The sequence below is a fragment of the Callithrix jacchus genome, chromosome 8, assembly GCF_049354715.1.
Source record: "Callithrix jacchus isolate 240 chromosome 8, calJac240_pri, whole genome shotgun sequence".
In the NCBI taxonomy this organism is placed as follows: domain Eukaryota; kingdom Metazoa; phylum Chordata; class Mammalia; order Primates; family Cebidae; genus Callithrix; species Callithrix jacchus.
Window position 1 is genome coordinate 46086113 of NC_133509.1, and position 124971 is coordinate 46211083.

At 49.7% G+C, this 124971-nt stretch overlaps 4 protein-coding genes, 2 long non-coding RNA genes, 2 other non-coding genes and 1 pseudogene across 38 annotated transcripts; 5 read left to right on the forward strand and 4 right to left on the reverse strand.

Moving 5' to 3' along the window:
- Positions 1-6486: 6486 nt before the first annotated feature.
- Positions 6487-20168, reverse strand: LOC108593414 (uncharacterized). Its single transcript, XR_004729714.3, has 3 exons — positions 19814-20168; positions 10767-10877; positions 6487-8924 (listed from the first exon to the last, which is right to left on the reverse strand). It is a non-coding gene; the product is annotated as an uncharacterized LOC108593414 (long non-coding RNA).
- On the forward strand, positions 18644-27032 carry LOC144577353 (uncharacterized). Of its 2 annotated transcripts, none has more exons than XR_013521040.1 (3): positions 18644-19782; positions 21437-21890; positions 22832-27032. It is a non-coding gene; the product is annotated as an uncharacterized LOC144577353 (long non-coding RNA). The 2 variants fall into 2 exon arrangements; XR_013521039.1 differs by lacking the exon at positions 18644-19782 and adding an exon at positions 19939-21170.
- An 18281-nt stretch (positions 27033-45313) lies between these two features.
- On the reverse strand, positions 45314-47470 carry CHST14 (carbohydrate sulfotransferase 14). Its single transcript, XM_002753545.7, has one exon. It carries the CDS (start codon positions 47246-47248, stop codon positions 46118-46120), a length of 1131 nt encoding a protein of 376 aa, XP_002753591.1. The 5' UTR covers positions 47249-47470; the 3' UTR covers positions 45314-46117.
- Positions 47471-50182: 2712 nt separating this feature from the next.
- BAHD1 (bromo adjacent homology domain containing 1) lies at positions 50183-81003 on the reverse strand. Of its 24 annotated transcripts, none has more exons than XM_078334365.1 (8): positions 78460-78548; positions 63074-63170; positions 58603-60039; positions 56142-56521; positions 54409-54568; positions 53870-53946; positions 52967-53067; positions 50183-52478 (listed from the first exon to the last, which is right to left on the reverse strand). In XM_078334365.1, exons 3-8 carry the CDS (start codon positions 60023-60025, stop codon positions 52289-52291), a joined length of 2331 nt encoding a protein of 776 aa, XP_078190491.1. In that variant the 5' UTR covers positions 60026-60039; positions 63074-63170; positions 78460-78548; the 3' UTR covers positions 50183-52288. The 24 variants fall into 24 exon arrangements, with proteins under 24 accessions (XP_078190491.1, XP_078190496.1, XP_035115718.1 ...); XM_078334370.1 differs by having other exon boundaries at positions 52967-53058; positions 56142-56524; XM_035259827.3 differs by having other exon boundaries at positions 56142-56524.
- Positions 69487-70003, forward strand: LOC100415625 (large ribosomal subunit protein eL32). Its single transcript, XM_009005552.4, has one exon. The coding sequence runs from the start codon at positions 69490-69492 to the stop codon at positions 69895-69897; it is 408 nt and encodes a 135-aa protein (XP_009003800.1). The 5' UTR covers positions 69487-69489; the 3' UTR covers positions 69898-70003.
- Positions 81004-82941: 1938 nt separating the features above from the next.
- IVD (isovaleryl-CoA dehydrogenase) lies at positions 82942-114072 on the reverse strand. 7 transcript variants are annotated; one of them, XM_078334378.1, is made up of 12 exons: positions 113904-114072; positions 111971-112060; positions 111707-111758; positions 108881-109050; positions 108351-108444; positions 108019-108155; positions 106334-106430; positions 104530-104623; positions 104030-104111; positions 103324-103428; positions 103144-103216; positions 85070-86441 (listed from the first exon to the last, which is right to left on the reverse strand). In XM_078334378.1, exons 1-12 carry the CDS (start codon positions 114045-114047, stop codon positions 86407-86409), a joined length of 1173 nt encoding a protein of 390 aa, XP_078190504.1. In that variant the 5' UTR covers positions 114048-114072; the 3' UTR covers positions 85070-86406. The 7 variants fall into 7 exon arrangements, 6 of the variants coding, with proteins under 6 accessions (XP_078190506.1, XP_078190504.1, XP_078190507.1 ...); XR_013521041.1 differs by lacking the exon at positions 85070-86441 and adding an exon at positions 97745-100761 and having other exon boundaries at positions 103324-103923; XM_002753548.6 differs by lacking the exon at positions 85070-86441 and adding an exon at positions 97745-100761.
- LOC118145238 (U6 spliceosomal RNA) lies at positions 94049-94155 on the forward strand. The gene has a single exon (XR_004730366.1). It is a non-coding gene; the product is annotated as a U6 spliceosomal RNA (small nuclear RNA).
- A 5301-nt stretch (positions 114073-119373) lies between the features above and the next one.
- On the forward strand, positions 119374-119512 carry LOC118145384 (small nucleolar RNA SNORA7). The gene has a single exon (XR_004730499.3). It is a non-coding gene; the product is annotated as a small nucleolar RNA SNORA7 (small nucleolar RNA).
- On the forward strand, positions 119501-119992 carry LOC118144860 (large ribosomal subunit protein eL32 pseudogene; annotated as a pseudogene).
- The last annotated feature ends 4979 nt before the right edge of the window (positions 119993-124971 follow it).

The window sequence follows — 124971 nt, forward strand, 5'->3', positions numbered from 1 at the left end:
ATGCTTTCACAGATAGTGGTTTGAAACAGTAGTTATTTTGAATTGCAATATGCAACATTTTATAAGTAATGTGGGTGGAAAAGGGAATTATTTCCATCATGTGCAAGGGAAAAGTGATTCTGTGCTCTACAAGATGAAGGTTACTCTCCAGTTATCTAAATAAAGTATGTGGGTCAGAATGTTTTAAACTGTCATTTTTATATTTGAGTGGATTAATTTCTCCAGACATAGGGACTTCTGTCTCCTTGGAAGACCCTGCATATTTTAAAAACAAAAATAAAATACACATGAGAAGGACTGGATGCAAAACAGGAATACTTATAGTTTTTTATATGCTAAAACTCCTATTTATAGAATAATGGGGACTCATTCTATGGAAGACTTAGTCTAGGTGCTGACCTCAGTGATGAAATGGAATATTGTTCTGTGTGAAATTACCATAACAAAAAAGAAATTACCATAACAATAATAAATCATATTTATAGGGCTCCAGAGCAGTGCTATACCATAAAAATGTAATGTGAGTCACATATGTAATTTTAAATTTCTAGTAACCACATTTAAAAAATAAAAAGGAATGTGAAATTAATTTTAATAATATATTTTAATCCAGTATATCCAAAATATCATTTCAACATGTATTCAATATAGAAAAATTTAGATATTTTACATTTTTCCCCAGTAAGTATTCAAAGTCCAGTGTATGTTTTTACACTTACAAAACATCTCAATTCAGACTAGCCACATTCCAAGTTCATGTGGCTAATGGCTGCCACATGTGGCTAATGGCTGCTGTATCAGACAGTGCAGTTCTAAAGCATTCATCCACACTGTCTCATTTAATCTTCGCAGAAATATTCTGCCATAGGTATTATTATTCACATTTTACACATAATGTTTTCACAGAAATATGATAAAGACAAACAGCCATAATGGAAGAGCCAGGGCTTGAATCCAACTTACCTCATAACCAGTGTACCCCAAGATTAAGAGACTTGATGCGGAGTCCAACAGAACTAGCTTCAAGTCCTGGCTCTAACAGTTATTAGCTTGTTAGCTCAGGCACATTTTTTTCACTGTGACACTTGGCTTCATCATGGAAAATGATGATAATAAGAACCCTCATTGGCCAGGTCAGTGGCTCTCATCTGTAATCCCAGGGACTCAGAAGGCTGAGGCAGGAGGAATGCTTGAGCCCAGGAGTTTGAGACCAGCCTGGGTAACATAGCAAGACCTGTCTCTATAAGAATTAAAAAAAAAAAAAAAAAAAAAAAAAGGCCGGGCACGGTGCCTCACACCTGTAATCCCGGCACTTTGGGAGGCGCCAAGGCAGGTGGAACACCTGAGGTCAGGAGTTTGAGACCAGCCTGGCCAACATGATGAAACCCTGTCTCTACTAAAAATATGAAAATTAGCTGGGTGTGGTGGTATGTGCCTATAATTCTAGCTGCTTGTGAGGCTGAGACAGGAGACTCTCTTGAAACCAGGAGGTGGAGGTTGCAGTGAGCTGAGATTGCACCACATCACTCCAGCCTGAGTGACAGAGCAAGACTCTTGTCACAAACAAACAAAGAATCCAACTTAGTTGGACATGGGGACATACATGTGTTACTCAGGAGGCTGAGGTGGGAGGATGATTTGAGCCCAAGAGTTTGAGACTACATGAACTATCACAAACCACTGCATTCCAGTTTAGATGACAAAGACCCTGTCTCTAAAAAAGAAAAAAAGAGAAATTAAAAAAAAAAAAACCCTCATAGGTTACTGTGGGGTTAAATGAGATAATGCATGCAAAGTGCTCAGGACAGCGCCTTCCCATGGCCAGTGCTCCATGAAAGTGAATGGTTATTGCCTTGGCAACAAGACCCTTTTCACCTTTGCACACTGCTTCCCAGGAGCTTCTCCTTCCATTCCACAGGGTTCATTCTCAATATGTGCCAAGAACCAATGAACCAGATGATGGTTCTGACTCCATGTCTAGCCTCATCCTTCTACATCACAACTGCTTTGTTACCGTTTTTAGTTGAACATATCATCTGCCAGTAGCATACAGTATGATGACTTGACAAACTACAAAGCAAACCCAGAAATATCTGTAGTCAAACCACACAGTCCCATTCTGAGACCCCCTCCAAAGAGCCCCCTCATAACTTTGGGGATTGTAGGAATGCCTGCCACTTGGTGCTAGAAATGCCTATGTCCCTTCTTCAAGCCCTCTGCAATCTGCAAAACTGAAGGGGAAGAAGTGTCGCCAAGCAGGAGCTAGACATCCTCACGGCCTCCTCCCTGCCTGGCACTGGTATCCTCACCTATCTACTGTGTTGTAACATGACCCTCTCCCTCAGAGCCAGGTTGCCCGCAAGCCAGTAATGAAGTGTTTTTATAACCCTGAAAGAAATACTTAAATAAAGTATGTGGCTGGACTATCAAACCCACAAATATAAAAATATTGTGGTGCTCACACACATGCAATGCATGCTGATTAATGACCAGCTCCAAAAATGTTTTACTTGCCATCATAGAGAAATGGGTTGATTGAAGATAAAGGTTTTCATTTTTTAAAAATTAATTAATTTTTTCTTTTTTAAAGACAGGGTTTCACCATGTTGGTCAGGCTGGTCTTGAACTCCCAACCTCAGGTGATCAGCCTGCCTTGGCCTCCAAAGTGCTTGGATCACTCCAAAGGCATAAGCCACCATGCCCAGCCCGAAGATAAAGGTTTTCAATAGACTGATACATAATGAAGTGAATTATAGTTCATTCACTCCTTCAACAAATACTCACTGAGCCCTACCATGGACCAGATGAGCAGCATGCTGGGGATGCAGTGGTGGGCAAAAAAGACAGAATTGCTGCCTTTGATGACCTCATCTTCTAGAGAGGGATATAGATATGCAACAAATATAGAATTATAAGCTGTGGTAAAAGCCACAGAGGAGAGGGACATAGTGATCAGGGAGCAAACCACAGAGATCTGATCTGGTCTGCCAGTCAAAGGAGGCTGCCCAGAGAAAGTAATGAGTATACAGAGTACATGATAGAATGGGGATCTGGGGAAGAAGCCTCAGCATAGGGGAGAGTGTCCAAGGATTACACTAGGGTCACCTTGAGGTCTGGGGCAAGAGAACTGTCTATCAAAAACGTCTTTTATCCAGAGGCCCACTGTGTGTCTTGGGGAAATGGCAGAGAAGATGCTGGGATTCAAGGTTGGGCTGTAGGGGCTGGGCGCGGTGGCTCACGCCTGTAATTCCAGCACTTTGGGAGGCTGAGGCAGGTGTATCGCCTAGGGTCAGGAGTTCAAGACCAGCCTGTCCAACATGGTAAAACCCCATCTTTACTGAAAATACAAAAATTATCCAGGTGTGGTGGTGCATGCCAGTAGTCCCCCCACCTACTTGTGAGGCTGAGGCAGGAGAACTGCTTGAATCTGGAAGGTGGAGGGTGCAGTGAGCCGAGATCGCGCCCCTGCACTCCAGACTGGGTGACAGAGTGAGACTGCATTTCAAAAACAGGCTGGGCTCCTAAATAAGAAAAGTAGAAAAATGTTGCCCCAAACTTCTGAGGGAAGCAAGTTGGGTGGGCAGGAACTCGTCCTGAGGTAGGAGTGCACTGGGCCACATGAACACCACCTGGAAGAACTAACTGGTATCTCGTTCACAAGCCAGACTATTCAGGGTCTGGCCCACACTCAAGAGAGCTGGGCTTGATGACAGCAGAGGAACCATCTCTCCCCTTGCATTAGCAGAGATGCCAGCTGCAGTTGAATGTCACGAGGGCCAGGATAGTGGCCCTGGTCTCTTTTTGGCAGCCAGTGGCTAGGGCAGTAAGAAAAGGGCAGCTACACAGAGTAGTAGACATGGGAAAGCCAAGGGAAGCTTCAGCTGAGAGTGAGCGGCACAGTCAGTCTTGTGGAGAGGATAGGCCCCGGGTGCTGAGATCTCACCTAGTGACTTCAATGTGTTGGGGCCTTGTCTTAGAGATCACAGAATTGTTTTACTGACCCATATGTTGTCAGATTATGAAAACATGATGATATCGTTTGGAAAATGTCCAGAATTGGGAGGTAACATGGTTCGTGGTCCCTTGAAACAAGTGGCAGTCTCTTGGGGGACATTTTCAGCAGGACTGATATGTCAGAAGTACAATAACACCCGTGACATTCCGGATTTAAGTAAGACCTGGGACATCAAAAACCTCATTTACTGCAGGCTCTGGTTCTTTGGGTGCCCACAACTTCCCCCCTTTTTGTAGAGCCATTCATGATTGAAAAATATATCAAAAGAAACAAGTAGGAAACCTTAATATTTATAGTTATTTAAGGAAATGCAAATACAAACCCACTAAAACACTTATTTATTTACTTTTTTGAGAAACAAAGTCTTGCTTTGTCACCCAGGCTGGAGTGTAGTGGCACGATCATAGCTCACGGCAGCCTCTAACTCCTAGGCTCAAGCAATCCTCCCTCCTCAGCCTTCCGAGTAGCAAGGACTCCAGGCACATGCCATCACACCTGGCTAATGTTTAACTTTTTTTTTTTTAGACAGAATCTCACTCTGTCATCCAGGTTGGAGTGCAGTGGCGCATTCTCAGCTCACTGCAACCTCCAACTCCCTGGTTCAAGTGATTCTCGTGCCTCAGCCTCCCTAGTAGCTGGGATTACAGGCATGTGCCACCACACCTAGCTAATTTGTTTGTATTTTTAGTAGAAATGGGGTTTCACCACATTGGCCAGGATGGTCTCGATCTCCTGACCTCGTGATCTGCCCGCCTAGGCCCCCCAAAGTGCTGGGATTACAGGCGTGAGCCACCACACCTGGCCTGTTTAAAAAAAATTTTTTTTTTGTAGAAATGAGGGCTCACTATGTTGCCCAGGCTTTAATAATAATAATAATAATAATAATAATAATAATTTGAACTCCTGGACTCAAGCGATCCTCCCATCTCGCCTCCTAAAGTGCTGAGATTACTGGCATGAGCCACCTTGCACAGCCAATAAAGTACTTTTTTAAAGCAAAATTGAAAAACCACTTTTATCATTCAACAGTTTAACATTCTTAGTTTTTGCAATAGCTAACCTAAAGGTACAAAGGAAGCAGAATTAGATATACGGTCTCTATCCCCTTGAAATTAATTGGCTAACTGGGAGCCAGCCATTAATTAAATAATTGCCCTAAGACATATATAATCACAAATAAACAGGAGGGTCATAAAGATGAGGTACATCTCACTGTGAGAGCTTATGGCAGGCCAACTTATCTACTGGACGGGGTCAAGGAGGCTCCCCTGAGGAAGTGACAATTGAGAAGGTCTGAAGGATGAGAAGGAGTTAACCTTCGCTCTTTTTACCTAGGCTGGAGTGCAATGGCGTGATCTCGGCTCATCGCAACCTCTGCCTCCTGGGTTCAATGCAAGGTAGAAGCAGGGGAGGGAAAGCATTTCAGAGGCAACAGCATGTACAGAGGCTCTGTGGTGGGCAGGAGAGCAGGTGTAACTGAGTACCAGAAAGGCTTATGCGGCTAGAGGAAGTGTTTTAGGAAGTGGAGGTCAGACAGGAAGACAGCGTGGACCATACAGGGTCTATGGCTGCGCTGAGTATGTAGGTCTTTATTCTACAGCTGTGCTGAGTATACGGGGCTTTACCCTAAGAGTGGAGCTATTAAAGGATGTAAGCAGAATTGGGCTGGAATGGGACAATGGAGACATGAGGAGACAGAAAGGAGGCTATTGCAACAGTTTAGACACAAGACAATGTTAGTCATCACCTTACTAGTGGCACTAGAGAGATGGAGGAGAGATACAGAGAAGTGGAGGCATCTTGAAGATAAAACAAAACTGATGACTGACTGGAACATGGGGAGAAAAAGGGGTTATGTAAGATTCCCAGGTGTGTGGCCTGTGGAACTGGATGAATAGAAGTCTTGTTCATCGTGACAGGAATAGAGTACAAAAGCAAGGCCTGGGCTATGTACAGTGGCTCATGCCTATAATCCCAGCACTTTGGGAGGTCAAGGTGGGAGGATCTTTTGAGGCCAGGAGTTCAAGAACAGCTTGTACAACATAAGGAGACTCTGTCGCTACAATAAATAAATTAGCTGGGTGTGGTGGCACATGGCTATAGCCCCAGCTACTCAGGGCTGAGGCAGAAGCACCACTTGAGCTCAGGAATTCAAGGCTCCAATGAGAAATGATCACAATGCTGCACTCAAGCCTAGGCGACAGAGCAAGACCCCGTCTTTTTTTTTTTTGAGACGGAGTTTCGCTCTTTTTACCTAGGCTGGAGTGCAATGGCGTGATCTCGGCTCACTGCAACCTCTGCCTCCTGGGTTCAAGCAATTCTCCTGCCTCAGCCTCCGGAGTAGCTGGGACTACAGGCGTGCACCACCATGCCCAGCTAATTTTTGTATTTTTAGTAGAGATGGGGTTTCACCATGTTGACTAGGATGGTCTCGATCTCTTGACCTCGTGATCCACCCGCCTTAGCCTCCCAAAGTGCTGAGATTACAGGTGTGAGCCACTGCACCCGGCGACCCTGTCTTTAATAATAATAATAATACTTTTTAAAAAGCAAGGCTTGCTTGTTGTTTTATTTGCTCCTTTCCTTCCCCTTCCCTTTTCTCCTCTTTCCCTTCCTGATATGGTTTGGATGTTGTGTCCTCTTCAAACCTGATGTTGAAATGTGACCTCCAATGTTGGAGGTGGGGCTAGTGGGAGATGTTTAGGTCATGGGTGCCAATCCCTCATGAGTGGGACAGCTTGGTAGTGCTGTCCCCACGGTAACGAGTGAGTTCTCATTCTGTGAGTTCATACAAGATCAGGTTGTTTTAAACGAGTCTGGCACTGGGCCAGGTGCAGTGGCTCACACCAATAATCCCAGCACTTTGGGAGGCTGACATGGGTGGACTACCATCCTGGCCAATATGGTGAAACAAAAATTAGCCAGGCGTGGTGGTATGCGCCTATAGTCCCAGCTACTTGGGAGCTGAGGCAGGGGAATCACTTGATCCTGGGAGATGGAGGTTGCAGTGAGCTGAGATCATGTCACTGAACTCCAGCCTGGTGACAAAGCAGAATTCCATCTCAAAAAGAGTCTGGTAGCCGGGTGCAGTGGCTCACGCCTATAATCCCAGCACTTTGGGAGGCCGAGGCGGGTGGATCACGAGGTCAAGAGATCGAGACCATCCTGGTCAACATGGTGAAACCCCATCTCTACTAAAAATACAAAAATTAGCTGGGCATGGTGGCGCGTGCCTGTAGTCCCAGCTACTTGGGAGGCTGAGGCAGGAGAATTGCTTGAACCCAGGAGGCGGAGGTTGCGGTGAGCCGAGATCGCACCATTGCACTCCAGTCTGGGTAACAAGAGCGAAACTCCGTCTCAAAAAAAAAAAAAGACTCTGGTACCTCCTTCTCTCTTCCTTGCTCCGTCTCACCATGTGACACACCTGCTCCCCCTCCACCTTCTACTCTGAGTAAAAACTTCCTGGGACCTCACCAGAAGCTGAGCAGATTCTGGTGCTATGTTTGTAGAGCATGCAGAACTGTGACTCAAATAAAACTCTTTTCTTTGTAAATCCCCCAGTCTCAGGTATTCCTTTATAAGCAATGCAAAACAGACTAACACACTTCCTCCTCTACTCCTTTTTCTTGGGGAAAAAACCAAGAATTTTGAACATGTCTAATTGTAAGTACCTCTGAGATGCCTAAGTGGTGGTGCTAATTAGCATCCAGATACATGACTCTGTGACATAGAGGGTGAACCCTGGGCTGCAGATCTGTATTTGAGATCAATGGCATAGATGGTACTTGAAACCTCAGGCATTTGGCTGGGCATGGTGGCTCACGCCTGTAATTCCAACACTTTGGGAGGCTGAGGCAGGAGGATTGCTTGAAGCCAGTAGTTTGAGGTCAGTCTGGGCAATAAAGCAAGACCCTATTTCTACAAAAACAACAACATAAAACAGGCGTGGTGATGCACACCTGTGGTCCCAGTACTCAGGAGGCTGAGGAAGGACTGCTCGAGGCCAGGAGTTGGAGACAGAAGTGAGTTATTATGGCACCTCTATACTCCAGCCTGGGTGACAAAATGAGACTTCATCTCTAAAAAAGAGAAGAAAAAGGAAACATTGGGCAAGAATGAGAGAGCTAGGGAAAACATACAGTAAGAGAAAGGGGCCTGGGGAAGACCTTGATAAGCGACTGAATGTAGGAAATTAGCCCACAAAAGGGCCAGAGGAGTAGGGAGGGGTCAGAGAGTGAAGAGCAACACTAGCAGAGGGGCTATCCAGAAAGCTAAGGGAGGAGGGTATTTCGGCAGAGACAGTGTGATTCTCAGGGCTGAATCCTGCTGGGAGGTCAAGAACAAAGCCTGAGATGCCCACTGGATCTAGTGAGTCAGAGGTGATCATGGGAAAATGATTCTATGGAGTGATGGGGGCTGGAGTCGAGGAATGAATAGGAAGTTCAGAAAAGGAGACAAAGCATATAAACAACTCTTTCTAGAAGCTTGGGTATTCTATTAGCACATGCAATTGTGAAGTTGAAACCACTGTATTAGGATTCACTGAGGCGAAAACCATATTTCAATGGAAAGAGAGCCACTGTTTGTCCATAGGAAACCCACATGCTAAAACAGAATTGGTGCCCCTCTTAATGAATCTGTGGAGCCTTGATTCTGGTAGGAGTGCCACATATATCATGACAGCAACAAAACAAATGGTCTTCATTTTGGGTACGCACCTGTAAAACTACACAGCACGATCTGTATGTTCAGATGGTTTGGTAGACAATTACTGACACAGGGGCATTTTTAGCCCTTTGATCTACTAGGAACAGGAAGTAGCAGAAAAAGACTAATCGCGGTGATGGATGTGCACATCAGAACTCCTGACTCTCTCCATGTATCAGCACCCAGGTCTCACCACCATTGCCTGTGACACATCAAATAGCACTGAGATCACTTCAAAACCATGAGGCAAGGTCTGCTACGGAAACACAGGCATGCAGCATTCATTCAGTTCACAAATAAGAACAATGAGGGAATGGGAGATTTGGGGACTGAAACATACACTGAAACCCACACTTTGATGCTTGATCATGTCAGAAGCAGGAGATTATTTCAGTCATTCTGGATCGCAATACTTGAGACATTTTGACCAATTTGAAGACACTGACAACACTCACTTGGAACTGAACAGGAATCAGCACACTTTCCTGATCTGTGTGCACATGCCAAAAATCTCCTAACCCTAACTTCTCATACCTGAAGTTTCTGTTTCAGTGACAGGCACCCCTTTTATTTTATCCTTTTTACCCGGAAAACGGATCCTGAAAAGTTGAAATATATGTCAGGAGAATAGGGAATGTTTGACTTTCAAACTGGTATTCGTTAAGGCAAGTATCTCAATGGCACATCACATTGACACCAGCCATGCCTCACATTAAGAGCGCTGGCACTTAAAAACGGGTTTGGGCACACTTGAACATATTTATTCACAGGCTGAGCATATATTAAAGGGAAGAGTTTTCAGGGACAGTTATTTGACAGTGACAGTTATCTACATTCATACATCAGGTATTTGCTTCTCCCCATCTATAAGCTCCTTCTTGGGTTTAAGAAAGTTAGCCAGGCATGGTAGCACACACCTGTAGTCATAGCTACTCGGGAGGCTGAGGCAGGAGAATCGCTTGAACCTGGGAGGCAGAGGTTGCAGTGAGCCGAGATCACGCCATTGCACTCCAGTCTGGGTGACAGAGTGAGACTTCGTCTCAAAAAAACAAAAACAAAAAAAACCCCACACCAGCTTTATTATAGGCTCATGCCTATAATCCCAGCACATTAGGAGGCTGAGGTGGGAGGATCACTTGAGCCCAGAAGTTTGAGAACAGCATGGGCAACACAGGGAGACCCCGTCTCCACTAAAAAATTAAACAAATTAGCTAGGCGTGGTTGTACATGCTGGTGGTCCCAGCTACTTGGGAGGCTGATGTGGGAGGACTGCTTGAGCCTGGGAGGTTGACGCTGCAGTGAGCCCCACTGTACTCCAGCATGGGTGACAGAGTAAGACTCTGTCTTAAAAAACAAAAAAACAAGGTACAGGACCTGTCAAAGTATCTGGTTCCTGCTGCAGATTCACTTTAACAAATACTGATGTCTCTAATGTACAATATGGTAACTAGAATAATAATAATGTGTTATATTTGAAATTTGCTGAGAGTAGATCTTTTTTTTTTTTTTTTTGGTCTCCCAAGGCTGTGTCATCTAAGAAAGAGTAGATCTTAAACATTTTCAACACACACACACACACACACACACAAAGGTAACTATATGAGGAGATGGATATGTTCATTAGCTTGATTGCATTAATCACTTCACGATGTATATAAATATCAAAACAGGATGTTGTACACCTTAAGTATATACCATTTTTGTCAGTTATACCTCAGTAAGGCTGGAGGGAAAATGCCAATGTTTCCATGTCTCCAGGAGAAATGAATGAGGCAAGTGGGTCAAGGCAGGATGCCTGTGTGCAGATGAGACTGGGGTCCCCTGGAATAGCCACCTATTTCCACAGGCAGGTGGCAGCCTCCAGCCGGGGCTGCACAGAGAGATGTGGAAAGAACCCCCTGGCAGAAGAGTGGGGACAGTGACAAATTACAATCACAAAACTTCCCTACTGGGTGCAAGTCAGGAATCCATCTAACGGGAGTTAGAGATAATGTAAGTACCTACAGCCCTTGCAGAGATAATTCAGATATTTAAATTCACTCACCTGTAAATGGTGCTTCCAGAAAAAGGAGTTGGGCTGAAGGAAAGTAGGAGAAAGACCCTCAGAGGGCCAGGAGTGTTGCAGTGGAGAGGGTCCACACAAAGCAGCCAGAATCTACATTTAAAAAAAAATTTTTTTTTTAGTCAAGGTACTGCTTTGTCATGGAGGCTGGAGTGCAGTGTTACGATCACAGCTCATTGCAGACTCAATCTCCCAGGCTCAAGCCACTTCCCACCTCAGCCTTCCGAGTAGCTGGGACGAGCCACCATGTGTACAGACAGGGCCTCATTATGTTGCCCAGGCTGGTCTTGAACTCCTGGCCTCCAGCCATCACCCCACCACCTCACCAGGCCAAAATTTACATTTTTATTTTAGTTCAGTGCTGGGTCCAAGAAGACTGGGTCTCTGGACTGTTAGATGGGAGTGAGTTCTCTCTACTTTTGGGGGCCTGAGCAAGGTGAGGGTGCTGGGGTTGGCTGGTTGGGTTATGGGACAGTAGGCATGTCCAAAAGGTGCCACCCTTTGGCTGCCCTCTCTGTAAACCTCAGGCTCTTGCTTTTACAACGCTGCCTCCAACCTCTTTTCATCTGTCTTCCTTGTCAACATAGGACTTTAAAGTTTATAGCAAGACCTCTTCTGTGCAGCACATGCTCAAGACAATCAATCTTGTTCACCACTTTCATTTTTTGAAAGAATTGGTGGGATTTGGAGGAATGATTCCACCGTAGTCTTTCTTCAATCCCAGCTTTAATATTATGGTTTTAGCATCTGCACATATGTTTTGTTAATGTGTGTGTGTATGTATAAAGACAGAAGTCTTGCTATGTTGCCCAGGCTGGTCTCAAACTCCCGGCCTCAAGCAATCCTCCCGCCTTAGCCTCCCAAAGTACTGGGCTTACAGGTGTGAGCCACTATGGTACATATATATGTGTATGGATATACTTGCCATTATTACCTTATAACTTTTATTCTTAAAAAAAAAAAGAAAAAAAAAAGAAAAACCTGTAATCCCAGCACTTTTGGAGGCTGAGGCTGGTGGATCATTTGAGGTCGGGAGTTCAAGACCAGCCTGGCCAACATGGTGAAACCCTGTCTCTACTAAAAATACAAAAAAAAATTAGCCAGGCATGGTGGTATGCACCTGTAGTCACAACTACTTGGGAGGCTGAGGCAGGAGAGTGGTTTGAACCCAGGAGGCAGAGGTTGCTGTGAGCTAAGATCGTGCCACTGCACTCCTGCCTGGGTGACGGAGCTAGACTCCATCTCAAAAGAAAAAAAAAAAATCTATCAGCCAAGTATAGTGGCTCACGCATGTAATCTCAACTTTGGAAGGCCAAGGTAGGAGGATCACTTGAGCCCAGGGGTTCAAGGCCCACCCGAGCAACAAAGCAAGACCTTTTCTCTACAAAAAAAAATTTGGGGGGCAAAGGTCTCACCCTGTCACCCAGGCGGCTGGAGTACAGTAGTATGATCTTGGCTCACTGCAACCTCCACCACCCAGGCTCAAACAATCCTCCCATCTCAGTCTCCTGAGTAACTGGGATCACATATTCAAGCCAACATACCTGAATAATTTTTTGGTAGGGGGGTAGAGACCGGGTTTTGCCACATTTCCCAGGCTGGTCTCAAACTCTGGGACTCAAGTGATCTGCGTGCCTCAGCCTCCCAAAGTGCTGGAATTATAGGCATCAGCCACTGTGCCTGGCTCTAAATTAAAAAAAAAAAAAAAAAAGCCAGGCATGGTGTCATGTACCTGTGATCCCAACTACTTAGGAAGCTAAGGTGGGAGGACTGCTTGAGCCTAGGAGGTCAAGGATGCAGTGATTTGAGACTGTTGTCACTGCACTCCAGCCTGGGTGGCAGAGTGGGACCTTGTCTAAAAAAAATTTTTAAAGAGATAGCTATTAAAATTTGTTTTAGTCAGGTTCTCCAGAGAAAACAGGACAAATGGGATATATATATATAAAATATAGAAAGATTTATCCTAACGAGAAGTCCCAAGATCTGTAATTGGCAAGCTGGGACCCAGGAGTATCAAAAATATACTCCATTTGGAGTCCAAAAGCCTGAAAAGCAGGAGAGCCAATAGTATAAATTCTAATCTGAAAGCTGGCAGGCTTTAGACCTGTAAGAGCTTATGTTTCAATTCGAGTCTGAGGCAGGAAAAGACCAGGATCCCACCACTCCAGGCAGTTGGGCAGAAGGAGTTATCCCTTTACTCTGGAGGGAAGGTTAGCATTTTTGTTTTATTGAGACCCTAAACTGGGTGAATGAAGCCCACTCATGTTAGGAAAGGCAATCTGCTTTACTCAGTCTACCCATTCAAATGTTAATCTTTTCCTAAAACATTCTCACAGTCATACCAAGAATAATGTTTGGCCAAATATTAGGGCTCCCTGTGGCCCAGTCAAGTGGACATGTAAGATTAACCATTACGCCGCGTGCGATGGCTCACGCCCGTAATCCCAGCACTTTGGGAGGCCGAGGCGAGTGGATCACGAGGTCAAGAGATCGAGACCATCCTGATCAACATGGTGAAACCCTGTCTCTACTAAGAATACAAAAAAAATTAGCTGGGCATGGTGGTGCATGCCTGTAATCCCAGCTACTCAGGAGGCTGAGGCAGAAAAATTGCCTGAAACCAGGAGGTGGAGGTTGCGGTGAGCCAAGATTTTCGCTCCATTGCACTCCAGCCTGGGTAACAAGAGTGAAACTCCATCTCAAAAAAAAAAAAATGATTAACCATTACAAAAATAGAGCACAGGAAGACCTGTTGCTGCACCTAAAACCAACAGTCATACATTCTACCGGCTAGTTCACAAGATTACATCCAACAATGGTGCTGGTAAGTACTTTGGAAAAATGGCCACAATTTAGAGTATTACATGCATTATCCGAATCTAAGTCTCCAAACCCCATTCTATAGATCTAGAAACCAAGGCTGCAAGAAGTGGAGCAATTTACCCAGCGCCATACAGAGAAGTCAGGAACAAGGAATCTGAACACAAATCTGCCCGATTTCCCACTCTGTGTGCTCTTACTACTATGCCAAACACCCCAAGGACAATATGCCTTTACAAGGAAAGGGGTCGAAGTGTTCTATTCTGTGGTACAGTTCAACGAAATAATATTTACAGGTATTCCAAGCATCAAAATCTTTTTATGCATAGTCTAAAAAAAAATACAGTAGGTGAGAAAATAAATTTGTTCTTACCAATTTTTAGATTTATTATAGTTTTTTAAGCACAAATAAAAAACGGTCAATGTTTATTATAATTTAAAAACTTCAGCCGGGCGCAGTAGCTCACACCTGTAATCCCAGCACTTTGGGAGGCCGAGGTGGGCGGATCACAAGGTCAAAAGATCGAGACCATCCTGGCCATGGTGAAACCCCGTCTCTATTAAAAATAACAATAATAATAATTTTAAAACTTCAGGCCAGGTGCAGTGGCTCACACCTGTAATCCCAGCACTTTGGGGAACCAAGGCGGGCGGATCACCTGAGGTTGGGAGTTCGAGACCAGCCTGACCAACATGGAGAAACCCCATCTCTACTAAAAATACAAAATTAGCCAGGGGTGGTGGCATATGCCTGTAATACCAGCTACTCAGGAGGCTGAGGCAGGAGAATGTCTTGAACCTGGGAGGCGGAGGTTGTGGTGAGCTGAGATCATGCCATTGCACTCCAGCCTGTGCAACAAGAGTGAAACTCCGTCTCAAAACAACAACAAAAACCTTCAGGAAGTTGATTCTCCATTTTTATTTATTTATTTATTATTTGAGATAGGGTCATACTCTGTCACCCAGGCTGGAATGCAGTGGCAAGATCACAACCCCCTGGTGCCTTGACCTCCCAGGCTGAAGAAATCCTCTCGCCTCAGCCTCCTGAGTTGTTGGGACTACAGCTGCCCTCCACCACTCCCTGACAATTTTTGTATTTTTTGCAGAGATGGGGTTTTGCCCTGTCTCTACAAAAAAAAAACATGAGACCCTTGGGGCCCAAGAAATCCTTCCACCTTGGCCTCTAGAAATGCTGGAACTACAAGTGTTAGCCACCACGCCCACCTGATGCTACATTTCTGGAAACTACAAATAACGACATGGGGATTATAAAAGCCAGAGTGCTCATCATCAAAGCAAGAGAAAAACATAACCTTTTTTTTTTTTTTAATTTGATGTTTTGCTTGATCGCCCAGGCTGGGGTGCGGTGGTGTGATCTCGGCTCACTATGACCTTCACCTCCCAGGTTCAAGCGATTCTCCTCCCTCAGGCTCCCGAGTAGCTGGGATTACAGGTGCCCACCACCAGGCTAGGCTAAATTTTGTATTTTTAGTACAGACGAGTTTTCCACCATTTGGTCAGGCTGGTCTGGAACTACTGACCTCAGGTGATCCACCTGCCTCACCCAAAGTGCTGGGATTACAGGCGTGAGCCAGTGTCCAGCCGAAAAACGTAACTTTGGGGGAAAAAAATACATGCAAAGGAGTACACATAAAATATATGCACAGTTCGAAGAGTAATAAAATAAATGCTCAGGTACCCAGACCCTTCATCTACCTGGGCAGGAAGGTTGCCTTAAGGGTTGGTGCCGAAGCACTAGGGGACCGGCTTCCTCCAGCGTGGCGCTGCTGAGCACCCGCTCTGAGCATTTCTGCGGGCTACAAAGCAGTTTCCAGGACCAGGAATGGCGGGTCCGCCCACTGCCCGCTTAGTCTCTGCCTGTCCTGGGGATGTGGTTCCCCTCAGCCGGCAGCACGTTTTCCATGGCTGAGGAAAGGAAAGGCCTCCTGCCAGGAAACCCAACATGGTGGGAAAGCTGGTTGACACTTGGGCTTCTCTTTTCCCATGAGGGAACCTGCGCGCCGAGGGAAGTTTCTCCGCACCTAGTGTGGGGCTCAGTGGTGGGATAGGATGTGGCAGCTGTGGAAGCCCGATTTACCTACCCCATGCTCTGAGGCTTTTCACTTCTGTGCCCCTGGGATATGTCTCATACTCAAATCTGATCTCCAGGTTGTTGCTGGGGAAAATCTCAGGGCTGCATATGTGTTTTTTGCTTTCCAGGGGCTGGAGAAGCCGCCATTTTAAAACGGGAACTCCCCTTTTCGTGCTGAATCATCTCAACTCCGCTAGAAGTTAGAAGATAGAGGCAGCCACCAGGCTTATGCCCGGAAACCCAGCGATGTGGGAGGCCCAGGCGAAGGATCGCCTGAGGGTAGGAGTTGGAGAGCAGCCTGGGCAACGTGGAGAAACCCCTCCAACCACCTCCCCACACCGTCCCTACAAAAAAATACAAAAATTAGCCGGACGGTGGCGTGCTACTCGGGATGCGAGGTAGGAGGTTCGCTTGAGCCCAGGAATTTGAGAACAGCCCGAACACAATAGCCAGACGCCATCTCTACAAAAACAAAAACAATCTGGAGACAAAGTCTCACTCTGTCACCCAGGATGTCGCCCAGGCTGGAGTACAGTGGCGTGATCGTGGCTCACTGCAAACTCTGCTTTGCGGGCTCTAACACTCTTCCCTCCTCCCGAGTATCTGGTACCACAGGTGTGGGCAGCCACATCTGGCTAATTTATTGGTTTTGGGTTGTCACTGTTGTTTTTGGTAGAGATGGGGTGTGGCCATGTTGTCCAGGCTGGTCTTGCTAGTCCTGGATTCAAGCGATCCGCCAGTCTTGGCCTCCCAAAGTGTTAGGATTATGGGTGTGGGCCACGGTGCCCAGCTAATTTTTGTATTTTTAGTAGACACCGGGTTGCACAATGTTGGCTTGACTGGTCTCGAACTCCTGACCTCAGGTGTTCCGCCCTCCTCCGCCTCCCAAAGCGCTGGGATTACAGGCGTGAGCCACCGTGCCTGGCCGAAAAACATAACTTTTAGGAAAAAAAATACATACAAAGGAGTATACCTAAAATATGCGCAGTTTGAAGAATAATATAATAAACCATCAGGTACACACTCCCTTTGTCTACCTGGCTGGGAAGGCTACCTAGAGGTTGGCGCCCAAGCACCCGGGGACTGTCCTCCTCCAGTGAGGCGCTGTTGAGTATCCGCTCTCATTGAGCATCTCCACCTGCTACAGAGCAGCTTCCAGGGCTGGGGATCATGGTCCGTCTACCGCCCCCTTTGCCTCTGCCTGTCCTGGAAACGTGGCTCCCTTCAGCAGGCAACACGTTTTCCATGGCTGAGGCAAGGACAGGCCTTACCAGGCAACCCAACAAGGTGGGAAAGCTGGTTGGCGCTTGGAACACATTTTTTTCCACCACGGAATCCGCGCACTGAGAGAAGAGTTTCCCGGCACCTGGTGCAGCCATCAGTGGTGGGAGGGGCGTGGCCGATGTGGAAGCCCGATTTTCCTGCCGCTTGCTTAGAATATTTTCACTTCTACAAGCCTCCCCCCCACCCAGCTCCCCCGGGGATCTGTCTCTTCCTGAAATCTGTGCTCTAGGTTGTCGCTGAGGAAAATCTCAGGGCTGCATATTTGTTTTTGGCTTTCTAGGGGGCGGGGAAGTCAAGCCGCCATTTTAAAACCAGAAATCCCCTTTCTCGCTGAATCATCTGGGCTCGGCCAGAAGTTAGAAGATGGAGGCGCCCAAGGGACTCATGCCAGGAATTGCAGAGATGTGGGAGGCCCAGGCGGAAGGAGAGACTCCGCCCCCCCCCCCGCCGACCCTCCCCTCCCCCCCGTCCCCCCCCCCCCCCGCCTCTAGAAAAAATACAAAAATTAGGCGGACGGTGGCGCGCATCTGTAATTCCAGCTACTCGGGAGGCTCAGGTGGGAGGATCACTTGAGCCCAGGAGTTGGACAGCAGCCCAATCAACACAGCGAGACCTCACCTCTACAAAAAAAAAAAAAAAAAGTAAATTCCTATTTTTTTGTAGAGGTGAGGTATTACTCTGTCACCCAGGCTGTCGCTCTGGCTGGAATACAGTGACATGATTTCGGCTCTCTGCAAACTCCACCTCGCGGACTCAAAGAATCTTTCCTTCTCCAGAGTAGCTGGGACCACAGGTGTGGGTAGCCACGCCTAACTAATTTTTTAGCTTTGGGTGGTGGTGGTGGTGGTTTTTGGTAGAGACGGGATTGCGCGATGTTGCCCAGGCTGGTCTTTGTAGACTCAAGCAATCCGTTAGCCCTGGCCTCCCCAAGTGTATGGATTACAGGCGTGAGCCACCGTGTTAGCTAAGTTTTTTATTTTTAGTAGAGATGGGTTTGCACCGTGTTGGCCAGGCTGGTTTTGAACTCCTGACCTCAGGCGATCCGCCAGCCTAAGCCTCCCAAAGTGCTGGGATTTACAGGCGTGAGCCACCGTGCGCAGCCGAAAAACATAACATGGAAGAAAAAAAAAACATTCAAAGGGGTATACAGTTCTAAGATGAATAAAATAACCCTCGGGTACCCATTCCCTCCGTCTGCCTGGGCGGAAAGCTGCCTAGGGGTTTGTGCCCAAGCACCTGGGGACCATCCTCCCGAGAGGCAGTACTGAGTACGAGCAATGATTGAGCATCTCTGATTACTACAGAGCAGTCTCCAGGGCAGGGGGATGGGTCCGCCCACTGCTCTTTGCCTCTGCCCGTCCTGGGAACGTGGCTCCCTTCAGCAGGCACCATGTTTTCCGTGGCTGAGGCAAGGACAGGCCTCCGGCCAGGAAACATGGCGAGAAGGCTGGTTAAAGCTTGGGACTCACTTTTTCCACATGGAACACGCGCGCTGAGCGAAGTTTCCCCGCGCCTGGGACAGGCATCACTGGTGGGAGGGGCGTGGTGGATGTGGAAGCCTTTTCCTACCGCTTGCTCAGAATACTGTCACTTCTCCATACCCCCAGGAATCTGTCTCATCCTGAAATCTGAGCTCCAGATTGTTGCTGGGGAAAATCTCGGGGCTGCATATTTGTTTTTGGCTTTCTAGGGGGCGGGGAAGTCAAGCCGCCATTTTAAAACTGGAAGTCTCCTTTCTCGCTGAATCATCTGGGCTCGGCCAGAAGTTAGAAGATGGAGGCGCCCAAGGGACTCATGCCGGGAATCCCAGAGATGTGGGAGGCCCAGGCGGAAGGAGAGATCCCGCCCCTGCTGGCCCCACTCCCGTCTCTAGAAAAAATACAAAAATTAGCCGGACGGTGGCGCGCATCTATAATCCCAGCTACTCGGGAGGCTGAGATGAGAGGATCATTTGAGTCCAGGAGTTCGACAGCAGCCCGATCAACAAATCCAGACCTCACCTCTACAAAAATATAAGTAAATAAAATTTTGGAGGCAAGGTCTCACTCTGTCACCCAGGCTGTCGCCCTGGCTGGAGTGCAATGGCATGATTTCGGCTCACTGCAAACTCCACCTCACGGACTCAAGGAATCTTCCCTCCTCCCAAGTAGCTGGGACCACAGGTGTAGCCACGCCTGGCTTTTTTTGGTTTTGGGTTGCTGTGGTTGTTTTGTTTTGGTAGAGACGGGGTTTCGCCATGTTGCCCAGGCTGGTCTTGATAATCCTAGCCTCAAGTGATCCGCTAGCCTTGGCCTTCCAAAGTGAATGGATTACAGGCGTGAGGGACCGCTAAGTTTTATATTTGCAGTAGAGACCGGGTTGGCTCGGCTGGTCTCAAACTCCTGACCTCGGGCGATCCGCCTGCCTAAGCCTCCCAAAGTACTGTGATTACAGGTATGACCACCGTGCCTGGCCGAAAAACATAACTTTTGGGGGGAAAAAACACATTCAAAGGAGTACACAGTTCTAGGACGAATAAAATAACCCTCAGGTACCCATCCCTTCCGTCTACCTGGGCAGGAAGGCTGCCTAGGGCTTGGCGCCCAAGCACCTGGGGACCATCCTCCTCCAGTGAGGCACTGTTGAGGACCCACTCTAACTGATCGTCTTTGGCAACTACAGAGCGGTTTCCAGGGCAAGGATGGTGGTCCACCCACCATCCTCTGTCTCTGCCTTTCCTGGGAACGTGGCTCCCTTCAGCAGGAGGCACCACGTTATCCAAAGATGAGGCAAGGACAGGCTTCGACTAGAAAACTCAACATGGTATGAAAGTTGGTTGACGCTCGGGACTCACTTTTTCCGCCACGGAACCAGCGCACTGAGAGAATAGTTTCCCTGCGCCTGGTGCAGGCATCAGTAGTGGGAGGGGCGTGGCGGATGTCGAAGTCCGATTTTCCTACCGCTTGCTCAGAATATTCTCATTTCTCCAAGCCCCCCCCCCCCATCTGTCTTCATCCTGAAATCTGAGCTCCAGGTTGCTGCTGAGGAAAATCTCGGGGCTGCATATTTGTTTTTAGCTTTCTAGGGGGCGGGGAAGTCAAGCCGCCATTTTAAAACCGGAAGACCCCTTTCTCGCTGAATCATCTCGGCTCGGCCAGAAGTCAGAAGATGGAGGCGCCCCACGGGACTCATGCCAGGAATCCCAGAGATGTGGGAGGCCCAGGCGGAAGGAGAGACCCCGCCCCCCACCCGGTCTCTACAAAAAATACAAAAATTAGCCGGACGGTGGCGCGCATCTGTAATCCCAGCTACTCAGGAGGCTGAAACGAGAGGATTGCTTGAGCCCAGGAGTTCTACAGCAGCCTGATCAACACAGAGAGACCTCACCTCTACAAAAAAAATAAGTAAATTTTTGGAGTATGGTCTCACTGTCACCCAAGGCTGTCGCCGTAGCTGGAGTACAGTGGTGTGATTTCGGCTCACTGCAAACTCCAAGTCGTTGGACTCAATTTTCCTTCCTCCCGAGTAGCTGAGTCCTCAGGTGTGGGCAGCCACGCCTGGCTCATTTTTTGGCTTTGGGTTGTTGTTGGGTGATTTTTTTTTTTTTTTTGGTAGTGATGGGGCTTCGCCATGTTGCCCAGGCAGGTCTTTATAGTTCTAGACTCAAGCGATCTGCTAGCCTTGGCCTCCCAAAGTGTTAGGATTACAGGCGTGAGCCACGGTGCCCAGCTCAGTTTTGTTGTATTTTTAATAGAGACGGGGTTGCATCATGTTAGCCAGACTAGCCTTGAACTCCTGACCTCAGGCGATCCACCCACCTCAGCCTCCCAAAGTGCTGCGGTTACAGGTGTAAACCATTGTGCCTGGCCAAAAAAAACCCCCATAACTTTTGGAAAAAATACATTCAAAAGAGTATACAGTTCTTAAGACAAAATAGCTCTTGGTTACCCATCCCCTCCGTCTACCTGGAGGGGGAGGCTGCCTAAGGGTTGGCGCGCAAGGACTTGGGGACCATCCTCCTCCAGTGAGGCACTGCTGAGTAAACGCTCTGAAAAAGCGTCTCTGCCGAGCAGTTTCCAGGGCGGGGGATGGTGGTCCGCCCACCGCCCTCTTTGTCTGCCTGTCCTGGAAACGTGGCTCCCTTCAGCAGGAGGCACCACGTTTTCCATGGTTGCAGCAAGGACAGACCTCCAACCAGGAAACTCAACATGGTGGGTAATCTGGTTGACGCTTGAAACTTATTTTTTACACCACGGAACCTGCGCACTGAGAGAAGAGTTTCCTCGCGCCTGGTGCAGGCATCAGTGGTGGGAGGTGCGTGGCCGATGTGGAAGCCTGATTTTCCTGCCTCTTGCTCAGAATATTTTCACTTCTCCGTGCCCGCCCCCCCCATGGATCTGTCTCATCCTGAAATCTGAGCTCCAGGTTTGTTCCTGGGAAAAATCTCAGGGTTGCATATTTGTATTTGGCTTTCTAGGGGGCGTGGAAGTCAAGCCGCCATTTTAAAACCAGAAGTCCCCTTTCTCGCTGAATCATCTTAGCTCAGCCAGAAGTTAGAAGATGGAGGAGCCCACGGAACTCATGCCAGGAATCCCAGAGATGTGGGAGGCCCAGGCGGAAGGAGAGACTCCGCCCTGCCCACCCCAGTCTCTAGAAAAAATACAAAAATTATCCAGACGGTGGCGCGCATCTGTAATCCCAGCTATGCCGGAGGCTGAGGTGGGAGGATCGCTTGAGCCCAGGAGTTTGACAGCAGCCCAATCAACACAGCGAGACCTCACCACTACAAAAAAATAAATAAATTTCTGGAGCAAGAGCTCTGTCACCCAGGCCGTCGCTGTGGCTGGATTGCAGTGCCGTAATTTCAGCTAAATGCAAACTCCACCTCATCGGACCCAATCTTCTCTCCTCCCCAGTAGCTGTGACCACAGGTGTGAGCAGCCATGCCTGGCTAATATTTTGGTTTGGGGTTGTTGGGTTTTTTTGTTTTTGTTTTGGTAGTGATGGGGTTTCGCCATGTTGCCCAGGCTGGTCTTTCTAGTCCTAGACTTAAGAGATCTGCTAGCCTTGGCCTCCCAAAGTGTTAGGATTACAGGCGTGAGCCATGGTGCCCAGCTAATTTTTATATTTTTAGTCTAGACGGGATTGCACCATGTTGGCCAGGCTAGCCTTGAACTCCTGAGCTCAGGTGACCCGCCCGCCTTAGCCTCCCATAGTGCTGGGATTACAGGTGAGAGCCACTGTGCCTGGCTGAAAAACATAACTTTTGGGGGGGTGAAATACATGCAAAGGAGTGCGTAAAATATGTGCAGTTTGAAGCGTAACACAATAAACCTTCAGGTATCCACGCCCTCCGTCTACCTGGATGGGAAGGCTGCCTAGGGGTTGGCGCCCAAGCACCTGGGGACCATTCTCCCCCAGCAAGGGGCTGCTGAGTACCCACTCTGATTGAGCATCTCTACCTGCTACAGAGCAGTTTCCAGGTGGTCCGCCCACCGCACGTTTTCTCTCTGCCTGTCCTAGGAACATGGGCTCCCTTCAGCAGGCACCATGTTTTCCATGGCTGAGGCAAGGACAGGCTTCCTGCCAGGAAACCCAACATGGTGGGAAAGCTGGTTGACGCTTGGGACACGGTTTCTACCACGGAACCCACGCACTGAGGGAAGAGTTTCCCGGCACCTGGTGCAGACATCAGTGGTGGGAGGGGCGTGGCAGATGTGGAAGCCCGATTTTTCTACCGCTTGCTCAGAATATTGTCACTTTTCCGTGCCTCCCCCCCCCGCAACCGGGGATCTGTCTCATCCTGAAATCTGAGTTCCAGGTTGTTGCTGGGGAAAATCTCGGGGCTGCATATTTGTTTTCCACTTTCTAGGGGGCGGGGAAGCCGCCATTTTAAAACGAAGTCCCGTTTCTCGCTGAATCATCTCAGCTCGGCCAGAAGTTAGAAGATGGAGGCGTCCACGGGACACATGCCGGGAATCCCAGAGATGTGGGAGGCCCGGGCGGAAGGAGAGACTCCACCCAACACCCCCCCCCCCGCCCCCCGTCTCTACAAAAAAATACAAAAATTAGCGGAACGGTGCTGTGCATCTGTAAGTAATCCCAGCTACTGGGTAGCCTGAGGTAGGAGGATCACTTGAGCCCAGAAGTTCCACAGCAGCCGGATCAACATAGCCAGACCTCACCTCTACAAAAAAATAAGTAAATAAAATTTTGGCGACAAGGTCTCACTCTTTGATCCAGGCTGTCGCCCTGGCTGGAATACAGTGGCGTGATTTCGGCTCACTGCAAACTCCACCTCGCGGACTCAAAGAACCTTCCTCTCGAGTAGCTGGGACCACAGGTGTAGGCAGCCACGCCTGGCTAATTTTTTGGGTTGGGGTTGTTGTTTTGTTTTGTTAGAGGTGGGGTTTTGCCATGTTACCCAGGTTGGTCCTTATAGTTCTGGATTCAAGCGATCAGCTAGCCTTGGCCTCCCAAAGTGTTAGGACTACAGGCATGAGCCACCGTGCCAGCTAAGTTTTTTATTTTTAGTAGAGAGGGGTTTTCACCGTGTTGGCCAGGCTGGTTTCGAACTCCTGACCTCAAGCGATCCTCCCGCCTCAGCCTCCCAAAGTACTGGGATTACAGGAGTGAGCCACCGTGCCTGGCTGAAAAACATAACTTTTGGGAAAAAAATACATTTAAAGGAGTATACAGTTCTAAGACGAATAAAATAAACCCTCGGGTACCCATCCCCTCCTACATGGGCGGGAAGTCTGCCTAGGGGTTGGCGCCAAGCACCTGGGGACCGTCCTCCTCCAGCGAGGCACTGCTGAGTACCCGCTATGCTTGAGGTCTCTGCTGTCTACAGAGCAGTTTCCAGGGCGGGAGATGGTAATCCCGCCCTCTTTGTCTCTGCCTGTCCTGGGAACCTGGCTCCCTTCAGCAGGCACCACGTTTTCCATGGCTGAGGCAAGGACAGGCCTCCAACCAGGAAACCCAACATGGTGGGAAAGCTGGTTGACGCTTGGGACTCATTTTTACACCACGGAACTCGCGCAGAGAAGAGTCTCCCTGAGCCTGGTGCAGGCATCAGTGGTGGGAGGGGGCGTGGAGGATGTGGAAGCCTCATTTTTCTGCCGCTTGCTCGGAATATTTTCACTTCTCCATCCCCCCCACCCCCACTCCCCCGGGGATCTGTCTCATCCTGAAATCTGAGCTCCAGGTTGTTGCTGGGGAAAATCTCGGGTCTGCATATTTGTTTTTGGTATTCCAGGGGGCGGGGAAGTCAAGCCGCCATTTTAAAACCAGAAGTCCCCTTTCTTGCTGAATCATCTTGGCTCGGCCAGAAGTCGGAATATAGAGGCGCCCAAGAAGCTCGTGCCAGGAATCCTAGAGATGTGAGACGCCCAGGCGAGAAGATCACCTGAGGGCAAGAGTTTGAGACCAGCCTGGGCAACATGGAGAGACACCAATCCCCAACTGCCCCCCACTGCTTCTACAAGAAGTACAAAAATTAGCCGAACAGTGATGTGCTTCTGTAACCCCAGCTATTCGGAAGGCTGAGGTGGGAGGATCACTTGAGCCCAGTAGTTCAAGAGCAGCCTGATCAACAGAGCAAGACCTCACCTCTACAAAAATGAATGAATAAATGTTTGGAGACAAGTTCTAACATTGTCACCCAGGCTGTTGCCCACGCTACAGTGCAGTGGTATGGTTTCGGCTCACTGCAACCTCTGCCTGGTGAACATAACCTTCCCTCCTCCCAAGTAGCTGGGACCACAGGTGTGGGCAGCAGCCATGCCTGGCTAATGTTTTGGTTTGGGGTGGTGGTGGTGGTGGTTTTGGTAGACGGGGGTTGGCCATATTGCCCAGGCTGGTCTTTCTAGTCCTGGACTCAAGCGATCTGCTGGTCTTGGCCTCCCAAAGTGTTAGGATTGCAGGCATGAGCCACGGTGCCCAGCTAATTTTTGTATTTTTAGTAGAGATGGGGTTGCACCATGTTGGCCAGGCTAGCCTTGAACTTGTGACCTCAGGTGATCCGCTCACCTCAGCTGCCCAAAGTGCTGGGATTACCACCGTGCCAGGCTGGAAAACGTAACTTTTGGAAAAAAATATGTATATATTTAAGGGAGTATACATAAAATATACGCACAATTTGGAGAGTAATAAAATAAATGTTCAGGTACCCACCCCCTGTCTACCTGGGCAGGAAGCTGCCTAGGGGTTGGCGCCCAAGCACCTGGGAACCATCCTCCTCCAGCGAGGCGCTACTGAGTACCTGTTCTGCTTGTCTCCGGGGGCTACAGAACAGTTTCCAGCGTCGGGTATGGTGGTCTACCCACTGCCCGCTTTGTCTCCACCTGTCCTGGAGACATGGCTCCCCTCAGCAGGCACGTTTTCCGTCGCTGAGGCAAGGACAGGCCTCCTGCCAGGAAACCCAACACGGTGGGAAAGGTGGTTGACACTGGGACCTCATTTTCCCCTTCATGGAACCCGTGCACCAGGGGAAGAATTTCCTTGCGCCAGTGCGGGGATCAGTGATGGGAGGGGCGTGGCGGCTGTAGGAAGTCCGATTTTCCTACCACTTACTTGGAATATTTTCACTTCTTCATGCCCCCGGGATCTGTCTCATCCTCAAATCTGAGCTCCCCAGTTGTCACAGGGAAAAATCTCGGGCTGCATATTTGTTTTTGATTTTCTGGGGGGGCGGGGAAGTCAAGCTGCCATTTTAAAACCGCATGTCCCCTTTCTTGCTAAATCATCTCGGCTCTGCCAGAAGTTAGAAGATGGAGGCGGCCATCTGGTTCATGCCCCAAATCCCAGAAATGTGGGAGGCCCAGGTGGAAGGACTGCCAGAGAGCAGGAGTTCAAGTCCAGCCTCAGCAACATGGTGACACACACACACACACACATCCCCACCCCTCACACCGTCTCTACTAAAAATACAAGAATTAGCCAGATGGTGGTGCATGTCTGTAATCCCAGCTACTGGGGATCTGGAAGCTGAGATGGGAGTATTGCTTGAGCCAGGGAGGTCGAGGCTGAATGAGCTGTGATTGCACCACTGGACTCTAGCTTGAGTGGCAGAGAGGGATTCTGTCTCACCAGATAAGGAAGAAAAAAAAGAAGATGAAAACTTTTAGTATATATATTTAACTACAGGAAACAGTAAAAATGGCAAAGCTGGTTTAGGAGCTGATGTGAGACTCCTAGAAACTTATCTTTCCCAAAGCGAATTCAGAGGAACCTCGGGCTTGTGAAAAAAAGGATTATGTGGCCAAACAAGTTGGGAAGAAGAACAGTCTATGTTATGTTGTCTACACCGCTTATGCAAATATAGGAGACGCATTAACGTATTAGGAAAAAGAAACGTTCTGCAGTTTTGTTTTGTTTTTTTTTCTTCGAGGCAGAGTCTTGCTCTGTCGCCAGGCGCTAGGCTGGAGTACAGTGGCGCAATCTCGGCTCACTGCAATCTCTGCCTCCGGGATTCAAGCAATTCTCCTGCCTCAGCCTCCCTAGTAGCTGGGACTACAGGCGCACACCACCACACCCAGCTAATTTTTATACTTTTTAGTAGAGACGCGGTTTCACTATGTTGGCCAGGATGGTCTTGATCTCTTGACCTCGTGATCCGCCTGCCTCGGCCTCCCAAAGTGCTGGGATTACAGGAGTGAGCCACGGTGCCTGGCCTGTAGTCATCTTTTAAATGTTGGGTTACTCTGGATTTCCCTAACATATTTAACCACCAAAACTTTTCACTAGGCCTGTCACCAGAATGCAACTTGCAGTGTTCTGGGGAAATGCTAGTACCTGCCTGCCCCAAGGTAGGCACTCACTAATGACCTTGGCATGCATGAATGGTTTCCTGACCAGCGATGCTCGTGACAGCACACTCTGAATGGTACAGTATGCTTAGACCCCTGAGAAAAGTTGTAGCTCAGGAGGGAAAGGCAATGAGGACAAAGCCATAGCCACTGTAGTCAGAGAGAGCTGCGGAGGAGGAAACCAACACAACACTGGCAAATTTGCTTTGTGGGTACAAGGAAGCATTATTCTAACGTTTTAGGTGGTGCTTTCCCAGAGGAAAGGAGTGCCTTAAATTATGAAAAATAAAGCATAAGATCTTGTTATTTGACTTGTGTTTGAATCAGCAGTAGTCTCATTACCAAGGATTAAATTAATGATTATTTTTAAAATGTTATTGTTTCAGTAGCAGCTTAAGAATATAAGCTACTTAGAACCAACCCAAATGCTCATCGATGATAGACTGGACAGGGACAATGTGGCACATATACACCATGGAATACTATGCAGCCATCAAAAACTATGAGTTCGTGTCCTTTGTAGGGACATGGATGAACCTGGAAACCATCATTCTCAGCAAACTGACACAAAAACAGAAAACCAAACACCACATGTTCTCACTCATAGGCGGGTGTTGAACAATGAGAACACATGGACACAGGGAGGGGAGCACTACACACTGGGGTCTGTTGGGGGGAAATAGGGGAGAGACGGCGGGGGGTGGGGAGTTGGGGGGAGAGAGCATGGGGAGAAATGCCGGATATAGGTGAAGGGGAGGAAGGCAGCAAATCAGCAGATCACACTGCCACGTGTGTACCTATGTAACAATCTTGCATGTTCTTCACATGTACCCCAACATGTAAAATGCAATTAAGAAAAAAAGAGAATATAAGCTACTTAATGTGGCATGTTCTGAGGCGGTATATAAAAGAAAGAAAAAGAAAAAAAAATACAAGCTACTGAACAAAATATATAAACAAATTGTGCAGCTGCTCTCCAACCTGCTGGACACCACCAGGGAACATACATAAGCAATATTTTCTTTTCTTTTTTCTTTTTTGAGATGGAATTTTTGCTTTTGTTGCGCAGGCTGGAGTGCAGTGGTGTAATCTTGGCTCACTGCAACCTCTGCCTCCCAGGTTCAAGCGATTCTTCTGCCTCAGCCTCCCTAGTAGCTGGGATTATAGTCATACAAAACCACGCCCGGCTAATTTTTTGTATTTTTAGTAGAGACAGAGTTTCACAATGTTGGTAAGGTTGGTCTCCAACTCCTGACCTTGTGATCCACCCACCTCGGCCTCCCAAAGTGCTGGGATTACAGGTGTGAGCCACCGCGCCTGGCGCAAGTAACATTTTCATCACAAACACCTACACCTAAGAGGATGAAAGCAAGGACAACTAAAAATGATACTGTCAGGGCTAGGTGCAGTGGCATATGCCTGTAATCTCAGCCCTTTAGGAGGCCAAGGCAGGGAGATCCACTTGAGACCAGGAGTTTAAGACCAGCCTGGGCAACATAGTGAGCCCCCCATCTCTACAGTTTTTTTAATTAGCAAAGCATGGGACAGGCAGGGTGGCTCATGCCTGTAATCCCAGCACTCTAGGAGGCTGAGGCAGGTGGATTAGGAGATCAGGAGATGGAGACCATCCTGGCCAACATGGGGAAACCTGTCTCTACTAAAAATACAAAAATTAGCTGGGCATGGTGGCATGTACCTGTAATCCCAGCTACTTGGGAGGCTGAGGCAGGAGAATCGCTTCAACCAGGGAGTCAGAGATTCCAGTGAACCAAGATTGCGCCACCGAAATCTAGCCTGGCAACAGAGCCAGAGTCCATCTCAAAAAGAAAAAAAAAAAAACTAGCCAAGCATGGTGGTATGTGCCTGTAGGCTTAGCTAATCAGGAGGGTGAGGCAAGAGAATTGCTGAGCCTAAGCAAACAATTAGGAGTCTGAGGCTGCAGTGAGCTATGATCATATCACTGTACTCCAGCCTAGGTGACAGAGTGACCCTGTCTCAAAATAAATAAATTAATTAAAATAAAGCCAGATTTGTATTCCATGAGCTCCTTTGGATTTGATGCCTATCAATCCCCCTTGCATCATGACAAATTCACTGCCCATGACCATCACTCTTGACTTTGTGAAGTGTGGAATTAGGAGCCTAGACTGCAGGCTCTTGGGAATGCTTATATATCTCAGCAGAGATAAAAGTGCTCAGAAGCAGAAACACACAGTGTTAGGGGCCCTCAGCACCCTGAACACCATCCAGGGATTCTGAAACCACAGGTTAAGAAACACTTGTCTACCAATGGCATGTTTTGCAGAAATAGAAAAAAATCATCTTAAAAATCATATGGAATCTAAGAGGACTCCAAATAGTACAAAACAATCTGAGAGAGAAGAACAAAGCTAGAGGCCTCACACTTCTGGATTTCAAAACATGACAAAGTTATGGTAAACAAAATAGTATGGTGTTGGCATAAGACAGTCAATGGAACAAAATAGGGAACCCAGAAATAAGCCCACATATGTGTGCTTAAATGATCTTCAGCAAAGATGCCAGGACTACACAATGGGGAAAGGGTAGCCTTTTCAACAAATGGTGCTGAGAAACAATATTCATATGTAAAAGAATGAAGATGGTCTCTTATGTCATATACAAAAATTAACTCAAAATGGATTAAAGACCTAAACCTAAGATCTTTTTTTTTGAGACAGAGTCTCGCTCTGTCACCAGGCTGGAGTGCAGTGGTGTGATCTTGGCTCACTGCATCCTCCACTTCCTGGGTTTAAGCAATTCTATTGTCTCAGCCATCCCAAGTAGCTGACACTACAGGCACGTGCCACCGCACCCAGCTCATTTTTATATTTTTAGTAGAGACAGGGTTTCACCATGTTGGCCAGGATGGTCTTGATCTCTTGACCTCGTGATCTGCCTACCTTGGCCTCCCAAAGTGCTGTGATTACAGGAGTGAGCCACGTTACCCAGCCAACATAAGATCTTAAACTATAAAACTATAAGAGGGAAACATAGGAGGAAGGCTTCATGACATTGGAATAGGCACTGGTTTCTCAGATGGAACACCAAAAGCACAGGCAACAAAAGTAACAATGAGACTACCTCAAACTTAAAAACCTCTCCACAGCAAAAGAAACTATCAACAATGTGAAGCGGGGCAACCTATGGAGTAGGAGAAAGTATTTGCAAAGTGTATATCTGATAATGGGTTAATACCCAGAATATATAAAGAACTACAGTTTAATAGCAAAACAAAACAAAACAAAACAAAAAACCCTGATTAAAAAGTGGCCAAAGGTCTTGAATAGACATTTCTCCAAAGAATATATAAAAATGGCCTACCAGCCTATAAAAGGTTAATTAGGGAAATGCAAATCGTAAACCACAATGAATTATCACCTCACATCCCCGGATGGCCACTGTAAAAAACAAAACATCACCAGAAAACAGTGTTAGTCAGGGACAGTGGCACATGCCTCTATTCCCAGCTACTCAGGAGGCTGAGCCAGGAGGACTGCTTGAGTCCAGGAATGTGAGTGAAGCCTGGGCAACCGAGGGAAATCCCATCTCAAACAAACAAGTGTTGATGAGGATGTAGAGAAACTGAAAACGCTGCACACTGTTGTTAGGGTTGTAAAATAATGCAGCCACTATGGAAAACACTGTGGAGATTCCTCAAAAAGTTAAAAATAGAGCTACCATATGATCCAGTAATCCCACTTCTGGGAGTATATCCAAAAGACTCAAAATTAATATCTCAAAGAGATATTTGTATGCCCACATTCATTACAGCATTATTCACAGTAACCAAGATGTGAAAACAACCTAATGTCCATTGCTAGATGAAAGAAAATAGAGTGTAATAATGGAATATTACTCAGCCTTAGAAAGAAGGAAATTCAAGTACATATTACAACAAGAATGAATCTTGAAGACATGCTAAGCAACATAAGCCAGTCAAAAAGGACAAATACTGTATGATTCCACTTGCATGAGGTGTCTAAAGTAATCACACTCGTAGAAACAGAAAGTAGAGTGGTGGTTGGCAGGGGATGGTGGGGAGGGAGGGGAAATGGGGAATTGTTCAATGGGCATAGAGTTTCAGTTACACAAAATGAAAAGGTATGGAGCTCTATTGTATGAGAGTGTGGATGTAGCCGGGAGCAGTGGCTCACACCTGTAATCCCACTACTTTGGGAGGCTGAGGCGGACGGCTCACCTGAGGTCAGGAGTTTGAGACCAACCTGACCAACATGGAGAAACCCTATCTCTACTAAAAATATAAAATTAGCTGAACATGGTGGCAGGCACCTGTAATACCAGCTGTTTGGGAGGCTGAGGCAGGAGAAGCGCTTGAACTGGGGAGGCAGAGGTTGCTGTGAGCCGAGATGGCGCCATTGCACTCCACCTGGGCAACAAGAGTGAAACTCCATCTCAAAAAAAAAAAAAAAAGAAGAGTGTGGATGTAGTTAATACTGCGCTGTACATTTTAAAATTAAGAGGGAAAATTGATGTTACTTTTTCAAAAATCACAATTAAAAAAAAGCCAAAATTGTGGTCTAGAAACATCCTTTAATGCTGTTCTGGGTGATGTTTCTCAAGCTGTATCCTCCAGCCAGGCCCTGGAAGACTTATTTTTCAGGTTTCTTCTAGAAAATGAATGTAAAGCTTAGTTTTCTAGACACTTCAAGAGCTGGAATGAGAGAAGAGAAACCACCCGATGTCAAGGAGTTAGGTGTGGTGGGACAGGAACTTGTATTTTTGAATAAGGGACACAGAGAAAGATGGCAGAGGCGAGAGTGTGCCCTGAGGGTAGGGAGGAGGCAATGCCAGGAGGAAGCAACCTCAAAGAAAGGCACAGCCATGGGACTAGAGCACTGTCCAAGGCTGGCCGCCACTTCACAGAAACATACAGTGAGGTCACCAGAGCAAATGGAAAAGCAATCATGTCGTGGAGGGGCAATGTGAGCAACTGGGGCGTTCAAAAGATTAGTGAGGGAGCAGGACGGAGAAGAGCCTGCAGTTCTGGGAATGACAATGCCATATTGAATGGAACCTAGAGTCCCATTAGGGCTACACACCATTTTAAAACACTAACTGGTAAATTCCTTGATATTTGATCTTTGAGGGGGTCAAAATGAATTATTACTTTGTGAGTCCTTTGAGATACACTTTAAAGTTGAATCCTCTGACATTTTGTAGGTTTTCTAATTTTCTTTTTTTCCAACTATTTGAGAGCACTAATGTGCCATATTTTCTAATTTTCATTTTAACAATTATAGGCCAGGCCACAGACAAAGAATAGATTCATACATTTATTTATTTATTTATTTATTTATTTTTGAGACGGAGTTTCGCTCTTGTTGCCCAGGCTGGGGTGCAATGGCACAATCTCGGCTCACCGCAACCTCCGCCTCCTGGGTTCAGGCAATTCTCCTGCCTCAGCCTCCTGAGTAGCTGGGATTACAGGCACGCGCCATCATGCCCAGCTAATTTTTTGTATTTTTAGTAGAGACGGGGTTTCACCATGTTGACCAGGATGGTCTTGATCTCTTGACCTCGTGATCCACCTGCCTCGGCCTCCCAAAGTGCTGGGATTACAGGCGTGAGCCACCACGCCCGGCTTTACACATATATTTATATATTTTATATAGTTATTTGAATATAACTATAGAAAACATAAATGCTTTCCAGAAGTAGACTAGGAAAGGGGAATATTTATGTACAACATGTTCAGCCCAACCTGTCCTCTGGGCAGCATGACACTGTGGTCCCTTCACCTCATGCTTGGTGCTTACATTACAAAGAAGCTGTACCTTGAGAAATTCAAACAGCAGTCCAACAAGACTTACTGTAATAAAACTACCACTATGCTTCTGTTCTCACAATGTGGAAAAGTGATTTCGGACAAACCCAGGAATCACACACTTGACATCTCTAGAAATTACCAGGTAATCTGCTATTTAATCCTGTATCTGGGAAGACTTGGAAATCAAGTCACTCTAATATTTGAAACCTGAACTCAGTCATTCAAAAGAAACAGGTGAACTAAAGAAGGAAACATGAAGAGTTATCAGTAACAGAGCACAGCATTTCTCATGCTTGAGTAAAGTACCCCGAATTAAAGAATAAGAAAAAATGCCCAGATCTCTGGGCATGTACTCAAGTAAGCACAAATATGAAGCTAAGGACACTTATGCTAAGAAAAAAAAACACCTTACAAATTCAAACAAAATTACAACAGAAACAATTCAAATTAACATCATTAACTTTATATGGCAAATGATACTACGTTTTCTGCAACTGAATTCTACCCACTTAACTATGGTGCCAACTGCTGGAGTACAGGTTTTTTAAGTTTAGTAACTTCGTTTTACCAAGGGTTCAACTTCTCCACCAATTTTTTTTTTTATATCGTCACCATTTACTTATTAGGTCTGACTGCTTTTTCCTAATCAGAATGGAACAATTTGGGTGGAGCTGCTTGGCATTACCTCCGTTGTGCATGTAAACTCAGAAGCTGCAATGGAGGGGCAGTGCTCTGTTATAAGGCAGCCATTCCAGCCACTAGGAATATTATATAATAATTTGTTTAGATTACCACCAATATTTAAAATTCAAAATTAGAAGACTCCCAAAAATACTTAACCTTGAGTCCTCGTTTGACAAAAATTTCCATAGTCTAAACCTGAGGCTCTTAACCTTTTTTTGTACCACAGCCCTCTTTGGTGGTCTGGTGAAGCCTCAGAAAAATGCTTTGTATAAAAAAACCCAGCAGACTGCAAATGAAACTAACTATATTGAAACTGAGTTATCAAAATATTAAAAATATTTTAATACAATATTGAATGTAGAGCATTCCCCACCCCCTTATCTGTGGTTTTGCTTTCTGTAATTTCAGTTACTTGACATCAACCATGGTCCAAAAATATTAAGTGGGAAATGCCAGAAATCAACAATTCACAAATTTAAAATTGCACACCATCTGAGTTGCATGATGAAACCGGGCACCATCCTGCACTGTCCCTTTCTCTTCACAAGAAGAAAAGTGAATACAGTACAATAAGATATTTTGAGAGAGCTATCACATTCCACATAGCTTTTATTACAAAATATTATAATTTTTCTATTTTATTATGGGTTATGGTTGTCAGTCTCTTACTATGCCTCATATATAAATTAAACTTTACCATAGTTATGTATGTATGTATAGAAAAAAACAAAGTATTTGGGCCAGGCCTTGTGGCTCATGCCTGTAATCATAGCACTTTGGGAGGCCTAGGCCAGCAGATCACCTGAGGTCAGGGGTTCGAGACCAGCCTGACCAACATGGTGAAACCCCATCTCTACTAAAAATACAAAAATTAGCTGGGGGTGGTGGCACATGCCTGTAATCCCAGCTACTCAGGAGGCTGAGGCAGGACAATTGCTTGAACCCGGGATGCAGAGGTTGCAGTGAGCTGAGATCATGCCACTGCACTACAGCCTGGGCAACAGAGCAAGACTCCGCCTCAAAAAAACAAAAACAAAAACAAAAACATAGTATATATAGGGTTTGGTACGAGTTACAGTTCCACTGGGACTCTTGGAAACATTGTGGGTAGAAAGGGATGACTATACCTATGAACACATTAAGGATCTATCGACAGATTGAATAATTCCCGTAATTTCCAAGTGGTGGTGAGTATAATTGACATTTCAGCAACTGTAAAGTGATATAAAGACATCTATGATTTCTATAAATGATAAAGTCACAGGTATAAAATATTTTATACTTTCCAGAAGAGGTTAGTGAAAATAAAGAGGTAACTTTTCCCCCAACTTTACCAACCCTATGAATTCTGTCCACACACCCCTAAGGGGTTCTGATGACCCCAGGTAATGACTCTTGGCCTAAAACTTGCCCAAGTGAGATGGTTAAAATAATACACATGTACCCAAGAGTAACTGCAGTCTTTGACGATTAGGATCTGCCCAGACATATGGACCATCCATCTCTCTTCTTTCACAGAGAAGCATGGCCAGGCCCCAAACCCCGCACTTGTGGCCAGCAGGTCTCTGAACGTCTGTGGAACCATTCTTTGAGAAGCTTAACTCTCCTGGCATGATGAGGTTCTTATGTGGACCTTCTCTTTTTACCCTTTTATCTTAAAGAGTCACTGCAGGGGGAGGTATCATCCTCCCCTTAGCTCTCAGTCACTCCACCCAGGAAGGAGCTCCACATTCCTTGGGACACTTGTGTGGCTCCCAGGCCAGGAAGAAAGACCCTAAAGAGATTGCTCATCCCCAGGAGGAGGGTAACTTCCCAGAGTGCAAGGACCACCATGGCTGTTATGCAACTGGTCATGAGGAGACCCTCAGAGTAAGAAGGTTCCAGCCAGTCATGTGGTTGCCCCCTCCACCCACTCTCTGGCTGGAAAGGGCTGAAATGTCCTAGGGTTGCTAGGCAACGGGACAGAATTCAGTGATGACTGTAACCAGAGGATTGTTATATCCTAGGGTGTGTGTGTGTGTGTGTGTGTGATGCATCACTTTCCCTGGAGGTCTACAAGGGGCAGAAAAAGTCATATTTCTAAGGTAGCCTAAAGGGACCTCTTGGGGTGGAGGGGTTCCAAACAGAGCTGACTATGGAGGCCAGGGTTCACTGCAGAGAATATGTTGCAGGTGTCCCCTCTCCTGGGTTACCCTCGTTTCTCCCAAGCCAGACCCTGTCAAACTCTGCTGTTCATTTGTGGCCAAGGTGCTAAAGGGGGCTGATAAATGAAGTCATCATAAAAAGAACTCAACTCTAAGACTTCACAGCTGCTTGAGATAAGAGTGCACAAAGCAAACCACCAGCATCCAAACTCAGGGCAGCCACTTAGTAGCTATGGGACAGCCCTCTCTGAGCTTCAGCCCCCATTTCTATGAAATGAAGTAAAAAAAACCTGTCAGAGTTACTATGAGGATGAAATGTGCAGGTACACTGGAATCCAACATGAGGAAGCCATCAGAAAATCTAAATTAAGGGATATTCTGCAAAACAGCAGATTTGAATGCTTCGAAATGGCAATGAAATGAAAGACCAAATAATAATAATAATAATAATGAAGGTTTGTTTTAGATTAGAGGAGGCTAAGAAGGCATGACAACAAAATGTAGTGCATGATCCTTGATCAAAAGCTGATTTTTTTTTTTTTTTAAAGAGATAAGGTGTTGCTAAGTTGCCCAGGCTGGTCTCTATCTCCTGGCCTCAAGTGATCCACCCTCCTTGGCCTCCCCAAGTGCTGCAGGTATGAGCCACCCTGCCCGGCCTAAATCCTGGATTTTTTTAAAAAGTCATAACACATACTATTCAGTCAGTTAGGAAAATCTGAATGTGGACTTATGTAATACTGTTGTATTAATGTAAAATGACTTAGTTTTGATTACAGTATTCAGTTAGCAGAATGTTCTTTTCCTTAGGAGACACAGGTGGAAGTTTTTTGGGACAAAGCATCACGATGTCTGTAATGGCATCTGAAATGGTTTAGCCTAACACACATATATAGAGAGAAATCAAATATGGCAAATGTTCAGTGGTGAATGTAGATCATGGATGTTCACTGATATAAAATAGTTATAAAAATAGTTCAATGGGCATCTTCAAAATTTATAAAAGGGGCCGGGCACAGTGGCTCTCGCCTGTTATCCCAGCACTTTGGGAGGCTGAGATGGGCAGATCACCTGAGGTCAGGAGTTCAAGACCAGTGTGGCGAACATGGTGAAACCCCGTCTCTAGTAAAAATACAAAAATTAGCCAGGTGTGGTGGTGCATACCTATAATCCCAACTATTCGGGAGGCTGAGGCAAGAGAATCACTTGAACCCAGGAGGTAGAGGGTGTGGTGAGCCTGGACAACAGAGACTTCGTCTCAAAAAAAGAGAAGGAAAAAAGGTGAGTGTACTGACCCCTCTTAGAACAGGGCCTGGTACAAAGAGGCAATAAGCAAATGCTGGCTCCTTGCTATGATGAGTTGATGTTGGCATCTACATGTGGGTAATTTTCTAAACCAAGAGAACAAGGCCATAGATCAGTGGAATGACAGGCTCCTCCCCACGCTGCCCGGCTGTTCAAGGAGTGTGAACAGTACTTCCAGACACAGAGGGCTCCCCCGCAGATGGCAGCGTCATGATCTGCACAATGCAGAAGGAAGATGTCTGGGCCCAACCAGATTAGGTCATCAGCCAAGTTCAGAGTCTGGCCTTCAGACTTCTCTGTGGAAGGCAAGGAATTAGAACTGAAAATGACACTTTTCATCCCAGGCTTGTTGGAGGCAGCCTCCTAGGTACGGACTTCAGAGAGCAGATGGTACCTTAGTGAGAATGAGGATTCCTTCATCTGGAGACCCCACCTGTGTCCTGGTACCAGCTGCACAGACACAGACACCAGCCCTGATCAATCCATTGTATGTAATATTGGCTTCCATTTATTGAGTGTCAGGCGCTTTCTGTGACGTATTTTGAAACCTCACAACATTCATCAAGATAGATATTATTTTGCTCATTTCACGTGTGAGGAAACAGACTCAAAGAGGTTTAGAGGCGTGTTCAGTCAGCCCAGCCAGTAAGTGACAGAGCAACAGAACAAGAATCTGAATCTAGGACTTCCTGACTCCAAAGCTCTCATGGCACTGCTGCACTCCATTCTTCTGTGTGTGGAGTTTTATGCTGTGCAAAACTCCTTTCCTCGTGTGAGCTGCAAGATCCCATAAGGTGGTAAAGGTGATGAGTGAGGAGACCGAGACTCAGAGAAGGGACTTGTTCAAGGTCAGCAGAGGTTTGTGGCAGAGCATGGACTGGAATGCCAGAATCTGCTTGCTCTGTCTCCTCTATAACCAAGGGACTCTCTAACAACCATAGGAGGCCAAGCCCAGGACCCAGCCCTGCCTTCACCACTCCTTCCATCCTGGATCCCAAGACTTTGCTACTGCTTTTTTAGTGGAACACCTCTCCTTCCTTCCAGTTGCCTCACTTTAAGAGGCAATATGCCAACCACCAGATGTCCAATGAGATTTGTGATTTCTCTTCCTGCAGAAGTTCCTTTTCCCATCCATTGTTCCATTCATCCATTTATCCATCCAACTATTTATCTATCTGGTCGTCCGTCCTTCCATTCATTTATGTTACACACATACCTATCCATCCATCCAATCAATCACCAGGCCTTCCCCTGATTCACCATTTATCAAGCACCTGCTACCACTATGTACAAAGTAAAAAGAGAAAGAAGACCTGGCTTCTGCCTTTGGAAAGTCCTCAGTTTGTAGGATAGACAAGTAACAGCATGTGTTGAAAGTTCTCCTAGAAGTACGCACTAGGAACCATGAGACTTCAGAGGAAGAAAGGGCCAACTAGTCAGTCGCTGGCAAAGGCCTCAGGGAGGACCAGGATCTGAGCTGCAATTATCAGCCTCCTTCCTTTTCTCTTCCTCCTCTGTGGCCATTGCTTCTCCAGTCCTCTACCTTGTGTGTGTGTTTTTTTTTTTTTTTTTTTTTTTTTTTATGTTGCTACCTGGGCTGAGGATAGTCTCAGTAGGCAAAAATCAAAGACCCCTCCCCAAAAATTGCGTTTTCCTTCCTGGCTTTCCTGCTGTAGTTAGGCCAGCTCGTTCTCTTTCATCTGTCAGAATAGCTCTCTCTTTTCTTTATATTACTGGACACTTGTACCCAGGTAGCAGAACTTCCAGTAGACTGGCCTGCCACTGTAGTCCAGTAGCTTCTATGGAAGAGGCTCATTATAGAGTCTCATGGGGGAAAGAGGGATGCCTGTGCTGCCAGGAATCAGCTGACCCCCAACTCTGCTTAGCTCCTCAACCAGAAAGCCTGGCCCCATCCAGCCAGCGCCATTACTCTTGGACCTGCTTCCAATGCCTTCCTCCAGGCAGCCTGTGGCTCTTCGAAGCAGCACATTCAGAGCCCAGCCTGATCTCCACCTCCCGTGGACTCCTCTGCTCTGGTGGCCTCTCTGGCCATGGTACTTGGATTCTGAGGGCTCTGGCGGGAATCCAGAGGCAGCTCAATCTTTCCAGCACTGAGAACAGAAAAATAATCAGGTGATGCTTGGTGGGCTCCTGCTTCTCAGGCTGCAGTGAGGCTGAATATCTGCATTTCTCCATCTGCAACCCAGCAGTGAGGCAGCAGCCCAGCAAGTCTGGGGACACTGCTGGGACATTGGCAGTGATGGTACCACAGGCTCCTCCTTCCTAAACCCTTGAAACGCCTCATCTCTCTTTGTTCTCCAGTGCCCTACCCCAAGGCCGAGGCTGACACAGCTTCCCTCCTGGAGGGTTCAGGGGGCAGCAAACAACCTGGCCTAAACTTGGTCCTCCTCTTCCCTTCACAATGGCAGGGCTGATCCTGTGATTCCCTTTGCCTCTATGACTTCTCTGCTGTAGCTGAGTCCGCTGAAGCCGGGATCAGGCAGTAATGAGCCGAAGAGCTCAGTAGAAGGATGCTACAGAAAATCTGACACTCATATGCATGCAGTTCCCTAGATACTCTCTTTGAGGGAATTTCCCTTCCCTCTTAGGCTGCCCCTGGCAGATAATCACATTGAGAGGAAGGCTGAACTATATCCCTGGGAAGTCTGTGACACTGGCATCTAGATTTGGCCTCTGGGTGAGTCTGCTCCCTACCCCCCAGCTAAGGATGTGAACTTATAAGAGAGGAAACTAGACAAAAGTGAGCATCAATATCCACCAGTTAATGACAAAGACACAAATCAAACATAATCAAAACCTGCAGTGAGTTGGGTAAATTGCAGATAAAATATCCTGAAAATCATAGCATGGGCATTTGGCACAGTGATGCTACATGTCTTCCGTGTTCGAATGAAGGGCAGAGGCTGGGCACGGTGGCTCACACCTGTAATCCCAGCACTTTGGGAGGCCAAGGTGGGTGGATCACCTGAGGTTAGGAGTTGGAGACCAGCCTGGTTAACATGAGGAAACCACGTCTCTACTAAAAATGCAAAAATTAGCTGAGCCCAGTGGCGGGTGCCTGTAATCCCACCTACTCAGGAGGCTGAGGCACAAGACATGCTGCAACCCAGGAGGTAGAGATTGCAGTGAGCTGAAATCATGCCACTGTACTCCAGCCAGGGCAACAGAGTGAGACAGTCTAAAAGAAAAAAAAAAAAAGAAAAAGCCAGGCGCTGTGGCTCACACCTATAATCCCAGCACTTTGGGAGGCTGAGGAGGAAGGATCACAAGGTCAGGAGTTCGAGACCAGTATGGTGAAACCACGTCTGACCTGGTCAATATGGCAAAGGCACATCTCTACTAAAAACACAAAAATTAGCCAGGCATGGTGGCGTGTGCCTGTAGTCCCAGCTACTCAGGAGGCTGAGGCAGGAGAATTGCTTGAACCTGGGAGGCAGAGGTTGCAGTGAGTCGAGATCATGCCAGGGCACTCCAGCCTGGGCGACAGAGTGAGACTCCATCTCAAAAAACAAACTAACAAATAACAACAAAAGGAGGAGGGCAGAGGCAGCGGTCCGGCTAGAAAGCCAGGGGATGGCCACAGGGATAGTTCAGTTCAGTACCCCCAGGACACCTAGGGCTCTTGCTAGACCTACAGTTGTCTTCTGGTTGTTTGAAAGGTCACTGTGTCAACAAAACCCCTGGGGGCCAACACCCATAAGTCACAGCAGCCATACGGGGTCTGCACAGAGGTGCACTGCTTAGCTTGTTCTTCAAGAGAACCTGCTGGAAGAAGTGCGGTTGGCTGATAACCCCCAGCTGCCACACCTTTCTGTCTGGCTCAGTATTCATGTTTCCCCTAGCTGCTTCTACCCAACCCCTGAACATGCCTGACGTGCTAATGCTGCACCATTTCTGCCCACAGAGGACCATTCTAATAGGCAGTGTTTGCCTGTGGTTCCCTACTGGCCTTACAGAGACTTTCTCAGAGCTGCTCTGTCATCTGAGACTCTTCCTACCCAATGCTTCCTTCTTTCTCTCCTTTCACAAGTGTAGGCTCTTTCTGCCTCCTGCTCTTCCCATCTTCTTTATCCTTGACAGCTGTTTTCACCAATCTCTTGCACATCTTATTCTGTCTTTGTATCTCCTCAGAGGATCTGAACTGAGAGTCTAGTACATTCATGGTCTAAGTCCACCAGGACTGGAAAGTTGATCTTCCGGTAGGGGATTTTATAATCACTGGGGAGACCTGTGAACCAAATCATTTGTGCGGTGTTGAGAAGTAGGGCTGGAGAAGGGTACATGAATCAGAGCAAAGGAACATGCGGCACATCAGCGAATCCAATAAGCCGGGTAGTGTATAATGCATATTCATTTTGAGGGGAGCAACCCTTAGATGGACAACAGTGGATTGGGTAAAGAAAACGTGGTACATAGACACCACAGAATACTACACATCCATAAAAAAGAACAAAATCATGTTCTGTGCAGCAACATGGACGGAGCTGGAGGCCATTATCCTAAGCAAATTAACACCAGCAACAGAAAATCAAATACTCCATGTTCTCACCTACAAGTGGGAGCTAGACATTGAGTATACACGGCCGCAAAGAAGACAACGATAGATACTGGGACTACTTGAGGGTGGAGGGTGGGAGAGTGAGGATCTGAAAACTACCCATTTGGTGCTATGCTCATTACCTTGGCGATGAAATCATTTGTATGCTAAACCCCTGCAATATGCAATTTACCCACAGAACAAACCTGCACATGTATCCCCTGAACCTAAAAGTTGGAAAGAAAAATAGAGAAAGAAAAACCTGAGATGGAGCTGAATTTTAATCGCAACCCGCCATCTCTTTGGACAAGTCACTTAGGCTCAATTTCCTCATCTAGAATATGAAAATAATTTTACTTACCTTGCTGGGTTGTTGTAAGAACGGAGAGGATGACGCGTGGAAGGCACCGGCATGGTACTCTCAGTTCACAGTAGCGATTGCATTATTAGTTTTCCTGTTTAGGAAGAGAAAGAATGCCTTCCTCTTGTTTAAAGCCAAGCAGGAGCTCATTCAAAAAGAAAGATCCTTCCAGCCTGGGCAATATAATGACACCCTGTCTCTACAAAAAATAGAAGAAATTAACCAGACATAGTGGTGTACACCTGTAGTCCCAGCCACTCAGGATGCCAAGGCGGGAGGACTCCTTGAGCCTGGGAAGTTGAGGCTGCAGTGAGTCATAATCGTGCCACTGCACTTTAGCTTTGGCAACAGGGCAAGAGTCTATTTAAAAAAAACAAACAAACAAAAACAAAACGGCCAGGCGCGGTGGCTCATGCCTGTAATCCGAGCACTTTGGGAAGCTGAGGCAGGTGGATCATGAGGTCAGGAGTTTGAAACCAGCCTGACCAACGGTAAAACCCCATCTCTACTAAAAATACAAAAAATTAGCCAGGCGTGGTGGGGTACCTGTAGTCCCTGGTACTCCGGAGGCTGAGGCAGGAGAATCGCTTGAACCTGGGAGGCAGAGGTTGCAGTGAGCTGAGATCGTGCCACTGTACTCCAGCCCGTAGGCCACAAAGAGCAAACTCTGTCTCAAAAAGAAAAAAAGAAAAGAAAGAGTTATCCTGAGCAGGATCTTGGGAGCCTGGCCCTGTGGTGATAGGCCCTGGGAAAGATAAGCGTTCAGTGTTGAGCTGGGGGGGTGGGTAAACTGCCCCACTCTGCCCTTATTGCGTCCTGCAGGGACCTGTGTGGTGTGTTGCTCCTGGGGTGTGTGGGCAGAGGCGAGAGTGGGAAGAGGAGCGGAAGAGCCTCCAAATTTACGATTGTTTCTGGGCAGTAGTTTCAGATGGGATGAGAAATGGACAGGAACTGGAGCCTGAAAGAGGAGTCAGGGCTGAGACAAGAAAGGCCGGCCTGCTTTGGGCTCCTCCCCTTTCCTTTGCTCCTGGGCCTCAGCTGTGAGAGAAGCTAACTGCTGGCCCCTGTGCCTCCAGGACCTGGGTTGGGTTGTCCAGGGAGTAAGTTCTAAAGGGGCCCCTTGTCTTTTGAGGGGCTAGGTGGTCGGGTAGGGCTTGGCTGCAGAGGGTAGGGAGCCAGAGCAGACGCAGTAAAAAGGAGGAATCCCCAGAAGACACAGTCCAGGCGACCAGTCCTGAGAATGCCCCTACCCCGGTGACCCACAGCAGGTAGTGCCTCCAGCTCTGGCCTGGATACCCAGCGTAAAGCAGGTCTACCCAGGGCCCTCTGGACCCCACAATTCTATGTCACCTCCTTGGCAGCTTCTTTTAAGAAGTCTGTTTTCCTGAAAGGAAGGCTACATGACAAATTATTTTCCTCAGGGCCCGACTAGAGGAAAAATAATGAACCAGGAGGTGGCATTTGTCTCCCCGTCCGTATCCTCTCCTCTTTCCCACACCCTCCGCCCCACACCACAGGTGTCCAGTTGTGGCTGTCAGATTTCTCTATGGCCTAGCACCCCTTTTCTGCCTGGGAGGAGAGTAGCCAATCAATTAATCACATCAAGAGCACTATCTGTCTCCCACTCGTTCAGGGCAGGAACTAGTAAAAGTCAGCTGGGCTCAATTGGGTTCTTTGCAAATGAAGGAATGAAAAAACTGGGAAGGAGAATGTTTTCAAATGCCCCTGACTCCAGCCCCACCTACCCTTCCTCTAACTTTGTTTTTCGATTCCTTCTTCTCCTTACCCCCACCTTTCATAAGCCTTTCTCCTTTCCTCCCTTTCTCCTATTTGGGAGGCAGACCAGGGTGGGACCCTTGGGCAGATTATTTATCCTCTCTGTGCTGGTTTCCAGGTCTGTAAAACAGGATGACTCCACTGGCACGCGACTGTGGTGAAGATTAAATGGAGTGAGGACAGCAGCTGGGCCCAGTGTTCTCCAGGTTCTCTGGGTTTGTGCTGCAGGCCCCGTGAGGGAGACTGATTAGCTGCTGTAGGTCTGGAGCTGCTAAAGATCCCAGGCAAAGAGGAAAAAGAGGGTGTAGTAGGGGCGTCCTGTGGAGTTGGACGCTCAGAGAAGGACTGACTCACTGGGAGAGGAAGTAAACCCAGAGGTCAAAGGGGCCCTGCCCAGAAGCATTAGGGACCTCTGGTGCTGGGCTGGACACACTGTCCTGGCTTCTCCCTTGTCACCATAGGCCTCTGAGGGGTCACATGTTCAACCAGCATCCAAGAGAACATCCACTGAGCCAGGTGCAGGGATGGGCCCTTTTATTCATTTTGTCTTCATTAATTCCCCCTCTCCCACAATCTACATGAGATAGGTGTAATTATTCCCACGACACATTGGAGAAGACAGAGGCTTTGAGAGATAGTAAGCTGGTGAGGAATAGGGCTGGGACTTGATAGGTCTAGGTAAAGTCCCCAGAGCCAAGGGGACCCTGAGGAAGGACATCTGAGCCAGACATCTGGTCAGGTGGGCCTCCTGGAAACAACATTGCCTGATGAGTCACGGTAGAGAGCTGTAAGTGCCCACAGAAACCCCTACCCCAAATTTGGGATATAGTGTTACTTTTTCTCTCCAAAGTCCAACCAATAGCAAAGCTAGGGACGGGCAGCACCTGCAAGGGGCCCTCCCTGCCTCCCTTCCTTGGGCCCCACCTCTTACCAACTGCTCCCTAAAGTACAGCACTTCCCACCAGGGGTATGTGAAATAGACTAACAGAGAAGGGCCAGCTCTGGTCTTGCATCTCTCCCAGGGGCTCAGCAACCCCTGGCGGGCCTGGGATCTCTAGAGAGCAATGGGGCGTTGGGCCATACTGAGGCCTGTCCTCTGCTGCTCCAACTGTATTCCTTCCACAACATTCTTTGGACCTAAGTCAACAAGAGCCTAACCCTCACTCAACCTCCTTGCCTTCCTTCCTTGTAATGCCAGAAAAGAATCTCTCCTTGCTCACACAAAAATTTTCTTTTTCATTTGAAAATGCTCTGGGGCCAGGCACAGTGGCTCAAAGTGCTGTAATCCTAGCACTTTGACGGGTCAAGGCAGGTGGATTACCTGAGGTCAGACGTTTGAAACTAGCCTGGCTAACAGGGCAAAACCCATCTCTACTAAAAATATAAAAATCATCTGGGTGTGGTGGCGCCACCTGTAATCCCAGTTACTTGGGAGACTGAGGCGCGAGAATCACTTGAACCCGGAAGGTGGAGTTCGCAGTGAGCCAAAATGGTGCTACTATACTCCAGACTGGGCAACAGAGCAGGACTCTGTCTCAAGAAAAAAAAAAAAATAATGCTCTGTGGGAACTTCTCATTCAAATCTCACTGAGTAAGAGGAGGAGGATCCTGTATCTCCTGTCCACCTGCTTTTTTAGGGAATAATCCATGTACGTATGCTCTGGACCTCAGGCCATTCCTAACTGGGCTTGCCCTTTGGTGACATCCCAGAACCTGAGTCTGTGATCTGGTGTGGCCTATTAGAAAGCCCCCAAAGTCTCCATGGAGTGGCAGCAGCCTACTGGACCAACCCAAACAAGTTACATCTTACTTTCTCTGCCTACAAGCTGCCGCCCTGGACATGGGAGATAGGCACCGTGGAGATCTGCTGGGCCCACAGGAGCTCAGAGGGAAATCACAGAAATGCTCACCTTATATATAAAACTGCTTTATTAAAAAGTCAGCTATTAGGAAAACAAAGCCCTTACAAGGGTTCTAACAACACATATAAATTTTAAATAAATGCATCAGAAAAATGGCAGCCAGATATACCAGGCACAGTCACAACCTCAAAGGCGTTGTGGGGAAGGAAGGATTAGGGAGGAGGTTCCTAGAACTCGAGGAAGAGGCTAGGCACAGGGGGTCTTTGGGTGCCTGCAGAGCTGGGTCCTGGAGCTACCAGGCAAGGACCCTGCTTCCGTTTTCCTTTCCTTGGAAAAATGGAAAGAACTGGCAGGTGTAGGACATTTTGAGTCTGGAGCAGAAAGGCACAAAAGTCATTTCTAAGGTCGGATTGCTCATTCCAGTCCTGAGGCACATGGGGTGGATAAATGGGGGATCAGAGCCACAGGGTTCCTGGCTCTGGTCCTGCTTGCTTCTGGCTGGTACCATCTCTGAGTTTGGCCACAGGTTAAATTAAGGTAGACTGGGTGGACTGCATAATCCTGGCAGCCCGGGGTCTGGAGCCAGTCTTTAGATCTTGCTTCACTGGCAAACTGGTGTCTACCCACCAAGAGATCCCCCCAGTGAGGAGCAGCAGGCCTCCTGCCTAGCCCTGTCCTCTGAGCCACTGTGGGTACCCACCCTGGATAAGGAACTTCTGAGGGCAGTCTCTGCCATCCAGGCATCCTGAGAAGCCCCAAGCCCCAGAGCCAGGGTTTCTCTGAATGACAGGCAGAAGCACAGAAAGCTGGCATTCAATCCAGTCCCCACCAGCTGCTGGCCCCACACCCATGGTCACTGCTGACACGCCTCCCTGGTGACATTAGGTAGTGGGTAGGCAAAAAGGGAGAAGTCCAGGATATACTTAGGCAGCACATCCTGCAGCAGGGCACGGGGGGCACTGCACAAGTGGTAATGCAGGCTTTCAGGGCTGGCTGGCCGATACCAGGCCTGGCGAGCTGGAAATCGGACGTGGGGTGGTGCCCGCACCCACTCCAGCACCTGGTTGGCATCAGCCTCCAGCCTCTCATAGGATCCCACAAAGTCATAGTGCACAGCACAAGGCTGGCACAGGTGGTACACGGGCATCCAATGCTCATTCATGCGCTCAGGGTCCTCGTCCACCAGGTATCTCAGGAACTCGGGGAATGTAACATCGTCGCCTGCAGGGCTGGGCCCTGCTCCAGCCCTGTATCGCCTCACGATCTCGGCCCCATAGCGCTGCTGGTACTCTCGGATCTCTCCAAACTTGTTGCGGTAGGCAGAGAGGAGGCGTTCCAAGGGGTCCCGCACAAACAGGAACTTGAAGTAGTGCTGCAGGCGGTAGCGAATCTCCTCAGGCCTCAGGTCTGCCAGGAACACCAGGTCACTGCGGTGGTCCATCTTGAGGCGGACGTCCACGTTGTCCAGGACGCCCGCCAGCACCTTCAGCACCCGCTTCCAGTTAGAGCAGGCCACCTTGGGCACGTAGCAGTAGAGGAAGCGGTAGCGGTCACTCACGAGGATGTGGCGCAGCAGAGTGCGCCGCTGCCCCACCGGCAAGTCCCAAGGGTCCCGGGGCATGCCCGGCTGTCTGCAAACCGTCCTCAGGGTCCTGTTCCGGACGTCCTGCCGCACTTGCAGGTCCGAGTCCCCAGCACTGAGGGACAGGCCCCCAGGCTTGGGGGCTGTCCCGCGCCAGGCTGCGCCCTCGCGGCCGGGGGGGTGCAGGGGCAGGGGCTTCATCTCGGCCAGGATGCCCCGCTCGATCACGAACAGCAGCCCGCTGGAGGCCACGATCACCGCGAACATCAGCATGGACGGCAGCAGCAGGGGCGGCCCCCCAAGCCCGGCCCGGGCCCTGCCCAGAGGGGCCCGCCTCAGCGCCCGGCCCAGGGGCTCGGCGCCATTTGGGGCTGCCAGCGGGGTCAGCGGGCGGGGGAACATGGTGCTCCCGGGGTGGGGGCCTGCGCGGGCCCGGCCGATTTGAGGGCGGCCTGGGAGGCGGGCTTGGGCTGGGGGAGGGTCTGAGCCAGGAGGGAGTGCGGGAGGGGAGGGCAGGGGGCGGCCCCGGCGTGTGCAGAGGTGGCTGGCTCCCAGGCTGCGGCGCCGAAGCGGGCGGTGGGCGGCGGGCGCGGCGAGGGACCTGGGCCGGATGTCCCGCCCGGCAGCTCTCCACCCCCGGCCCCGCCGTGACACAGGCGCGGGGGCGGGCCCACGCCGGGGGCGGGGAGACAGGCGGGAGCCCCTGTGGGGTGCGGTCTAGGCAGGGCGCGCGCGGACCCCAACCCGGAAGAGGGCCCCTGAGTCAGGGTCACCCCTGTCCTCTGGGCTTCGGGACAAAAGCTGCTGAGACCTCGAAGGCGGAAAAGACTCGAGGCCGCTCTCGTGCAGTGTGTGTCCTTAGGGAGCTGGACAGGGGGGATCCGCCACAAACTCAGGCCTGTCCTAGCCCTGCCTCCAGCAACGGGTCTGGAGGCAGGGAGGCTAGCAGCGCGCTCTCTCAGTTCAGACCTGCCGGAGGCTGGTCTTTCCAGCTGGAAGCAGAGTCCTTAGTGTGCTCCCCTTTGCCACCTTACCTCCCTCCGTCCCACACAGGTCGTGGCCACTCCAGGAAAGAGAAGCAGGACTGTGAGACACTGACCAGTGTCTCCATGGTGACCCCTGTGTTTAGCAATACCTGGGGACTGACTACAGTGCTTGTCCACTAGGTAATGCTAAAATGTCTGGAAAAGGAATCTCCCCTCCTCTGCCTTCTCCCCACTAGGCATGAGGCAGTGGGATAATTGGGGGACTCTGGGGAGGGGCTAATGACACATTGGTCTGTCAGCTGCTGGTGTGGCCAACACACATTCGGAAGGGTGAGGAGCTGGTGGCACATAACAGCAGGGAAACAGCACACAGTCTCCTTGCCTGGAGCTAAACGTGTGCTCCATGGCACCAGGCTGGCCACTTGGGTGGACAGCAGACCCCAAGTGCTTTGGATGTCAGCAGCCATCGTTTCCCACTGGGAACCTGGCTCAGCAGCCAGACTTCGCCCAGCTACGTGCTTGCTGTGTGTGGGAGCCAGCAAGGCTCTGTAGCAGTGGAGCAATATGATTAGAGCCCAAGTGTATGGAGGGCAGTGCCCGCCAAGTGTTTCATATTCTCTCCTTTAGTTGTTACAGCCACCCTGGCTGAGAGCTAGTGTGAGAATTCCGTTTGTAAAGCCGGTAACAAGAGGCTGAGGGAAGCTGAGACTCAGTATGGGTCGTTCTGATTCTAAAACCTAAATTCCTAATCACGGTCCTTCAGAGGTTAATGGAGCATATCATGGAATGGCTAGAAGGGAAGCAGCAGCTGACTTGAGGGCAGACTATACAGAGGGAGTGATGGAAAAAATACCAGTAGGAGAATGGAGCTACCAGTGATCAGATGAATTCAGAAGGGTGAGGGGACTCTGAGGGATGAGATGATACCAGAGGGCTCACTGATGGCCCCCAAACCCAGTAACAGGAGAGCACACATTATGAGCCAGGGGAAGCAACAGCAAAGCCTTGCTGCCTTCCAGTTCTCCGGATCCATCTGATTGCCCTGGTGCATCTGCAGGCCACCACGTTAGTTTGCTGCATCAGAAGTCTGTATGAAGGTTCAGCCTTGACTACACTGCTTCTTGCTTCCAATAGCCCTAAAGGTATACATTTCTGGTGATGGGTTTTCTATTAAAATGTTTTCCAGTAAGTATGTCTTTTAAACTAGGAGGGGAAAAAAGACCTTAGACCTTGAAACTTTTTTTGATAACGTGGCTATGTGTGCTCCTTTCTTTGTTAAAGGGTAGTTTTCCGTTTAGCAGTCAGGGTGAGGCAGGGGGACTCCTTGGGCCTGGTACTCATCTCCATACCAATTTCTTGTCTGTAAACTGAGGACAGGGACAGACTACCACTCATATCAAGGGAGTCTGTGGACTGCACATTGAACACAGAGATAGAAAAGTCCATGGTGGTGTTTGTGCCACCAATAACTTCTAAGGAAATGTTCCTGCCACATGGACCATGCCTTAGCAAAATGCAGGTGAGAGGTGTGCTGTGCCTCCCAAGAACCTCTATGGCCTTAGAACTGCCCCATCTGGAACATGGTTAACACTGAAGTTTTCAGGCTGGGACCAGGGGTCAGCTGGCCACAAGCCCTTGGTCCCATGATAGGCCTTCATTTCCTCAGCAAGCAAGAAGCACCAGCTGCAAGACACTGAGGCTCTAGGATAGTGCCGGCCAGTTCCCCAAGGTGATGAAGAGATTATCTTTTTTGAAACAGGATCTCACTCTGTCATCCAGGCTGCAGTGGTATAATCACGCTCCACTGCAGCCTCGGACTCCTGGGCTCAAGCAACCCCTCAACCTTAGCCTCCCGACTAGATGGAGCTATAGGCATGCACCAACATACCTGGCTAATTTAAAAATCTTTTGGAGACACGGTCTCACTGTGTTGCCCAGGCTGGTCTCAAACTCCTAAGCTCAAGTGACCCTCTTGCCTCTGCCTCCCAAAGCACTGGGATTATAGGCAGCTGCCACTGTGTGAGGCCAGTGATGAGAAGGTATTCTTACCATGTACCTACTTGGTGACCAATTTTCAGGTCACTTGCCAGGTGAGTGGGGGATGGCAACCACACAGACCTAAGCAGGCAGCTGTGGTCACTATGGAATCAAGAAGTCAACTCTAAGTTCCCAGTCTCTGCCTCCTCCTCTCTCCCTCTTTTCCCCCTGCTTCCCTGCCCTCTTTGAGCATCCATGCTACAGGGGCTGAGAGGGACCTCCATGCCACAGGGGTTGAGAGGGACCTCTGAAGTAAGAATAGTGAGTCCACACCCACATACCAAAAGATGACAGGACACACAGGAAATGATCCTTTTCTAAATCAATACAATTTCTCAAATTTATTTTTTTCTTAAAGAAGTACTTCTAATCTCTGTCAAAAGGGAAGTGAGGAAAGGTCCTTCCTCCCTTGTAAACACTGAAATACAGATCTGGGAAACCAGGATCGACACACACAAAAAGTGCATTTTACAAAATATCAACTAAAATATATTTTACATGGATTATGCTTCCATTGAAATTCTACCAGCTGCATTTTCAGGTTCGAAAAAATATTTCCACATCTAAGAGATTTCAAAAGCATTTAGGTTCTGGGCAGCAGACCCTACCTCCCCGGAGGAGGGCCTTGATCTCCTTTCCTGCTAGGTGATACTGGGCTCCTTGGCAGCAAGGGCCTAGAATGAGCAGGCTCCAAGGCTGGTTCTGCACAGCCCCCACTGCCACTCTGCCAACCTCTCTTACTGCCCCATCCTCCCAGACTGACACCTTCCTCCAAACAGCTTATTCAATACAAGGAGACCCAAATCTCTTCCCTTCAGGTTTGGGATTAGGCTTCCCAAGCATAAATTCACCTCTGAAGCCTCCAGTCCTCACCCAAACCCAATGACCAACAGGAGCAACTCATCTACTAAAGGACAGGACAGGGTATGTCGGGGGAGCCCTCAGGATTCACTTCCACCTCCCTCTGCAGCCCCTGACCAACTGTCCTCACCCAGTGCCGCCTCCTCAGCCTGCTGAGTTTGTCTGCCCCTCCTCCCTAAGGGAAGACCCAGTGCTGCAGTTCTCGGCCCCTGCCCCTGGGAGTATGCCCTTGCGGAAGTGCTCAGCTAGCAGGTTCCCAGTGCCAGGCCCAAGCCACACTGCACTCCACTCCCTCTCCCACCATGCTCCTCTTTGGTACAAATAGGCCTGGAGATAACCAGGTTGCTCCAGCCCCCTCACAGAGTCTCAGCAGGGTCAAGGCCAAGGCCTAGTCTCCGCAAGGACAACAGGGGACTGAGTCTCTTAAGTCTACTCTGGGGAGCAGCATGAGGTGAGAACAGGGTCTCTGGGCAACAGGAACAAACTGAAAATGCAGGTCCGTAGCTCCTAGAGCAAGTGGCTGCAGCTCAGCAGGTCTGTGGACTGATACAGTGTTGATTCTCGCTGGGATGTAAATTAGTGCAATCTACAAAAGACTAGGGTAAGGGTGGCAGGGCAAGGGGAGCCACAGCACTCCTTTGGTTTGATTTCAGGTAGGTGTGGCTTAAAGAGTCATGTGTGAAGTTCTGCAAGAGGTTTCCTGGAACCTCCAAGTGTAAGGCAAGAGGAAAAATCTTCAACAAATCAGGTAGCAATTTTCCTTGCCCCCTGCCCCCAACCCTCTCCCAGCACCCATCTTCCCTCCCAGACATGATAAACCCCACATTGATCAGTTAACTTTCTGGGAAGCCAGACCTGCTAGGTGACGACCCTCTCTGGGAGCTGGATAGGAGACTCCCACAAGTGGGCCACACCCATGACTGTGAGGGGTGGGTCAACTTGTCCCAGCACCAGTGGCTACTGCAGGGCAAAGGAGGAAAGCCAGAGAAAGGCCTCAAGTCTAGGAAGAGGAAGTCAATGCTCTAGAAGCCAGACTCTGGCTCTCTCTGCCTCAAAGGAACAAGCTCAGAGCTGTGCTGAGTTCTAGAAAAGCCTGGTCCCAGGCTGAAGGGGAAGTGGTGGGTCACAGTGGGTGAGGTAAAGCTGGCTCCCACTCCCCCTTTGAGGGCCCGGGAGAGGCTACAGAAGGGCCTGTAGGGTCTGGTTCCCTGGAGGACCTTGCCCTTCCTTCCCATGCCCACCCTCCTAGGGCCCCATGTCCCTCAGGCTTGGCCCAGCCTCAGAGAAGACTACTTCTTCGGAAATCACCACCCAGGGGAACCACAGAAGCTTGGGGCAAGCTGAGAGCTCTGATGCTCTTCTTATACCCTGGCCTCCCCAATTCCCTCCCATGGGGCCCAGAACCCACAGGGGCCCCTGCCCTCCCCCCACCCAAGAAAACCACAGGCCAGCAAACTTAGGCCTCTATGGCCCCCTAACCAAGTGCTGTGCTTCAAGCAGTGCCCCCTACCCTGAGCCCCACTTGCCCATGGGTAGCCCCAGCGTGGGCACAAGGAGGCTACTGGGGATTCTTAAGGATGCGGCCATGGCGGAAATCATAGACATGGCGGCAAAGGAACACCAGCTCAGGGTCCGTGTCCTCTGGCACTGTGCGGTGGGGTGGGGTGGAGTAGTCTGCAGAGGGGGGCACCAGTGCTGTCTTTCGGCTGGGGAGGCCTTCGCCTCGGCGCTTGGCCATGGCACAGAACCTGCAGAGAGATACCATTCACTCTCTTTACTCCAGCCACCTTTGCAGGAAGACCAATTCCTTTCCTACCCTACCCAGAGAGCTGGGCTATCCTAGCTCCCCAGGGATGGTGCTGTCTTTACTCATCCCAGGGGTGATGTCTGCTCTGCCAACCACCAGGGTATCTTCTCTGTCAATGAAGAACCACATCTGCCAGGGCCTCCCTCCATTTGCCTGCCAATTCTCCTAGATTTTTTTCCAAGCACTGTAATGAACTCTGCTCCAACCATTCTACCTCAGTGAGGCAACAAATTTTTCTTCTTCCTTCTAAAAAAATCAGATGGTAGAGGCAGGCAATAAGGAAGTAAGTTCTGGGAGATTAGGCTCAGTGAGTAAAATCAGGCAGAGAGCAGAATGAGATCCTCTTGGTGAATTCCAGGCAACCCCCAAATATGCCTGGGGAGGAGCCTGAGGGAAGAGGCCAGGCAGAGGGTACAGGGAACCACTCACCTGCAGTACTCGGCAAAAGTCAGCACATAACACTTCTCTTCAATGCAGGCCACACTGTTCTGGTCCTGATGCCGCGATGCAAAGACTTCATTCTGCAAGGGCTCAAAGGGAGACAGGTGGAGGCTGTTACCAGGGCTGGAAAGCACTCATTCCAGGAAGCAAGGCAAGTATTAACCCCTCTGCTGGGCATGTTGACCTGAGATGACTCCAGCAAGCCAGGGAGCTTCCCTAAAAATTCAGCCTAAGTATGCCTCACCTACTGCCAGGCATTCCTCCTAAGTCCCTCCTAGGTCCCTTCCTTCTCCAGAATAGCCAGGTACCTGCTCCAGTCCCTGATTGCCACTCAGCTCCCAACCCCCAGCCCTGCCTAGTAAAGGAGAGGGGAAATGTTCTTCATCTTCCCAGTTAGATGAAAAGTCCCTGCAAGGGAAAGTGAAATAAAGGGTGAGCCCAGGGCACACATAGATGGCAGTCACCTCTTTTTTAGCACATGGCTTGGCGGAGAGCCTATGGGGTGTTAGGAGGAGTCTTTTCTCCCTCGGCCTCCCATACTCTACAGACAATACCAAAAGGGACCAGGTAGGTATGCAGGCTCCACCTCGACTTTCCTGTTGCCGGGAGGACACAACCACTTGCTCCCACTTGCACCTGCTACCCTTAAGGGTTCCCTTTATGTTACCTTTTTAAGACAAAGGTTATTATCCCCTTTGAAACATGAATTGGGACAGTGTTGGGAAAAAGAGAATAAACCCTGGGCCCTTTCCAAGGTTCTCTGGAGTCGAAGGTGACAAGCGCAGGGATTTCACTACAGCCCATGGCTGCCCTCCCCCTACCATGTCTTAGTGCCATAACCTTTCCCTCTGTCTCTCCTGCCCTCCCTGACCCATGTGCCAGGCAGCTCACCTCATGCATGCTGGGACTGCGGCCTCCCTGTAAGTGCTCAGGTCTGTAATACCACAGGAGGCTCATCATCAGCTCTCCTGGGGGGACAACAGAGTGGTTATGGCTTGAACTGGCAATTTGTGTTACTTAGACAGGCAGACAGGCTGGCTGGCTGCCCTGGAGGCTCATCCAACCTCAAGGCCTGGCCCAATCCTGCAGGCTCCGGCAACCCGTGTCCCCTGCCCCAGGCCAAGCATTCAGAGGCCTGGAATGCTGTTAGGCATGGAGGGAGAAGGGGGAGAAAGCACTGACAGGTGAGGTGGGGAGACAGGTGCCCAGGCTCTGCTGGCTGGAAAGGTTAATGAGCTGATCCAACCCAAGCCACAAGGTCACTGACAGCCGTCACAGCAGACAGACCCCAGCTGAGTGGAAGGCAGACTCTGTGCCAGGAACACGGGGAAGACTCATGCCAGGTCAAACTCTAGGCAGGGGCCAATCTGGGGCCTACAGTCCTGCTAAAAGCAGCTGCGCCTTGGGTCCCCAACCAGAGGGAGAGGTACCTGACTCTGGGTTCTCCCAGAGGGCAGAGATCTTGGCCACATAAGGCGTGGAGGTCTTTCGTGGGCCTGACTTGAGGAGGACAGTGTCCCGGACTCGGATTGTCTCCCCGTGCCGCTCTACCGCCTGGTAGCTCTTTCGGATGGCTGGTTCCGGCTCATCCTAGGCAACAAACCAATGACACACAGAGGCTTGAGGGCCACACTCAGAGTAAGGATAGAGGGAGGGAATGACCTACTCTCTACGATTTCCTCAAGGTAGTCATACCACTAAGCAGGTTTGGATGGGGCTGGGGAAATCTCATGGTTGGAGAAAGGATGGGAAATGGGAACAGCATTGGCAGGGGTGGTGGAGTGGCCTGAAGCTTCTGGGACTGAGCTCTGACCACCATACCCCTTGACAGCTGACTCTCACTCCAAGCCCCTCAATGCTGGATAAGTGCTCATGCTTCCTAATGGAACAATCTCGGTCTGAACCCTTAAATCACTGTTAGAAGGGGCACAGTCTTAGACAAATTATTTAATCCACTGCTAAGCCTCAGCTTCCGCATCTGTAAAATGGGGATAATTACAAGAACATGGAATATATACCACATAGAGTAGTGGTGGAGCATAGAGGGAATAATACAAAGTGCTTAGCTCAGTTCTGGCATCTAAGAAGTACTCAATAAATTTTATCTATTTGTTTGTTGATTTATTTATTTATTTTTAGAGACAGGGTCTCGCTCTGTCACCCAGGCTGGAATGCAGTGGTACAATCATAGTTCACTGCAGCCTCAACCTCCTAGACTAAAGCAATTCTCCTGCCTCAGCCTCTCAAGTAATTGGGACTACAGAGGCATGACATCATGCCTGGCTAATTTAAAAAAATATTCTGTAGAGACAGGATCTTGCTATGTAGCCCAGGTTGGTCTTGAACTCCTGAGCTCAAACAATTCTCCAGCCTCAGCCTCCGAAAGCTCTGGGATTACAGGCATGAGCCACCTTGCCCAGCCTCAATAAATTTTAGTTGACATTCTTTTTATTTTTAATTAATTACTTTTAAAAGCCAGGGTCACTCTGTCACTCAGGCTGGAGGACAGTGGTACAGTCAGCTCACTACAGCCTTAAACTCCGGGACCTTAGCAATCCTCCTACCTCAGCCTCCCGAGGAGCTGAGACTACTGGTGCACAACATACCTGGCTAATGTTTTTACTTTGAAGAGATGAAGCCTATATATTGCCCTGGCTGATCTTGAACTCCTGGCCTTCTGTGATCTTACTACCTCCGCCACCCAAAGTGCTGGGATTACAGATGTGAGCCACTGCATTTGGCCTCTTTTCATCATCCCAGATGTCCTCTGTATCACTGATTTTCTCTGCCCGTTCCAACTTCTCCATATGGACTTACCCAGAAAAGTTCTCCATTGAAAGTCCTCCATTTTACAACTCAGGCTGTAAGGGACAGAGTGAGCAGGGAGGAGAAAGACACTCAGGAAGACACAGAGATGGCAGCCACCAGCTATGACTATGTGTCTCCTGACCTCTGTGGGGTGTCCGGTACAGGATTGGTAGGGGGCTGGGGAAGCAGGCAGGGTGGGCCAGCATGAGTGGTTCCTGGGGTACCAGTAAACTAGAGTCCCTTGTCACCTCTCAGAGTAGCTAGAACCAGGTGCTCTTAGCACCTACCTCACGGCAGGTTTTGTGTTTCCCACTGCCTCCTTCCCTCTCATCATCAGCTAAAAGTTGGCACTCACCAAGACATACACAGCCTTCTCACAGGCAGCCCCGACAGGTACCCAGCCATTAGTGCGGCGGCGACGGCGGCGGCGAGGGCGTGGGCGCTGGACACGTGGCTGCTTGGGGTGGCTGGGCCTGCGGGCAGCCTTGCTCCTTGCAGTGTGCCTGCAGCCAGAGCCCGTGCGCAGACCTGACTTAGAACCGCTGGGAGGTTTGGCGCTCTGAGGGCACGCACGGGCTACTGTCTGAGGCTCCGAGGTGGGTGTCTGAAGATGGGGGACGGGCTCTGCTGCAGGTGGCACACTGGGTACAGGGCATCCCAGGAGGGGGTGGGCGGGTGAGGCTGGGTGGCCAGCTTCCGGGAGAGGAAATTCCAGCTGGCCCAGGGATCTGCAGCCTTCTAGGAAAGGGAGAGAGTGGGTCAGGACAGGACAAGCAGTGACCCTCATCACCCATCTAATTGCAGAGGCTGTTCCTGTCTTAATTCTAAGTGTGCAACCAAAGGCCACCGAGATGGCCAATGTGATCAGAAGCCTTTATGGTGGATTGTCAGAGTGACTCTCTAAGGGGACGGGGGCATTTCCTGATCTTGGAGATTGGCATCTCCTCTTTTAGTCTGAAAGAGGTGGTGGGAACATCCTTTTTAACTCCAATGTTAACTTTTTTTGTTTTGAGACGGAGTCTTGCTCTACTGCCCAGGCTGAAGTGCAGTGGCATGTTCTTAGCTCACTGCTACCTCTGCCTCCTGGATACAAGTGTTTCTCCTGCCTCAGCCTCCTGAGTAGCTGGAAGTACAGGCACCCGCCACCACGTCCAGCTATTTTTTTTTGTATTTTTAGTAGAGATAGGGTTTCACCATGTTAGACAGGCTGGTCTCAACCTGCTGAGCTCAGGCAATGTGCCCGCCTCGGCCCCTCAAAGTGCTAGGTTTACAGGCAGGAGCCACTGTGCCTGGCCCTGATAATATTAACTTTATAAGCCTTTCATAATGCTTGGGAATAGGGGCTCTGGAACCAGACAGCCTGGGTCCTGACACTTACTAGCCATATGACCTCAGGCAAGTCACTTTGCCCCTCAAAGCAATATAAACAGTAGTTATGAATATCACACATATTTGTTAACTTGCTATTTTCTTATGAACACATTAACTAATTTCATCCTTACAAAAACCCTGTGAGGTAGGTATTATTACCCCCATTTTATAGTTAAGAAAACTGAGACAGAGAGCAGTTACTGACTTGTCCCATAGTCACATGGCTAGGAAAGTGGGGGAGAACATTTCACTCCAGGCAGTCCTGCCCTGGGGTCTGCGCTCAATTACATGCCAAGGAACATCCCATATGTAAAGCACTCAGAACGGTGCCTGGTATATGGTGTTCACTGGTGTCCTTATTATTAGAGAAAGGGGTAAGGGTCTAGACTTGGGGAATGGCACACAAAAAAGAAGGAAAACCCCAAGCAGCAGCCTGTTCTGATGTCCTAAGAGCTTTAACTCAAGCCACAACCTGAAATAACTAGTCTGGCCAGGGCCAACTGGTCTATAAAGTTGTTTTATAGACCCCTACAGAAAGGATGTCGGGGGAGGGATATCTCTGGAAGGTACAACCCTCACCTCCCCAGCAGCAGGGCAGACCTGCTGGCCGGCATGGCTCTGGTTACCTCATTTCCACCCAGGAGGCTGGCAGGGATTGTGGAGAGGCAGGTGAGAGGATACCTCTGCCGTTTAGGGAAGATAAACGATTCTGGGAGTCTCTCAACAGCCAGAGCATGGGCCTCTCAGGTGTCTGGGTCTTGTCAGGCAGGCAGACACCAAAGCTGTGGGCCCTGACGGCATTCCATCCATGTCAGGGAACTATGCTTGTCTGTTCACAGGGTGTGCGCTCTCTATCCACCCCCAGCAAAGTGATGCTCAGTCTGGGCACTTCTCTTTCAAGGCCTATATAGCCAAGGCAAAGCTGCCTTGTGCAGTGGGTACCACCTACTAAGCCTGGTACCTACCACCCTTCCCATGAATGCTGAACTTGGCCAGCATGCAGCGGGTACTGGTTTCGAGAAAGTAAGAAATTCTAGCTTTCCTCAAGGAGGGCAGAGGGCTGTGAGAACAATTTGGTAAAAGTTCCAATTCTAATTTCTAACCTGCTATTCAGTCTAAGAATGGGTACCCCAATGAGGAGGGAAGTGAGACCTTCCCCTTCCTGTGCCCTGTACCACTGCAATGCTACCTAACTGCCAGGCCAAGAATCTCCATAGGCAGCCTGGGCAGAGCAAGGCTGTCAAGAGCTAAACATAGGACCCCGTTTTTGGGAATGCTCCACAGCCTGGGGCACAGACTATGTGAGTTCACACTTCTCAAAGCCCCCTACCTTCCAGTTAGCAACCAGACCCCAAGGGAGACCCCTGCTCAGATCAGTAGCCCAACCTCCTGGGATGCCATGTCTTAGAGACTCCCTAGTATATCCTAGCCCCAGGAAGGCTCACCTGCTGCAAAAGGCATTTTGTATGGGCAGCCGCCACAGGTAGTGCCAGCACGGGTGACAGACAGGGGCAACAATCCGCAGATGCTGTAGCCATTCACTCCAGTGTCCTCGCTAGAGCAATAGCGAGAGGAGCCCCAGGAAGGGTGCTGGAAAGGGGTGCCTGAGGGCACTGAGCTCGGGGCTAAGAGGAGCCCCTCATGAGATGCAGCCACTGGGGACAGCTTGCCCTCAGGGAGCATGGGGCAGGGTGAGTAGCCCCCACACTGCAGCCCCTCTTGGCCACAGTACAGGTAGAAGCTGCCCAGTGCAGTGAGCTCAGGCCCAACACACAGGCCACTGTAGTCGGCGGGGTTGCCAGGCATGGGCAGCGGGGACAGCTGAGGTGTGGGGAAAGAGGGCTGATGCAGTTCCTGCTTAGGGGCAGGTGACTCCTCGCCTGGGCGCCCAGGCTCTGGCTTCAGAGCCGCCTGTCCGCCCATCAGCAGGGGCAGGTGAGGACGCAGCCCCAAAGGACTCTCCAGAGCCTTGCTCAGGGGCTGAGATGGCTGGACGGATGACCCAAGAGGAGTGGCAGAAGGCCATGGCTCATCAGGGCAGCCTTGCCAGCCGGGTGGGCCTGCAACCTCCCCAGAGCCAGCCCCCTGCCAAGTCTTGGGATAGTTCTTGCCATTAATCTTGGGCCACTTTGGCCTCAGGGCCTTGGGTGCTGGAGGCTCAGCGGAGCGCCCATCTGCTTCTGCATGGGCACGAGGCAGTCGCAGGGGTAGCTCCCGCTCCTGGCTCAGCTTTAGGAAGGCAGCTGCGTTCAAGCTAGCCAGTCTTTTGGGAGCTGGGTCTCCATCTCGGCGGGCACCTTCATCTGGTGCTGGCTCTGGGGACAGGTCCCGACTTCCTCCTCCAAGTTCCCCCAGCCGGGGCCGCTTCTTGGAGGACCAGCCCCCAGTCGCACGATCACGGCCACGGCTGCGGTGGGGATCCCCCACTCGACTGCGGCGGGTGCCTGCCAGGCTGCTGGAGTCCTCTCGCTCCAGCAGCAGGTTATTGAGGGCTTCGGCATTGAGGGAGGCCAGGCGCCGCTTGCGGGGCTGGGCAAGACGAGGGTCCTCGCTGGATGGGGCTGGGCTGGGTGGCTTGGGCAGGTCAGGAGGCAGCTCATCAGCCTCATCTGCACTCCGGGGACCAGACACATTCTCCAGGCGAGTCAGCAGCACTTTGCAGGCCTTGGGCTTCTCAGGAACCAAGGGGCGCTTCCGAAGTGGGTAGTTCTTGCGGCGCCCTGTGAGGTGCTCTGGGCTCTCCGGCATGCCTGGCTCCCCACCCTCAGCCCCCTGCTCCATGTTGCTATCTTCCATCTGCAGGGGCTCTCGGCGGCCAGTGGGGCCCGAACTCAGCATGGGAAGGGACTTTCTCCGAGTGTGTGTCATGGAGTATGTCCAACCTGCAGGACAGAAGGTGGGCAATGAGAGGAGTCCTTTCTGACCTGCCCCTGCCTGCTTTCTCTCCCACTGCAGCCTACCCAGCCCCAGGTACATGACTCTGGCCTACCCCTACCCTGTGTGGAGTATGGATTTTCCTGGGACTCCCTTTCCAGAGTGTGAAGGTGCAGTGTAATCAAGCCACCAGCATCTGTGGAAGGACTGGTTCCTCCTCTTTCCTTTTAGCCTAAGGTATCTCTGAACTAAGGCCCTGAAGAGCCTAGGGAGCAAGGCAGACCCCAGAGACAGGGGACAGGAGGAGCTGGTGGCAAAACTCTCTGTTCTCTCCCCCACGTCCTTCTCTCACTAGATACTCATCACAGGATAGGGGGAGGCTCTGAAGATACAGCAGGATGGGGGCTTGGGTGGCAGGAGTCCATCTGTTCTTTCAAAAGTATAACCAAGGCATTAACAACCCCCTCCCCAAACACAGGGCTCCTGAGATTGGCCACAGGAAGGTAAGACAGACAGGGAAGAGTTGAGATGTGGAACGCGCCTGCTGGGCCATTTAGAAGGCAAAGTTCAGTCTCTGAGGACTTCTCACCTGGCATATAAATCAAGACTGCCACAACCTGGGTCTTGCTGGAAAAGCTTTATTAAGGATGAAGGCCTGGCTTTGAAGGGCTCATAGTGGAGAGGTCTCAGCCAGCCCTAGAGGCCAGACCCACTTTGGTTCAAATTCCAGGCAAGGGCTGCCCAAAGAGTGCCAGTACCTAGGCCAAGGGTAACAGTAAGGCCGGGATCAACATATTCCTGAGGCTAGGGAAAACCCAGGGACTGTGCACCAGACCTGCGATACAGCCTTAAATCCCTGCCAGCCACAGAGAGTTGGGAAAAGAAAGTATCAAAGAGAAGCACTAACACAAAAGACAAATGGGCTGCCTTGTTAGCTGTGCTCAGTTTTCCCTCTTTGTAGGCAGGGGCAGGATGCAAGGAGGTGGAGAAGAGTCTTAGGAAGCCCAGAGCCCTGGACAGAAAATGCCTCCAATCAGGCATCATCCCCTAACTTTGCTTGGCAAAACCCTCCAACATATACCTGTGTCAGCCTGGAGCTCCGTTTTGCGTGAAAGAGGCTAGTCACTGGAAGCTGGCAAAGCCAAGGCAGTGAAGAACTGCACGGGGTGGTGGTCAGAGACCACGGAGCTGTTCACTTCCTACCACTCAACCCAAACCACAGAGACTGGCAAGTAAGGTGCCAGACAAGCTCTGCCCCTCACCAGGCACCACTGTGACCCCTCCCCACCCAGCAGGTCCAAGCTTTTCAGCTTAATTTCCCCACTACTATTGTTGTTCATTCTCACTCTACAGAGGAGCTGAGAGTAGTCCCTGCTGGGCCAGGATTTAACCCTCAAAGTTCCCAAGTCTGAGGATTCCCAGGGATTCCTGAATCCTTCCCTGTTTAGCTCCCATGGCCTTGGGCCAGTGGGTGGGGTCACTGGACACCTCCTTTACAGAGACATGCTGCATTAATTGGGAAAGAGTGCTCAGCAAACCAAGCTGAGGGTGGTGTGGGCAACCCTCACCCCTGAGAAAGGACATGGAAAACTGGAAAGGAGAGGCAGTGTGCCAGGCTTTGCTCTGGGGCCACATGCAGGGACTTGCCACTGCTCAGAATCCGGGCCCCAGGCAAGACGGAGAATCACAGAAGGCAAATTCATTCATTCCTGAAGCACGGACAGAGCTCCTTAAAAATCTCAGGCATCTGCTAGGCTCTGTAAGTCTCTTTCCTGCTTCTAATCAGGGTGACCACCAGCCCCTGTCTGCTCAGCAGGCTTATTGGCAATGCTTCCTTTACTCTCAAAAGCATCCCAAAGCTTATAACCAACCCACAGGCACCCCGGTGCCCAAAGTGGAGTAACAAGCAACCAGAAGCAGCAGAAGCACATCAGTATTTCCTAGGAAGCCCAGGTCCAGCCCTGCTCTACTCCCAAAGGGCCTGGAGATGGAGGATGAGTGAACAGACAATGCATCTGAGCAGGGGCCAAAGCCCCTCAACAGGCCCCAAGTTACCAGAGGGGCTGAGCCTGAGAATGGCTGGGGGCCGAGGTGGAGATCACTTGGGGTTGTGGTCTTTGACAACAGGACACAAAGTAACAGAGCAAGACGGGCGGCAGTTGGGAAAGATAGCACAGCGAAGTGCTGTCAGGCCTGGCTAGTGGAAGCATTCTCAGCAGGATGACTGGCCACCCCTGACCTCCAGCTTGCTGGGAGACTGGCTGCTCGAGCAGATGGTCCTCAGATCCCAGGATACTTGTCCCCACTCAGTCTTTCCCTCTCAACACACAGGTCCCAAGCAGAGAGAGGTGGGAAAGGAGTTAGTGCCTTGACTACACTGCTTCCATTTTCAGGTGCCTGAGCCCATTTGAGAATCTGTTCCTTGTGGACTATCTTGTCATTCGGCTTTCCAGCCCCTCAGGGACACCCACTGCTCCCCTGGGAGGTAGGGTGCTGACGATCCCGGGAAGGCTCTGAATCACAGGGTACGAGTCACATTTCCAAATCAAGTAGGACAGCCTCCTGCTAGCCTTCCTAAAATGTGCCAAATCCCCTGTCACTCGCTAAAAACACCCAAGGCCATCAAAAGCACATTGCAAAACAATTCCTAGCTTTCATGTGGTGCAAAGTCATTCAGCTACTCAGCATCCTAAGGAGAGGCTGGGGTCTCTGCTGCCTGCCTCTCACTGCACTTCAATCTGGGGATGGCATGTGTGAGTCATGCTTTAAAACCACAGTAAGAAGCAAGAAGCTCGGCTGCAGTTTATTCCCTGGGGTGGGGCTGGGTGGAGGGGCTATAACCCTGCCAGGGCCCCTTCAACCCATAAAGGATGGCCCAGCTGCTGGGCTGGTTGGGGAGAGAGGATCCCAGCAAAGTAGTAGGCTTGATTCCCACCTCCTAACCCTGCCAATCCTGCTGTCCCTCCCACTTATACACTAGCTCACCCAGAAACTTTGAACACTGCTAGGGGACAAGGTGCACCGGGTTCTCTTAGCACTAACCTCTCCTCTCCAGGAAGCTTTGTCCTCCCAGACATGGGTGGTCTGTGCCCCCTTGGGAAGGTCTCTAGGAAGGATTCCTCAAGGCACTTTCTTGACACTAAAAGGTATCAAGAAAGCTTTCACTGGAGAAAACCAGTCTGACTGTCCCCAGTTCTGATATAGCTGGCATGAAGGACAGTGGCTGGCTGGTGGGCATCCAGGCCAAAGACCCAGAGAACCACAGGTTGAATCCCAAATCCTCAGACGTGTACTGTGTACTCTAAAGAGAGTAAACAGTCCACCTTCACTGCAGGGGCATCAGGATCTCAAAACTGAGAGGGAGGTCAGGCCCAGCTAAAGTGTCACGGTAGGGTCTGGGAGTAGTCATCTCCACAGAAGCAGAAAGGGACAGACAGACGTCCTGCTCTGGCCCTCGAGCTGCAGCAGCACCATGCACCAACCCCACCAGCATGAGCAAAGCACAACCAAGGTGCTTCATGCTGGGCTGAAGGTTCAAGCAAAGGAGAGTCAGAGGCCCAGAGGAGCGTGGGCTCCTGGCACTGCTTTGGGGAAACAAGGGTGGGAACCTGGAAGGGGAGGTCACAGCCCAGATCACTCCCACAAGCAGAGGTTATCCGGGGCAGGAAGTGGCCCTCGGTTGTGGTTGCTGCTTTCTCCATACTTACGCAGCCCTGGGTTGCACCCCGCACACCATCCTGAGGGTTTCAGAACTACACTTTACTTTTGCTCTTTAGTTTTTCTTTCTTTCTTTTTTGTTGTTGTTTGAGACAGGGTCTCTGTTTGCTCAGGCTGGAGTGCAGTGACACAATCATGGCTCATGGTAGCCTCAAACTCCCGGACTCAAGTGATCCTTCTACCTTAGCCCCCTGAGTAACTGAGACTTCAGGCGCATGCCACCATGCCCAGCTAATTTGGTAGAAGACAGGTTCGGAGGGGTGGGGTCGGGGGGCGGAGGGCCTCATTATGTTGTCCAGGCTGGTCTCAAACTCCTAGGCTCAAGTAGTCCCCCACCTTGGCCTTCCACAGTTCTGGGATTACAGGCATGAGCCACTATACTCAGCTCAGTTTATTATTATTATTATTATTATTATTTTTTTTTTTTGAGATGGAGTCTCGCTGTTGTTACCCAGACTGGAGTGCAATGGCACGATCTCGGCTCTCCGCAACCTCCGCCTCCTGGGTTCAAGCAATTCTCCTGCCTCAGCCTCCTGAGTAGCTGGGACTACAGGCACGCACCACCATGCTCAGCTAATATTTGTATTTTTAGTAGAGACGGGGTTTCACCTTGTTGACCAGGATGGTCTCAATCTCTTGACCTCGTGATCCACCTGCCTCAGCCTCCCAAAGTGCTGGGATTATAGGCAGCTCAGTTTATTTTTAATGAGAGGAAAGGATTTAGGGGGGGTCTTAGTTAAAGGGCAGACCAGGTCACCTGGGTGAGGGCTTGGAAGGACCCTGCCCCAAGCCAACTTCTTCCAATTACAGCTAAAACCACAACAGGAACTGAGTTAAGCATTGTCCTCCTCCGCATTCTCTCTTGGAATAACCTTTCCCATCCCTGAAAGGAATAAAACACTTGTCATGAGCACTGAGTTTCCTGAATCTTCTATCAGAGAAGAAATGCGGCAAGAGCACAAAACCAGGATCCTTTTCACTTAAATTTAGTAGTTGTTACTTTATGGAGAAACAGATGAAGCTGCTGAAATTCTTATGGTAAAGCCAGGTAAAGACACAGTTTGTATCTACTGAATCTCTTAAAGAGGTGGTAAAGCAGACAAGAACCAAAGCATCGATTTAATCAGACCTGGATTTAAATGGTCTGCCCCTTGTAAGCAATGTATTTCCAAACTTCAGCTCCCTCATCTAAGATGGATATACCAAAAAGAGCCTTCCTTAAGAGTGGTGGTAAGCAGAGGCAGGCAGGCCAACCTCCCCCATCCTTCCAACATGACAGAGGAGGGCAGCTGGCCCTGGCTGGCCATTCCCCACAGCAGGAGTCTGGGGCAGCTTCCATCTATCCCAGTGAGAAATCTGAAAACCCAGCCTGCACCTGAACTTTGCTCTGCCACTATTCCACCAAAAACACCTAAGTGCCTACCCCAGGGAAAAATAATGATGATGACATTCCTCCTTTTCCCTTGCAGGGCCCAGAGTGGGGTGAACTGTAGGGGGCTCAGTTTACAATGCAGCAAGCAAGAGGGCAGGAGCAAAAACTATCCCAACAGACCACCCTGAACAACCTCTGTGCCTCTGAGAAACACTCAACTCTGCAGTGAAAGGCAAGTTCCTCAGATGCTAAGGGCAGGGCTAGACCCACGAGGTGGGGTCAGAGGGCGTGCATCCTGCCTGTTTAGTGCCACCTGAATGAGGCTTCACTGCAGGCACCCATGCAGAGCAGAAGTCTCAGCTTCACAGTACAAAGCTCCTGCAGGGAGCACTGTCCTCAAAGAGAGGGCAGGGCCCTCAGCCACCAGTCCTGCCTCCTCAGTGCCCATTCAGCCTCACTTGCTGCAGGAACTCAATTCATTCTGCAACCAGACTGGGAGCCTAAAAACATCTAGGAAAGAAGCACAGAGCTCAGCTGAAAGGAAGTGGCCTGATCCACCTGGACACAGGCTTGCTTTTAGACTGCCCTCAGGTCTGGTGGCAGGGGCTGAGGTCAAGAGAAACAAGAGTATACCCTTCAGATCTAGAAGTTGCTATATAACACACAGATCCCTGAATGAGGACAGTGGGGAGAGAGCATTGTATTTTAGTCATACCAGTGTTCTGCCTTATAAACTTTAACCTGACAAATTAGAAGGTAATCACATGCAGTACAAAATTAGTCTTTAGAGGCTGTCTTAAAAGGCACATGTCCCTACTTTAGGCAACGTGCCTTCCCCCAGCTTCTTCCCGGTACACAACTCCTGTGTGCACAGGGTAGACCTGCATCCACAGGTGCTAGCACAGCTAAGCCTGCTGCTCATTCTCAGGCACACAGCGCCTCTTGTGACCTTTGCCCACAGCTAACGTTTGCTCACCCCCCACCCCGCCGCACATCCCCACATAGCAGAGCGGAGACCCACACGGGGCTGGATACCACTGCTAATCCTACGTGGGCTTAGTCAACGGCTTGAACTCTGAGCCTTGGTTTCCTTGTCTACACAGCAAGGTTGTTGTGAGGACTAAGTTAAATGGGTGTAAAGTGCCTAGCAGAGTTCCTGGAATAGAGTAGGTGCTCAATACAAGCTCATTTCTTTTCCCTTTCTCCTACAAGTACCAGACTAAGTGCTGAAAAAATGCAAAAGACTAAGAAACTGGAGCACAGTCTGGGGCTTAGATCAAGACAGGGCACAAAAAAAGATCAAGACAAGGGCTATAGTGGAGCGCTCAGAGCTTGGTTGAGGCATCCCCCCTCAAGGCAGCTTCTCAGAGGGTACATCTGAGCCAGGCCTTTATTTAGACACTCACTGAGGTCCTACTTTATGTCACGTGTACAAAAACCCGGTAGGGAGTGGGCAGCACTCTGAGAAATTCACTTCATAAATGTTTGGATGCTGGAAGGGGTGACAAACAAAAGCTAAAGTCTTCTTTTTTGTTTTTTTTTTTTAGACGTTTTTGCTCTTGTTGCCCAGGTTGGAGTGCAATGGCACAATCTCGACTCACTGCAACCTCTGCTTCCCAGGTTCAAGCGATTCTCCTGCCTCAGCCTCCCAAGTAGCTGGAATTACAGGTGCCCACCACCATGCCTCCACGCCTGGCTAATTTTTGTACTTTTTTTTTTTTTTTGAGAGGGAGTTTCACTGTTGTTACCCAGACTGGAGTGCAATGGCACAATCTCACCGCAACCTCCGCCTTCTGGATTCAAGCAATTCTCCTGCCTCAGCCTCCCAAGTAGCTGGAACTACTGGCGCGCACCACGATGCCCAGCTAATTTTTGTATTTTTAGTAGAGACAGGGTTTCACCTTGTTGACCAGGCTGGTCTCGATCTCTTGACCTCGTGATCCACTGCGCCCAGCCAATTTTTGTACTTTTAGTAGAGATGGGGTTTCACCATGTTGGCCAGGCTTGTCTCAAACTCCTGGCCTCAAGGGATCTGCCTGCCTCGGCCTCCCAAAGTGTTAGGATTACAAGTGTGAGCCACTGCGCCCAGGCCAAAAGCTAAAGTCTTAAAGCAGAAAACAAATGCAACTTTTCCCAGACTCACCCCTATTTGCTCCATGTAGGATGACTCCAGGCAGGAGCTGAGGGGCACCCCTTAACTCTGGCCTAAGGCTCCCTCAGTCCCTCCCATCCAGATGCCACACTGCCCAGGATCAGCCAGAGGCAAACCTACACCTGCAGCAGGACCCATTTGCTCTGAGCAGCTTACGATGTAGGAGAAATAAAACAGGGGACAGGGTACCCCAAAGCTCAGCAACAGGCCTCAGCAGCACCAGGAAGAAACCTCGTGCTCCTGAGCACCATTCTTCAAAAAACATGAACAGCTCACCAGCCTTCTCCAAGCAGCTACCCAGGAATGGCAAAGAACACATGTTGGTTCAACCACCAGGACATTCCATGGGCCAACAACTTAGATTTCTTTTCTTTTTTTTTTTTTGAGACGGAGTTTCGCTGTTGTTACCCAGACTGGAGTGCAATGGCACGATCTCGGCTCACTGCAACCTCCGCCTTCTGGGTTCAAGCAATTCTCCTGCCTCAGCCTCCCGAGTAGCTGGGACTACAGGCGCACATCACCATGCCCAGCTAATTTTTGTATTTTTAGTAGAGACAGGGTTTCACCTTGTTGATCAGGATGGCCTCGATCTCTTGACCCTGTGATCCACTCGCCTCGGCCTCCCAAAGTGCTGGGATTATAGGTGTGAGACACTGCGCCCGGCCCTTAGATTTCTAAAATGGCTTGCCAAGACTACAGATGATAGCTCCAGTCCTGAACAGAAACTGGCCAGCTAGGCCAAGATAGAGCTCTGACCTCCTGAATGAACCAGCTATGAGGAACAAGATCCAAGACCAGGCCTCCCCCATACTCCACTAGCAGGAGCAGAATCACAGGGCAGATTCTATCAGTTATGGGCACCCTACTCAAATATCACTCACCTAACTAGTTAAGTGGCTAGTGCCACCCCCAATAGGATGCCAGCTCTATGGGGACAGGTAGGCTCTATATTCCTTACCCATAAATCCCACCCACATGACTTAATAAGAACTTAATAAAATGAATGAAGATCTGGCTGTCTACCTGCCCCACCTTGTATAACATCTTTACCCTAGACCCCTAGACTTAGAACTCCAAATTCTCCTCCATCCCCAGGAGTCCACCGCGCATCTTCAATTTAATACACCGTGCAACAGGGTTACAACAGAAAATCTCTTGTATTTTCATGGCACAACCCTCCTTCATTACCATCCTTTTTTATTTTCTTTCCTTTTTTTTTTTTTGAGACAGGGTCTTGCTCTGTCACCCAGGCTGTAGTGCAGCAGCACAATTATAGCTCACTGCAGCCTCTAATTCCTGGGTTCAAACAATCCTCCTACCTCAGCCTCCCAAGTAGTTGAAACTATAGGCCCACAACACCATGCCTGGCTAATTTTTAAATTTATTTTTATTTTTGTAGAGACAAGGTCTTACTATATTGCTAAGGCTGGTCTCAAAGTTCTAGCGTCAAGTGATCCTCCCATCTCAGCCTCCCAAAGTGCTGGGATTACAAGAGCCACCATGCCTGGCCTCATCCTTTGTTCTCTCCCAACTTGCCCTCAGGGAAGCATTCCACTGGCTGGCCCTAAACCATTAAGCAAGTGAATGTAGTACTACAGACACTTGCATCAAGACAAAGAAAGTCATGGATAGGTGAAATTACAGCAAAGAACTAGAGCTAGCCTTATTAGTCCCCAGCTGCCCTAAGTATGCAGGATCAGAAATCTCTGATTCACTACAGAGGTGTCTACTGTAAAAGGATGGCCAATGTTTACTGAGCACTCACTATGCCCTGGCAAGGTCTTCTCAGCACACTATGTTCACTATCTCATTTATCTTCCCAACAGCCTTATGAGCTAGTTGTTACCATTTCATCCTAATGAGGAAAAAAACAGGTACTTTAAGAGTTCAAAGGAGATACTGGTTGGGAGTGGTGGCTCACACCTGTAACCTGTAATTCCAGTGCTTTGGGAGGCCAGGAGTTTAGAGACCAGCCTGGGCAATACAGTGAGACTCTGTCTCTACAAAAACAAAAAATTAGTTAGGCATGGTGGTGTGTGCCTGTAGTCCCAGCTACTGAGGAGGCTGAGGTGGGAGCCTAGTAGGTGGAGACTGTAGTGAACCATCATGGTGCTACTGAACTCCAGCCTGGGTGACAGAATTGGCTCTTAAGATAGCAGCCGTCTCTTGGTCGGCGAGGAAACTGACACTCCGGTTCAAGTAGATAATCAAGGCATCATGGCCGCCCTTAGACCCCTTGTGAAACCCAAGATCGTCAAAAAGAGAACCAAGAAGTTCATCCGGCACCAGTCAGACCGATATGTCAAAATTAAGCGTAACTGGCGGAAACCCAGAGGTATTGACAACAGGGTTCGTAGAAGGTTCAAGGGCCAGATCTTAATGCCTAACATTGGTTATGGGAGCAATAAGAAGACAAAGCACATGCTGCCCAGTGGCTTCCGGAAGTTCCTGGTCCACAACGTCAAGGAGCTGGAAGTGCTGCTGATGTGCAACAAATCTTACTGTGCTGAGATCGCTCACAATGTTTCCTCCAAGAACCGCAAAGCCATCGTGGAAAGAGCTGCCCAGCTGGCCATCAGAGTCACCAACCCCAATGCCAGGCTGCGCAGTGAAGAAAATGAATAGACAGCTTATGTGCACGTTTTGTGTTTAAATAAAACTGCCATCTTCCTTAATTTAAAAAAAAAAAAAAAAAAAAAAAGAATTGGCTCTTAAAAAAAAAAAAAAGAAATTGCCATAATCCTGCTGGGACTGAGGATAGAGGCAAGTCATCCCGGTGTCCACACTAAGGCCCACACTTCCTGCACTGCAACACATTGCCTCTACTTAGGGCCTCATAGGACAGCTGCTGGATCACAGACCAAGAAGCAAGATCACTTGCATGTTCAGTTTTATTTTCCTATGCTTTAATTATTGGACTTGCACATTCAGTTTTATTTTTCTGTGCTTTAATTATTGGCGTTACCACACATTATTAGTTTTTCTACCACAAAGGAATTGAAGATGTACTCCAATTAAATGGCATCTATGGGCTAGAACACAAATATAATTAAAAAAAATTTTTTTTGAAACAAACTTTTCTTTTGAGACAGAGTCTTTGCTCTGTCACTCAGGCTGGTGTGCAGTGGCACAACCTCGGCTCACTGCAACCTCTGCCTCCTGGGTTCAAGCGATTTTCCTGCCTCAGCCTCCTGAGTAGCTGGGACTATAGGCGCCCACCATCATGCCCAGCTAATTTTTGTATTTTTGATAGAGATGGGGTTTCACTATCTTGGTCGGACTGGTCTCGAACTCCTGACCTCATAAGCCGCCCGCCTCGGCCTTCCAAAGGTGCTAGGATTACAGACTTGAGCCACCATGCCCAGCTGAAACAAACATATTTTATATCCTAGAAAAAGGTGAGATGCTAAGAAGTCTGGGCAAAATAAATAAATGAGTGGGAGAGCTTCAAAAATATGTTGTCCTGATTTTATAGTAAATCCAGAAAAAGGTAAACCTCCCCCATGCATCTATCCGTATCTCTTGTTTCAGGTGAAATTCCCTTCCTCCAGCCCAGACTGCAAATGAAGACTAAAAACTGGTCATCATGCTCTAAACTGTCATCCTTTTTTTTTTTTTTTAATGACAGGGTTTCACCATGTTGGTCAGGCTGGTCCTGAACTCCCGACCTCAGGTGATCCGTCCGCCTTGGCCTCCAAAGTGCTTGGATTACAGGGGTGAGCCACCACACCCAGCCTAAACTATCATCTTAACATGCAAAGACATATTAACTGCCCCTTTTCTACCTCTCTCTGGGCCAAATAAATTCAAGTCCTTTCAATTTCTCTGAAGATCATCTCTCAGTTATTCAATCATTTTTATAATTCTTTTTTACATTCTATCCAATGTGGAAGCCTCTCCAGGCACAAAGCAGGGGACACCCGTCACTACTGAAGAAAGCCCTGCTGGCCCTGACTATGTTGGAAATGTGACTTCACCCCTCCTTCTGACATGCTTGTCAGGATCTCCTGGCATCAGGTGGCACCCCAATAATGCCTTTCCCACGATTTCTACAAAGGTCCTCTAAAAACCAGTAATTCAACTCTAAACCACCTGGCCACATGAGAACTTGATTAACAATTATTCCCAAACACCATGGACAGGTTAACTAGAGTTGAGAAGGGTCTGTGGGCTACCCCTCTCCACTGCATGCAGGAAGCTGACAAAGCTGCACCAATGGAGGCTAGGAGTCCCCAAAAGGCACTGCAGATGGAACAAAAGTAGGAGCCATCAGTACCACTCTCCAGGTGAGATCCCTGGGGTCAAGAGAAAGGCAGAAAAACAGGTCCCATTCTCCTTAGCCAAGGACAAGGGGTCAAAGCACCTCTCTTCCCCAAACCTACTGGAAAGGGAATACATGCAAGAAAAAATATTGAGACCCAAGTTCCTGTCTGACATTGATAATACTGACTAAGAAAAGTCACTTGTTTTTTTCACTCAGCTAACTTGGTCTTAGTGCTTGGAAGTAAGCTCCCAAGTCAAATCAGGGAGGCTGACGTGGATTGGGCCTGCAGAGAATCTTAAAGACAATGTGATTTTTTGTACGTGGGGGACACTGAGTCAAGCAAATAACCATCCTTGCAGGTGTTTCCCACTGGGAAAAAAATGAAATCTGTGACCCTACTCCCAACCACAGGGACATAAAGTCCTGGATGTGACTGTACCCTGCTTACCAAGTCACCTGGGGCAGGACACCAACACCCCTGTTGGAACCCCAGGGCTGGGCCGGTGCTCAGTGGAAGTGAAGGTGCTTGTCAGGCTGCCTGGCCTTGAGCAGACCATCTGGAGCCTCACTGCTGCTGCTGCTGCTCTTGCTGCTGCTGCTGCTGCTCTTCCTCCTCCTCCCCTTTAGCCATTTTACTGCTCATTAGTGGCAGTACCAGGAGGTGGGCAGGAGAACATAAAGGAGCTGAAATTCAAACCAGCCCATTTTACACCAGTAAGGTGCCTCCCATAAAACCGGGCAAGATCTCATCATCCAAGACCTCCCTGTCCTCTGTCCTGCAGAGGTCTAAGCAGCCTGAGGGGTCAGCAGCTACAGAATCTCTGGACACCAGAATCAGGAGACTCACCTCTAATCATCATGAGCTCTTGACTACACATGGTATTTTCCATCCTTCAGGGTTAACAGGCACTTCCAGCCATGAGCTGGCCCATCAAGTCAAGGCCAGGAAACCTGCTGAGTGGGGGAGTTCTGGGGCTGCCCTCAGAACCAAAGCACACTCTCCCTGTCCCTCCAAAGTCCCAAGCACAATGGCAAGTTCACAAAGGAAGCAAGCCTTTCCAGACTGTGCTAGCAAATTCCCATAAATACTTGGGCCAGGGTAGTATTGCTTATGTAAAATGCTTCCCCATTGAGAGATGCTGCTTTATTTACATTCTTCACAACCCATTCATAAAAAGGAGGCCCTTTAATGTCGGGTCTGTTCGTATAATGCTCCATAAACTCGGCAGTTTTGCCTGGCAGCCTTAGTTCAACACAGGCTACTTCTCGACTCCAGAGACTTTTTTTCCTTAAGGTTTTTTTTTCTCTTTAATGACTCACCTTGCGACAGGGTGCTGAGGCCAGATGTTGCCGGAGCAAGGCCAAAAGGAATAAGAACAGATAAAATGAAAACACACAAGTCCTCCTGGATGCTGGAACAGAGAGGTGGGGAGGAATGAAAATAATTTTGAAAATTCCCCATAGAACTCCAATTTGAAGTATGTATGCTCGGAGGCTGAATTCCTTCCAGGTTTACTATAACTTCCTTTCTGGATGTCAAATGCTCCCCAGCCTGTACCTCTAACCAGAGAAGGTGTGAAAGGGATTTTTTTTAATCCAAAAGGGAAAGATAGAGGAGAGCCCTCTCTGGTTTTTAATTTGCACTGGAGATGAATAAATAAACAAAAATTCTCTCTGTTTCTTGATATAAGTATTTCAGGGCTGCTATCTCCAGGAGGGGCACGATTTGCTCAGAGTGAAGAAACTCAGGCAATCCCGAGAAAGAGAGGAAGGACTGTGTTCTAGGACACGTAGCAAACACAGCCGAGGAGCGGAGAAGAGAGCCCAGGAGATGCATTCTGAGGTAGCTTTTCTCCTGCTACAGTAGAAGGAGGAGGGAAGTAGTAGGGATTTTTTTTTTTTAATTGATGGGGGAGCGGTCTGCATTGCCATGGCAACTGTGAGGGGTGGCCTTCCCGCTAAGAAGGGAAATGCTGGTCCATTAATCATCAAACTGGGGCACAAAAGGGAGGTTTGGGGGAAAAGGGATGGATGCAGAATGTATTTTTTCACTATTTAGCCTCTAACCAGTCATCAGTTCTCTTTACCGTTTACCCCACGGTCCAGGGTTGATGGTGAACAAAAACAGGACCCTGAGAGAGCTGGGATTGTAGCTTTCCTTTATGATCGGTCCAATGTGAGGCTGATTGTGCCTCTTATGTTGGTGATGCCCCCATAAACACCTCTTCCAAACAAGCCCCGAAAGTCCCATCTATGGGCCAGACCCTGGAGTATTTTTTATTTCTGCGCTCAGAATCATGTTTTCTCCCTCATTTGCACCCGGTTTAAGAAGAGATAAAACATATGGATTCATTTAGCATGGACAACAAGGAAAACTGCATAAGAGCAGCAAAGCCAGGCAGAAAGAATGGTCCAGTGAGGTAGGAGGAAAACAGGATTACAGCCCTTTTCCAAAGTCTATATGGTATCACATAAGCAATTCACAGGACTCTTCACCAGAACCATCAGAAACAGCAGCTAAATTTCCCATTTAGAGCACCCCAAACATGTCCTATCCATATGCCTCTGACAGAAAGGGCTAGAAACCTCCAAGGACTCTAATATAAGCATTTCTGGAGAAGCTGAAAGGAAGGTCTTCCCCTTGTTCCTGCCTAACTCGGTAACCAACCACATTTATTCATTCAACAAAAATGATGTGCACAGCACTGTACAAGAAAAACCAGAATATTCACACACACACACACACGTTTAACACTCATACTGTTCCTGTCCTTAAGAAATTTCCAACCTACAAAACCACTCAAGAGGTACCATGTTAGAAAATCCATTGTCATGAGCTCAGACGCAGATGACTATGTTGGCCTGAAGTGGCCTGAGCAACAATAAGACTAAGGACAAGTGGGATTCAAGTGGGAGTAAAGGAAGGGGAGTGGCAGGAGTGAAGACCCAGGAAGAAAAAATGTGCATGGTATGGCTAGGGAAGAGCTAGAGGGGATACTGTCTAGGGTCAGACTGCAAGGAAAAGGGAGCCATTGCAAGTTTGTGGGAAGGAGACTGACACAGGGAAGGGGTATTTTTGGAAAAAAGATCTGGTAGCTGCATACAGACAGCATCAGAAGGGCCAAAAGAAGCAGGAGGGACAGGGAGTCTGTAACAACACAGGCCTGACATGGGGACAGCAGGGCAACAGAAATGAAGAAAGAGAGGGAGATATCAAAAGGAACTTAATCACTAGTTAAACTCTCTGGAGCAAACCCTCCTTCACACCAGATCTTACTGGCATGAGCCTCCTGCCAGGTAAGAGCCCTACCAAAGTGGGAAATGCTATTTGGGCAACTCCCCTTCATATTCCAGTGGCCAGACCAGGTCACCCCCTTCTGACTGCCACCAAAAGAAATCACATACTATGTGGACTCACAGAACCTACAAAGACCTTGAGATTCATCATCATCCTCTGGATTTTAGACATACAATCAAATTATCTCAGAACAAACTTTAGCCTCCTAAGTAAGGTAATACCTCCCTTTCCCACAAGCCTCAGCTCCATCCAAGCTGAGGTCTGCATCATTCTAAGGAGGTCCATGGGGAGTGGTCATGAGTAAATTTCCATGCCCATGCTATCCCTATGACAAAGCAGACAAACAGCTTTCCCAGGTAGGATGACATCTAACCACAGTTGAGAGCAGCTTCTAACTAGCCCTACATGAGGTGAGACTCGAACTCAGATTCAGATTCTCAGCAAAATCCACATTCTAAACAGCTGGAGTTTCCCTGTCCTTATGATCCCAACTCTTCCTTTGGGTGTGGGGTTCACACGGGGCGGGGGGGGGGGGGCGGGCATGGGAACTCTGAATGAGTTTTTATAAGCCGGTAAACAACATCTAGCTCACAGCTGGTCATTGGTGGATTTGGAGGCACTCACACCTTAAGGCAGTGGTTCCTAAGCATTCTCCAAGCTGGCTAAGGACAGTGGTATCCCTCTAAGACATGTGGTCCATCCAGACCCTTTCTTTCCTTTTTTGTGGAAGATAGCAGAGGTGAAGAGACTGGGGAGAAGAGTTTCCAGTGGCACAAAGTAAAAGGACTGAATCCTTTTTATTTCATCATTAAATTCCTGCCTGGATTCACAAACTCAGCTTCTCACTTCTCTAGGTGGGTTCCTTAGCAGCTAAGGGAAAGTGCTGGAGGCAGCTGTGGAGGGCTGGCAGGAGCCCACTGAGGGGATGTCTCTCCTAATCCAACTAGTATTCTGCACTTCTAACACTGTCGACAATGGACAATGAAGAGATGTCCCAGGTGGGGTTAGACCTCTGCCTGTAAGCAGACTCTGCCTGCTGAAAACCCCTCATTCTTGACAGGCTCTAGAGCTGCTCACCAGGTCTGTCCCCTAGGTGAGTAACAACCCAGTCGCCACCGGCCAGGGCACACCAGGAGCACACACCCCCACCCCTGCCTCTCGGCCCCCCGGGCGAGTCGACCCCACTTCCCAGAGCCGCGAGGCCAACAGCGAGCTACTAGAGCGGCGAGCCAGTGCCGCAGCTCCTCCCGGCGGGCGTCCCGGCCCCCGCAGTCCCCGGGGCAGAGTCCGGCCCCGTCTCCCGCCCCTCGGAGTGGGTGCCTCGGACCCGCTCCCCTCCCCGACGCCACCACCTGCGCCCGCTCCGGCGCCGCCTTTGTCCGGCGCTTCACCGCCGAGTGAGCCCCTCGGGCCCGACCTGACCCGGTCCCCAGTCCCAGAAGAGAGGTGGCGGAGCGAGCAGGGCAAGACCAGGCCGGGCCGCGAGCACGGGGTCCCGCTGTCACTTGGAGGCGGTCTGACAACTTCGATTCCCCCCGCCCCGGACTCGGCCGCCGCCCCGCAAGGTCCCCGCCGGGCCTCCCGCGGCCCACACTCGCTTTTCGAACCGGTCCCCTTCCGTCTTCGGCGCCTCCCTTCCTCTCAGTCCGATCGAGTCGGGTCTACACTAGCCCCCCCCCCCGGCACCCCGCCGCCCCCGGCCCGCCACGGCCCTCATCCCCAGCCCCCATCCAGCAATAACCGGTCAGCTCCTAGTGCGGGAGGGCGCCCCCCACCCTGAGCGGGCGATCCCGCGGCGCCGCCCCCGGCCGCGGCCCCTTGCCTCGGGGACCGCGATGGGGGAGGGGGCGCGGCGGGGGCCTTGCCGCCCGCGCACTCGGAGGCGAGCCGGCTCCGCGGTGGCGAGGAAGGACCGGCGTCCTCCCGCCCTCCGCAGCCCGGGACGCCCGCGCCGCCGCCGCTCGGCCGAGCTGCCACCCTGCGGCCACCACCCACCCCGCCCCCGGCCTGCAAGGCGGGCGGCCCCCGGGGGCTGTCACCTCGAGGCGCGCCGCGTTCCCCGATGGCGGGACGGTAGTGCCGGACCCAGGGGAGGGTGGTGGCGCGAGCGGGCGGGCGGCCGCACCTGCTTCGCGTCGTCCGTCCGTCCGTCCGTCCCTTCCCGGGCCGCCGGGGGCGGTGGCGCGGCGCGCTCGGCGGGGCGCGCTGACGGGCGGCCGGTCCTCTCCCCCTTCGCTCCTCTGCCTACCTCGCTCGCTCCTTCCCTCCCTCCCTCCAGCTCGCCCCTTCCCCCTCCTCGACCCTGGCCCCTGACTCACCAGAACGGGCGGTGCGGACGGCGCGGCTCTGGGCGCCCGCAGGCCCCGGCCGGGCTGGAATCCGGCGGCTGGAACCCCCCGGGGGCGCTCAATTCCCGGGCTCCACGCTGCTGCGTCAGCGCCTCCTCCTGGGGGCCGGGGCCGGGCGGGCGGAGCGGGGACCGCGGCCGGGCGGGGCCGTCGGGGGGGGCGGGTACGCCTGGCCGGGGCGGGCGGACGGCGGGGGCCGGACGGGCGGGGCAGGCAGCCGGACGGGCGGGCGGCGGGGGCCGGGCTCCGGGATCCGCTACGCCGCTCGCGGTTCCCCCACAAACTCCCCGAGAGCGGAGCCTCCGCCGCCCTCCTTCCTGCTTCCTCGTCCCCAGCCAATCAGCAGCGCGCCCCTCGGCCAGCTCCTCCAATCAGCCACCCCGCCCTGCGCTGGCTCCGCCAGCCAATCCGGCCCTCGGCTCCCCCTCCCGGTCTCCGACCAATCAGAACCGTGGGTCGGTCGTCCCAACGCAGGGGGCAGCACGAGGCGGCCGGGGGAGGCGGTGCGGGGAGTGGTGGGGCCTGGGGGGGAGGGGTGCGGTGCCAAGGGTGGTGGCAAGGGGTGATTTTCTTTGCGGGCTTCTTGGATTTTTCTCTTCGTCTTCAGAACCTGAGCCAGTATCCCACGGTGACTCGACCCCAATCCCCCAGCTGCTAGCCCCCCCCCGGAAAAATCTTATCTCCCCCCCCGCCCTGGCCGTAACCCCTCCACATCCTCTTTCCCCTATATCCTCCTCAGCACGCGCAGGAGAAAACTGCGGGCCGAGGAACACCCCACCCTCGCCGAAGGCTGCTGCCCCCAGGGCAAAGCTTCGGGAAGACCAGTCGAAAATCAGCGAGAACAGCCCCCCTTTCCTGCAGAAAGGGCCCCAGACTCCAGCCAAAGGGCCCCGACTGCTGAGAAGCCCCTCCCGCCCTTGCCTCATCTTTCCGACTTCCCTGCCTGCCACGTCTCCTTTCCTTTCCAGCAAGGTCGGTCCTGGCTCGGTAACCCCTCACCCGCATCTCTTTTTCCTCTTTCTGCCCTTCACCTACCGCCCCCAACCCCAGCTCCTCATTCACCCTCTTCAGAAGCAGAGTGTGGAGCCCTCATCCATTTCCAGCTGACAGCAGAGCCTGGTCTGTGAGTCCTTGACACCCACACACCCTCTTCCACCACCGCGGGGAACATCAGAGCTCTCCGGGGGAGGGAGAAAGGGGCGGGCAGCTTGACAGGCGCGGCTGGACTCCCTCCCTCGCGTCCCCAAGCTACGGGAGAACCAAGTGTAGACACTTACCTGGTTTCCCCCTAGTCACCGAATGCTGTGGCGCGGTCTCTCACCCCCCACAGACGTGCCTTCCCAAGCCCGAGCACGCTCGCGGGGTCAGTGGGGTGGGTGGCACGGCGGGCTGAGGTCACAGAGAGAGATGGGAAGTCCCTGTTAGGTGCGGGAAGGAGCTGTGTCTTGGGCACCTAGTGGTGCCAGAGCCCGCCTAGGACTTCACTAAGCCCGGGATATGCACACAGTAGGTTCTTGAGAAATGCTGAGTTCACCCCTGAACAAAGCCTCATTCCCAATTCAGGCGGGGGAGGGGAGCTTTAGGAGGTAAAAGGAGCAGCGGCAGAAAGGGTAGTGTCAAGTCACCAGGGCGCTGGAGCAGCCCAGGGAGGGGCTGGGCCCAGGAACGCCTTGGGCAGAGAGAGGCACCCGGAGTGCTGAGGCTGCCCAGGCAAGCAAGGAAAACCCAGCCTTGGAGTGTAGCCCAGGGGCTTCGGAGGGGCTCTTCCTGCACCACACACAGCGCCCAGCCTTTCCTAGACCTTGGGACTCCAGCACTCACCCAGGCAGCCTTTTTAGACAATCAGAGCTGTTAGCCAATATGGCTGGGAAACAAACCCCCCAGAAGCAGTTCCCCATCTGCCTCCAGAGCTGTCAAGGGGGCCCAGACTGTCTTTGCTGCTTGGGGGGACATGTTTAAAGGAGGGGCCCCCTCAGCAGAGAAAATGTGTGAATGGAAGCTGAAAGCTTAAGACTGTGGCACAGAAACGTCTCAAAGGGCCACGTTCACCCACTGCCACTTCTCCCACCTCCCACCCTTGGGGAAGGCAAAACCTCCAAAGCTGTAAAAGTAGGACACGGAAAGATTTCTCCCCTCTTTGGACAGAGCAGAGGTTCCCAGCAGCGCTCACCCCCCGCCCCCCACCCCGCCAACACACACCAGGCCAGCCCTACTCGCTGCCATCTCACAGAATTCCCCCTTTCCCTGTCGCAGTCTGTCCCATGGGCAAATTAACTCCATGATGGCCCCCACTCCTCATCAGAGATTGGTGGTGGAGGGTACAGCAGTGGCGGCCACCGGAGCAGAGCGATGCTACAGGCCAAGGCAGAGAAGAGAGGCCGGGTTCCTGTCTGCAGCCCACGCGGTGCTGACCTTGGCAGCCACGTCAGGCCTGATAATGGACAGGGATGGAGGCCAGGAGGGTCAGAAAAGAAATGTACCTGGTGGCAGGGAAGGAGACCCAAGTGGCAGGAAGCTCACAATCAGCCGAGGAAATGGTGGTAGGATGAGGTGGCAGGGCTGGGTGTTTTCCTTATATTGGCATCAGGGGATCCTGGGGTGAGCAGGGGAAAGTTGTCTTATCTGGGGTCTCAGTGGGAGGGAAAGGAAGGAACACTGACTGGAGAAGAGGCAGGGTAGTCATGACAGCCCACTCCACCAGCGCCTGCCCAGCGGCTGGAGTTCTCCCTTCAGAACCTCCAGTGTGGGTGGCTGTCTCTGCTGCCCCAGGAGGCTCTGACTGAGTGGGCTATGGTGTGGGGACACAGGCTGGCTAAAGGCACTAAAGTGTTCCTTCTGTGCCAGCTCACTGAGCCACCTCTGTCCCCCCTTCCTCCCTATTGCTTGTAAAAACAAGTCAGCAAAGAAGAGGCAGGGCTACACCCTGCCTGTCCCCCAAAGGGACCTTTTGGCCTCTCCTAGCCTCCTTCACCCAACTTTCACAGACCTCTGTGACTGGGTCTCCCTCTTTCCCAGTCCAAAGTCCTTCCACAGCTGGAAAGGGCTCCACCTCTTCTGTCCTGTAACCTTTTCTGAATGAATGCTGCCCCCACCCCACTTCACTGGGTAGCTGTGCCAGTGCCTGGGGCCCATCACTCTTCCTCTCCCTGGCATGTTCGGCAGCGTGGAGGTCCCTCACTGAAAAAAGGGTTTGGCACTTGGTCTAGAAAGAGGAATGGGTCCATCCGGTCTCGAGTCTTCGCTGGGCTGCTGCTAGGCAGGGGCTCTCTCTACCCAGACACCTCCAGATCCATCGGGAAGGGTTAACTGCCTCAGAGGGAGATGCTGGAGAGGAAAACATCCAGGGCCAGGGCCAGGGCCAGAGAGAACACGCGGTGCACCCCTCCCCCACCACACACAACCAGACTGACAGCCGGGACAGATTGGCTGCTCCCCCATCTCCAGTCCAGCCCCAGCACCTCCCCGCCACTACCCACACCCCCGCAGTCCCCAAAGACCGCCTGGCCTAAGATCCAACCACCTGGCACCAGGCAGGGCACCCCAAAGGCAGGGCAGTCCCTGCGGTGGTGGCAGTGACCACTTTCTCCTCCCTCCAGCCCGTGCCCAGGTCCCACCTTCTTTTCTGGAGGTCGGGCCGCTCTTCTCCCACCCCCCAGAGCACCTGAAGTCTAGGTTCCAGCAACACTTACTAAGCCACCTGGCTCCTCAGCCCCACTGGACGAACTGAACGGCAAAGCTCTTTGGGGGAGGGACACCAAGGCACCAATTAAATGCGGCAGCAACACTTGCCCCCTCCCCCATCATAGGAAGCCCCCGGGGGTGGGGGAATAAAGAAAGCTGGACTTTTATAGTCCTTTTGCTGTGACCCACTCCCTCTTAAAGGGATTGGAACACCCCTCCTTAAAGGGATCTCCAGAAATTATTTGCCCCCAGGCAAATCCTAGTGCGGAAGTCTGGTCTTTACCTGCTGGGGCCTTCTTCCTAGGGATGGGGAGGTAGAAGTGTCCCCCTGACTCTTGAGCTGTAGGGGCAGGGTACCCTTCTGCCACCAAGGAGCCAGCTGTTGAGTGCCCAGCGAGGAACAGGACCTCTCCCTCCCCTAAAGGCACCTACTGACCCAGCCTTGAGGGTGAGGAGGTCCCGGTGAGGAAGGGGCTGTGTGGGACTCAGTCCCTGGACAAGAAGGAACAAGGGGGCTACAGGCGCGCAGACTTCGGAGAACACATGTCCATGGTGCTGTGTCCAAAACCCCCATCTGCCCAGCGCTAGCCTCCAGATTGCCGGCCAGGGGACGTCTCTGCGGTCTGCCTCTCCCCGAAAAAGCTGTTTCTGCTGAATCCCGTCTCCTACCCTCTTTGGGGCCCCAGGCCTTTCTCTTGGGGTGCATTCTCTGCCCCTCACCCCAGTTGCCTCCTACGCAGCACCAACAACTGCGGACTACACCCTATTTCAGGCTCTCTCCAGCCCTAATCAGAGTGTCCCCGGAATCCGTCTCAACCGCCCACCCCTCAACTCCCGTCAAGGGGATGGGGGATGGGCACCCCCCGGCTCCCGGGAGCCCCTCAGAGTCGCATCTTCGCTCTCGGGCTCACTCGGCCCCAAATCTCACCCTGCCTTTGGGGCTGCAGAGTTCAAGGAGGGGTGGGTGTAAGTGGGGGAGGAGGTGTCCGAGGGCACTCCAGCCTGAGAAAGGGACAGAGTCGGAAGCGGGCACTCACTGAAGCCACCCTCCCGCCCCTCCTCCCTTCGCTGAGGGAGGGTCGGCGCAGCCGGGGGAGAGCTTCCCGGACGGACGAGCCCGCCAGGGCCCCCACCCCAGCCACTCCCTGGAGGAAAGGCTCCCCCAAGGGCTGGAGCTCCGGAGCCCTCCCCCCGGCAGCTGCGGCAGCCTCCGGCTGAGGTCAGGCTCCACCTCCTTTCTCCAGAGGGAGAGCGCGGAAGATTGTTTGTTGTTGGGGTGTGAGAGGGAGAAGGTTCGAGATCACCTGGCCCGGTGGGCACGGCTCCGGAGCGGGAGCGGGAGCGGGAGCTGGGCCGGGTGGGCTGGCTTGGGCAGGAGCCCGCCTCAAGGACGAAGGACTCCCCTCGCCCACCCTTAGCCCCGGCTCCGAGCCCGCGGCCCGGCCGCCCCCTCGCCGCGTCCGCGCCTGGTTCTCCGGCCCGCGTGGGGTGCCAGGACTCCTAGACAGAGGGCCTGCCTTAGAATTACCACGGGGAACCAGGCTTTCATGCTCTCCCGGAGCTTGCAGTCGGGGGCTGCAATGGGTTGGGGCCAGAGAGACAAGTAGACAGAAAACAGAGTGATAACTTTATGACAGCAACATGTAATGGCTGCTGAGGAGGAGGGAAGGCTGCCAGGGTCTGGTCTGCCCCTGGCGAGGGGCTGGGGTGAGGGAGGGGCTGGGGTGAGGTGCTGGGACGTTCCGCGAAGGGGCTAAGCCTAGAGCGGAGCCTGAAGGAGCAGGCACTCTTCGGGCACACTGCCATAGGTGGGGGAAAGATGATGACACCCCAGGCGCAAGTACCAGCTTCAGCAAAGATGCAGAGCCGTGATGCGGGGATGAGGCAGGAGATGAGGCTGGAGAGGTGGATAGGGCCACCTAAGCTTTGTAAACAATGCCAAGGAGCTCTGTCCCAAAGGTGTTGGAGAACATGGGAGGACTTTGAGGAAAGGAAGCTTCTGGTCAGACCCGAGAGGCAAGATGGGGGAGCAGCACGCGGGGTGTGAGTTCAGGCAGGAGAATCTTGCACCTCAGTTTTCTCGCAGTGTTCACCTACACCAGGGACGTCTGACCTTGGGTCTCGCTTTCCCTCCCAGGTAGATGTTGGGCGGAAAGGGTCTGCCCTGGGGGAAAGAGAGTCCTCAAAGCGCCGCCCCCAAGCCCAGCCGCCCCTGCCTGCCACCAACCAGGGGCTCTACCTTCTCTGTCCCCGGGGAAGAAATGGAGAGAGCCCCATGCCCCATCTCCTTCACCCGCTAAGATAGGTAGCCCTCCCAGAATCTATGCTATTTCCGGAGCAGCGACAAGAAAGACAAACACGGGGACGAGCTTCACCCTCCGGGTACTTTTTCCCCACTCCACTGGAGACCAACCCTCTGGCAGTGGACGTTTCTCATGAAAATCATATAGGAACAGGGGCAAATGACATCCTGTATTGGTTTCTCATTCTCACCCCAAACCCAGTAGGACTATGCAATTACTGTTTCCCTTTCATAAATTAGGAAATTGAGACTTAGAGCCATTCGTGCCTGGCCTGAGCCACACAGGTGGCGATTGTACCACTCGCCCAAGCCCTCAGCACTAACTTCTACAAGCTGGGAGAGGCTCACCCACTGGACTTCCGAGCCCGGGATGGCCAGGTTCAATAGGAAGGAGTGTTGGGGGTGTCAGTGAAGCCTCATGCTATAGTCCTGCCCTTTCCTGTGAGCCTTTTCCCATGACACCTGGAAGCAGATTCCCTGGGGCTTTTCTTTGGGGTCTCCAGCATAGGTTTTGCCCATTCATACTTGTTTATGGATCTCCCAGGCTCCTCCAGAATCCTCATCCTCAGAGTCTCAAGCCTGACTTCCTGGAAAGGTCTCCCGAAGCCCAAGTCCACCTTGCTCTCTGCTGCCCTGAACTCCACAGGGTCCAGGCTGTCTCCTTCTCACACATTCCTGACCATCCACTGCTTTGCCTGTAAGTCTTTATTTATAAGACTATAAACCCCTGAAGGGCAGGCCTATGGCTTTACCACCCTCTTTATGGCTTTTTGTATGTCTAGCACAGTCCTGGCCCCAAGAAAGGCTGGCATTCCAGGTCTTTCATAACTTGGCCCCAGGACACACAGCCCTCTACTGCTCTCATTTCATAGGCACACTCAGGCTCCCAAACTAGCAGCTTTTGAGCGGAATTAAGCAGGCAGACAAGTTCTGCTTAACTGTCTATGGGGCTTTCAAAAAAGATTAAAATTAGGGGCCAGTGCTGAAATTTTTTGAGATTTAAAATAAAAACCTAGGTTTACAGTTTCTCTTGAAAAAAAAAATCAGAAGATTTACTACCCTTGGGTCACAATTTCACTTGCAACACTTGGTTGATGCTAAGTAGCAAATGCCATCTTTATGGGGTAGGCATGCTCCAGTTTACCATGGTCCCACCTTGCCCACATGGGGCATTCATGGTACCTGAGTCCTGAAGGTTTTCAGGTGTGTGATATTTGCCCTGCATTGTGGCCACAGAGACATGGATGAGTATTGTGGTGCAGGCCTTTGGAGTGTCTAGTTCCCTGAACCTACTCAGAGAGCCGTGTTGCAGTCTCATGCCAATCTCTCGTAGTACCTTCATTATTGCTGTGGGAGGAGATGTTTACTGAGAACACTCCAAGATCCATGGATGTTCCATCTCCAGGCTGGAGAAGAAAAGGGAAATTAAACATGGTCCAGAGTTTGTGGGCTCTTCTAGGTGACTCCTGAGAACATGGCATGATACCAGGCAAATAGTAGTTGCCTAATAATGTTTGGTGAACTGAATAGTAAACAATTGGTGAATAGAAACTGAATGGATAAATACACAGAGAGGGGAGAATCATTCCAACAAGCATGACATTTCTGTGATGATCTAGGTTTGGGTTGCTTGAGACCTCAGCTTCTAGGGTCACCTCCTTCACTGTTAACATAACATTTGTCTGCTCAGATGTCAAATTGGAGTACAACTTCTCCCCTGAGGAACTCCCGACACTGTGGACTGGAAGTCCAGGGTGCATCCACTATGGTTGGTTCATTTATTCCAGACCTGCAGACCCCTAGAAAGATGAGGAAATCCAGATCTGGAATGGGCAGTGTATCGAGAGCCTCCAAAGCTGGCAGGAGGTCCCGAGGGGGCAGGTATCTTACAGAAGGCATCAACAGGCACTCAACATACGTTTATTTAATCCTCAAGAACTCTGGTCGGTAAATGTATTCTCAAATTTACAAACAAATGAGGAAACTGAGACCTGCAGAATCTGAGTAACTGCCCAAGATCACATAGGCATGGAGTGGCTCCAAAATCTTTGCTTTTTTTTCATACGGCATTTAGCATATAAAATAGAAGTCTAGCCCTTTATAGGTCTAAAACCTTTATTCTTTCTATATTTCACATAGTGTAGTGGTTAAGAATGCAGACTTTCTGAGTAAAGTCCTGGCTCTACAGCTTCTTAAAAACATATAAAGTATTTAGAATAGCACCTGAGGTAGCCAAGTGCCCCCAGAACATTAGCAATTGTGAATTTACTTCACCATGCCCAAATCTGGCCATGCCTGGAATCTGCCTTGCTTCCATACTGGAATCCAGTCTTCCAACCCTGTTTTGTACTCCCTGTCTCCCATCTGGAGCCCTGACAATGTAGTGCCTGTGGCTGTATTCTGTCCACCCAGCAGTGGGCCCCAGTCTGGCTTCAGTCAGGCAGGATGGCTCCCTTTACTGGGTTTGGGGGAGAGGCCAGCCCCTCTTCCAGTGGCTTCTCCACTCTACCCTCCCAAAGCCAGAGCTATTTCTGTGGCCCTAAGCCATTTCCCTCTTCTGGAAAGATTCTCTGTGGCATCCCTAATCACATTCCTCAAGGTGAGGTAGTTCCATCTCCTATAGGTTCCCAGCCACAGCTGCTGACTTCTCTAGTCTTGCAAAACCCAGAGCAGAGGAGAGAATCACCTGTGGCTCTTTTGCCATCTTCATTTAACCTCAGTGAACCCACAGCAAGGGCCAGGACCAGCCCTTTCCAGCAGACACCCTCTGGGGGTGCTACAGTCTGGGCCACAAGTGTGGTGTTAACCAACCAGGATGCCACCTGTGCGCTGCACTTCTCAGGCATCAAGAAGATGGGAAGCCATGCAGATAACATTGCTTCTTAAAAAAGAAAGCTACTCCACCTAGCAGAGGAGTGATCCTCAGAAACTGAAGAGTGCATCAGAGTATATGACCAAAGCTAGACTGGGCCAGATGATTAGTAGCTGGGAAAGTGACATCGAGACTTAGATATGATAGGCCAGGCACAGTGGCTCACACCTGTTATTCCAGCACTTTGGGAGGCCAAGGTGGATGGATCACTTGAGGCTAGGAGTTCGAGACCAGTCCAGCCAATGTGGCAAAACCTTGTCTATACAGGCATGGTGACACACTCTTGTAGTTCTAGCTACTCAGGAGGCTGAGGCACGAGAATTGCTTGAACAGGGGTGGAGATGGCGCTTGCAGTGAGCCAAGATCGAGCTACTGCACTCCAGCCTGGATAATGGAGTGAGAGTCTGTCTCAAAAAGAAAAGAAAAGAAAAAAGACTTAGATATGAGAGGCCTGACAAGTTTTTCCCCTGATTTGTGAATATTATACTATTTTAAAAAATCTTATGAGGGCATTTATAAAAAGTACACTTAGTTATATGGACAACAACTTTTCTTTGTTGAAAGCTATCATGGGAAATGAGCAATTGCCTTCTTCTATCGGTGTATTATGAAGTGATAGGTAATGTTCCTAGAGAGATTCCATGAGTTAGGCACTGTGTTAAGTTCTTTACACACACTCTTAATCCCCAGCCAGTCTTATGAAGCAGATACTGTCATTATTCTCATTTTACAGATGAGAAAACTGAAGCATAGAGACGTTCAGTAACTTCCCAGGGTCACATTGATAATAGTGGAGCCAGGGTTTAGGTCTCAGCCTTGTCACTTTTAATGATTTCTCTATCACTTCTTAAATGAGTTTCCCCAAACATTCCTCTACTCTTATGTTTTCCAAATATCTGTTAGCAACCTTTTGAATTTTTCACATGAAGTTGCTGTGAGCAACATTCATCTCGCTGTTAGATTGGGGGCAAAATGTTGCAAGTCGATTGTCATATTTCTTTATAAAAAGATATTCCTTTGACAAAGCCCTATCAAAAGTACCTTTTCCCTGCACTCTGCACTCACTTTGACACTGAAATATCAATATGGTCTTTCAGGAGTATCAGATACACTTCAGCCAACTTGCAACTACAGGCAAACTCAGTGTTCTCCCAATGTTTCCACTGTGGGGTAAAGGCACCGGCAGTTTTAGAAGTCAAGAACCTTGGACTCATCCTTGGCACCTCCCTCTCCCCACCTCCCAGCCACCACCCATAGCTAATCCATCACCACAGCCTATCATTTACTGGAGCCTCCAGCCTCACATCTCCTCTCACCTCTGCGACCAACCACAGCCCAGCCTCCCGCATCCACGCTGCCCCAGTCAGAGGGATCTTTCCAAAATAGACTGCATCATAGCACACTCCTGCTTAAACCTTCCATGACTCCTGCTTACACTCAGGATAAAGATCCAAATCTGGAACTGACTGTTGTTGCCGTCCCAGCCAGGAGGCTCTCTGATCTCATCCTTTGAGCTCAGTCACACTCTGCAACCTGCGATGCTCTCTTCCTAGCAAGACTGGCAAGCTGGTGATTCCTGGCTAAGACATACCTCCCTGACGAGGCTAGGGTGAAAACCACATCTGCATCGCCTTTGTCCTGCTATTTTCTCACAGCCCACCGAGTACCTGCAAATAAGAGGTTCTCAGTAACAGCTACTCAGTGATGACCGAATGGCAGAGAAATCAAGCCTTTGCCTATGCCGCAGCAACTCTGCAGTCTGACTGCTCTGCCAGGTGGCCACAGTGCTAGACTTCCATATGAGCTTAGAAAAATACCTCCTGCTGCCACACTGCATGCCAGGTTCTGCCCGCTGCCCTTAGACACACTCATCCTGATCCAATTTGCCTGTTTTCAGGAGTGATCACCAACATTTGTACTTTTGTGATGTGTGCATATTTTTACTGTAAAAATTCCTGACCTGATTCATTCAACAACTGGGTAACAATTGATTATGGGTTTGACAAGGCAGACTCATTGAAATCTGGAGGCATAAAAGTTACAGTTCTGGCTTCAGCAGTTCAGATAGCTTCCCCAAGAAGCTAGAGGCTGTGGCCCCAGAACTCTGCTCTTTTAGCTGCTACTAAAAAGATGGGAGAATTTAGTTCAAGGCAAAGCCTTGAGATTCTCCACTGCCCATTCCTGCTCTTCCTGCTCCAAGGCTGCCCTTGATGTTTTAGTTAAATCTGATTTCATCTAGATAACTTGGTGGAGGGTGAAGGAAAGAAGTCATCCTTCTTGCAGCCCACCTCCGCCCCCCATCTCTGCTGCCTGCCCAGGGCAGGCATTCATTATGCAAGTATTTAGTTGGAGGGAAAAGTTCTCCACTGAACCAAGTGCAAAGTGCTAAGGATACAGCAGCAAACCAGACAGGTGGGTGTGTAGGCGGGTAGTGCTCATGCTGGGTCTTAAAGAATGGGTAACATTAAAATTGATTGGAGTGACTGCGATGTCTCATAGTTTTAATGTCTTTCTCCCCAACTAACAGGTAAACTTTTTTGACCCCAATCTGTCTTTGAACCCCTGGCACCCTGGGACATGATGATCCCTCAGCAAATGCCAGTTCTTAACTGAGGAGGGGACTGATGGATGTGGGGGCAGGTCACTTGAGTGGGCTGAGCATGGGGTGTGCCGACTGGGGGACAGGTGCCTGAGTGAGGAGGCTGGCCACGTGTGACATTCACTGTCAGGGAATTCACTGTGGGCCACAGGGGCTCAGCAAACTCTCTGAGACACAGAGAGATGAAATTTCCATGGGGCAGCAGGGAAATGAGTTGTATGGCTGTTCCTGGTAAGTGGGCACGATGGGTGGAGGGATGGGGCTTATTAGAGGAGCTTGTGGTGTAAGATGGCTGAGCCCACAGGAACGGCCACAGGGGTTTCCAGCCTTGGGGAAGACGGCAATGCAGAATTGGGACAGGGCCGGGCTCCTCATTAGTGAGGGCAGTGCTGTTGGGATCCACAGTGTGAACTCTGAGGCAGCTGCAGATGTCCCAGGCAGCGCTGAGGAGCCTGCATTTCTCTACCCACTCCTTCTTTGGAGAGGCCTCACAGTCAATCCTATAGAAAGATTGTCTTGTTGCCCCTATTGGCAACAGGCTCCACACTTGGGGGCACTCCCAGGGCTCTTGCCCCACCCCCGTGGCCTCTCTCCAGTCTCAGGAGTCCCAAACATGAGGCTGAGGCCCCTGTGGAGGTGGGGGTGATCAGGTGGGAGGACGGAAAAATTGCAGCACAAAGGTCTCTGACACCGGTGAATGGGGCACCAGGGTGAGTGTGGCCGGGTTCCCAGCATTTAGGCAGCCTGGCCATGGAAGGAGACGGCTACAGAGGGCCCCCACTTGTTCCTTCACTCAGGAGCCAGGCAGCCTCCTGGGAAGGGAGGGTATCAGGGGAGATGGAGGTCCCAAAGGTCAGCTTGCTTCACAACCACCTGCTTCTCCATCCTCAAAGGAGTGGAGGGTGTACCCTGCCCAGGGGTACCTGGGAGGGAGGGGCTGGGAAGAGGTACAAGAGGAGCTGGAATTGGCTGGATCTCAATATATAGGTGGTGATTCTGAACTGCTGCCAGCTTGGGCCTTGGGAGCAGTCTTAGGAAGGAAGAGAAGATCTCAGCTCTCTCAAACAGCCCAGTCTTTTTGTTTGTTTGTTTGTTTGTTTGAGATGGAGTCTCACTCCGTCATGCAGTGGCCCAGTCTTGGCTCACTGCAACCTCCATCTCCCAGGTTCAAGCGATTCTCCTGCCTCAGCCTCCTGAGTAGCTGGCATTACAAGCACATGCCACCATGCCCAGCCCATTTTTGTATTTTTAGTAAAGATGGGGCTTTGCCATGTTGGCCAGCTGGTCTCGAACTCCTGACCTCAGGTGATCCCCCTGCCTCAGCCTCCCAAAGTGCTGGGATTTCAGGCGTCAACCTGTCTGTCAGTCCAGTCTTAATTAGCAACCTTGCACTGGTCCGACCCCCACTCTTCCACTCTGGGCCACTAGAAAGAAAGGAGGGGTTGGGCAGGATGCAGGCCAGTTATGAAGGACATCGTCTCCCTTCACTAGCCTTTTTGCATTTCAGTTTCCTCTTTCCCCCTATTTTAAATCTTCATATATTCTATAGTCAAGTTATCTTAATTTATCTTATACTAAATTTCATTTAACTGTTTTACTTCAACAAGTAAGGAGACCTACTGTATGCCCAGCCCTGGCCAGCCTGGCAGCATCAGACAGGACTCAAATACGAACTAAGATTTTGCTCCTCCATTCCTGTAAATAGAAAAAGAATTTGTGGGAGAGGGCAGGTTGTCTTGAAAACACATATCTTTGTAGAGGTTGCCTCTTGGGAACCCAGGCAGATGTGCAAGGGGACTCTCAAGGCAGGCCAGGCAGGCAACCCCCTAGCGTTGGGCTTATCTCCCACGAGCAGCTGCATGTTCACGCTCCTTGCCTCTGCTCCTGCAGTGTGTCTGACGGCCTCACTGAAAGTGTATGCGGAGGTATGCGTGTCCATATGTATGCTCACCCATGTTTGTTCCTGGACGGGCACAAGGCACAAGCTGCATCTGAATGGATCTGGATCTGGAGCTGTGTCTATCTCTGCCAGCCCGAGCGAGCGTAGCCCTAGTATTCTCTCCTTCCTTCTCTCCTTCCTTCCCTTCCTTCCCTTCCTTCCCTTCCTTCCCTTCCTTCCCTCCCTCCCTCCCTCCCTCCCTCCCTCCCTCCCTCCCTCCCTCCCTTCCTTCCTTCCTTCCTTCCCTTTTTCTCCTGCCAGCAAGGGCAACCCTCTGTACTTCCGCCACTGATCCACTGGCCATCTTTGAGGAATGGAGGTTCTGCCTGTGCTGGGGCAGAAATATGCTGGGGCCCAAAATACCTTTTTTACTTTAAGAAAATTTCCACTTATCTATCTGGCCTTACTCTCTCATGTTTTCCAGGGCAAAACTGGAGCATCCAGCTGCCTGGCAGGGTAAATGGAAACATAATTGTTGCTCTCTGAGGCTGGTCTGCGCTAAATCATTGCTGTCTCCCCGGCCCCTCGCCCAGTGCATGGGTCTTAGTAGCTTGCCTATAAAGGTCTGTTGAACATGTGGTTTATGGGCCTGGCTGGGGAAGCAGTGATGCACAGATGCACACTCTTTTGCCATCTGAGGTTGGCATTTAAGCTCATGAGGTTGGCCCTGGGACTGGCATTCAACTTTTGCCCCAAGTCATCTCTGGTGGCATCATTCTAAAAAATAGTAAACCCACAACTACTTTGGAAACAGTTTTGAATTATCTAGTGAAGTTGATCAGGTGCACAGCCTACAACAGAGAAATTCTATTCCTGGGACTATAACTCGAGGAGCACTTGCACATCTGTATCAGAAGATACCCATAGGAATCTGTATCAGAAGATACCGATAGGAATTTTTTTCATTTTTTTTTTTTTTTTTTTTTTTTTTGAGATGGAGTCATGCTTTATTGCCCAGGCTGGAGTGCAATGGCGTGATCTTGGCTCACTGCAACCTCCACCTCCCAGGTTCAAGTGATTCTTTTGTGCCTTAGCCTCCCAAGTAACTGGGATTACAGGCACCCATCACCATGCCCGGCTAATTTTTGTATTTTTAGTAGAGATGGGGTTTCACCATGTTCATCAGGTTGTTTTCAAACTCCTGACCTCAGGTGATTTGCCTGCCTCGCCTCCCAAAGTGCTGGGACTATAGGCGTGAGCCACTGCGTCTGGCCAGGAATATTCAGAATAGCCCCAAACTAGAAACAGCCCAAATGTCCATCGACAGTAGAATGGACAATTACATTGTTATATTTCAATTAACATTTTTATTATATAAATATTGTTATATTTCAATTAAATTGTTACATTATGGGGGAAAAAATGGAAGGGATTACAGTCCTGCTCATTAACATGAATGAGGCTGGGTGCCGTGGCTCACACCTGTAATCCCAGCACTTTGGGAGGCTGAAGCAGGAGGATGATTTGAGCTTAGGAGTCCAGCCTGGGCAACATGGTGAGACCCTGTCTCTATAAACATTTAAGAAAATAAAAGAAATAGCTGAACTGGGCCTACAATCCCAGCTACTGGAGAGGATGAGGTGGGAGAATCACTTGAGCCCAGGAGGTCAAGGCTGTAGTTAGTCATGACTGTGCCACTACACTCCAGCCTAGGTGACAAAGTGAGGCCCTGTCTCAAAAACAATAAAAAATTTAAAAGAGCTAGGCATGGAAGCCACTTCGGGAGTGCAAGGCAGGCAGATCCCTTAAGCCCAGGAATTTGAGACCAGCCTGGGCAACGTGGTGAAACCCAGTCTCTACAAAAAATACAAAAATTAGCTAAGCGTCATAGCACACCCCTGTAATCCCAGTTACATGGGAGGCCCAGGTGGGAGGATGGCTTGAGCCCAGGAGGTTGAGGCTATAGTGAGCTGTGATCATGAACAGAGTGAGACCCTGTTTCAAAACAAAACAAAAAACATGAAAATGAAACCTATATAATGATGAATCAAAAAGCAAGACATGGAAGAATATATATATGGTACGAATCCAGCTATAGAAAGTTTGAAATCAGGCTACTTAATTTTGTTCAGGGATCTATACAGAGGCAGGAAGCCATCAAGAAAGGTAAGGGGAGGAGCCAGGCGTGTTGGCTCACGCCTGTAATCCTAGCACTTTGGGAGGCTGAGGTGGGTGGATCACCTGAGGTCAGGAGTTCAAGACCAGCCTGGCTGTCAGGGTGAAACCCCATCTTGTAAAAAAAAAAAAAAAAAAGAAAAGGGGAGGATTATCACCAAATTCAAGATGGTGGCTCTCTTGGGGCAAATGTGTCAAGGAAGAGTACATGGGCTTGGAATACTCTTCATGGACCTGCATGTTGGGTACACAGGAGTTTATTTTATTACTTTTCACACTGCATATGTGCATGTTACATAGTCTCCCATATATACCTTGCATTTTACACAAGAACACAGATGATGTGTGGTTCTGCTCTGCTCCTTTCCCCATCCAGCTCCCTTTCTCACCCTCAGCTGGCAGAGGAGGGGTCACAGTCTTTAATCACAGCTTCCTTCTTCTGTCTCCGAGTGGGTCAGAGGAGTATGGGGGGTGAGGGCCTCCCTTCTGCAGCTGGGCCCCAGCCACTCCAGGGTGGGAAGGCCTGGAGAAAACAGGGCCAGGCAAAACCGGCTGGCCCTGCTGTTTCTGCCAATGCTGGGATTAGGCCAGGGCTCTGGCCCACCTGTCATTTCACTCATTCAGCATGAACATAGCCACTGAGCACTTACTGTGAGCCCTGGGTACTATTGGGAGGGTTCAGATAAGTGAGAGATGGTCTTTGACCTCAAAGATAGTATAATACACTCAGAGAGCACCATATACACAAAAAAAACCGTATACCAGCAAAATGTGAGCTAAGTGTCATGTGACTACTCATCTACTCTTTAACCATTTGTTGTACACCTATTACATGTTAGGAACTGTGCTGGATGGTGATCATGTAAAGACAGTTAAATCACAGTCCTGATTAACTGGGCATGGTGGCAGGTGCCTATAATCCCAGCTACTCAGGAGGCTGAGGCAGAGAATTACTTGACCTGGGAAGCAGAGGTTGCAGTGAGCTGAGATCGTGCCATTGCACTGCACTCCAGCCTGGGCAAGACGGAGTGAGACTCTAGTCTCAAAAAAAAAAAAAAATCACGGTCCTGGCGCTCAAGTTCATAACCTGCCTAATGCCGGGGAAACACAACTGTGTGGCAAGCCCATCAGTGTAGATATGCCCAGGGAGAAGGAGGAAGGGGACCCATCCTGGATGGATGACATGGAGACAGAGGAGCAAGGAAAGGTTGGGGAAGGGAGGTCTTCCTGAAGGAGGCAGGCCCTGGCTTAAAGCTTTAGAGATGAGGAAGCAAGAGAAAGGTTGAAGGCCTGGAAGGACTTCCTGAGCTGCTCCAGACCAGCTGGGGCAAAGGCACAGGGGTAAGAAACACAGCAGTGTGCTCGCTTCAGCAGCACATATACTAAAATTGGAAGGACACAGAGAAGATTAGCATGGCCCCTGTGCGAGGATGACACGCAAATTCGTGAAGCATTCCATATTTTTTTTACACTGTTGGTGGGAGTGTAAATTAGTTCAACCATTGTGGAAGACAGTGTGGCGATTCCTCAAGGACCTAGAAATAGAAATTCCATTTGCCAGCAATCCCATTACTGGGTATATATCCAAAGGATTATATATCATTCTACTATAAGGACACATGCACACGAATGTTCACTGCAGCACTGTTTACAATAGCAAAGACCTGGAACCAACCCTAATGCCCATCGATGATAGACTGGACAGGGAAAATGTGGCACATATACACCATGGAGTACTATGCAGCCATAAAAAATGATGAGTTCGTGTCCTTTGTAGGGACATGGATGAACCTGGAAACCATCATTCTCAGCAAACTGACACAAGAACAGAAAATCAAACACCAAATGTTCTCACTCATAGGTGAGTGTTGAACAATGAGAACACATGGACACAGGGAAGGGAGCATCACACACTGGGGACTGTCGGGGGAAAACAGGGGAGGGACAGCGGGGGTGGGGATTTGGGGAGAGATAGCATGGGAGAAATGCCAGATATAGGTGATGGGGAGGAAGGCAGCAAATCACACTGCCATGTGTGTACTTATGCAACAACCTTGCATGTTCTTCACATGTACCCCAAAACCTAAAATGCAACTAAAAAAAAAAAAAACACACACAGCAGTGAGGACTCCTTGCAACAAGAACACGAACATTCAGCAGGGAAGGAGGAAAGCAGCAGAAGGGGAAGGCCCAGGCATATTAGAGTCATATTTGCCTTGCCAAGCCTTTGATCTTATAGGTGCTGGCAGCCACTGAAGAATTTTTGGGGGAGCTTGATAGTTCACTGGTTCAGTGTAGAGGAAGGGTTGAGGGGCATGGCCTGGAAGAAGGGAGGCAAGTTGGCAGGATGTTGAAGATCCAAGAAATATTTAAGAGATATCAGGCTAGCCTCTGACAGCGGGTGGGTGGTAGATGAGGGAGAGGCTGAATTCTGGAATGGTCCCTGCAAAAGTAACCACGTAGAGCACACAGGGAGAGGAGAGTTCCCACTTGGCACTAGCATAGCTGTGGGCTCTGGGTGCCTAGTGTGGACAGGGGCTGGGGACAGCAGGAATGTGGATGGGGCTCTGCAGCATCTGATTCCAGGGCTCCCAACCACTGGCCCGTGGACAGGGCTGGCCAGAGGAAGTAAAAAAAAGTATGGCCATAACTTTTCATAAATCAAATGTATGCACTTTAAAGAACTATCCTTGGTCTGGGTGCGGTGGCTCATGGCTGTAATCCCAGAATTTTGGGAGACTGAGGCGGGTGGACCATGAGGTCAGGGGTTCGAGACCAGCCTGGCCAATATGGTCAAACCCCCGTCTCTACTAAAAATACAAAAATTAGCCAGCATGGTGGTGTGTGCCTATAATCCCAGCTACTTGGTAGGCTGAGACAGAATAATTGCTTGAACCCAGGAAGCAGAGGTTGCAGTGAGCCTAGATTGTGCCACTACACTCCAGCCTGGGTGACAGATTCTGTCAAAAAAAAAGCCTACAATTAAATCAGTAAGTAAGCATGTCACTTAGAGGCACAAAGTTAATTACCAAAAGAAGCTCCTTAAAGATTCAAAAGTGGTTTTGTCCTGGGATTGGGAATGGGGATAGGAGGGACAGGGACTTTTATTTTTTTAAATAAGCTTTTGAAAACTAGTATTTTTAAAAACCGTGAACATGAAGCACATACAAAAATTTAAGGGCTGGGGACACTGGCTCAGTGCCTATAATCCCAGCACTTTGGGAGGCAGAAGCATGAGGATCTCTTGAGCCCAGGAGTTTGAGCCCAGCCTGGACAATATGGTGAAAGCCTGGCTCTATAAAAAATACAAAAATTAGTCTGGCATGGTGGTGCATGCCTCCAGTCCTAGATACTGGGGGGTTGGCAATGGTGAGGGCTGAGGCCAGAGGATTGCTTGAGCCCGGAAGGTCAAGGCTGCAGTAAGCTGAGATCATGCCACTGCACTCCAGCCTGGGTGACATAGTGGGACCCTGTCTCAAAAAACAAATAAATAAATAAATAAATAAAAATCCTGGCCATTGTCTGAGTTTGTATTCTTTATTTTATTTTATTTTTTTTTGATATGGAGTTTTGCTCTTCTTGCCCAGGCTGGAGCCTCCCGAGTAACTGGGATTACAGGCATGCACCACCATGCCTGGCTAATTTTTTATATTTTTAGTAGAGACGGGGTTTCTCCATGTTGGTCAGGCTGATCTCAAACTCCCAGACTCAGGGGATCCACCTGCCTTGGCCTCCCAAAGTGCTGGGATTACAGGTGTGAGCTAACGTGCCCAACCCCTTTATACTTTTTGTTAGAAATGACCATTCTTGTCCAGGCACCGTGGCTCAAACCTGTAATCCCAGCACTTTGAGAGGCTGAGGCTGGTGGATCACTTGAGGCCAGAAGTTAGAGACCAACCTGGCCAACATGATGAAACCGTCTCTACTAAAAATACAAAAGATAGCCAGGCATGGTGGCACATGCCTGTTATCTCAGTTATTTGGGAGGCTGAGCTGAGGCATGAGAATCGCTTGAACCCAAGATGCGGAGGTTGCAGTGAGCCGGGTTGCACCATGCACTCCAGCCTGAGTGACAAAAAAAAAAAAGGCCTTGTATGAAATGATGGTAACAGGATAGCCTTCTCCTGCCCCGCTTCCCTTTAATGTACTTATTGGCTAAAATAAAACGTCGTTGAGTCCTGAAATCCCAGAATGGGTGCCTTGGAACCAGAACCCCGGGCAAAGGCAAGATAGACGGGCTCCGTGCGTCTGCAATCCTGCAGTCGGCCGGCAGGGGGCAGGCGAGCTCCATGCGGCACCTGAGCTGGATCTGGCGAGCCAGTGCTGCGCTCCAAGAAGTGCGCTGCCCCAGAGAGAGGGTCAGAGGAAGGACTCTGAACCCGCCCTAGGCTGGGGGTCTCGACAGATGACCACCTGGGTCCTAGGTCTCAGCTCCCGTCCGGCAGGTGGTGGACTGGGCACCCCTCCCCAGACCACATACTGCGTTTACGCTAGCTCTAGTCCAACCCGCTGAAGGCAACTCACCTTACCCGTTTTCTGGAAGGGGGCCCTGCGTGAAACCTTGCCTCCCGCACCAGTTGTGCAAAGATTAAGGAGCTCAGACTTGAGAGGGTTACACGGTTGTTATCACTAGATTATATGGATTTAGAATTAGGACTCAGGCTCCTGGGGAAGCCCGCTCTAGGACCCACATGGTGGTCGCCGTTGTCTAGAATCACCTGTGGGGATGCGATTAGGTCTGGAGCAGGATCCAGCAACCTGCATTTTTCTTCCTGGTCGCCAAATTCTGATAATGGGTGTGCTCAGACCATGCTTAAAAACATCCCTAGGTTCTGTTGCCCTTCCACAGGGCAGGCAGCATCAACAGCAGCACTCTGTCCTGAGAGTGTGACCTGCCTAAAACTGGAGTGGAATAAAAGGCAGCCGCGGAGGGAGCAGTGCTGGCAGCTGTGCTACAGGTTTGCCCAACGCGTGTAGACAACAAAACACACTCACCAGAACCAAAGCAGACGTGCCCCTTGCTCTTCCATTTACCACACAGGCTACATGGTTCATTTTGGTTTGTTGCTTTTATTTTTAAAACATTTCTCTTTTGCTTCACACACAGAATCAGGAGAGCAGTCACCTCCCCAAGTCGGCAGGGCTTAGACAAACTGGATGAATTCTGCCACATTGTGTATTAGCGTGTGGTTGCTCTAGCCACACACTAAGTCAGTGAGATGGCCCTTTTACTCACATTCAGCTCCAACACAGCAGGGGGCAAGACAGGGATGTGAAGGGACTGCCTATGAGCCCAGGATTTTGCCCTCAGGATGGGACTGAACTGGGGTTGGTGAGGCGCTAACCCCCTGTGGAGATTCAAGCTGGGAACAGCACTTGGCTGCAGGCCAGGACCGAAAGCCAGGATAGGCTCGGCTGGATGAGAGCCAAGAAAACCAGTTCCCTCTTACAGGAGCTCAGGAGTCTAACAACCCAGACCCATTCCCTTCTCAGACCACCCTCTATCCTGCACAGGACTCCTGTACAGTGGGGCCCCAGGCTGGAATTCTCAGAACACCCCCATTTTTGCCACTAGCAGATCTGGATTCTAGTTCCAGTTTAGACCTAAAGAAAGCCAAATTGTGTTGATCTTTTTAAAAACATAGGGGTGGTGTTCAGAAATTTGTAAGCTTCCTTCTGCTGTACGAACTTATGACTCTGGGCTCCCTGCTTCCTTGAAAACTCACTGGGAGATCTGGGAAAGGGAGGCTGAGACCTCTATCCTAAGGGCTGATTTTACCTTCCTGTCTCTCATGAAAGGATGGGCTGGAGGGCATGAATAAGGCCTGGGCCAGCCACTCTCCAAGGACACAAGCTGAATCCAGACAGGAAGCAGTGGCGAACAGATTGCTTCTCCCCAAAACACTGGTTTAGAAGCAGAGGGTTTGCTTCGCAATGTATTTAATACAAAACGGCAGCAGTCACTCTGCAGTTGTAACAAAATTAGCCATAGGGTGTCTGGAGAAAGGTACACAGGCGGCCCCAGCTGGAGTCAGGCCAGCCCAAGCAGGCATGCTCGGGTAGGGCCTGTGCCTGCTGCCCAGTCAGCTGTGGGTGGTCACATGGCCAGGACTGGACAATGTCCGTGGCAGGGCAGTGCACAAGGGCTCAGAGGTGCTCTTCAGGAGGAGCCAGTCTCCAATAGCACACAAAAGCACGCTGCCTTCTGCTCTGCGCCACTGCAGACTCTTAGCAGCACATGTGTTGTTCATTTATCTTTCTTTTTTGAGACAGTCTCGCTCTATAGCCCAAGCTGGAGTACAGTGGTGCCATCTTAGCTCACTGCAACCTCTGTCTCCTGAGTTCAAGTGATTCTCCTGCCTCAGCCTCCTGAGTAGCTGGGAATACAGGTGCGTACCACCATCCCTGGCTAATTTTTGTATTTTTAGTAGAGACAGGGTTTCACCATGTCGGCCAGGCTGGTCTCAAACTCCTGAGCTCAAGTGACCCACCTGCCTCGGCCTCCCAAAGTGTTGGGATTACAGGCGTGTGCCACAGCACCCAGGCATCATTTTTAAATTTTAAATTATTATTTTTTGAGATAGAGTCTCACTCTGTTGCCCAGGCTGGAGTGCAGTGGCACAATCTTAGCACACTGCAACCTCTGCCTCTTGGGCTCAAGCGATTCTGCTGCCTCAACCTCCCGAGTAGCTGCAATTACAGGTATGTGTCACCATGCCTGGCTAATTATTTTTGTATTTTTAGTAGAGATGGGGTTTCACCATATTGGCCAGGCTGGACTTAAACTCCTGAGCTTGTGATCCGCCTGCCTTGGGCTCCCAAAGTGCTGGGACAACAGGCATGAGCCACTGTGCTCAGCCCATTTACTTTTATTTTTAGACACAGGGTCTCACTCTATTGCCCAGGCTGGAGTACAGTGGCCTCATCATAGCTCACTACTAGGCTCAAGTGATCTTCCCGCTTCGGCCTCCCAAAGTGCTGGGATTACAGGTGTGAGCCACCATGCCTGGCCAAGCACGTGTGTTCACATGCTAGGAGCTGATACCTCTAGAAACTGGAAGAAATAAGGACTAGGTTTTTTTTTTTTTTTTTAGATAGTTTCACTCTCATTGCCCAGGCTGGAGTGCAATGGTGCAACGTTGGCTCACTGCAACCTCCTTCTCCCAGATTCAAGCAATTCTCCTGCCTCAGCCTCCCAAAGTAGCTAGGATTACAGGTGCCTGCCACCATGCTCAGCTAATTTTGTTGTATTTTTAGTTGAGACAGGGTTTTACCATGTTGGCTAGGCTGGTCTTGAACTCCTGACCTCATGTGATCCACCTACCTCTGCCTTCCAAAGTGCTGGGATTATAGGTGACATGAGTCACTGTGCCTGGCTAGGCTAGGGTTTTTCTATTTTTTTTTCTCCCAGAAAGAGAGACTGCAAATTAAGTATGCCTTATCCAAAATGCTTAGAACCAGAAGTGTCTCAGATTTCAGGATTAGGGATATTCAACCTGTACCCAGTTCTAGTACATGAAGTGGGCCATGATTCTGCTGTGCTTGAGCAGAGAGATCTCCATGTCAGAGGCCTCCCCCAAGAAGAAGAGGGGGGTACCTGCATGCCCCCAGGTGCCTACCCTGGGAGGTGGGCTTGGAAGTTAGAGAGCAAGGGCAGAGTCACCAAAGCCCATCCGAACAATTCCCTGACAATATGCTTCCTGCTGAGTCCATTTTAAATTACAGAACACTAGTCCTGGCACTGGCCTGGCTGTGAGGCCCATGTGCTTGGCAGCCGTTATGTAGAACGTTGTAGAATGCAACCTCATCCAGAGGCCAGAGGGTTGACGCAAGAAGAGCGGCTGGGCAGGAAGGCCTGCTGCGGGCAGGGTGGGAGAGCTGCCACATCTCTACTTCCCAAGAAAGGCCTCTAGGTGCAGGAAAAGGGGGTCTTGGGACTAGTGAAAGTCCGCATTGAAGGCTCTGCCGATGACCAGCCGCCTCACCTCGCTGGTTCCAGCCCCTATCTCATACAGCTTGGCATCTCGAAGAAAGCGGCCCATGGGAAAGTCATTGATGTAGCCATTGCCACCTGCAACCAGGGTTTGGGCAGAGAAGAAAGGAAGTGACCGACAGTGGGTGAAACAAAGACAGCAAACAGAAGGCCAAGTATATAGAACAGGCCACAGAAGGAGAGACTGATAAAAGTGAAGCAGCAAAAGGGAGCGAGAGGGAGGGGTTTGGGGAATACACTAGTCCCTCCCTATCCTTGGGAGGTACATTCCAAGACCCCAGTGGATGCCTGAAACTGTGGACAGTACCAAATCCCATATATGCATATTTTCCCTATACATACATACTTATGAGAAAGTTATTTATGAGTTAGGCAAAGTAAGAGATTAACAGTAATAATTCTAAAATAGAACTATTATAACCACATGCCAGCATCACTACTCTTGCACTTTGGGGCCACTTAGTAAAATAAACGTTACTTAGACACAGGCATGGTGTTACTGAGATGGCTGAATGGATACCCTAGGTGACTGCCAACAGGAAGGCGGCCCACACAGCATGGATATGCTGCACAAAAGGATGGCTCACTACCAAACATGACAGAGAAGCATGGCACAACACTCATCATGCTTTTTAGGATGGTGTGGACTTTAAACTAAACTTATGAATTATTTATTTCTAGGAACTTCCATTTAGCTTTTTTTTTTTGAAACTGAGTTTCGCTCTTGTTGCCCAGTCTGGAGTGCAATGGCACAATCTCGGCTCATCCCAACCTCTGCCTCCCAGGTTCAAGTGATTCTCCTGCTTCACCCTCCCGAGTAGCTGGGACTACAGGCATGCTTCACCAGGCCTGGCTAATTTTGTAATTTTAGTAGAGACAGGGTTTCTTCATGTTGGTCAGGCTGGTCTCAAACTCCTGACCTCATGTGATCTGCCCGCCTCAGCCTCCCAAAGTGCTGGGATTATAGGCGAGAGTCACCACGCCTGGCCTATGGCATTTTTTTTTTTCTGAGCCGGAGTGTCGCTCTTGTCACCCCGGCTGGAGTACAAAGGCGCAATCTCCAGTCACTGCAACTTTTACCTCCTGGGTTCAAGCGATTCTTCAGCCTCAGTTTCTCAAGTAGCTGGGATTACAGATGCCTGCCACTATGCCTGGCTAATTTTTTTTGTATTTTTAGTAGAGACAGGGTTTTAGCATATTGGCCAGGCTGGTCTCCAACTCCTGACCTCAGGTGATCCACCTGTCTCAGCCACCAAAGTGCTGGGATTATAGGTGTGAGTGACCACGCCTGGCTGTGCTTTTTTTTTTGAGATGCAAGTCTCGCTCTGTTACCCAGGATGGAGTGCAAAGGCGCAATCTCAGCTCACTGCAACCTCCGCCTCCCAGGTTCCAGTAATTCTCCTGCCTCAGCCTCCCAAGTAGCTGGGATTACAGGCCCAGTTAATTTTTGTATTTTTAGTAGAGACGGGGTTTCACCATGTTGGCCAGGCTTGTCTCCAGCTCCTGACCTCAGGGGATCCGCCTGCCTCGGCCTCCAAAAGTGCTGCGATTACAGGCGTGAGTCACATCGCCCGGCTCCATTTTGTATTTTTGGACCTTGGTTGACCACAGTAACTGAAACCATGGAAAGACAAGCCGAAGAAAAGAGGGGACTCCTGTGCCTTGTTCGGGGTAGGGTGGGTGAGGTTGTGGCTGAAAGGCCACCCAGAGTGTTGAAGATACCTAACAAAGAAATGGTGGAGCCACTGACAGACATGGCAAGTAGGGACAAGAACACGCTGGCGTAGCAGCTCAAGAATTCAAACCTCGGCTGCCCGGCTCAAGTCTGTGCTCTTAACCACTGCACAACATGGAAACAAGACCGGTCTACCTGAGACATCTCCCTTTCCCCATTTCCTGGTGTCTATGAGACCGGGCAGGGAGGATGAGATGGGGTTGTTGCCGAAGGCAACAGCAACTCCTGGTCTCTAGCAGTTTTCTCATTAGCTTTCCATTTCTTTCTTGTAACTGGGACAGAAGGAACCTAAAGGTGCCAGCTCAGCTGGGCCTAGCATAAGCACATAGTGAGAAGTGGAGAGGCAACCGCTTTTTCTTTTCTTTTTGAGATGGAGTCTCGCTCTTTTCACCCAGGCTGGAGTGCAATGGTGTGATCTCGGCTCACTGCAACCTCCACCTCCCAGATTTAAGCGATTCTCCTGCCTCGCCGTCCCAAGTAGCTGGGATTACAGGCATGCACCATCACGCCTGGCTAATTTTTGTATTTTTATTAGAGATGGGGTTTCTCCATGTTGGCCAGGCTGGTCTCGAACTCCTGACCTCAGGTGATCCACGCGCGTTGGCCTCCCAAAGTGCTAGGATTAGAGGCGTAAGCCACTGCGCCCACCCGGAAACTGCTTTCTGAAGCAGCTACAGGTCCCAAGAGCAAGGGAGACCTAGGAATGAGGAGCAGGGGCCACTCACCAAAACACTGAATGCCGTCCAGGGCTACCTGTGTGGCACACTCAGCTGAGTAAAGAATCACACCTGCACAGTCCTACAGGAGGAAGCTTGGGTCAGCAGGGGCCTTTGAGGCACACAGACAGCAAGGCCCAGCAGCCGGTCCACTGCCCCTGCCTCTCCCCCACTGAGGCTGGCCCTCACCTTGGCAGTGCAGTGGCCCTCATCGCAGGCCTTGGCGACATTGTAGACATACTGCCGACACGCCATGAGGCGGGTGTACATGTCAGCCATCTTCCCCTGCATCAACTGGGCACAAAGGGTGGTCACAGATCAACATGCTGGAACACTCTCCCAGTTACGAAAAGCAGGTCAGCAACGGCAATAAGACAGCCAAGGATGAGGAAGCAGGTGCATGGAGAGGAGATGGGATTTACCCAGGATGGTAGAGATGGATAGGCAGATGTGGGAGTTAGAATGGCCAGAGAGTGGCTGTTCCACGGCCCACACTGAACCCTGCAGTGGCCATCACTGACTCTGAAAAGCATGGCTCCCAAGGCACTGTCTACTGCAATGCTTATTACCTTCCAGCAGCTTTTTCAGACCAGAAGGTCTAACTGCAAATGACAACCTCTTTTCCCTTCTGCGCCCACAACCTGCATGCTTCACTCTCCAACCTCACAATGTCTAGTTCATCCACCTTACACAGGAACCGAGGTGGCAATGTGACAAACTTCCTGATGACTTCCAGAGCCCAGCTGCACACTGAGGAAAACTGCATTCCAAGCAGTCAAGCTGAATTTGCTAGAGAAGATAGTAAATATCCATGGTGCCTGCCCCACTTCCTCTCTCTTCAAAGAAAACTTTAGCCCAGTTGAAGAGCACATGTCAGCAAAAGCACTCGGCTCACCTGGAAGTGGCCGATCTTCTGGCCAAAGGCTTCCCTCATGTGCAGGTAGGGAATGGTGTGGTCCAGGACCGCTTGCATGAGCCTACCAGAAAGGAGAAAGGCCCCATGAGCCCCTCCTCATCCCACCACTAGGTGCAGAGGCAAAACGCTGGTGTGGGAAGGCCGGAGTCCCAGCGAAGAGAAAAGCAGCTTCAGAAACTCTTGCCACAGTTATGGCCCTGACTGACCACAGGTACAGGGGGCGTTAGAGCCCAGATGTCATTTAACAGCTGAGTAAGTCACCCCCTGCTCCTCAGGCCTTTTGTCTGTCACTTAATGATATTTCCCTGCGGTGGGAAGAAATTAAACATGGGAGGAGGAGGTTCTTTTTGTCTCCCAGGAGAGTGCAGGGCCAGGAGATGGCTCCCTTTGGCCTCCCAAGGGGAAGGCTGCTGCTGCTCATGGTGGGTCACCCACCAGGAGGACAACAGAGCCCAGCTTCCCCCAAGCCTCACACTTACCCAAGAGGCCCTCCGGCCAGCACCAGCCGCTCCAGGTCCAGCCCACTCATTAGCACGTAGACACCCTTATTCTCATGGCCCAGGATGTTGGCAGCTGCCAGGATAAATGATGGTCAGAGGTAGAGAGCTGTGCACAGCCTCCTCACTTTTATCAAAGGCACCTGATTTGGAAATATGGCTCTCAAGCAAGGCAAATATGTCAACTGACTTTCAACTAAGGTTCCAGGTAAAAGAAAAGGATCAAGTGTATCCCTTCCAGTCAGAAATGGAGCTACCAGGACCCCCACCCCATCCACAAGGCCAGCCACAAAGCCCAGGGTTGACAGATCTTTCCCTTCCCTCGCTGGACTCCCTTGGAAGGGAAAGAAGAAAAGCGAATTGGTCTAGAAGTCACCCAACCCCTCCCTGACTCTTTCTATACAGGCACCTATAAAGAAACCAGAGAGTTACTCTTTTCCCCCAGGTAGAGTCAGCTCTGATCCAATGTCAGCTCCCTGCAGGGTAGTCCATGAAAGCTTCTTTGTCCAGGAGACAGGCCATTCAGAGCTAGTGACAGAAGCTGCTGAGCACCTCTCCACCCAGTAAGCCAGGACACGGGATGGTCTTGGAGGTGTGGGCAGGAAAATGAGTTGACACCACTGACCTGTTTTTAATGCTTGCTGAATTTTCCCTTCCAAAGAAGGAGCTGAACAGATTCCCTTCCCTGGATGCTCCTTGCAATTAAAGCACATTTTTCTGGGCTGTCAGATTATGGGTGTTAGGCATAGTATATGGCTGAGGAAGACAGCTAATGTGATCAAATCCATGCCCCTGTCCAGGTGTGGTGTCTCATGCCTGTAATCCTGGCACTTTGGGAGGCCAAGGCGAGTGGATCACCTGAGGTCAGGAGCTCGACAGCAGCCTGGCCAATATGGTGAAACCCTGTCTCTACTAAAAATACAAAATTAGCTGAGCGTGGTGGCACGTGCCTATAATCCCAGCTACTCAGGAGGCTGAGACAGGAGAATCGTTTGAACCCGGGAGGCGGAGGTTGCAGTGAGCTGAGATTGTGCCATTGCAGTCCAGCCTGGGCAACAAGAGTGAAACTCCATCTCAAGAAAAGAAAAATTAGCTGGGCAGGATGGCATGTGCCTGTATTCCCAGAGACTTGGGAGGCTGAGGTAGGAGAATCGTTGGAATCCAGGAGGTAGAGGCTGCAGTGAGCCAACCTCACGCCACTGCACTCTAGCCTGTGTGACAGGGTGAGACTCCTCAAAACAAAAAAAACCCTAAACAACAAATCCATGCCCCTGGTCTGGTTAGTACATGATGGCTGCACTGGTTCTCCCACAGCGCTCTACCACGTCACACTTCAGTTCCTTGGGAGAGAAAATACTCATACCCAAACAGAACTGCCTTCTCTTCACTGAGTCTGACTTCCATCAGTGGATTCAGATGTGTTTTTACAGCATTATTAATACTAAAAATGAATAACTCATTTAAAAACTTTTTTACAAAAATATGAGTTGATGAGTTACATGCAGTAGACTCGCAAAAGTAGAGAAAGAGTGAAGCACATCAGTGGGAAAGGGCAGGTCTGACCCTTCTCCTCTGGTTACTGGATACAGACCTCACACAGAGTGTGCGATGCCAGTCAGGCATGCTGCTGCAGGGATCTGGCTAGGAAGGAGCGCTGTCCAGCAGCCCCAGCCCAGCACCACAGTGCCGAGCCTCTCTAACCCAGAGGCTTTCTCAGCTTGAGAACAGCCACATCAGCCTGGAAAGGGGTCAGGAGAGGGGTTCCCTAATTCTCGGTGCTACTTACCAGGAACCTTGCAGTCTTCAAAGATGAGCTCACAGGTGTTAGAGCCCCTCATCCCCAGCTTGTCCAGCTTCTTAGAGGTACTAAAGCCAGGCATACCCTTTACAAGAAACAAAGGGTGGTCCTGGTTACAGATTAGCCCCAAGGGGGCCTGGTAAAGGAAAGAACCCCTGGGAAGAAGGCACCCACTTTCCTATCAAGTCCCTGTGCCTGCACGGCATGGCAGCATCCCAGTCCCATGCTCCCCCCAGGACCTTCCAGTGCTACTAAAACCCCAGACTGATTGCAGCCTCCTCTGCTGCTAGCTTGTGTTCTCCCCAGTTCTCATGGGGACAGTTCTTTCTCAATCATATGCTCAATTCCTGAGCCCTCCTGACCTCACTGGGCCTTGTTTCCCTCCCCCAGGGGACATTATTTTCAAGACACTCTCACCAGCCCAGTCAATTCCCTTATCTTCTGTTGTTCTTCTGTCTGTACCCAAAGGGATCCACCAGGGCTGAACTGAATCACCACTGTGCTTTGACCTGGACTACTGGGTTGCAGCATGTTGGTGCCCAGCAGAGTGCTCGCACATGCTGCCCTTCACCTGTAATGAGGGTGCTCTTCACCCTATAACGTAGGCAGAGTTATGCAACCTTGAGATTTCCAACCTTGGCCGGGCACAGTGGCTCACGTCTATAATCCTCGCACTTTGAGAAGCTGAGGTGCTACTAAAAATACAAAAGATTAGCTGGGTGTGGTGGTGGGTGACTGTAATCCCAGCTACTCGGGAGGCTGAGGCAGGAGAATTACATAAACCTGGGAGGCGGAGGTTGCAGTGAGCCAAGATTTTGCCATTGCACTCCAGCCCCAGCGACAGTGCGAGGCTCCGATTCGAAAAAGAAAAAAAAAAAGGAAAAGATTTCCAATCTCAGCCAGGTCCCTACTGCTCCAACCCTAGACAGCTACTTTCCCCCTCCTCTCTATGGAGGGTACCACAGACCTTTACAATATACACTCAAGAAACTCTCTGCCAACTCCCCCACCCCTGTGACCCGAGCCTTCTCAGGGCTCCAGCTTCCTCCTCCTGATTGTTAGGCAGCTGGTTCCCGCACCATCACCTGTAACCCATCCTTATCTCTCCTGCTCCCGCTCACCATTGTGTTCTGTGAACTCTTTCCCACATATCTCAATTCCTACCTCAGTTTTCCTTTTTCCTTTCCTTTTTTTTCTCCTTCTGACAAAAGATTTGCTGTTTTTCTAATTCCTAAAAACAAACCCAAACTCCCAACTTCTCCTCTGAACTCCTGCTGTGCTTCCTTCTCACTTTTGCTGTCAAGGCTGCCACAGATGCAGTCTCCACTTGCATCCCCCGCACACCTCGGTCTCCTGTGGCCACGCTCACCAGGTCCACCAGTGGTACCCTGACTGTCACATCCCGACCTCCTTTCAGTCCTCCCCTTCCTAGACCTCTCTGTGTGGCCTGGCGCTGAGGATGGCTTTACGGTCTTCAGAAGTGAGCCATCTGCCCTGGACTCCCTGGACTTTCTGGTCACCCTCCTTACCGTTTGCTCTCTGCCTCACCCCACCTCTGGGGACCTTGCAGAACACACAACATTGATCGCATTTGAGATCATTGGAAGGGGCCATCTCTGGTACCACTGTCAGGAGGCAGAAGCCTCCCTGGCCCTGCACCCACCTATACTTACCTTCTCCACAATGAAGGCTGTGATGCCCCGAGAAGCCGGCACAGCAGCCAGATCTGTCTTGGCATAGACAATCAGGACGTCAGCATCAGGGCCATTAGTGATCCAGAACTTGTTGCCATTCAGGATGTAGTGATCTCCTAAGGGCAGGATGTTGGCTATTTGCTCAAGCCATCTTGGCCTGTCTGTCAGGCCACAGACCTTCTGCTGTGCAAGAAGTTGTCCAGCTCTGAAAAAGTTCTGGAAACCCAGCAGGGGCCACCCCAATTGTTGCTCCCTCACCCTGATGTCTGTACCTCTGCCCATTTTGGCTCCCAAGTCAAGAGTGGCCTTACCTTTCTTTTCTGCTTTGAGCTTCATAGAGACAACGTCAGAGCCTGCATTGGGCTCACTCATGGCCAGGGCTCCGATGTACTCACCACTGATCAGCTACAAGGAAAACCCCCAACAGACCTTGTTATAACCTTGGAGTACCCTAGAGCAGCTCACTGACACTGCTTCTTCCTGTCCACATTACACCCCTTCAAACTTCTCTCCCAGACCAAGGTATCAATAAAGTCGTAGAAGTCTCTTCTAAGAAGCCTGATGACAAAGCTGAAAACACCTCTCCTTTTTCCATTCCCTTTGCAAAGGAAGCTAGTCCTACTCTTCCATTTCTGTGCCCAATGCAAGAGTTCTGGTCCTATTTTTAATATTTTTGGCTCAAGTATTTTAAAGCAATCCATGACCCCTTCCTAACCACATTTGGTTCATGGCAGCATGCTACAGAAAGCAGGTCTGACTGGCCCCCACCAAGGGGAGAGGGTGTCTTCCAGTTGGCAGTTGCACTGTGAGATTAGCATGTATTTAATTTCCATTTCCTCACCTTGGGGAGATACTTCTCTTTCTGGGCCTCATTCCCATTGCGCACAAGCTGGTTGATGCAAAGGTTGGAGTGGGCACCGTAACTGAGCCCCACTGCTCCAGAAGCTCGGGATATCTCCTCCATCACCAGCACATGCTCCAGGTAGCCCAGGCCAGAGCCGCCATACTGAACTGGGAGTGGTGTGGTACAAGTGAGTGGAAAAGGCAGCCCAGATTAAATCGGGACATTTGTAAGAATCTTGCATTTGTTGGTAGAAAGGAACCTTGTAGCATCTATTCCAAATTCCACTAGCAACATGAATAGGCTGATGGCACGAACCTGCTTACAAGCTCACTGGACTGGTTTTGCCTGCTGCTGCTGGGAGGCTGAGGGGTGGTTCCGAAGTCAACATTGCAACTCCCACTTCATCCCAGAGAGAACTCTTGATGTAGATACATGAGCAACTTGGGCACCCACTACTCACAAAGTAACACAAATACAGAGGCAGATGAATACATGAAGAAAGAGGGCCTGGAGTTTAACAGAGGAAAAACAAAGGCATCGGGGTGGGGGTGGTGTCCAAAGCACCAGGAACAGATGCTACAAAGCCAGAGGATGTGATGTGTGTACAAAAGGCTAAAGAAGGTGAGATTTTTTTTTTTTAGATGGAATTTTGCTCTGTTGCCCAGGCTGGAGTACAATGGCGCAGTCTTGGCTCACTGCAACCTCTGCCTCCCGGGTTTAAGCTATTCTCCTGCCTCAGCCTCCCAAGTAGCTGGGATTATAGGCACCTTCCACCACGCTCCACTAATTTTTGTATTTTTAGTAGAGACGGTGTTCCACCATGTTGGCCAGGCTGGTCTTGAATTCCTGACATCGTGATCTGCCCACCTCGACCTCCCAAAGTGCTGGGATTACAGGTGTGAGTCACCGCGCCCGGCCGGGAAGGTGAGATTTTATAGCATAGGGCTGAACCCAAAGAAGCAGGACTGGTAACAGGACAGGAGAGTCACAGCCTCAGGGAGAATCTGGAGGTGGACTGTGCAGCAGACAGCAGATGAGATGCTGGCAGAGAATTTAAGAATTCCTCATAAAATATGCCTGTTTTCCTTGGCAGCAGATCCAAACTCAAAGTGGCTGGGTCACCTGATACCACCCCCAACCCTGCTGATTGGGTCAAGCCTAGCAAGGTCCTATGCACATGTTCACTCTGACCAAGAAGTCAGGCTGGTCCTAGACTTGACCTGCCCCTACAACTGCAGGAAGGAAAGCCTGAAGGCAGGCGACATTGGAAACAGCCGCCAGGACATCATGCAGAAACCAGAACTCGCATTGGCTTTCTCTTTCAGGTTCTCCCTTGAAAGAGTTTTCATCTGATTTCTTTTCTTTTTTTTTTCCAGAGAGGGGCTCTCACTCTCTTGCCAGGCTGGGGTACAATCATGGCCCACTGCAGCCTTGAACTCCTGGGCTCAAGCGATCCTCCTGCCTTGGCGTCTGGAGTTGCTGGAATTACAGGAGCCCACTACCACACCCGGCCATTTTCATCTGATTTCTAACTGCCTCTTTCTTCCATAAAATACAGTCTGATTCAGAAGTATACTGTCTGCAGGCAGTGGGGCGCATAAACCCCCAAAACACATTTGGAGAGTCTTGCTTACGAGTGCCCAGCAGCCTTTCCCCCAACACTTTTACATTAAGATGGTCTGTATTAATCTTTAAGTGTTTTCATTTTATCATTGTCTATGATGAAACTTTCTAGGAGATAAGGAGAAGTATATGAACTCTAACCTGTGGGCAGAAGAGGACACGGGCAATCCCCACAGGGACACCTGCCCGAGTGTTCCTGCCAAGAAGCCACTGGTAGGGCAGAGCTTATAGGGATTAGGGGAGGGAGTAAGGCTGAGGTACTATGAAGACAATCACTTGATCCAGAGTTTTCTTTTTTTTTGAGGGGGAGACAGGGTTTTGCTCTGTTGCCAGGCTGGAGTGCAATGGCGCGATCTTGGCTCATTGCAACTGCCGCCTCCTGAGTTCAAGCGATTCTCCTGCCTCAACCTCCCGAGTAGCTGGGACTACAGGTGCCATGCCCAAATAATTTTTGTATTTTTAATGGAGATGGGGTTCACCATGTTGGCCAGGCTGGTCTTGAACCCCTGACCTCGTGATCCACCTGCCTCAGCCTCCCCAAAGTGCTGGGATTACAGGTGTGAGCCACCAAGCCTAGCCTGATCCAGAGTTTTCTAAACTTCCCAAATCACCTGGGGGAACCTATTAAGTATGCAGAGTTCAAGAGTTGGACTGATCCTGATCCAAGTGAGCCACACTAACCTAAGTAATCTCTCTGCCTTCTGTACATCACTGTCTAATGAAATAGAAGTGTGTCCTCTTCTCTGGGCTGACAGTTAATGGGTGCTTTCACAGGTCCAAAGGAGGCAGTTCTGGGTTTTTTTTTTTTTGGAGATGGAATCTTGCTCTCTCAACCAGGCTGGAGTGCAGTGGTGTGACCTTGGCTCACCACAACCTCTGCCTTCGAGATTCAAGCAACTTTCCCGACTCAGCCTCCCAAGCAGCTGGGATCATAGGGGCCTGCAACCACAATCCAGCTAATTTTTGTATCATTTAGTAGAGACAGGGTTTCACCATGTTGGCCAGGCTGCTCTCGAACTCCTGACCTCAGGTGATCCACCCACGTCGGCCTCCCAAAGTGCTGGCATTACAGGCATGAGCCACCACGTCCGACCCAGTTCTGGGTTTAAGCACAATCTTTCCCTTCTCTACCTGCTTCTTTTGAGAACTGTCTTAAAGGGCACATAAGAAAATTTCTCTTTAGGGAGACACTATACTCACCAGGAGCTGTGATGCCCAATACACCCAGGTTCCCTAGCTGCTTCCAAAATTCCTGCAAACAGAATGGAGTGGAGTGGAATGAGTTTTGAGGGGAAGGCAGACAGTCACATGTGGCTGGAACAATGAGACCCAAACACTTCAGAGAGAGGGGCTGCATTCTTAGGGAGGCTTCATTTACCACAAAACTGTGTGAGGTCTTCCAGGCAGCAGCACAACTCAGCCCCACTCCCAGACTGCCCCCATGGCCCAGGCCTCCCAACTCACTCGAAGGTTCTTGAACTCATTGCTGCGATCAATCTCCTGGGCCTTGGGGGCCAGCTGGTCCTGAAGGAACTTAGCCATGGTCTGACGAAGCTAACAGGAGAGAGGTAAACAGATGCCACTGTGGACAGCATCTCCACTACCAAGGGCACATTCAGGAGAAAAGGCCACAGTAACTTCACCAAATAGCACAGGACTGAAACTGAGAGGCCTCAGTACTTTAAGCCCCCTCAGAGATGATCTTCACCCCTCTTTCTTAAGGTCTTTGGCCTAGAGAGCTTGATGGTACTTTTTAAAACATCACTCCCCTACATAAAAATCAATCTGGCTGGGCAGAGTGGCTCACACCTGTAATCCCAGCACTTTGGAAGGATGAGGTGGGTGGATCACCTGAGGTTGGGAGTTGGAGAACAGCCTGACCAACAAAGAGAAACCCCCTCTCTACTAAAAATACAAAATTAGCCAGGTGTGGTGGCCGTAATCCCAGCTACTTGGGAGGCTGAGGCAGGGGAATTGCTTGAACGTGGGAGGTGGAGGTTGTAGTGAACCGAGATAGCGCCACTGCACTATAGCCTGGGCAACAGGAGTAAAACTCCATCACCAAAATAATAATAATAATCAGGGCAGGCGAGGTGGTGCACGCCTGTAATCCCAGCACTTTGGGAGGCTGAGGTGGGTGGATCACAAGGTCAGGAGTTCAAGACCAGCGTGGCTAATACGGTGAAACCCCAGCTCTACTAAAAATGCAAAAATTAGCCAGGTGTGGTGGCGCACGCCTGTAGTCCCAGCTACTTGGGAGGCTGAGGCAGGAGAATCGCTTGAACCTGGGAGGTGGAGGCTGCAGTGAGCCCAGATAGCACCACTGCCCTCCAGCCTGGGCAGCAGAGCAAGACTCCATCTCGGGGAGGAAAAAAAAAAAAAAAAAAAAATCATTCCACTAGTTTGCACTGTACCAATGAAACAGAAGCTCCTGAAGCAGGCCTGCAAGGCCCTGCAGGAGCTGACCCCAGCTGACTCTCTCAGCTTCCTCAGCACCTTCCCACCTCCCACCCACTATGCTCTAGCTGCACTCCAGGCAGCCTCCAGATCCACAGGTGTCAGGCTCTTTCTAGGCCCTGAACCTTTGACTAAAAGGGACTGAATACTCAGAGAGTGTATTGGGAAACTCCTCTTGGCAGGAAAGCTTGAGAATAGGGATTGAACCCTTTCTGCCTGAGGTGGGTCACGGAAGCTCTGAAACATAAACTGTGAAGTTGCTGAAAGGCTCATAGTTCCACCAACTAAATCCAGCCTCCAAGTGAAGCCTCAGGAAGGAATCTGGTTCCGCTCGATTTCTAACTTCTTTTCTACATTTTACGAGGTGGGGTCTGGCTACGTTGTTCAGGCTGATCTCAAACCCTTGAGCTCAAACAGTCCTTCCACCTCGGCCTTCCAAAGCGCTAGGATTTCAGGTGTGAGCCCTGGTACCTGCCCTCTAACTACTTCTTTCAAGTACTTGTTCAACTTTGTGCTTTGACCTAATGGGCTGAAGAGCGACAGGAGAGCTCGCTGTGGCTTTTTAAATGAAACCCTCGACGTGTTTATACAAAAAAAAAAAAGACTTCCTGGTGATTACGAGGATCATCCAGGTGTGAGACGCATACCTCAGTATTCAGGGGTAAGTGAGCTACTACATACAGATTGAGGACCCTTGTGCCATAAGCGGTAGCCTGGCCAATCACCCACCAAAATGCCATCATGCTCTCAGGAGCTCTCCCAGCCTCGACTCCTCTCTACTTCCAGCAGTCCTGCCTTGAGGTCGCAAATCTCCACTCCACAGACGAGGCTCCGGAGGCCCCGCGTCCTGCCCACGAGCTAGCGCTCCCAATCGCCCACAGGCAAAAAAGCCACGGCTGGAAGGAGGCCTTGGGGCCAGGAGGGGGGTCAGTCTCCTCACCTGCTTCTGCTCCTCGCTTAGCCCGTTGATTGCATCGTCCACGGGCAAAAGCGAGTGGGCCCGCTGGGAAACGAAGCCGGCAAGCGGCGGCCGCAGCCTCCAACTCCCCACACGCCGCCCCAGCAGCCGAGCCGCAGACGCCATCTCTGCCCTGCACCAGGAACCAGAGAGATGCAATGAGTGAGCTCTTCCAGCTCCCCCAATCCAGGCTTCGCCTCCCCGCTAACCCGCGAGGGGGAAGGTCGATAGCAGCCAATCACGTTCCGCGGCCCGCCGCAGGCGGAGCTGTCCTTTGGCCTCACTGGAGCCAATCAGCCGTGGTCGCCCGCCAGCTTCCAGCCAGTGTAGCAGCCGCAGGCCGGGTGGGCCTGCCCCGAGCGCTGGAAATGCTGACGTGCTCCCTAGGGCGGGTCGTTAGGGTGGTAGACGAGCATTTGTTTTTTCCTTTTTATCTCCCTGCGTTGAAATAGCAGCCCCTAACTGCGGAAATCTCTGTGGGAGAGCGAAGTGTGGAAACAGCCATCAGAGAACTGCCCACGTGCCCATTAAATTAGTCAAGCATCTCTGGAATAAACAATGGGAAAGTAGTGCCTCCTCTGCTGTGCAAACTGATTATAACTTAGTCCAACTTGCTTTATTATATAACAAGGTTTGTAGATTTTGATTAATGTTTTATGGGAAAGGGGTTACTAAGGGGTAGCTGCCTTCCAGGTTGGAGATGCTTTTGGATTTACAGTAGGGTCACTTCTCGATAAACCCATTATAAATTGAAAATATTGTTCGGCGTGGTGGCTCACACCTGTAACCCCAGCACTTTGGGAGGCCGAGGCGGGTGGATCACGAGGTCAAGAGATCGAGACCATCCTGGTCAACATGGTGAAACCCGTCTCTACTAAAAATACAAAAAATTATCAGGGCGTGGTGGCGCGTGCCTGTAATCCCAGCTACTCAGGAGGTTGAGGCAGGAGAATTGCCTGAACCCAGGAGGCGGAGGTTGCGGTGAGCCGAGATTGTGCCATTGCACTCCAGCCTGGGTAACAAGAGCGAAACTCCGTCTCAAAAAAAAGAAAATTGCAGGCTGGGTGAGGTAGCTCACGCCTGTAATCCCAGCACTTTGGGAGGCTGAATCACAAGGTCAAGTGATCGAGACCAACCTGGCCAATATGGTGAAATCCCATCTGTACTAAAAATATAAAAATTAGCTGGGCATGTGACCCACGCCTATAGTCCCAGCTATTCAAGAGGCTGAAGTAGGAGAATCACTTGAACCTGGGAGGCAGAGTCTGCAGTGCACTGAGATCATGCCACTCCACTCCAGCCTGGCAACAAAGCAAGACTCCATCTCGAAAAATTTTTTTAAAAAGAAAGACACCCTTGAACAAGATTTCATGAGTTTCTGGGTTGAACACAGAGGGCATGGAAGCTCTGCACACCTTTCCCCATACGTTTCCCTATCTATTTCTTCCATCTGGCTGTTCATGTGTACCCGTTGTAATATCCTCTATAATATGCCAGTAAATTTAAGTGTTTCCCCAAGTTCTGTGAGCCACCCTAGCAAATTAATCGAACCCAAGGAAGGGGTCATGGGAATCTTGTTTTTTTGGCTTGTTAATCAGACATATAGGTGACAATCTACTTGTGATTGGCATCTGAAGTCGGGGGCAGTCTTGTGAGATTGAGCCCTAACCTGTAGGGTCTGACTCTTAACTCCAAGTAGATAGTGAAAGAACTGAAATTATATTTTTTGAGATGGAGTTTTGCTCTGTTTCCCAGGATGGAGTGCAATGACGCCATCTTGGCTTACTGTAACCTCTGCCTCCCAGGTACAAGTGATTACCCCATGTCAGCCTCCCAAGTAGCTGGGATTACAGGTGTGCACCACCACGCCTGGCTAATTTTTGTATTTTTAGTAGAGACGGGGTTTTGCCATGTTGGCCAGGCTGTTCTGGAACCCCTGACCTCAGGTGATCTGCCCACCTTGTCCTCCCAAAGTGCTGGGATTACAGGCAAGAATTGAAATTAATATAGAACACCCAGTTCGTGTCTGCTGGAGAACAGTTTGGTGTGTGGGGAAAAAAATTCCCCACATCTGGTCACAGAAGTATTCTGTGTTAAGTGTGTGAGATAAAAAAGTTTTTTTCTTTAATGACCAAGTAGGATTTATCCTGGTTATGAAAGTATCAAAAACCAAAATTACAACAAATTTAAATATCTTAATTAGCTTTATTTCAGATTCTAGTTACTTTTCTTGTAAAGGGCAAAGCAGAGAGGACTTCCATATCATGCCTCTAACCTGGCCTGTTTTAGGATTTGGCTATTTCTTCTCCTGATTTCTTTATTTTTATTTTTGACACCACTATCCTGAAGGCATCTTCTGTTTTTTTGGAAGGTCAGTTAAAGATCTTAGTCTGATATACTAGCATGACGACTTACGTTAGAGTAAAAGAAAAAAAAAAGCTTAGTTTGAGCTTTGTGGCATGGACCTTCAGCATGAGTGGCTCCATGATGATTTGGTCTGCTGGGCCTAGGGCAGGAGTTCAGTTCTAGCCAGTGGACTCCTATAAGTTTTATGTAATGAATGGTTCAAATTCAATCAATGTAATTCTACAGAATTCAACAGAATGATAAAAACCACATGAACACATCAATAGATGCAGAAAAAGCATTTGACAAAATTCATCTTTTTATTATAAAAACTCTCAGCAAAGATCAGCAAAGATATAGAACTACCTTAATCTAATAAAGGATATCTATAAATAAACTACAGCTTATACTATACTTGGTAATACAATGTTGAATCACTTTCCCCTGGAGGTTGGGAATGAGGCAAGGATGTATACTATCACCACTGTGCTTTTCATTGTACTAGAGATTCTAGACAGTGCAATTAGGCAAGATAATAAAGAAAATAGAAATGTACAGTATATAGAAAGCACAGTATATACATATGTGAAGGAAGGAAGAAGTATAACTCATTATTTGCAAATGATATGACCATGTATGTAGGAAATGTTTTTAAAAATAGAAAAGAATCTATATAAGCTATTAGAATAAATGAAGTTAGCAAGATAATTGGATATAAAAACACTATATAATAGGTATTACTAGAAACAACACTTGGAAAACAAGATTTTAAAAATATAATTTGGGAGTCTCTCTGAACCTATTCTTGTTTGGGAGACAGCCTGATTTAAATAAACATATTTAAAGATATACAAATATATATTTAAATATACAAATATATATATTTTTGTAAATTATATATATACACATAATTTACAAAAGCAGTAAGAACTTCAATCACATGAGAATAAATCTAATAAAAGATGCGCAAGATCCCTACTCTGAAAATTATGAGAACATTGGTGAGGGAAAGACCTAAATAAAGAGCTATACCATGTTAATAGACTGGCTCAGTATTGTTAAGATGTCAGCCCTTCCCATGTTGATCTGTAGATGAACTATAATCCTAATCAGTATCCCAACAAGCCTTTTAAAAATAGAAACTACAAAGCTGATTTTAAAATGTATGGAAATGCAAGAGACCTAGAATAGCTATGGCCAGATGCAGTGGCTCACGCCTGTAATCCCAGCACTTTGGAAGGCTGAAGCGGATCACCTGAGATCAGGAGTTTGAGATCAGCCTGGCCAACATGGTGAAACCCTATCTCTACCAAAAATGTGAAAATTTGCCAGGTGCGGTGGTGGGCGCCTACAATCCCAGCTACCCAGGATGCTGAGGCATAAGAATCGCTTGAACCCAGGAGGAGAAGGTTGCAGTGAGCCAAGATTGCCCCACTGCACTCCAACCTGGGGGATGAGAGCAAAACTCCATCTCAAAAACAAAGCAAAACAACAACAAAAGACCTAGAATAGCAATAAAACTCAGAAGAAGTTGGAGACTTAACACTACCAGAAACAGATGTTTTATAAAGATAAATATACATATACATATTAATATGCTGTGGTATTGGTGATAGAAATCAATGAAACAGAATAGAGTTCAGAAATAGACCCACACGGCCGGGCGTAATGGTTCACGCCTGTAATCCCAGCACTTTGGGAGGCCGAGGTGGGCGGATCACGAGGTCAAGAGATCAAGACCATCCTGGTCAACATGGTGAAACCCCGTCTCTACTAAAAAATACAAAAATTAGCTGGGCGTGGTGGTGCGCGCCTGTAGTCCCAGCTACTCAGGAGGCTGAGGCAGGAGAATTGCTTGAACCCAGGAGGCGGAGATTGCAGGGAGCCGAGATTGTGCCACCGCACTCCAGCCTGGCACCTGGCAACAGAGCAAGACTCTGTTTTGAAAAAGAAAAGAAATAGACCCACACATAGAGTTGCCTGATTTACAATGAACTCTACAATTACAATTCAGTAAGGAAAAAAATGGTCTTTTCAATAAACAATCCTAAGGCGATTAGATATGTGTATGTAAAAAAAGGAGCTTAAGTTATATATTTCATATCATACAAAAGATTAGAGGTAGTTAATAAGCCTTAATATGAAAGGTAAAAAATAAAGCTTTGGGCCACAAAATTAGGTAAAAACTGAGTAACAAAGTATAAAGTAAAAGCAAAGTACTGCATATTCTCTCCTTAAGTGGGAGTTGAGTAGTACATTGAGTACACATGAACACAGAGAAAGGAACAACAGACCCTGGGGCCTACTTGAGGGTGGAGGGTGGGTGGAGGGTGAGGATCAGAAAACTGCCTATCAGGTTCTATGATCCTTACCTGGGTGACATGCAATTTGCCCATGTAACGAACCTGCACATGTACCCCTGAAAATAAAAGTTGGAAAAAAAAAAAAGTAAAAACATGCTCACATAGGTCAGGTGAGGTACATGATTACTCACACCTGTAATCTCAGTACTTCTGGAGGCCGAGGTGGGCGGATCACCTAAGGTTAGGAGTTTGAGACCAGCCTGGTCAACATGACGGGACCTCATTTCTGCAAAAATAAAAAAATTAGCCAGGCACGGTGGTGTGCATCTGTAGTCCCAGCTACCCATAAGGCTGAGGCAGGAGAATCACTTGAACCTGGGAGGCGGAGGTGGCAGTGAACCAGGATTGCATCACTGTACTCCAGCCTGGACCACAGAGTGAGAATGTCTCAAAACAAAAAAAGAAATTAAAAAAGGGCCGGGCACAGTGGTTTATGCCTGTAATCCCAACACTTTGGGAGGCCGAGGCAGGCGGATCACGAGGTCAAAAGATTGAGACCAACCTGGCCAATATGGTGAAACCCCATCTCTACTAAAAATACAAAAATTAGCTGGGTGTGGTGGCATGTTTCTGTAGTCCCAGCTGCTCAGGAAGCTGAGGCGGGATAATCGCTTGAACCCGGGAGGCGGAGGTTGCAGTGAGCCAAGATGGCGCCACTGCAGTCCAGCCTGGCAATAGAATGAGATTGTCTTAAAAAAAAAAAAAAAAAAAAAGAAAGAAAAGAAAAAGAAAAAGAAAGTTCAGACCTACTGGGATCGCGTCTGGAGAATGCCTAGTATTCTGCCAGCTTCGGAAAGGGAGGGAAAGCAAACCTGGCAGAGGCACCTATTCCATTCCCAGCTTGCTCCGTAGTTGGCGATTGGAAGATACTCTGCAACAGTTTTCAGTCCCAGGGCAGGAAAACCTTCCAGGATTCTCCTTTGCCTGGGGCTGCTTCTTTCCCAAAAGGCATCATGGCTGCCCTTAGACCCCTTGTGAAACCCAAGATCGTCAAAAAGAGAACCAAGAAGTTCATCCGGCACCAGTCAGACCGGTATGTCAAAATTAAATGTAACTGGCGGAAACCCAGAGGTACTGACAACAGGGTTCGTAGTAGGTTCAAGGGGCCAGATCTTGATGCCTATCATTGGTTATGGGAGCAATAAAAAAACAAAGCACATGCTGCCCAGTGGCTTCCGGAAGTTCCTGGTCCACCACGTCAAGGAGCTAGAAGTGCTGCTCATGTGCAACAAGTCTTACTGTGCTGAGATTGCTGACAATGTTTCCTCCAAGAACCCCAAAGCCATCGTGGAAAGAGCTGCCCAGCTGGCCATCAGAGTCACCAACCCCAATGCCAGGCTGCACAGCGAAGAAAATGAGTAGACAGCTTATGTGCACTTTTTGTGTTTAAATAAAACTGGCACCTTTCTTCCTTAAAATAAAAAAAGAAAGTTCATATTGTTATGAATAAATGGGAGGGAAAAGAAAGAAATCCTCCTTATAGAAAAATTGCAAATAATATAGCAGATAGTTCTCATTCCCCTTGAGAGTGAGCTGGAATTAGTGATCATTTCTAAAGAGAGTCTAAAAAGAGAAGAACACTAAGTTTACAGTGGGGAAACCTAGCTAACATTGCCTTAACCAAGTGATCAAGGTTAACATCACTAGTAACAAGTCAAGTTGATATTATATACCTGTAATATGATGTGTTGTGTATACTTATGTGGTATTCTTTTCTAAAACGCAAAACCACAGTCTCATCACCAGAAAAAAAAAATCAGACAAATCCAAATTGAGGGATATTCTACAAAATATCTGACTGCTACTCCTTGAAATGTCAAGGTCACAAAAAACAGAAAAAGACTGAGACACTGTCATTGGCCAGGGAAGACTAATGATAACTAATGACTAAATACAATATGGCATTCTGGATGAGATCCTAGAACAGAAAGGGGACATTGGTAGACAAACCAATGAAATCCAGATAAAGCCCTGAGTTTAGTTAATAATGATCTACTGGGCTGGGTGCAGTGGCTAAGGCCTGTAATCCCAGCTACTAGGAAGGGTGAGGCAGGAGAATTGTTTGAACCTGGGAGGCAGAGGTTGTGGTGAGCCAAAATCACATTATTGTACTCCACCTGGGAAACAAGAGCAAAACTCCATCTCAATTAATAATAATTATCAACTTACCGTTGCTGGTTTTAGTTTTGACAAATGTGCCATGGTATTGTAAGATGTTAGCATTAGGGGAAGCTGGGTAAGGGGTATATGGGAACTCTCTGGACTATATTTGGAACTTTTCCATAAATCTAAAATTATTCCCAAATATATATATTATCTTTTGGGATGGGGTCTTGCTTTGTAGACCAGGCTGGAGTGCAGTTGAGGTGGATCAGGTAGAATGCTCACAGCCTCACTTAGAGGGGAACAAGACAGTTGCCAAAAAGACAGATGGAGAGAACAGCTCACTGTTGCACAACCCACGTCAGGAACTTGTGGTCATAACATCCTGCTGAAAGGAGGAAAAAGAGCAAAAGGGGAAAATCCCTGAGCTTGCGCAGGCACAGAAACCCTTGGTGGGTGTCTTTACGTTGACCTATGCTCATTTTAACAGTAAAAACACACCCCTGGAGAATTACAATGCTAATAAGACATGTAATGTACATACAGTCATGTACAGCAATAGTGTGTGCATCCAGAAGCCCTCCCACATGCTTCACAGCAACACACATTCCCACCCTTTAATGAATAATTACATAAGCTCATAAAGGGAATTTCCCCAGTGTAGGATGGAGCTGTCTCATTCTCAAGTAGCCCTTACTGGCCCAGCTATCAGAGCGTACTTTTGTTTTGCAACAAACTACTTTGCCTACTTTTACTTTGGATTTGCTCACAAATTCTTTAGTGCACTAAAAAGTCAAGAACCTGGACCAGCCCTCCAACAACACAGTGGAGCTATCACAGCTCACTGCAGCCTCATTCTCCCTGGCTCAAGTGATTCCCTCACCTAAGCCTCCCGAGTAGCTGGGACTACAAGTGTGCACCATTGCGTCTGGCTATTTATAAAATTTTTTTAGTAGAGACATGGTCTTGCTATGTTGCTCAGGTCTTACGTTGCCCAGGCTGGTCTTGAATTCATGAGCTCAAGAACTCCTCCAGCCCTGACCTTCCAAATTGCTGGGATTACAGGCATGAGTCACTGTGTCTGGCCAAAATATGTATTTCAAAAAAGACTGACTTTTATACATTGTTGTGGTTTAAATGGGTCCATTTATTTTGGAAAACTGAGTTGCTTACCCTGTGACTCAGCAGTTCTATTCTTGGGTATCTATCCAAGAGAAACTAGTGCAGTTTTATTAATAGCCTAAACCTAGAAACAAATGCTCATTAGCCAGAAAATACTGATACATTCAATGATTCAAACTATAGATATGTTGAGCTAAAGAAACCAAACACAAGAGTACATACATGGCTGGGTACATTGGCTCAAACCTGTAATCCCAGCACTCTGGGAGGCCAGGAGTCCAAGACCAGCCTGGGCAACATAGTGAGAGCCCCCCATCGCTACAGAAAATTTAAAAATTAGCCAGGTGTAATGGCATTCACCTGTAGTACTAGCTACTCAGTTGGCTGAGCCCAGCAATTTGAGGTTCTAGTGAGCTATTTTTGTACTCCAGCCTGGGCAACAGAGCAAGATGGTGTCTCTGAGTTAGGAGTCTCACTGTGTTGCCCAGGCTGGTCTCTAACTTCTGGCCTAAAGCTATACCCTGGCCTTAGTCTGTCTCTTTTTTTAAAAAAAAAAAAAAAAAAAAAAGAGCTGTGCTTGGTTGCTCATGCCCCATAATTCCAGCACTTTGGGAAGCTGAGGCGGGTGGATGGCATGAGCTGAGGAGTTTGAGACCAGCCTGGGCAACATGGCGAGAACTCATTTCTACAAAAAAATACAAAAATTAGCTGGGCATGGTAGTCCCAGCTACTTGTGGGGGCTGAGGCAGGGGGATCACTTGAGCTCAGGTCAAGGGTGCAGTGACCCAAGATAGCACCACTGCACTCCAGCCTGGATGACAGAGACTCTCTCTCAAAAAAAAGTATACTATGAGTCCATTTTTATGAAATTTGTGCAAGGACAATACTAATGAATGGTGATTTTGTCAGAGTAGTGTTCACTTCCATAGCAGCGACAGTAATTTACAAGCTTGTACACTTAAGGTTAATGCACTTTAAGCATCAATTTTTTAAAAAGCTGTGGTTAAAGTCTGCCATTTCAACCCGTTGTTTTTGAGACGGAGCCTCACTCTGTCACCCAGGCTGGAGTCCAGTGGTGCGATCTCAGCTCACTGCAATCTCTGCCTCCTGGGTTCAAGCGATTCTCCTGCCTCAGTCTCCCTCAAGCAGCTGGGACTACAGGCATGTGCCACCATGCTTGGCTAATTTTTCTGTTTTCAGTAGAGACGGGGTTTTGCCATGTTGGCCAAGCTGGTCTCAAACTCCTGACCTCAGGTGATCCACCCATCTTGGCCTCAAAGTGCTGTGATTACAGGGAGCCACTGCAACCGGCCTCAACCATTTTTAAGTGTACAATTCAGTGGCATTAGGTATATGTACGACGTTATGCAACCACCACCACTTTCCATTTCCAGAAACTTTTTTATCATCCCAAAGAGAAAGTCCCCTCCCTGCCTGCTCAGTCCCTGTGTAATTTCTATTTTGGATGACTTTGCCTACTCTAGTTACATCACATTAGTGTTTCTGTGTACTTTAAAGCCAGATTGGCAGAGAAAAAAAAATGCTAAATAAACAGCTTCTTGTTTTTTTTTTTTTGAGACGGAGGTTTGCTCTTGTTACCCAGGCTGGAGTGCAATGGCATGATCTCAGCTCACCGCAACCTCCGCCTCCCTGGTTCAGGCAATTCTCCTGCCTCAGCCTCCTGAGTAGCTGGGATTACAGGCACACGCCACTGTGCCCAGCTAATTTTTTGTATTTTTAGTAGAGACGGGGTTTCACCATATTGACCAGGATGGTCTCGATCTCCTGACCTCGTGATCCACCCGCCTCGGCCTCCCAAAGTGGTGGGATTACAGGTGTGAGCCACCGCGCCCAGCCAGCTTCTTGATATTTTTGACTGTGAATACAGTGTATATGGTAGCTAGAGGGTGAGGTTTTGGGCTGTTTTAAGATGGCTGTAATTTGAGCTTAAGAGTCAAAGTTGAGAGTTCCAGGTCAGAAGGAAGTTGAATATCTGAGGTCTGCAAAGGCATGGTAAGACCAGCGACTGTTTTGAGGTGGGGAGGAGACACTGGAATAGAAGTTGGGGGCAAGGTTATGAAGGGAATCTTTTGCCAGTATAAGTTTTAAACTGTAATATCACCACCGGGATTTGAGTACCTTTGCTAGGCACTGGGTTAGGTGCTGGACATAATTCTGTTTTATAATAACCCAGCAAGACAGGTATTACTGGTATGAACTTAGTTTGTTCACACCAGGTTTTTTTTTTTTTTTAAGATGAAGTCTTGCTCTGTTGCCCAGGCTGGAGTGCAGTGGCATAATCTTGGCTCACTGCAACCTGTGCCTCCTGGGTTCAAGAGATTCTCCTGCCTCGGCCTCCTGAATAGCTGGGACTACAGTCACCTGCTACCATGCCCAGTTATTTTTTTGTATTTTTAGTAGAGACAGGGTTTCATCATACTGGCCAGGCTGGTCTTGAACTCTTGACCTCCTGATCTGCCCACCTCAGCCTCCCAAAATGCTGTGATTACAGGCATGAGTCACCACCTGGCCTGTACATACCAGTTTTACCGGTATAAACTTAGTTTGAGAGAATTGGCCAAAGACCAGTTTTTAGTGGATAGGCTCTCAAAACATTCGAGACATAACCAACTTTGTGAATGTCTGTGTGGGAAGGCAAACAATTTTGGCCCTTTAGCTCAGGTTGGGATGTTATTGGCTTCACTGCCTGGCTCTGGGCAGCCTTAAAGATGCTGAAGGGTGGGGGTGGGAGGATTTGGTGAAGAAATTAAGAGGTGCAGAAGGAGCAGGAGATGGCCAAAGCCAAAATCAGCCTAGTTTAATTAAGAAAAAATTTGGCCAACCCTTTGGTAAACCAGTGGGGAGGCCTGTCATCGACTTCAGGCCATGGATTAAAGAATGAATGGGACCAGGCCTAAGACTGGCTGTGCAAAGCAAACAGCAGGCAGATAACCACACTTAAAGAGTGCAGAGAGAGCTGGGCGCAGTGGCTCATGCCTGTAATCCCAGCATTCTGGTAGGCCAAGGAGGGTGGATCACTTGAGGTCAGAACTTCGAGACCAGCCTGGCCAACATGGCAAAACTCCATCTCTACTAAAAATACAAAAATGGCTGGG

What these genes read in the sequence shown, in the direction of transcription:
- CHST14 (XM_002753545.7), bottom strand. Translation starts at nt 47,248, where the DNA reads ATGTTCCCCCGCCCGCTGACCCCGCTGGCAGCCCCAAATGGCGCCGAG.
- LOC100415625 (XM_009005552.4), top strand. Translation starts at nt 69,490, where the DNA reads ATGGCCGCCCTTAGACCCCTTGTGAAACCCAAGATCGTCAAAAAGAGA.
- BAHD1 (XM_035259820.3), bottom strand. Translation starts at nt 78,275, where the DNA reads ATGAGGGCTCCACACTCTGCTTCTGAAGAGG. An exon ending in AGAAGGCTGTGTATGTCTTG is followed by an intron (nt 54,569 to 56,141) that starts GTGAGTGCCAAC and finishes TTTGTTGCCTAG; the next exon opens with GATGAGCCGGAACCAGCCAT. An exon ending in GCAGTCCCAGCATGCATGAG is followed by an intron (nt 53,068 to 53,869) that starts GTGAGCTGCCTG and finishes TCTCCCTTTGAG; the next exon opens with CCCTTGCAGAATGAAGTCTT.
- IVD (XM_002753548.6), bottom strand. Translation starts at nt 114,047, where the DNA reads ATGGCGTCTGCGGCTCGGCTGCTGGGGCGGCGTGTGGGGAGTTGGAGG. An exon ending in ATTGGGCATCACAGCTCCTG is followed by an intron (nt 109,051 to 111,706) that starts GTGAGTATAGTG and finishes CACCACTCCCAG; the next exon opens with TTCAGTATGGCGGCTCTGGC. An exon ending in CAGCCTTCATTGTGGAGAAG is followed by an intron (nt 106,431 to 108,018) that starts GTAAGTATAGGT and finishes TTTCTTGTAAAG; the next exon opens with GGTATGCCTGGCTTTAGTAC.